The 144,179-nt window shown below is 43.9% G+C and overlaps 1 long non-coding RNA gene across 1 annotated transcript; it reads right to left on the minus strand.

Annotated features, from left to right (window-relative positions):
- Positions 1–8,376: 8,376 nt before the first annotated feature.
- Positions 8,377–45,287, minus strand: LOC128350377 (uncharacterized). The gene is made up of 4 exons (XR_008319298.1): positions 45,145–45,287; positions 40,774–40,976; positions 12,647–12,859; positions 8,377–8,472 (listed from the first exon to the last, which is right to left on the minus strand). It is a non-coding gene; the product is annotated as an uncharacterized LOC128350377 (long non-coding RNA).
- Positions 45,288–144,179: the final 98,892 nt, after the last annotated feature.

Below are 144,179 nucleotides of genomic sequence, written 5' to 3' on the forward strand. Positions count from 1 at the left end.
TACCATTGTACATTGTTGGTTTATTACAAACTGTTGAATTCCGTATTGTATTATGTTTTATAAGAATGAAAGATGTTATACAAAGATGTAATTTATGTAATTTATATCATAACATTTGAATAGCAGTTTCTGGTTTCTCATTTTTGCTCCACATCCTCAAGAGTCACAAACTGAATAATTTTGCAAGAGGGCTTGCCAGACACCTCCCTAACTGGCTTGGCTAAAATACTGGAGGTCAGATCAGCCCGAATGCAACAGATTTTATCTGCAAAGAACTCATGGAATATGTCACAGTGAGACATTGTTTCCAAAAACAGGTTTGAAACAGAAGGGGCTTGCGTTAAACCCCTAACAATCCGGAACAGCTCTGCTGGGTATTGCAACTTACAGATGCAATATGCACAGAATAAAATCTCTTTCTTGCTGCAAGAATTGCCACAGCATAAGCCCTCAAATGGGCTCTATGCTGTGTGTGAAGGGACAAGGCCTAAACCTCTGTTTGTACAGAGGATTTTATGTTGCAATTGCCTTGCTATTCACTGTATTAAGAAAGCTCTGCAGGGGCCAGAAGTTCATGGCTCCAGTCCAGAAGTTCACAGCTCCAGTTCTGCAGTTTCACTTTTAAGTGTGATGAAATATACTGGTTTTATTTTGGAGGGAAGTGGAGGCTTGATTTGATTGGTTATGTTTTGAAAAATTGAGGGAACTTAAGTTATATTGATTGGATGGTTTGGAAAAATGAGAGGGAAGTTAAGAGTATATAAGGAGGTTGATTTCAGCAGAGTTTCAGTGTGCAATTCAAGTTTGGTGCTGGAAAAGAATTGTGCAAGAGAGTGCAATTCAAGTTGGAAGAAGAGAGTGCAGAATTGAAGAGTCCAAGTGAAAGAACTGCTGGCACAGTCTGAGAGAGAATCAGAGCTGAGGCTGAAAAGAGCTGAGTAATGACTGGCAGAGAGTGGAAAGTCTCTGGAGAGCTAAACCACTCGCAGGCAAGAAGAAACAGTCTGGGGCTGAACCCCCAGAACTGTGAAGGCAAGCAGGACCTGAGGCTGAACAAGGGACAAGTTGAGGTTGCTGGAAAAACTGAGGTGACTGCAGAGGACTCTGAGTAAGGGTCCAATGTTAAACAGATCTGTGTGGTTGCATTTTGATCACGTTTTATTTCTTCCTTATGCTCATTTGGCTGCTGTTTTGGTGCCAGACCTTTCAAAGAAACTATTGGTTTAAACTAAGCTATTTTAAAAGTAAAATTTATTGTTTGTATCTGTAGCTTCTGTCTGTGTTCTCCACCCTATGCCTAAAGCCTTTACCACTCTACTAAAGTTTATATATATATATATATATATATATATATATATATATATATATATATATATATATATATATAACAGAGGTTTGGAAGGCTGCTGTAGTAGACTCAGCCAGAGAAACCCTAAATGTCTACTTAGTGGCAGCGGTTAAACTTAAAAGTCATAGGGCTGGTTGAGACCAGGCCATGACAAGTGATAGCAGCACAGGGTGATCCATCACGTTGAGGCACTTCACACGACACATGTGGCGACACATGAGAAAAGAAATGAGGTTAATGGAGTGCTTGATCCATTAACTTCATTTAAGGAGAGGGTGTTCTCAGTGGGCTAGTTGCCTTGGGAGCACCGGGCTTGCCCACGAGCCCAGTGGTTCCCATGATCGATGGAAAGTGGGCTAAGCTCCCTTAGCCCGCTTTCCGTCGATCGTGAGAATAGCCTCATTGTGTCTTATTGAATTCAAGATAAGTCCTCCTCCATTTGTGCTCCAGTTGTCTTACCTTTGGGGCTTGGGAATGAGAAGGCTGTGCCATATACTCCTAGTGCCCCAACAGAACATCCTTTTCCACTAGGGACTGGAACTAGCAGTCCCAGAATCCCTGGCAAATATTTTATGCTGCTCATAGATGTTAGAGTTGGAAAGGACCTTGGAAGTCTAGTTCAACCCACTACTCTGTTTATCCTACTTTTCAACAAAAATGTTTTCAAAGTGGTTTACATTGAAAAATGAATAGGATGGGTCCTTGTCCCATAAGGGCTCACTATCTAAAAACAAACATCAGCAACAGCCACTGGAAAGACACTTTGTTCAGGTTAAATAGGGACAATTCTCCCCCATTAAATAAAATATAAGAGAACCATCATTTTGCTCATTTAGCAGGGTGTCTGTGCTCCGATGCCTCTTTGCTCAGTTAGCAGTGATTACAATACAGGAGTCTGCTTGAGCAGGAATGGAGAGGCTTAAGGCTTCTAGGAGCTTTCCTTCCTTTTTCTTTTTGGCCAGCTACCAGCATGAAATAACAACTTGTGGAGGCAGTCACAAAATCGTGTCTTGGGGAGATGGCACCTGTTACAAAATGGCAGCTTGTATAAAAATCTGCATTGATAAAATAAGGGATTTTAACATGGAAACTTCTGAATCCAGGGAGAATTTTTGCTGCAGGACAAGAGAGGAGCAAGTGAAACTTCTTTGTGGGAAAAGACACTGGGGAAATTAATGGGAAGTAAAGCAAAAGTAGCCCTGATCAAAGAGAAAGAGGTTTAAAATGGGATGGCCATGCCCCACCTCAGCCAGCCAATTGGATCTGTAGTATTGGCTGGAACAGAAGTGAGCAAGAAGAGGCCCAAATGCCTGGAGAACTGCTTCAGATAAGCCCAGGAGGTACCAGTAGCTATCAAGCGAATGTCCACCTCTGTGCTACAGTATCCCGAATAGATGGCAGTCTAGCCTCTGCTTGAAAACCTCCAGCAAAGGAGTTTCCACCAGTCTCTTCTGCTATCCAGCTTTCACCATTCTACATTTCCACTGTCAAACATTTGTATCATTTCTACTGTTTTCTCCCTGGCAGAAATCAAATGACTAGCATGGTAGTCTGATAGTCCCAGATTCCAGCAGGAAAGGATACTCCCCTAGGACCTGCCTTCTCCTTCCCCAGCTCCAAAGATTGGTGCTTGATTTTGGGGCTGAAGAAGGAGAAGGCAGCACCAGCTCACAGGTTTGAGGTGCGCACTGGCCAGATCTCCCACTCAAAGCAGGCTGCAACCAGATCTTTGTTTCTCTTGATCCTCCTCACAAGTATTTGACCTTTTGTGAGTACCTCTGTCTGAATGCTCATATCTCTACCACTGTTATTGTCCATATGGACAGCAAGCTTGAGATCATGTCACTGCTTATCTTTTTTCTTTTTCTCCAGATGTTGCTGCTCCTGAGGACACTATGACCATGAAGTTGTCCCTTTCACCCTCTTCCATGTTGTGAATGAACCAGTTGCTGTTGGCATGGTAGCTATTGACTGTTGTATTAGATAGCATGTTTAGACTAGATGAAGTTTTGAAGTTCAATGGGATCAGATTGCAGAGTTTCTATAAAGAAAGTGCTTGTCAAAATGTTATGACCTTCAGTGGACCGTCCAACTCTCAGCTTGACATTGTGTCACAGGCTTGACATTGTGTCACAGTACAATAGCATAAATAAGATGTTGGCCATTGCATTGTTGATGACAGATATAAGTGCACATATAAAATGAGCACTCTCTAAACATAGACTCCATGTAGAAAGTGCTTCAAGTACGTACCTGCTATCTGGGTTTCTTATAAGTAGGTCATGGATGACCAATGGAATAAAGAGAGGAAGGCAAGGAAGAAGGCACTCAGGCCAGGGCATAACATCGGCCCCCATAGACACCAGGTCTGGCCGGTGAGGACCATTGGGGCAGCCCCTCCCGCTCCTTCCCAGGAGTATGGAAAGACCAGTGTGCCCTGAGAGGAAGGCAAGAAAGGAGGCATCCAGGCCAGGGAGCTCTTGTCCTTGGCTCCTGAAAAGACCAAGAGCCTGAGATGTTTTATTACTCTTCTGTAATTTGCTTATTTTAATATTGTAAACCGCTTTGGGTGCCTTTATCAAAGCAGAAAAGTGGTATTAACATGTAGCAAATAAATAAATAATAAATAATAAAATAGCAGCTGCTTTGCTACTTGCATTGAACCCCCAAAATGTCATAGGGACATAGGAAGCTGCCATATACTGAGTCAGACCATTGGTCCATCTCGCTCAGTATTGTCTACACAGACTGGCAGTGGCTTCTCCAAGGTTGCAGGCAGGCATTTCTCTCAGCCCTGTTTGGCGATGCTGCCAGGGAGGGAACTTGGAGCCTAGATGCTCTTCCCAGAGTGGCTCCATCCCCTGAGAGGAATATCTTACAGAGCTCACATTTCTAGTCTCCCTTTCATATGCAGCCAGGGCAGATGCTGCTTAGCTTAAGGAACAAGTCATGCTTGCTACCACAAGACCAGCTCTCTTCCTAAGTCAAGACAGCCTATGTGCCAGGGACCAGCTAGGGAAGAAGATGCAGCTATAAGTGTTGGAAGTCCTCAACTTACAAATGCGTTGTGTTCCAAAAGTCAGCTGCTTGGAATTCAGACTGCAAACAAGAGCAACAACTAGTTTGTATGTGTGGGTTGGCATTTGTAAGATGCGGGCTTTCTCAATGTAATATGTTATGGAGCTTTGTATGTACTAATGTTCATAAGTCAAATATTTGTAACTTGGGAGTGCCTGTATAGACAAGATGGAAGTAACCATTGAGTGTACTTCAGTAACTGTCCAAGCTTCTTCCCACTCCATTTCCCCACAATTGTGGGACACCTCAGGTTTCAATTTTTTTTTTAAGTATCTTTTCACTTTTGTGTCTTTTCCTCACATATAACTAGTCTTGTGCAACAAGTTATGGCCATGGATTGAAATGCACCCACAAGGTCAGATCAGACATCATGTGGAACCATGGTGAAAGCCTTGCCCTGTGGGACAATTTTGAGATTTCGGAGTATGTACTCCTCCTCCCAGGTCTGTACAAGTGTCCACTTAAAATAAATCAAGATCACTCATACTGTCCAAACTGACTGATCCTGATTTATTCTAGCCTACTTACTTCACATAAACCAAGATCTGTAACATACTTCAAACTTTGGGCACAGATCTCGGTGTATTTGAATTAAGTAGGACAGAATGAATGCAGATTGGTTGGTTTTGATGTCACTACTGATCTGGGATTATTTCAAACTAGGTCAGTAGTGGATGCTCATGCAGGAATGGGAGGAAGAATGTGTGCTCCAAAGGCTCAGCTATGTTATGTGGAGTCTGACTTTAACCAAGATTCCGTGCAATGTCTGAACCAGTCCGCATAAAAAGACACATGCGGAGAGATCAATGGAGCCCAAGTGAGTACTTCATTGTGAATGTACAGGACCAGATCCAGGTTTCAGTGGCCCCTTTGCCCTCCATGGGTCCCTTTTCTACCTGGATGGGCCCCAAGAGAGTCACTGTACCACCAGCATCACCACTGCCATCAGCACACAAAAACTATGGGCACAGCTATAACCCTAAGGATCATCACTAAGCCCTTCTAAGAATCCTGGGCCCTTGACAGGAGCCCAATAGGGCCTGAATGTAAGTACACATTCAGAGGGACTTCTGCATACTTTGTGTACTTATAAACTTGTGTAATAACTGAATTGTAAATTACAACATTAGGGCAGATTAAGTCAAAATGATTTAGGTCATAAATTTAGGTCATAAGTTATCTAAAAATACATATATTATATAAATTGTTCATGTGTGCAGTTTATTTGCTAGGATGCGATCTTCACTTTTTACCAGTTATATAATAAGCTCAGAGTCTTGACAGCATGATTTAAAATACTGCAGTCTCTTATCCCCAAGAATTACCCCAGTTTCTTTCATGAGCTCTATTACAACAACAAGAACAACAATTTATATACTGCTTTTCAACAAACATTTCCAAAGCGTTTATATAGAGATATAACAAACAAACAAACAAACAAACAAGATGGCTCCCTGTCCTCAAAGGGCTCATAATCTAAAAAGAAACAAGATAGTCACCAGCAACAGTCACTGGAGGTACTGTGCTGGGGATGGATAGGGCCAGTTACACTCTCCCTGCTAAACAGAGAATCACCACATTAAAAAGGTGCCTCTTTGCCCAGTTAGCAGGGGTGAAGAATATGTTCTCTCAGGCTGGTCCTTATTATCTTCCAAGGTGTCGTCATCAATATCATAGGAACATAGGAAGCTTCCATATACCAAGTCAGACCATTGGTCCATCTAGCTCAATATTGTCACCACAGACTGGCAGCAGCCTCTCCAAGGTTGCAGGCAGAAGTCTCTCTCAGCCGTATCTTGGAGATGTCAGGGAGGGAACTCAGAAACTTCTGCATGCAAGCATGCTGGTGCTCTTCCCAGAGCAGCCCCATATTTTACAGTGCTCACATGTAGTCTCCCATTCAAATGCAAACCAGGGCAGACCCTGCTCAGCAAAAGGGACAATTCATGCTTACTACCACAAGACCAGCTCTCCACCCTAAAAATGGTTACTTTCGAGTTTGTCAAGCCGAACCGCTATAATAACCTAGACATTGAGGCTATTCACACATGCGGAGGAAACCGTGCTAAGGGAGCCCAGCCTGGTTTCCCCTGCATGTGTGAACTGCCGGGAGCTACGCAGCTCCTGGCGGTTAGTCTGCTTAATTGCTCCCCCACAATGAGGTTAGAGGGGCGAGTGCTTCTCTAACCCCGTTTAGCTGATCGTGAGTCACCACGGCACAGCTCCATGCCACGGTGACTCGCAAGTAGACCCCTGACCAGGAGGCTGCAACAAGCATCCCAGCCTTGGGGGTCTCCCCAGAATGCCCCGCGCACTCGCATGGGGCATCCTGGGACTTCCAGGGGCCGAATTCCCGATCCCCACTGCCCCTACCATGATGGAGCCAGTAATTGACCATGACGGAGCCAGTAATTCTGTTGGAGGCTTATCCAGCTGCCCAGGGCGGGCTCCATGCTCATCTGCGGGAGAGCGGGTCAAGCCCATTCTCCCTGCAGAAGCCCTGCAGGCTCTCCACACTGCTTGTGTGGAGAGAGTCTCATTGTTTTACATTTTTATCCCACTCTCCTGCTGAGGAGCCCAGAGCAGTGTACATGGTATATACTTGAAGCACTTTCTGCAAGGAGTCTGTTTTGAGAGAGCGATCATTTTATATGTGCACGTATATCTGTCATCAACAACGCCATGGCCAACATCTTATTTATGCTGCTGTACTGTGACACGACGTCAAGCTGAGACTTGGATGGTCCACTGAAGGTCATAAAAGGTTTTTAACCTTTTAACTTCTTTGTTCAACTTGGTTAATTTTATTACTTTTATCGTGTCTTGTATCTGTTTCATTGTTGTAAGCTGCCCCAAGCAGTAATGCGCTGGAGAGGTGGGGTATAAATATTTTAAATAAATATAAATAAAGAAACATTTTGACAAGTTGTTGTGTTTATCCTCACAACCACTCTGTGATATAGCTGCAGTCGAGAGATAAGTGGCTCAGTGGATTTCATGGCCAAATGGCAATTTGAACTCAGGTCTCCCGAGTCTACACTCTGATTGTGTGTGTGTGTCACCATCGGATTGTTCTCAGGCGTGGCCCTTTCATGAAGCAGTTTCCTCAGGCAGCAGCGTATTGGGGTGCTAGCAAGACCGCACGAGCAACTCTTCAGGACTGATCTACCCTTGCAAGCTTTGCCATGAGTGATTCTCCTCACACTCCTGGCAAAGCTTGCAAAGAGCACAAGGAGAACATAAGAACAGCCCTGCTGGATCAGGCCCAAGGCCCATCTAGTCCAGCATACTGCTTCACACAGTGGCCCACCAGATGCCTCTGAGAAGCCTACAGGCAAGAGCTGAGGGCATGAGGTGAGAAAAGGAGACTGCTGGCAAAATTCTCTCTTTTCTGCAAGAAAAGCAAGGCCAGGTTTGAAAGGGGATTGACTCCCACAAGGAGCATGGGGAGCAAGACTCAGGTCAGGTGTCACAATACCTTGGGCCACTTCTACTTGCTCTCCCAGGACACACCAAGTTCCTACAAGCCCTTTAACTTCAGCCTCGAAGTGCGGGCATGCGGCTGCTCACACAGTACACGTATGCTATTAATGCCAGAAATTAGCCATCTGGATAGTGATGTTTGCACATTTGGTAGCCTTGAGGCATGTTGTTCTCTAAGATGCATCATGCAATGCACTTTTGCCTTCCTCATGTATCCCAGGACACAGTTCCTGCTTTGTTCTGCAACTTGCTACCATAGTGAAAAGGTCACTTTTGCCGTTATGAATATGAAATGCAACCTTCTCTTTTTGAGGGCTGCCTTGAAGGCATCTCCATGCCATTTCCAGAGAAATTCAGAGGCTGAAAATAAACAGCCAAAGCCCACGTGATGCATATTTCTCACAGACTGTGACATTTCATAAAAACAGAGAAACAAAACAGTTGTTTGGATGGTGCTAAAGTCTGACCTTATTACACCGATTCCTATAAAATGGCCATAACCCCTCCCATTTGCTTTCGATTTAGGATTAGCTTCCCAGCATTCTGTTTTCCAGTAGAAGATCCTATGGAAGTGAAGGAGAACACAAACAAAAAGACAGCTCAGTTATTGTTACTGGGAAAGGAAGCTGTTCCTTTAGGAAGGGCAGTTTATGTTAACACACAAAGGAACTGATTTCCAACCAGTGCTAGCTAGTAGAGTTAGGAGAAGACTCATTTGCCTAGTTCTCTTGTACTTAGAATAAAAGAAGTTTCATTTGAAAACTCTTTCTTTCATCAATCATCAGGTCCCAGATTTAGTCCCTGGCATCTCCAGGTCGGGCTGGGAAAACCTCCTCTCTGAACCTCAGAGAGCTACTGCCAGTCAGTGTAGACCAGGCCTGCACAACTTAACTCCCCAGCTGTTTTTGGACTACAACTCCCATAACACTCAGCCACAATGGCCAAGAGTTGGGATAATGGGAGTTGTAGGCCAATATCTGCAAGAGGGCCAAAGTTGTGCAGTCCTGGTGCAGACAATACTGTGCTAGATGGACCAGTGGTCTGCCTCTTCATAAGGCAACCTCCTATGTTGCTGGAACACGGATGCTGCCTGATATGTTGCTTTTATCTGTCCACAAAGGAAGGAGAAGATACTACTCAACTTGCAAGCAAACAGAAAAGATTGTGTTGGAATTAATGTGGAATGAAACTAGGGGGAAATGCACAGTTCGTCATTTATCTTTGGTTAGAAACAAGCAATACATTAAACTACTTTAAAAAAAAAAATCCTTTTTAAAGGTTTGCACCTATCTTCAAGTTGCACCACCTTCAAATTGGCTGTTTTCTACTGACAGACAGATAGATAAGACAGCAATGCTACCAGGGATCTGCAATCACTAGAACTGATATGATAACTTCTAGATCCCCTTATGCCAGTGTAACACTACACAGCCCAAGCAGGAAAAGATTACCCTTCACTACAAGCGTTAAAAGCTTGCCAGAATAATAATGTGTTTTGCATAGCAGTGAAAGGTTAACAGAGAAGGAGGCAAGATGAGCCTCCCTAGGGAGGGGTTTCAGAGGCCAGGCATGACCACAGAAGAGGCTCTCTCCCACGTCCCAACTAGTCAGGCCTCAGATCTTGGTGGGATGGAGTGCAGGGTCTCCCAGCTTGCTCAGCTTTTTGACAGATTCATAAGGAAGACGACAATCCTTCAAGTATCCTTCAAAAGCCCATGCCAATTAGGGCTTTTGACATTTCAGGTTGAAAACCCGGACTTTGAATTGTGCCAGAAATGGACTGAGAGCCAATACAGTTCTTGTAGCAAGGGAGTTACATGATCCCTGTCTCTTGCTCCTCTCATCAAGCCTGGTCAAGCATTCTGGATCAGCTGCAGTTTCCAAACACGTTTGGCTTGCCTGGTATAGCAAGACCATAGGATCGTCTTGCTCATGATATAAACATGGTGCTCAGGACACAGCCATGGAAGCATACTTTTTGTGAACAATATTTGGTTGGGATACTCAGCATGGGTAACATTTTCCAAAATTATTACTCCCCGATCTGGCAAGCCATCTGATTAGTCAATTACTCTTCTGAGATTTTTCTAATTAACTAAATCTATGTTTAATATCAAACCAATAGCCATCCAGTTCATCTAATCATATGATTTAATAAACATTAAATCCAAAAAAAGAGAACATTTAAATTAACTAAACCAACAAAAGTCTAAACTGCAATCAGCTGTCAATTGATGCAATGACAATTCACGAGCAGTGTGGAGAGCCGGATGGGGTTTGGTGCTGAGAGCGGGCTTGGCCCGTTCTCCACACAGATGATCACACAGCCCTTCCAGGGTGGCCAGATTGGCCACCCACATGATAACTGGCTCCATCATGGAGCCAGTTGGGGCTGTGGGGATTGGGGGGCACCCAGAAGTCCCAGAATGCCCTGCATGAGTGTGCAGGGCATTCTGGGGAGCCCCCCCCATGTCAGGAGGCTTGCTTCAGCCTCCTGGTCAGGGGTCTCCTTGCGAGCCATGCCACAGTGACTCACGATCACAAAAACAGGGTTAGCGGAGCGCTTGCTCCATTAACCTCATTTTAGAGGAGGGGTATTTAGGCAGGCTAGTCAGCGGGCTGACCTATGAGCCCAGTGATTCCCATGACCGCTGGAAAGCGGGCTGGACTCTCTTAGCCCACTTTCCAGAGGTCATGAGAATAGCCTCAGGATCAGTCCAATCCCAAACTTAAAACGCATGTGAAAGATAATCAAAGCCTATAACCAAAGCCATGTAATTTCCTTGCAGTTATAGCCTGAGCTCTACATAAAGGGCAGGGGTGATCCAAGATGCACAAGAGGCAGAGTAGCAAATGCTGCTTAGCCCCACATCCCTGGTGTGGGGGGCTAGCTTCCTTTTAAAACTGACCTTTGCAAGCTTTGAAAATGGTGCAGGGATGGGGAGGAGGAAAGGTGGCCAGCAGCCTTCTCCTCTCTTCTTGTGCTTCTTGCAAGCTTTGCAAAGAGTGTGAGGAGAGGTGCTCCTTGCAAAGCTTGGAAGGGTCTGAGCACTCCCAGAGAGGTGCTGTGATGGGGCACCTCATTGCTCTGCTGGCGCCCCATTAATCTGCCATCTAAGGTCACTGCCTCACCTTGCCTCATGAAAAGGCCACCTCTGCCACAGGGCAACTTGTGAATAGGGATGTGCACTAATTGCAGTTTGAACCATTGTTCGGGCACTTTTAGGGGAATGGGACCTGGAACATTAAGAAAAAAAAGAGGAGAACTGGTCTTGGCGTAGCAAGCATCAATTGTCCCCTTTGCTAAGCAGGATTCACTCTGGTATGCATTTGAATGGGAGACACATGTAAGATATTCCCCTTAGGAGATGGGGCCGCTCCGGAAAGAGCATATGGGGTTCCAAGTTCCCTAGCTGGCATCTCTAAGAAAGGGCTGAGAGTGAGTCCTGCCTGCAACCTTGGAGAAGCCACTACCAGTCTGTGTAGACAATACTGAGCTAGATGGCCATATGGTCTGACTCGGTATAATGCAGAAGAATGGCAGTTCAGTCCCTAAATAGCGAAGCAAAACCAGTCAACAGAGAAAGCAGCAAAACAGGAGGTCTTGAGACAGTTCTTTAGTATTGAAGAACTACAAGGATTTATTTAAATAAAAGGTTACAAACAAATGTGAATAAGCCAGCAGCTTAATTTCAGCTGTAGCTCATGGTTGGAGAGAGAGACCAAAACGAACAGCCATCTCTGGATGGACAAAATGGAGACTAAGACTGGAAGAACAAAGAGGGGAGGAGTCCAGCACTTTTATCCATGGCCCTAAAAATCCCCAGTGGTCACTATGAGACATTGCAGCTGAGAGCTACTGCTGCTGCTGCCAGGGTCCTAGCTCCAACAGCAGCTTCCTATGTTCCTGTTTTTTAATCTTGTAATTCGATCTATATATTTATATTCTAGCTAATATTTTAACTGTGTAATCTTTGTAGTCTTGTTTTAGGTTTTTTGTGGAGCGCCTTGGGGTGGTTTTAATGAAAGGCGATATAGAAATTTAACAATCAAAACAATCAATCAATCAATCAAACGTGCTTTCCACCACCCCATGCAGCTTCCTGCTGGGGGTTATCACAATAAACCACCACCTCATGTGGCACCAGCACACACATGGCATCTGCACATGCCTGGGTGCCATTTGCATGGTCAGCATAGAGTTGTCAACATTTGCATGATGGTGCCATGCCAGGGATTATTGGAATGCATGCTAGCCCAGCAGGAAACTGCATGGGATGGTGGAGAACAGGTAAAGACCTCCTCCTTTTTCTTATAGTTCTCGGATCCCATTTCCCTAAAATGCTTGAGCCACGGCTTGTGCACATCCTGACATGTAAAGCCAATTTTTGAATGTCCCTTCACTCTACACCTTTGATACACATCAGCAGTGCTGCCATCAGATGCTTTGGTGTTGAAATCCCTCTTGCTTTAATGTGAGGAGGCATGCCTAACACCGTTTCCTCCCAGTCTCTGCCTTATCACCAATAGAAAGACCTCAGCAAGTCAGCCAGTCAAACAAAGGGAAAGAAGTGCAATTAATAACAAGGGCTGTTGGTCAACCAGAAAACAGGAGAAAAGCAGTCCTGTCCAGAGCAAGGTCACCCCAAAGCAAAATCCACTTAGCTGAGCAAAGCAGTGCCCTTGTATGGGCCATGGAAATAATCAAAACAAAAGATGAGCTTGAACTGAGATTACCTGAAAGCATATGTAAGTTACAAGACATGATCGTAAGAGTGTACTTTGTTTTGACTTTATGGGACAGCTCCTTGGTTCAAAAAATGCTGATGTGATGAGCCAGATGTTTGCATTCACACAGAATTTTAATCTGCATGTGCTGTATCTCCACTAAAGGGTAAAATATCTGCAGAAACTGTAGGGCTGCTCATGATTGCTGGATGTTTCTCACACCTGCAATGCAAATAGGAATGGTATATGATGTTGGGATTTTTCCATAGACATTGTCTCAGTTATTTGTATGCTTCTTTAATTTGAATGTATCTCTAGCTTGGGTTTTTTTGTTTGCTTGCTTGCTTCCTCCTCACTTGCTGTCCTAAATTCACACCTGAGAGGTTCTCTCTCTTTCTGCATAAGAGACTGTTAGCCTCTCTCTCTCTCTCTCTCATTTATAGACAGCCCCACCCAAAGGCTCTGGGCAGTGTACAAGTTCAAAAATACATAAAAACAAACACCATTTAAAACATACTGCTTAAAACAATATAATTTTTTTAAACAATTCAAAATAATTTAAAAACAATTAAAATACTTAAAAACAATTTAAACAATTATTGTTTTTTTTAGCCTGTGTTTAGTAAGTAATAAATATCAAACTCTTGTTTGTCAGTTAAAGTTGCTTCCTGTACTAATTTCCCTGCAGCATATGAATGGCAAGAACTCAGGCATGCACACTGCGGTCTTTGCCTGCTTTCATAGTCCTAGTGAACGTCAGAACATAAAACAGAAGAGCCTTGCAGAATCAGGCCAACGGCATATAGTCCAGCACCCTGTTTCTCATAGTGGCCCACCAGATGCTTTGAGAAGCTACACAACCAGGAGATGAAGACATGCTCCATCTCCTGCTGCTGCTCCCCTGCAATTGCTATTCAGAGACACCCTGCCTCTGAGCCTGGAGGTTCCCGATACCTATCAAGACTAATAGCTTTTGATAGATCTATCCTCCATGAATGTGTCTACGCCCTTAAAACCATCCAAGCAGGTGGCCATTACCACACTTCTGCCACACCTTTGGCAGAGAATTCCATAGATTAATAATGCACTGTGTGAAAAAGGACTCCCTTTTGTCAGTCCTAAATTTCCTGGCAATTGGTTTTATGGGAAGACCATTGGTTCTAGTGTTGTGAGAGAGGTTCAGGGCTGCTCAGCTTCAGCCGTCCTGCAGATGCCCACCTATAACTCCCATAATCCCTGGCTATTGGCCACTGTGGCTAGGGATTATGGGAGTTGTAGTCCAAAACCAGCTGTGGGGCCAAAGTTGAGCAGGCTTGTTCTAAACCATGCAAAATTCTAGTGGAAATTGCAGCTCTTTTTTTTTTTTTTTAAACTCCAAGGAATTTCAAACATTGAGGTTACAGCTAAGCAGCAAAGTACATTCATGTTACAGAAAAACATCATGAGCACTCTCTAGGACTATGAAAGGAACAAAAAAAAGTTTATCAAGAGAAAAGATGAATTTTTAATAATTTGTTAAAGACAAACAGGAGGCCAGCAACATGTTTAAAGGGAGGCTTCCCACAAATAAGGGGGCATGAATGAAGAAGATGGAGATGAAAAATCGCACAAGGGAGTGGAGGTTTCACAAGAAAAATGTTCAATGAACCTCCAAGCAGGAAAATAGAGAGGAAGCAATGAAGACAGATAAGAATGAGAAAGAGATTCACAGGATAAGAGAAGACTCTTGATATGAAGCAATAGAAGCCAGTGTAATGAAACATTTAGGCTTCAGATCTCAGCTAATATATTTCCATGAATAGAAGATATTCCATTTGTGCAATGAGGAAGGCTGATTTTTGCCAGTTCTTCCCTCTTGCTGAAGCCCTCTGTGTCCCCTGAAATTATATCCTTATTGGGAGGCCCACAGAAGCAGATTTGGGAGTGGGGGCAGGGGGCTGCAGAGTGAAGGGGGGATTGGTGAAAATAGCCTTCTCCCATTCATGGAAGTACTAGCTGAGATCCAAGCTGCAGAGATATATCATGATTAAAGCATGAAGAAGTAGTCTGATAATTCTATTTGTAACGTTGCTTGTCTTATAGAAACTTGCCGTAAAATTTCTCAGGTGTTTTGCCTTGGGAGGAACCTTGAAATTCACTTCCAATGTCAATGTGCAAAATTTCAGTTTCACTGGCAATTTCAGACACCAACACAGGCAGTGATCATGTGCTAAGCGGCAGCAGCTGGGGCAGAGAATTTCCCCTCCAACCTCGTTAAAGACCTGGGTACAGCTGCTGTGCAGGAGGGCGCCCCCCAACCCAGATACTGCTTAGCACACAGTCACTGCCAGTGTCCCCAACCTTGATTTTAACTCACACACAATCAGAAAATGGAAGTGTGCACAGCACCTGAACTAAGGTAGTAGGCTTCTCCTGCCCTAATTATGATTGTGAGCACTGCTTTGCTGTTTACTTATCATGGCTGCCTTCATTGCCCAGTTGATGAACACAACCCTAAACAGTCTTCCTACTTGTTTTGCAATGAACAAGGAAAGCCATGTAAGGGAAACCATGTAAGGGATGCACATGGCCAGGGGGATAAATTCTCAGCCATTTCCAATCCCTCTGGCATGTTATCTCTTCTCAGAACTGCTGGTACTACCATTTCCACTTGGGTGGCTGGCAGCAGAGTTATGCAATCATCACCTGCTGTTAGTAAATCTATATAATATTCTCCTGACCTATAACACTAAAAGACCTGTCCAGATCACAATAATAAAATAGCATAGGGTATCCAATCCAGAAATCAATATTTTAGGGGATGTAAGCTAGAAGGAATGTGACAAGGTTTGCTTTCAGTTGAAATTTGATATGAAAGAAGGCAAGGTGTTATTTCTGTGGCTTCCTTCATGTCTCATTCTAGAATCACAATTTGTTTCCTTTCCCAAAGGTTGTGTATATTCTGGTGCTTAGCAATCGGGATAAACCACAGCGAGGTAGATTTAGCTGCACTATGTGGGTCATCCATAAGGTATGTTGCACACCAAAGGGGTAGGAGGGGGCAAGTTTGGATAATTTGCCACTAGGGATGGGGGTGTTATTGGTTGAAACGTAATGTTTCCCTAGTGCAGTCATTTTATGCATCATGACTTGGTGCCAATGGTTTTGTTTGTTTGTTCTTTGCTTTTCCTTGACTAACCCCTTTTCAGATGAATTTCCATTTGCTTTTATCTTCCTTTCTTCTACTCCATCTCATCTTTCTGAAATGCATCACACATTATATTTGTAGCTGCCATTTATGCCCGATCAAAAGGAGTTTGCATAGAGAAATTGGGGCTGCATACCTGGAGCCATTTCAAAATAACAAACATTCCACTGATCAAGTGTTTGTCAGGGAAGGCTGGTGCAGGAGGGCAGTGAATCCTGCGTCCTGTCCAGCCCTGACACACAATCATACCTTATGGGAAGGGATACGTTATCATTATCCCTTTATTATATCCCCATCACATGCTGGATGGGGAACTGCCTGTGCAGGGCCATTTGCACATACAATTTCCTGCTGGGGAGAGGCATGTGGAAGCTCGCTTCTGTTCATGTTGCATCACTAGCTGGATGGCTTATACATATGCAAATATGAAATGTGAATGTGAGAAACATGTTTGCAAATATATATATGATGTGACAGAACTATGATTAGCTAGAGCTGTTGAGTGCACACTTGGAAGTAAACTAACTCAGTTTTGCCTCTATATAATGGTCACATTCGGACATAATGCAGAACTGCAGTTGAATGGGCCAGTGGTTCCATTAATGTTACATCCAAATGCGGGCAAATGGGGTTTGGCATGGCAATGAGGGTTCATATTTGGAATTCCAATCTGAACCCTCAGATTGTAGTGACTTTCGTTGCTACAACCCAAGATTCCATGCAGCCTCTGGTATATCCAAATGTGGAACTGGAGTTGAGGGAAGAAGTTCCTCCTTCAACTCTGGCATGTTTGGCTGTGTGGGCTGTCCTTCAGTCAAGAAGGAAGCCCACACAGCCAGTTTTTCTGCCTCTCTGCAGTCTCGCTGACTGCAGAGAGACTGCTCTCCTGTACATCCAAATTCGGTCAGGAGAATGGGAGGAGGGGGGCATGGCTCCACATTACATATGAATGCAGCCATTGTGTGAAATGGCCACTTGCAGTCCCCAGATCCTAGTTATTTTCTATGAAATAGAAGCTTCTTTGCTTCCAACCCCCCCCCCCAGCCCTCTTCAGACATTATAAGCATGGCCCACTGTAGCCATGTACAACAGGGCGAAGGGGGAGGAAATTCTGCCCCCACTGCATCACTCATTTGCATGCCCTGGCACCCATGCTTTTGTCTGAAGAGGGGAAAGCCCTCCCTGTGATGAAGGTGAATCAATCCATCCTCGCAATCACAGATGTGCTTGCCATCAAGGGGAGGGCTTTTCCCTCTTCAGACAAGCCCCAGTGGCGGGGCACACAGGTGAGTGACATGGCAGGGGTGGGACTTCATCTCCCTTCGCTCTGCTGTACGCAGCTACAGGGGGCATTTTTATAAAGTCTGAAGCTGCCTTCTGTTACAAGGTGTCTCTCTCCAACCCACCTCTGCACTCAAGTATTTGGGTCTGACATCCCGCAGAACCTTGGTTAAAGCCTTGCTGAATCCAAGCAAGACAGAGGTGCTCATTGTGGGAGGCTCAGAATCTGAGGGATGAGTTAGATCTTCTTGTGCTCGATGGGGTTGCACTCCCCCAGAAAGAGCAGGTGCGCAGCTTGGGAGTACTCCTGGACCCAGGCCTTACCCTGGTATCTCAGGTGGAGGCCATGGCCAGGAGTGCTTTCTGTCAGCTTTGGCTGATTCAACAGTTGCGTCCATTCCTCGGAGACGATGACCTCAAAACAGTGTTGCATCAGCTGGTAACCTCCCGGCTTGACTACTGCAATGCGCTCTATGTGGGGCTGCCTTTGTATGTAGTCCGGAAACTTCAGTTAGTTCAGAATGCGGCAGCCAGACTGGTCTCTGGGGCAACCCGGAGAGACCATATTATGCCTGTTTTGAAATAGCTACACTGGCTGCCGATATGTTTCCGGGCAAAATACAAAGTGCTGGTTATTACCTTTAAAGCCCTGAATGGCTTAGGTCCGAAATTATCTAAGAGAGCGCCTTCTTTTTCATGATCCCCACCACACGTTAAGGTCATCCGAGGAGGTCCGTCTCCAGTTGCCACCAGTGCAACGCAGAGGCGGTTCTTCTCTGTAGCTGCTCCTGGGCTATGGAATGCACTCCCGGCAGAAATTCGTAATCTGAGATCATTGCTATCCTTCAAGAGAGCCCTTAAAATGTACTTATTTGGCCTGGCCATCCAGAGTTTTAAATGATTAATTGTTTTAAACTGTTTTAAATTGTTGCCCTGATTTTCAGGGCTTTTAGCTGTTTTATTGGTTTTATTGTGTTTTAATAGTTTGATTTTAATAGTTAATTTGTTTTTAATTGTTTTTATTATGTTGTGAACCGCCCTGAGCCGTATTGGAAGGGCGGTATATAAATCTAATAAATAAATAAATAATAAAGCCGGGCTCCAGACAACACCTCTGAGCAGCAAGTGCTGAATTAAATAGGGGACCCTTTGGAAGCTCTGGCGTGGCCCCTGAAGTAAAGCAGGTTGGCTTTGCACATGTGGTCTTACTCTGGTTAGCTGGGCCCCCTGCTGCTGACATGTTCCATAATCACACTCCCATCTTTCGTGCTTGTTTGCAGACACAAGCATTGAGCTCCATGATTTGCAATGCTAAACCGTGTTCCATGTAACTGGGATTGTAAACAAGTGAACAGGACTACTCTTTAAGATACATTTCCAGTTCTTGCTTTGCCAGGGAGCTCACAGGCTGCCCTTAGGCACCTTGCTGTCTCTCAGTATAGCCTGCCTAACAGGATAGTTGTGAGAATAATATGGAATAGCTGCATGTATTTCACCCTGAACATTTTGGATGTCTGGATTACAAATATGATTGGTTAGTAACATGATACTACACTGCAATTTGCATATGTAAGTTGGGCATCAGAATCTGAAATTGTGATCACTGCATATTTTGCATTGCTGTTTAATGTGTCAATTTAGAATATGTACAGGCTCTTTTTTTTTTCTAGGCTTGTAATGTTAATTCAAATTTGATCCTTGTCATTGCAGTAATCCATGATCCATTGCAGTAAATTAATTCTTCTTCCTAAAACTCCCAAGGAAACACCCTGAAAAACCACCCCAGAGTGAGTGTCTCACATCTGATTAAACATATAGGGTTCACAGTTAAGGAGTAATTAAATTATTTTTCCTTCTACAGACATGAAATTTCCAGCCATAATGAATTGACTGTTTTGCTTTAGCAGATCATTGCCAGCATGCTCAGGGCTGGATTCCTGTTGTGTCCCTAGTTTAAACTGAATATGAAGGCCTGTTCCTGGAAATGAAAGATTGAATATTTTAAGGAAGCAAAGAAAAGAAAATGGCATGACCTCTTTGAGACCTCTGCAGATGCTGGAGTCATTTGCTGTCTACCCTGGTTTAAATCTCATCTAGTGTTATGGCTCATCTAGTGAAATATAAGGACATAATAGCATACATGTGCACATGTGACTACATATCAGAGATATGGGCACATGCAAAATGTTACCCCCATGTTGGTATTTGAAATATTTATAATCAAGATGGGGTCTGGGATCAAAGGCTGACATACAGAACAAGGATACAACAGATGCACCTGTGTAGCAAGAAAGCAGCCTACCAGAACTTCCCAACTAACTGCACAGGTGCAGCAGGGAAGCACCAATTTTTTATTCCATCCCCTTCCCCTGGAAAATATGTCTGTGCCACCTGAAAATATGTCCCTGAGGGTTGTGCAGCTCTTGGGACATATTTTGAGTGGCAAAGAGGGCTTCCAGGGAAATGGGAGGGTGTCAAAAATTGTTGCTTCCTGCTGCACCTGTGCAGTTAGTTGGGAAGTTCTGTAAGGCTTCTCTTGCTATACAGGTGCATCCTTGCTCTGTATGTCAGCACAGTTCCCATTACATGTTGTCTAAAGCAAAATTCAAAATGAATTTGGAGAGGTATACCCAGGTGAAGCATCTGTAAGAATTTGAGTGTCACTAAAACTTGTGGCATTTTTCAGTACATTTTTGCATATCTCAGAGTGGCCACTGAATGTTGCTTGATGTTAAATTCAAGATCAACTTCAACAGCTCTTGCTGGGCAAAATATAAGAATATTAATGGAGATTAAATAATTTTCAGCAGGGTTAGCAAAATCTCCTAGGAAAGTTAAATACACCTCATTTTGTTTCTTTTATTTATATAACATGTACAGTATACCCTGCACAGTTGACCTTACTCCTCTGGCCAGTGACAGAAGCCAGAGTGTCCTTACCTCACTTTTGCAGTTCTAGAGGACAACTCATTGTTGGGCAAGGTTGTTTTTGGTGAGAAATAGGATTAAACAAGCTCCTAAAGTGTTTATTCTCTGACTGATGGCTGGGTCAGGCTGATATTCTCCTTTCCATGATGTTCTAAGGAGGGAGGGAGGGAGGGAGGGAATGCAGCCCCACATGTGCCTCACTTTCTTTGTGTTATCCTTTGTATGATTTGTGCTGAAACAAGTCCACAACTTCTAAATAAGGTTTTTAGTTTTTGTTTAAACACACAGTTGTGCCTGTTGAGGCGTAAAAGGTGAGGTGTAAAAATTGCATTTCACCAACATAAACCCTGAATATTCTGTCACAGAAAAAGTCTCAAACCATCTGCCCATTCTGCCTGAAATTTGGCATGGAGCACCAAGACGATAAGTGCTCCAAATTCTGTACAGATCTGTTGAAAAATGGCCAAGATGTAGCAGTTTGAAAACTGACCCATAAGAGCAGTTTCCCCTATTTGGCAATCTAAACTGAGCCAGAGATGCCCCTGATGAATTTTAGCCTGATGCACCTCTACAAGACATTTGTCTTCTCCAAAATGTTACCTACCATAGTAAATGTCCAGCCAGACATTCAGCAAGAGCAACAGATTCACCTATCAGTCCTTCAATGAATCTTTTCCCACCTAAAGTCAGGCTGATAACAAAGTGTTGTATTCTATCTAGTAACCTTTTGTGTTTTGCTGTTTGGATGTTTGTCCCAGTGGGGATCATGTAGAGAGCGAGCGGGGTGGAGTCAGAAAGAAAAAGCCGGGAAAGGAGAAGGAGAAAAAATGGAGTTGCTTTTGAAAGAGTTCTTTGAGAGTATCAACAGGTGTGTGAATTACGGTGATCCAGTTGACGTAGCATACCGGGACTTTCAAAAAGCTTTCGACAAAGTTCCTCATCAAAGACTCTTGAGAAAACCTAGCAGTCATGGGATAAGTTGACAGGTTCATGAGTGGATTGGTAACTGGTTGAAGGACAGGAAACAGAGGATAGGAATAAATAGAGTTTTGACAATGGAGGGAAGTAAGAAGTAGGGTCCCCCAGGGATCTCTTCTGGGCCCAGTGCTCTTTAACCTAGAAGTTAGGGTAAGCAGTGAAGAGCCAGATTTGCAGATGACACCAAACTATTTAGGGTAGTGAAATCCAAAAGAAATTGTGAGGAGCTCCAAAAGGATCTCTCCAAATTGGGGGAGTGGGCAACAAAATGGCAAATGTGGTTCCGTGATAACAAGTAAAAAGTGATGCATATTGGGGCAAGAAAACCCAACTTCACAAATACACTGATGGGGTCTGAGCTGCCAGTGACAGACCAGAAGAGGGATCTTGGGGTCATGGTGGATAGCTCATTGAACGTGTAAACTCAATGTGTGGCAACTGAGGAAAAGAACAATTCCATACTTGGAATCATTAAGAAGGAGTTTGAAAATACAACTGCTAAGATTATAATGCCCTTGTACAAAACTACATTGTAGCCACATTTGGAGTGCTGGTCACTGTATCTTAAGAAAAACGTTGTAGAACTGGAAAAGGTGAAGAAGAAGGCAACCAAGATAATCAAGGGCCTAGAGCATGATAATGAGCCTAGAGCACGAGGCAAGGCTACAACACCAGGGGCTTTTTAATTTCGAAGAAAAGACGACTGAGGGAAGACATGATAGAGGTCTATAAAATCATGCATGATGTGGGGAAATTTGATAGAGGAATTTTTTTCTCCCTCTCACATAACCCTAGAACAAGGGGTCATCCCATGAAACTGATTGCCAAGAAATTTAGGACCGACAAAAGAAAGTACTTTTTCCACACAATGCATAATCAACCTATGGAATTCTCTGCCACAAGATGTGGTGACAGCCAGCAGCCTGAATGGCTTTAAGAGGGGTTTTGATAAATTCGTGGAGGACAGGTCTATCAATGGCTACTAATCTGAGGGCTATAGGCCATGTCCAGCCTCAGAGGCAAGATGCCTCTAAATACCAGTTACAGGTGAGTAGCAGTAGGAGAGAGGGCATGCCCTCCGCTCTTGCCTGTGGGCTTCACAGAAGCATCTGGTGAGCCAATGTGTGAAACAAGAAGCTCAACTAGATCAGCCTTGGTCCTGATCCAGCAGAGCTTTTCTTTTGTTCTTATGAATAAAGTCTTAGTTAAATCAGCACAATATTTCTCCATTTTACAAGGAAGCAGTTATAAAAGACAATGGCAGTCTTGGCCCCCAGTTTGACTGGAAAATGGAGGAACTAGCAGGATGATGGGAGTTGGAGTTCAAAAGCAGCTGGATGGTCAAGGTTGCCTACCCGTGGTGTAGACAATGCCGAGCAAGGTGAATAAAAGGTCTGACTCAGTGGCTGTCATATAGAGAAAGGATGCAACCAAACAGAACTTCCTAGCTAACTGCATCAGGGAAGTGGCAATTTTTGTCACCCTCCTATGTCCAGGAAGCCCTCGATGCCACTCAAAAATATGTCCTCGAGGGTTGTACAACCCAAAGGAACATATTGTGGGGTGGCACAAAGGGCTTCCTGGGAAGGGGAGGGCATCAAAAATAGCCACTTTCCCACTGCACCAGTGCATCCTTGTCCTGTATGTCAACCATTATAAGGCAGCTTCATATGTTCCTGTTCCAGACAATAGTGATGGTAAGTGAAAACTATGGCTGTTAATGGGGGTGGTGATGCAGTAGATATTTTTCTTTTGAAATGGCTTGCATTGTTTCCTCATTTAGTATGAAATTCAACTTGCATATAACTCACTTTGTATGTTTGCCACTTGTCAGGATGGATCTAGCTAATGACAAATACAGTACACGTCATATTTAGCTGAGAGAGTAAAACAGATAAGAGAGCCCTGTGCTAGAAACATCAACACAGGCAGACAGCTGAAGTGGGTACATTTATATTGCACGTTCAAATGTCAGCGCCTCAGCCAATTGCAATCCCAAGCTTTAGAATACCCAGTGAGGCATTTCCATTCCTTCAGACAGCGAATATTTACTGATATTTTCAGAGCTTGGGTGTGCATTCCAACTTTGCAGTGTGGTCCATGCACGGTTGCCACTGAAATTTCAGCTAAGCTGACATTGAAAAATGTATTTGGGGGTCTCTCCTCAGGTGAAATAGCTGGAGGATTTTGAGAAAACAAGACTGATAACATTTCCTAATAGTGTTTTTTTACATCCCTATGCTAACACCAGATTTCACTTAAAGCAAAATCTAGAGGTCCCTGCTCAGGCAAAACATTTGAGAAATTTCAAAGGAAGCCAAAGACATTTTGATAAGACTAGAACATTTTTTAGATTCTCATGTCCTTAGGTGGATGAAGTCCAGGACTTTGATTCAAATATTTGTTTAGCTGTGAGTTCACTATCAGAGCAATTGTATGCATGATTATGGAAGTAAGTCCCAGTGACTGATATATAAAGCAAGGATGCACTGCAAGAGAGCAGCCTAACAGAACTTCCCAACTACAACAGTGCAGTGGGGAAGTGGCAATTTTTGACATCCTCCCTATATCCAGGAAGCCCTCTGTGCCACCAAAAAGATATGTCCCTGAGGGTTGCACAGCCCTTGGAGACATATTTTAGGTAGCACAGAGGGCTTCCTGGGGAAGGGAAGGCTATCAATACTTGCTGGCTGCATTTGCATGTTACCCGGAACCACAGTTGAATGCACTTGCAGTTCCACAAACATTACATCTGAATGCAGGCAAATGGTGATTGGTGCGGTGATAAAACCGAGGGTTCAGATTTGACACTCCAGTCTGAACCCTTGGGTTATAGTGAGTTTCGTCGCCGCAACCTGAGGTTCCATATAGCCTGCACTACATCCAAATTTGAAACCGTAGGCTGCGTCCCCAGAAACCGGATTTGAGGGAGGAAGCATGATTGGCTGTGCAGACTGTCCTTCAGTCAAGAAGGAAACCTGCACAGCTGGCTCTCCTGCCTCTCTGCAGTCTCACTCTCTCCAGTATGTCTGAATTCAGACAGGAGAACGAATTCATTACATGCAAATGCAGCTGCAACTTCCCTGCTGCACCTGCTGAAGTTCGTTGGGGTTCATTGGGGATCGTTGTTAGGCTGCTCTCTTGCTGCACCAGAAAATCCTAGCTCTGTACATCAGCCACTCTGTTCAATGGGACTTAGTTTCAGGTAAGTGTGCATAGGATTACAGCTTAAGTAGCCTTGGGCAAATTAATGACCTCTCAGCTTCATATCTCTAATCCTAAAATAGAGCATTAGTAACTTATAGAGATTAGCTTCTGTTCCACCAGGAGCCAGCCAGCCATCCTCCATCAGAGAAGTTGATAGAAGTCTCTGTGTATTTTAAAAAATTGTTAATGTTGTAACCCACTTTGGAATTTGAAAAACGATGTTGTTTCTCCTGTTGAAAATCAAGATATAAAACTAATATATAAATAAAAAATAAATAAGATCCACCGATGCCAAGTAAAAACTACTAATGACCCAAATTTTGTTTGTAGGCAAGCAATTGGCCATCAGATCTGCGAGGTATATTTATGTGGTAAATGAAAGCTTGCAATGTTGGAGTGAATTTTGTCATATTTAATTAAATAGCTCATATTCAGGTACTTCAGAGTGCAAGCATGCAGCCCTCCTTAATCCACCCATGAAAGGTACCAAGTGCCAGTTGTATTGCTGAGAATATTACAACTTTCCCACTACCTTTTAGCAATGTCTACAAGTGCGAACTGTACTTAACTTCCATGTTGGGAGCATTAAGCATAGTTAACATTTTATTGCCAGCAGATGTCTGATGCATGGTGTATTTTAATTAAAATAATTCCAGTTTTGTGTTTTCAGCTATTTCAAAATGAAGGGTATCTTAATGAGATAAAATACCTTCACTTCATTGCTTATAAGGTGTATAGGAACAGGAAATTAAAATTAATAGGAGTCACAAGAGCATTCAGACTGTAATGCTGTTTAAAGAGAATGTGTTCCCATATATTTTGAAGTGATCAATTTTTCTACTTGATTCATGAACAATTTGCAAAGATTCAGACTGAGTAGTTATTGAAATTAATGGTAGGTGTTTCAGAGAGAGTCTCTAAGGATTCCTTGCGACAGGTTTTTCACAGTTTATTTACTTTTGCCTTTTACAAAGTCAGCCCTGCAGTGATTTATTTTATTAATTCTTCACAGTTATAGTTCAGCCTCTCTCCAAAGAACGTAGGAGGTGCACATGGATAGGATTACCTCTGTTTTCTCCTCACCACAATTCTGTGAGGTAAGCTATCATGAGAGAAGGTGGGGCTGCCATGGCAGCCTTTCCATGAGGCCTGTTGAGGCAGTTGCCTCAAGCATCTGATTATTGGGCCACCAGCAAGGCAGCAAGATGCCCCAATTTAGAGAAAGAGGCAGAGGGTGTGTGCAAGGTGGGGGAGGGGTGGCATTTGGTACCCTGCCTCAGGTGCACAGAAGTCTTGAGTGCCATTGACTGCAGGTCTTCAAGTCCAAGCTGCTGATTGATGCAGGGCATCCCGAGCTAGGGCATCACCAAGAAGTAGCTGTCTATCCTCTGCTTGAAGACCTTTAGTAGAGATCAACCAGCCCACCCCTCCCCCAGAGGAGAGCTGGTCTTGTGGTAGCAAGCATGACTTGTCCCCTTAGCTAAGCAGGGTCTGCCCTGGTTGCATTTGAATGGGAGACTTGATGTGTAAGAACTGCAAGATCTTCTCCTCAGGGGATGGAGTTGCTCTGGGAAGAGCAGAAGGTTTCAGGTTCCCTCCCTGGCTTCTCCAAGATAGGGCTGAGAGAGATTCCTGCCTGCAACCTTGGAGAAGCCGCTACTAGTCTGTGAAGACAATACTGAGCTAGATAGACCAATGGTCTGACTCAGTATATGGCAGCTTCCTATGTTCTTATGTTCCACACCCAGGAAACTGGTCCCATGGTTGAACTGCCTATACTGTCACTATGCAACCAAAATTTATTCTTCTGTACCTTTGGGGCAGCAGAGAACGAGTCTTTGCCTTCTATGTGACTGCATGGTGACATAAATGGTATATGCACATATGCCACACAAATGAGGTCCAAACATGCACAGAGGTCAGAACCGAGCTGCTGCCAAGTTGGCAGCTTGGAAAAAGAGGCAAGAGCATGCATGTTTTTGTTATGGGCTGTGTTGGGTGGGGGAGGCGAGTGGCAGCATGGGCAGGAAGCTTGGCAATAAGAGTACTTTTTAAGTCTCTCTTGCCACCCCCACTGCCACCGTCCCTTCAAAGAGACAAGGTCCCCCACTCCTATACTTGCAAAGGGGAATCCTCACCAGATTCACCTTTACAAGTATTGCCACCTGACCTGCCGAATTGGTTTGATTAAACAGACCAGACCTGCTGGTCAGTTCGATTGAACTGGTTTGGCGCAATGCAGTTCAGTTCAAATTGGTTCAAATTAGAACTGAATTGCATTTTTTGGTTCGTGTACATCCAGAACCCAAAAGAAGGGAACATAAAGGGACATAAACTCTGACAAAAGAAATGCAAGGAGACAATAAGGGAGGCAAAAAGAGAATTTGAGGAACATTTAACTAAAAGCATCAAGGAGATTAACCAAAACTTCTCTAAATACATCAGAAGCAGGAAACCTGCCAGGGAAACGGTTGGTCCATTAGATGATGAGAGAGTGAAAGGGATTATTAAGGAAGATATGGAGGTTGCAGAGAAGCTAAATGGAAGCTAAACGGGTTCTTTGCTTCTGTCTTCATGGCGGAGGATACTGAGCATCTACCTGTCCCTGGACCAAGCTTCCCAGGGACAGAGACTAAAGAACCGAGTCAGATAGAGGTGACTGACCAGAAATTATGTTCTAAACTATCCTGAAAAGTTAAAAATTAACACATCACCAGGGCCAGATGGCATGCACCCAAGAGTTCTTAAAGAATTTGCTGACCTCCTTGCAAAAACTTAACATAACTTATCCCTACAATCAGGCTCTTTACCAGAGGACTGGAAAGTAGCCAATGTAACACTGATTTTCAGAAATGGATTTACAGACCGGTTAGTTACAGTCCGGTTAATTACAGTGTGCTTAACATCTGTGCTGGGCAAATTGATGGGAAAAATTCTCAAAGTTAAAACTGAGAAGCATATGGAAGAACAGGCCCTGCTGAAGGAGAACCAGCATGGTTTCTGCAAAGGTAAATCTTGCCTTACCAACTTTTTGGAGTTCTTTAAGAGTGTCAACAGGTGATCCCATTGACATTGATAATGATGATCCTATTGACACTGTATACTTGGACTTCCAGAAACTTTCATTCATTCATTCATTCAATTTCTATAGTGCCCTTCCAAAAATGGTTCAAGGCAGTTTACATTAAAACAAAACAATTAAAATCAATTAACATTTAAAACAGAGATTATAAAACACCATAAAACAATTAACAATTAAAACATTCAACACAGTTTAAAAACCCTGGAAAACCAGGTTACAGCAGATTTAAACCATTTACAACAATTTAAAAACCCTGGAAGGCCAGGCCAAACAGGTAGGTTTTGAGGGCTCTCCTGAAGGCCAATAATGAATTCAGATTATGGATTTCTGCAAGGAGTGCATTCCACAGCCCAGGAGCAGCTACAGAGAAAGCCTGCCTCTGAGTCAACACCAGACGTACCTATAGTAACTGGAGACGGACCTCCTCAGATGATCTTAATGGGCAGTGGGGATCATGCAGAAGAAGGTGCTCTCTAAGCAGTATTTCCTCTGAAAGGGATTCCCAGATGTTGTTGACTAGAACTATATGGTATATAAATCTAAATAAATAAATAAATAAATAAATAATAATCCCCAAGCAAAAGCCATTGCAGCTGGGGATTCTGGGAGCTGTAGTCAACATCTGGAAATCCCTGTTAGGGGGACCACTGTCTCTAAGGTAACCTGGACCTAAGCCATTCAGGGCTTTAAAGGTTACAACCAACACTTTATATTTTGCCCAGAAACATATCAGCAGTCAGTGCAACTGTTCCAAAACAGGCATAATACGGTCTCTCCGGGTTGTCCCAGAGACCAATCTGGCTGCTGCATTTTGAACTAAATGAAACTTCCAAACTACATACAAAGGCAGCCCCATGTAGAGTGCATTGTAGTAATCAAGCCTGGAGTTTACCAGCTGATGCACCACTGTTTTGAAGCCGTCCTCTTCAAGGAATGGATACAGCTGTTGAATCAGCTGAAGCTGATAGAAAGCACTCCTGGCCATAGCCTCCACCTGAGATAACAGGGTGAGGCCTGGGTCCAGGAGTACTCCCAAGCTCCAGCCAGCACAGGAAGATCTAACTCATCCCTCAGATTCTGAACCCCTACAATGAACACCTCCACCTTGCTTGGATTCAGTTTCAATTTGTTATCCCTCATCCAGCCCATTACTGCCTGTAAGCAGACATTTAGGGAATGAACACAATTTCCTGATGATGCAGATGAAAAGGAGAAGTAGATTTGTCCACATTCTCAGGAGTCACAGACTGAAACTGAGCCAACCTAATACTGCAAGAGGGATTGCTGAACACCTCCTTCATAGACCCTGCAGAAATAGCGGAGTCCAAGTCAGTCTGAATACAGGAGATTTTGTCCACAAAGAAGCCATTAAAAGCATCACAGCAGAACATTTCTGGGGACTTATTTATTTATTTATTTATTTATTTATTTATTATTTGATTTGAAGCAGAAGGAGCAGAAATTAAACTCCTCACAACCCGATATAGCTCTGCTGAATGTGAACCTGCAGATGCAATGTGCACTTACCAAAATCCCATTTTTGCTGCACGCACCGCTACTGCATAAGCCTTCAAATGGGTCCTATACTGTATCCTGTCAAATTCGAGCCGAGTTCTGCTTCACTTGCATTCCAGTCACCTACCCAGTCACTTCAGTCCTCGCAGCTCCTTGGTATACCAAGGGGCCATTTTGACAAAGTTCCACATCAAAGACTCTTGAGAAAACTTAGCAGTCATGGGATAATCTTCAGCTGAAATGTCAGCTACATCAATTTCTAGAGGTGAATGACCTTAAAACAGTGGTACATATGCTGGTAACCTCTAGACTTGACTACTGAAATGCGCTGTACGTAGGGCTGCCTTTGTACGTAGTCTGGAAACTACAATTGGTACAGAATGCGGCAGCCAGATTGGTCTCTGGGACAACATGAAGGGACCATATTACACCAGTTTTGAAAGAACTGCACTGGCTGCCAATATGTTTCCAGGTGAAATACAAAGTGCTGGTTATCCTCTATAATAAATCCCTTGAGTGTGATCCCGTGCTGCCCGTGTCTTTCTCGGCAGTTCTGGGCATGTGCAGAGCGCATGCCCAGAACCGCCAAGAAAGATACGGCCACCCAGACATGGGCGGCCATGTTGGCCAAATTGTCCGAATTGCCCCAAACGATTCCCACCGCGGCCGCCGCCGACCCAAACGATTCCCGCCGCGGCCACCACCACCGCCCGCCCGCCTGCCCTCCCAGCTGCCCAAGTCCTCCTCTCCCGGCCCCACGGACAGCCATGTTGGCCAAATTGTTGTCCCAAACGTCCCAAACAATTGCTGCCGCGGCCGCCACTGCCGCCTGCCCTCCCTCCCAGCTGCCTGAGTCCTCCTTACCCATTTAAGCCCACGTCAGTCGGGCGATGAAAGTCCATATTTTGAGAAGAAGAGAGGAGCTCGCAAACAGAGCTCCTCTCTGTTCAAAGCCTCTGCCCGAACTGGCGCTATGGACGCAAAGGACGCAATAGGCGTCCTTTGCGCCCATAGCGCCAGTTTGGGAAGAGGCTTTGCAGAGAGAGGAGCTCTGCTTGCGAGCTCCTCTCTCCTTCTTTGAATATGGTTTTAGATCGCCTGACTGACGCGGGCCGGGGCTGAGGAGGACTCAGCAGCTGGGAGGGTGGGAGGGCGGTCGGCAGCGGCGGCCGCAGCGGCAATTGCATGGGCCGATTTGGCCCTTAATCATGTGGGGTGGGTGGGAGAGGAGGAATCGGGCAGCTGGGAGGGCGGGCGGCCGGGCGGCGGCGGCAATTGTATGGGCCAATTTGGGCCTTAATCATGTGGGGGGGGCGGGAGGGGAGGACTTGGGCAGCTGGGAGGGCGGGCGGGCAGGCGGCGGCCGCAGCGGGAATTGTTTTGGACGATCTGGCATAAAGTGGGGAAAAACCAACCTAGGGCCCGTTATTATAATGGGCTGAAAAATACTAGTTATCTATAAAGCCCTTAACGGCTTGAGACCAGGTTATTTAAGAGAGCGCCTCTTTTGTCATGAACCCTCCCAGCTTTTATGATCTTCTGGAGAGGTCCAGTTACAGTTTCCACCAACTCTTCTGGTGGTGACTCAGGACCAGGCTTTCTCTGTGGCTGCCCCAGGGCTTTGGAATATGCTCCCTGCTGAAATAAGAGCATCTCCTTCTCTGTTTGTTTTCAGGAAGACCCTCAAGACATTCCTGTTCTCGCAAGCTTTTAGTTAGAATTTTAATAATTTTAATAATTTGTTTTATATTGTTATCATGTGATTTTAATGTTGGGATTTGTACATTGCCTAGAGATTTACATATCAGGCGGTATAAAAATATGATAGATAGATAGATAGATAGATAGATAGATAGATAGATAGATAGATAGATAGATGTTTGAAGAACAGGAAACAGAGGGTATGGATAAATGGACAGTTCTCTACATGGAAGTAAGTAAGAAATAACGTTCCCCCATGGATCTGTAAGAAGTGGGGCAGCTAGGGAATGTGCAGAAGAGGGTAACCAAGATTATCAGGGGCCTAGAATGCCCAACAGAGGCAAGGCTACAACACCTGGGGCTTTTTAGTTTAGAAAACAGACAACTGAGGGGCAACATGATAGAGGTCTATAAAATCATGCATGGTGTGGAGAGGGTGGATAGAGATAAATGTTTCTCCCAATTGCATAACAACCAGGAGCCATCCAATGAAGTTGATTGCCAAGAGATTTAGGACTGACAAAAGCAAGTACTTTTTCACAAAATGCATAATTAACCTATGGAATTCTCTGCCACAATATGTTTCCATGGCAGAGAATTCCATAGATTAATTATGCGCTGTGTGAAAAAGTACTTCCTTTTGTTGGTCCTAAATTTCCTGGCTTTCAGTTTCATGCAATGACTCCTGGCTGGTTCTAGTGTTGTGAGAGAGGGAGAAAAAACAATCTCTGTCCACTCTCTCTACTCCATGCATATTTTTTTTTACACCTCTATCATGTCTCCCCATAGTATCCTCTTTTCCTAACTAAAAAAGCCCCAGATGCTGTAACCTTGCCTCATACGGAAGAAATGGTTAACTATTCGTGTAACTATTCATGTAACTATTCATGTTTACAAATGGAAAAAACAAATGGCTTACATAATCAAACCAATCACAGTGCTTAACCGGTAGAAAAATGCATTAAAAATGTATTAAACCAAAATGTGGTTTAAACCAAAGAAAATGTGTTAAAATAAATAAAAATGTGTTAAATTTTCTAAAGATATAATTCTCCTATCCAAAAAAATACCAAGGAATAACAGCTGGGAACAAAACAAATCCCTTCCATATTACCAAAAGATAGGGACTGGAACAGTTAGCTATAAATTAACACACGACTCATTCAATCATAAGTAAATATTGACTTTTGACAGTGACTATTGTCTTCATTTGGGGGGGGGATTATAGAGTCCTATGTTCAGATGGTTTGGCTTTGCTGTATTTTGTGTAGTAAAATGTCATCACCCCACATTCGCAGATAGTTTCCAGGACAATCTGCTTGCTGCCAGTAAACCTCAGAATGCCCCTGTAAATGGGTCACTTGTTCTGGGTTGTCATTGTGAATCAGGACAAAAATTACTAGGCTTCCAGCCAGGGGATGAAAAGGTGCATTTTGTACAAATGATTGCATTAGCCAATTTTTGAACTGGGGCTCTAAGAAGCTTTAGAATATAGGACACTCATAATCAGCATACCGCAAGAAGCAGAGTAGCCCAGGGAAATCAAGTAATGCCATCAGCAGATTGTGTATCTTCTTGTATCTTAAATGACCATCCGGGGGGTTGGGGGCATCATAACAGTTATTATAACAGTTTCCAACAGTTTTCATAAAAAACATGCTGTTCAGTCACATGGGATTAGGCATGTGATAAGAGTCAGCCCAAGCTTCCTCAGATTCCTAAGAGCCTGAGGAAGGGCCATTTGGGTGTGTGAATAATGAAAAGGAGGAAAGGACTGATTTGAGCTTTGAGATGGTTTAGCTCCTTTCCTCCTACCCTCCTTGATAATAATAAGCTTCTTGCTCCAGATTAAAGTATCTCAGGGTATGTTATTGTGGGAGCTTCCTACACTTTCTGTTTATCTTCTCTGGCAGAGGTATACATTGTGAGGAATGCAATGGTTTTAATCATAGAAGGTTTTTGTATCAGCAAGATCTGTAAATCAAATGAGAAAATTGTACAGACTAGAATGTCCAATTGTCCATTTAATTTCAGACCATGTTCCCTTTTTGTTTATTATCTTAACAGGATTCCAAAGCTCCACTCTCCAGAGTAAAAGGCAATCCACTTGGGAAAACGTCTTCAGTTCCCTTTCCTCATCACTGCCACACTGCTTGCGTTGCTATTGTTTCTTGGTTACCAGCCTCACGAGCTTTTTAAAGGCAAACACAGTCTTTTAGGCTTATAACCAGTCTGACTCACACACTTAGTGTTAGGCTTATAACCAGCCAGACCCACACACCTAGTCCCTCTCCTTCAGCACTGACAGATTGTTCCAGTTGTATGGTAAGATAGTAGGGGTGTGCGAACAGGTTCAGGACTGAACCGGTTCAACTTCGAGCTGGTTCGGTTTGACTGTTTGGGGTTCAGCTCAACCCCAAACCAAACATCCCCCAGCTGTTCAGGGGTTTGCAGACTAAATAGTAAGGGACAATTTTTAGAGGTTTTTTTAACCCCTCCGGGGTTAGGGCTAGGGTTTGGGCAGTCTTCAGCCCATTCATGGCCTTTCCCCCAGTGCGGTGGCCATTTTGGAAGCTGCCACACATGTGTAAATGGCCCCTGATTGGCCTGGTCATGAACCAGCCCATATAGGGGCCATTAGCGCATGGCAACCATGCCAGGGAAAGGCCCAGAAAGGGCTGAAGACTGCCTGAACCAGGCAATGGCTTTAGGAACAGAGGCTGGTGGGGAGGAGGGCGAACCTCCATGGACTCCCTGCCACCTTGGAGAAGCCCTCTGGAGGGGTTAAGTTGAGAGGGTTTTTTTACCATTTGGTCCGTGAACCCGCCCCCCCTTGAACTGAACCAGGGGGAGGGTTTCAAGTTGGAGCCGGACCGAACTGGCCTGCTCTGGTTCGGGTCTGGTTCGAAGTTGAACCGAACCGAGCCAGCCAGTTCCATGCACACCCCTATAAAATGGCACTACTAAATATTATCAGATCAACTATATGCTTGATGCTGAGCAGGAGGGTTTTACAGCTCCTTAGGAATACCAGAGTCTAACTGCTGGGAGAGACAAGGCTATGAGGAAGATGCATCTTGACAGCAGAGGGATGGAACCATACTGTCACCTCTGATCATTTGAGGCATTCATGATAACTATGATGGGCTGCTTCATACACATCACATAATTTTTCATAACAATATGCAAAGGTCATTCTCACAACCTTACAGCGATAATCTCACCTATATTTCTAATTTTTAAAGGTATTTGAGTATTATACCTATTGAGGAGTAGATTGTACATTGGGGTTCTTTCTTTTTTATCAGCAATATTTGCATAACCATGCGATAAAATGCAAGGCTATTTCCATGTACCATCCTCAAGGGACTGGCTTAGTGGAAAGGAAATGTGCTACTGGGGATGTGCTATCGCCCTCTGGATCAAAATGCTGACATTGACTGGGAGTTGCAGAAGAAAATCAGGGAGGCATCAAAGAGAGGCGGGGCAGTAATAATGAGTGACTTCAACTACCCATACACAGACTAGGTAAATTCACAGTCAGGTAATGACAGAGGTAGAATTTCTAGATACGCTGAATGACTGTGCCTTTAAAAAGGTGGTCTTGGAACCAATCAGAGAGAAGGCAACCTTGGACTAAATCCTGAATGGCACCCAGGACCTGGTGCGGGATGTAAGTGTCATTGACCCTTTAGGGAACAGTGACCATAGTGCGATCAAATTCAGCATATATGCGGGGAGAGAATCACTAAGGAAGTCTAACCCAAACACTTTGAATTTCAGAAGAAGAAACGTCTCCAAAATGAGGAGTATGGTGAAAAGAAAGCTGAAAGGGAAAATCAGGAGAGTCACTTTGCACCAGAACGCATGGAGATTACTCAAAACCACAATACTAGAGGGGCATTAAGACTGCATACCCAGAAGGAGAAAAGGTACCACTTACTCCAGGAGGATGTCAGCATGGCTAACAGGTAAAGTCAAGGAAGCCATAAAAGGGAAGAAGACTTTCTTCTGAAATTGGAAGGTCTGTTCAAATGAAGAGAACAGAAAGGAACACAAACCCTGGCAAAAGAAATGCAAGGTGGCAAAAGGGGAGGCAAAAAGAGAGTTTGAGGAACATTTAAGTAAAAGTATCAAGGGGAATAACAAAAACTTCTTGAAATACATTAGAAGCAGAAAACCTGCCAGGGAGGCGGTTGGACCATTAGACGAGGGAGTGAAAGGGATTATTGAGGACATGGAGGTTGCAGAGAAGCTCAATGAGTTCTTTGCGCCCGTCTTCATGGAAGAGGATACTGAGCATATACCTGTTCCTGAACCAGGCTTTTTGGGGATGGAGAACTGAATCAGATAGAAGTGACAAGAGATGATGTTCTAAACTGTTTAGGAAAAAAAGAAAAGAAAACTAGCAAATCACCAGGGATGGGTGGCATCCATCCAAGAGTCCTCAAAGAACTCAAATGTGAAATTGCTGACCTCCTTGCTAAAATATATAACTTATCCCTGCAATCAGGCTCTATACCGGATGACTGGAAAGCAGCAAATGTAACACTGATTTTCAATCCAGAGGTGATCCGGGAAATTACCGGCCGGTTAGCTTAACATCCGTTCCAGGCAAATTGATGGAAAGCATCCTTAAGGATAAAACTGTAAAGCACATAGAAGAACAGGTCCTGCTGGGAGACAACCAGCATGGCTTTTGCGAAGGTAAATCTTGCCTCACAAACCTTCTGGAGTTCTTTGAGAGTGTCAACAAGTGTGTGGATCAAGGTGATCCAGTTGACTTCCAAAAAGCTTTTGACAAAGTTCGTCATCAAAGACTCTTGAGAAAACATAGCAGTCATGGGATAAGGGGACAAGTACCTGGATTGCTAACTGGTTGAAAGGCAGGAAAAAGCGGTATAAATGGGGAGTTTTCACAATGGAAGGAAGTAAGAAGTGGGGTCCCCAGGGATCTGTACTGGGTCTGGTGTTTTTTAATTTATTCATAAATGATCTAGTAGTAGGAGTAAGCAAATTACGAGGTGGCCAAATTTGCAAATGATACCAAACTATTTAGGGTAGCAAAAACCAAAACAGATTGTGAGGAGCTCCAAAAGGATCTATCCAAACTGGACGAGTGGGCAACAAAATTGCAAATGTGGTTTATTTATTTATTTGTTTGTTTGTTGTTAAATTTATATACCGCCTCTCATTAAAACAATCCCAAGGCAGTGCACAGAAAATTTAAAACATGACTATAAAAATACACAATTAAAATATTAAGCTAAAATATAAAAACATGAATCTGACTAAAGATTTAAAATACAAGCATAAAATAACCATAGAAAATACAATATACAAAGAAACAGCAGTGGAGACAATCATATAAATAGCCTGGGTAATGTCAAGATTTGACACATTTTAAATCTTGCTTTCTAAAACTTGTGATGGAGACTGCTTTCTAAAAACTGTGATGGAGACTGAGGAGCGAATATCCACCGGGACAGCATCCCAAAGTCTGGGGGCAGCAACAGAGAAGGCCCTGCCCTGAGTGCATGACAGCCGAGCCTCTCCCATTGTCGGCACCCGGAGCAGAGCCCCCTCAGATGACCTCGTCAAGAGAGCAGAAGCCCTTGGGAGCAGGCGGTCCCTTAGGTATCCAGCGCTCAAACCATTGAGGGCTTTAAAGGTCAAAACCAGCACCTTGAATTGCCATCTCACTCTGTAGATGCAGAGATTCGTGATCGGGTAAAGGGGAGGCAACAAAAATATAAATGCAGGTAGAGGCAATGGCCAGGGGTGCCTTTGCATGGCTTTGGCTAGTGTGCCAGCTGTGTCCCTTTCTCGAGAAGGTAGATCTAGCCACAGTTACCCATGCCCTAGTCACGCAATGGCTGGTTTACTGTAATGTGCTTGACGTGGTGCTGCCCTTGAAGAATATTCAGAAACTGCAGCTAGTGCAAAATACAGCAGCTAGGATTTTATCTGGAGCTGCCCAATGTGATCACATCGCACACATTTTGAAAGAGCTGCACTGGCTATCAGTTTGTTTCCAGGTCCAATTCAAGGTGCTGGTTTTGACTTTTAAAGCCCTTAACAGTTTGGGCGCTGGATACCTGAGGGACCGCCTGCTCCTATGGGTTGCTGCCCACTTGATGAGGTCATCTGAGGGGGCTCTGCTCCGGGTGCTCACAATGATTGTGAGCTTGGTTGTTCTGCACGCAGGACAGGGCCTTCTCTGTTGCTGCCCGCAGACTCTGGAATGCTCTCCCAGTGGTTATCCGCTCCTTGGTCTCCATCACAGCTTTTAGAAAGCATGTTAAATCTTGGCTTTTTACCTAGGCTTTTATATGATTGTCTCTGCTGCTTCTTCTTTGTATCTTTGTACTGTTTTTATGCTTGTGTTTTAAATTTTTAATCAAATTTGTTTTAGATTTTTAGCTTAATATTTTAATTGTGTCATTTTTAAAATAAATTGTATATTGAATGGAAAAAGGGTGGAAAACAGCGAAGGTTTCAGTGAGGGACTTTGTTCTAGTGTGGTTGCCTTATAAAGTGAGAAAGGGATGTTTTCAATATTTTGGACCAAAACAAATAATCAAAATCTGAAGAGATTCTGTCATATTGGATGATGGAACGAAATGGAACAATCTGAGACTTTGAAGCATGCATACTATGGGGAAAGAGGGAAGGAAGACTGGTCTCAAGAGAGGAGCTGGAGAAGTCTTTGATCTTGCCTCCAGTTTTGACCTCACAGACGAGGCTGATGAAAGTGATGTACACAATCCTCTGTTCCAGAAGAAATATCACAAACAGCTCTTGTGCCAGAGAACCCAAGAATTAGAAGTTTGTGTGACAGGAGACCATCTAAAATACTTCAAAACTTTCTCACCCAGTTTTCTATCAATTCAATTCTGGTTGTTATAAAAGGGAGGGATCTATCTAGTAATCTTTTCTGATTTTCTGTTTGGAAGTTTGTTTCAGTGGGAATCCTGTAGAGAGTGTGAGGGTGGAGTTAAAAAGAAAAGGGAAGGGAAGGAGAAAATTGGGTGGTTTCTGGAATAAAGTCTTAGTTAAATCCACATAAGATTATTTTGAGTTTATGAGGGAAGCAGTTATAAAATGTATTTACCTGAATCCAAGACTAGATCCCCCCCCCAAGTTTTTACATTAAAAATCAAGATGTCGTCTTAAATTCAGTATCCTGTTCCTTTTGAGTAAATGCAAGTATAATCTGTATTTAACCTCTACTTTTTAAGGTGAGGGTCATCTTAAATTCAGAGTCATCTTTGATTTGGGAAAATATGGTACTTACAAACAGGAATCTTTCAAGTTCTGGTTCAACAAGACGATGATAAAACAACCAACACTAAACAGGTAAAGGCCAAGAAATTTATGCATCCTGGCTGAGGAAAAGGGAGAGATGGAAACAGTCTCTCTCTACCATCAGAGCTAAGCTGTACATGGGTCAGTTTGACAGCTGCTGAGCCAATGAAGAGATGAAACTCCCAGAATATGGTGGAGCTTCTCAGTCTCACATACATGTTGAGTTCAAGGGGATTTGAAAATGACACTTTCCCCATGGGGTAAGATCTTGCAAGTCCCAGAAAGATTCTCATTTCCCCTGTGCTAGATTATGGGTTTGTGGAAGTGTGATATCCTGCATGATAGAGATTGGGGCTGGACATGACTTGCTTGCTTGGATTTCATGGTGGACTCCCATAATGCTCTCTTTCTTTTCACATTAAGCAGCTGTCAATAGCTGTTAGCAAAACAAAAAACAAAAACTGTGCTCATGTTGAAAACCTGATCATCACGTCAATGGACCGGGTCTCACAATCAGTGAGACCCAGTTTAGGGTGCTGAGCGGGCAGGGAGCCCTGGGTGGCTGGATCGACCGCCCACACGATGGCCGGCTCCAAGACGGAGCTGGCGGGGGTGGGGGGAGCGGGGGCTGCGCGGCCTCCGCAAGCCCCAGTATGCCCTGCACGAGCGCTCAGGGCATACTGGGGAGACCCCTGAGCCGGGAGGCTGCTTTTAAGCCTCCCGGTCGGGAGTCTACTCATGAGTAGGCGCGGCGCGAAGGCGCCCCACGGCTGCTCACGATCGCAAAAAGCAGGTTTGCAGGAGCGCTCGCTCCGCAAACTTGCTTTTTGCCAGGGGTTCTCGAACGGGTTGCCAGGGGTTCTCGGCTGCGAGCCCGGTGGTTCTGACAAGCAACAAAAATCGGGCTAGCCTCTGCTAGTCTGATTTTTGTTGGTCATGAGAATAGCCCCAGTGAGTTATCAGTGCTTCACTGAATGAAATATCTCCTGTGACAGAAACCAACCTTTGCTATCCCTCAGAAGGGATCACACACAGGTACACACACATGCTGCTAAACCTCACCCCCAAACTCTTTTGCTCTGTCTCATTACCCTTGTTTGGAAAAGGCTAAGACTTTGATCAGCATCAGTGGTATTGCCAGGGTGGATAGGTTTGTGACACTGCTTTCAGTTAATTGGTCTACTACACACAAAAGCTTAATCATGACATAAGTATCAGGCCCTGTCTCCCTGCTGGTGGTGAATGCTCTCGAGGATATTTATCTCTCTGTTCTGCCACCTCCTTGGCCAGGTTGTTGTTTTCTCCATGGGATACTTTTTCTGTGTGTGCTTCCCTTAACCCTCAACATCTCTGAAGGAAATCATGCATCCAGTATTATGATATGATATTTTTGTATGATATCATAAAGGAATGATAATACCTTTACACTTTGGAGTTGGTAAATCCTCCAAACTTCTGATGGTACTCCCATTGGGAATGATGGGAGTACCACTACAAGTGCAATGATGTACACCTCAGTAGTCACGGAGCCTCCCTGCCTTTGGAAACAGTGCTGGTGGGGTTTAAAGTGCTGCATAAGGGTGAATGCACCTCTCCCTTGGATTGGGAGCCCACTGTGTAGAATGTAAGCCACTGCCTGCAAAAAAAAATTGCCTCCCATTTCAGCATTTTTTGGTGGGGAGATGTGAACAGGGCAAAAGTATTTTTCGATTCAAAGTGGGGACAAGAACCATTACCCTCACTCTATACTGCCTTTATGACCTTTATTTTATTTTTATTTTTTTAATGCTTAGGAACTTAGGAAGCTCCCTTACTCTGAGTCAGGCCATTGGCCCATTTAGCTCAATACTGTCTACAGTGACTGAACATAAGAACAGCCCTGCTGGATCAAGCCCAAGGCCCATCTAGTCCAGCATCCTGTTTCACACAGTGGCCCACCAGATGCCGCTGGAAGCTTACAGACAGGAGTTGAGGGCATGATCTCCCTCCTGCTGTTACTCCCCTGCAACTGGTACTCAGAGGCATCCTGCCTTTGAGGCTGGAGGTGGCCCTCTGACTAGTAGCTGTTGATAGACCTCTCCTCTATCATTACCCATGTTATCATTACTCTGTCATTACCCACTGGCAGTGGCTTCTTCAAGGTTTCAGGCAGAAGTCTTTTCCAGCTCTACCTGAGAGGCCAGGGAGATGCTCTACCACTGCACTACCCCTTAGGTGGCATACATGGGTCGCCAATCCAGGCACTGACCACACCAACACCTGCTTAGCTTCAGCAAGGTAGCTGTATTGTGTGTCCTTAGCCCAGGGGTGGGCAAATTTGGCCCTCCAGATATTGTTGAACTACAATTTCCATCATCCCCCAGCCACAATTTATTGTGACTGGGGATGATGGGAGTTGCTGTTCAATATCTGGAGGGGCGCATTTGTCCACCCCTGCCTTAGACTATGCTCTGCGACCATGTTTCAAAACAAAATGGTGTTTGTTTTAATGGACCTTGCTTTAAAAGAAAATAGTACTAAAGCATCTTTGAGAAATCACACCAACAAGGGCAAGGCAGCACAAAGAGCCAGGCATTTGTGGAGTTTCAGGGAACATTTTAGTCTCTTCTACATTTCTCACTTTTGCACAAAAATATTTATGTAGTAAACATTTGGTGCAGCGCTGACCAGGACCTTACTATCTTGTGCTTTTTTCTCATGTTGTGATCTTACTATTCATGACCATTTCATGATCTTAACTTTTGCCTCTATCTGGTTTATATAGCACTTCCTGAAAAAACATTTACAATCATAGGGAAGTAGTTGAACCATAGGAGCAATCCATTTATGTCTTTCTAATTTGGGGCTGTTGGGTTTTGGAATTGTTTTAAATAACTGTAGTCTCTTCTGAATGATGTTCATAGTCCTTTCAAAAGTGCTGAACTAGAGTTCCATCACTCCTCAACTTACCTGATGTGTCCTCAGCATATCATTTTTTTCACAAACAACCTGCCATTGCTCATCCATCATCTTCATACCACCCTCATTCATTGGAACATCTGCCTGGGAATTTTCTATTCATTATTTCTGAGCTGGTTTAACTGATACTGCTGTGCCTGAGCGGCACAGAGGGCCAGAACAGACTTGCCAATTCACTTCAGAGCAGCTTCCCCCTGTGAGCAAGAGAACCACAGTTAGCAAGCAGATTTTTGGAATAAGAGAAGTGTTATGAAGGATGCTGATCAATTCCCTCTTGGGACCCTGAAGGCATGGTTATAAAGCAGGCAGTTTCCTAAGAAAATCACAACCACAGGCTTTAAAAATCCAAATAAAAATATATTTTATTGAATACAAAATAGAGGCTTGAATATGGCAGAACATACAAGTATTCTCAGGTTACACAGAACATGCAAGATGGTTCATGTGGCAAGGCTTCAATAATTAACCTCTGCTATCTTGGTTATCTAAATGCATGTGCCATAATGAAAGGTGGGAGAAGAGAAGAGAAGAGGGTGGAGGATTCTAAGGGAGAGAAGGAGAAAGAGAGAGATCCGAATTAATCAGGTACAGAGGGAACGCATAAGTAGTGTAGAGATCCGGGGGGAAAGTGGGAAAGAGGAAAGGACAGACCGGTAGAGGAGGTAGATCAAGCCAATCTGGAGATCCAGGAAAGGAGCAGAGGAAAGTGGGAGAGAGACCCAAAAAAGTTTGGGGAAGGAAAGCAGATTCAGTTGGTCTGGAGGACTGAAGAAGGGAGCAGAGGAAGGAGAACACGCCTAAACAAGTTTGGGGATGGAACAGCAGATTGAGTCCATTCAGAGATCTGTAGAAGGGAGGGGGCAGAGAGACTGAACAGGTTTTGGTAGAGGAGTTAGGCAAGAGCAGGGAGAACCAGCTTTCTTCTATGGAGGGAGGGCTGCAACTCAGCTTTTCAGCTACAGACCAAATCCCAGGCTGGGGCTATGTGAATGAAAGGCGCTTTCTCGGAACTAGGAAGTGAGACTTGACATGGTGGAGGTTCCTGTGTTGCCAAGGGACCAGCAGTGGGGGAATGATGCTATGGGGGACTAATCAACTGTTTAATTAGTTTAAACTGTTTTTAGGCCCTTCTTAAAAAAAAAACATTCAGAGAAGGGGAAACTCTAATTTCATTAGGAAGCGTGTTCCAGAGTCCCGGGGCAACTCTAGAAAAGGCCCGATTTCGAGTCGCCACCAATTGAGCTGTACATGAATGAAGCAGAACAAGTTAATGGCCCTTCAGTGGACAAAAAATGCATGTAGAGAAGCTGTTTAATCCTTCCTCTCCAGTAATTGCTTTGCTGAAAATCACCCTGCTCAAGCTGCTTTTTCACTTGAAGGAGAGAAGATCGGTCTCCACATCTTTAACTACCTGGCTGAAAGAGCAGCTTGGGGAGGCTGATTTTGAACTCCAAGATGACAAAATGGGTAAGGGTTAAGAATTTTATTCTGTTCCCACCCTTCTAATCTTCAGCTGCAACTTGCCAAAGCTGCTTTGAGTAAAGGCAAAAAGAGAGAGGAAATGGTAACAGAGGCTGACATGCAGCACAAGGATGTACCAGTGCAAGAGGAGCACAGCCTAACAGAACTTCCCACCCAACTGCTCCAGTGCAGTGGGGAAGTGTTAAGTTGTGACACCCTCCCCTCCCTAGGGGAGCCCTCTGTGCCACTTGAAAATATGTCCCCAAAGCTTAAACAGCCTGGTGCAGATAGTTGGGAAGTTGTGTTAGGCTGTTCTCTTGTTGCACCTGTGCATCCTTGCTCCATATATGCCAGTCAGAGACATCTTTTGAAGTGGGGTCCCTCTTATATTTAGCAAGAAGAACTAGGGATGTGCACAGAACTGGTTCCGTGCATTCCCGGGGGGGGGGGGTGTTTTAAGGTGCAGGGAGGGTGTCCTTACCTCCCCTGCTGCGTTTCCCCCACCAGCACTGCTGTCAAAATCGCTGGCGCGGGACAGCTGTATACGCTCTCACTGCCTCGGTCAGTGTAATACCTGAAGTGGCCAGTGCACTGCGTGATGCAAGCCAGCCACTTCCAGTATTACGCTGGGTGGCAAGAGGGTATACAGCCACCCCATGCCAGCGATTTTGACAGCAGTGCCAGTGGGGAAAATGTGGCAGTCTATAAATAGAAGTAGTCTGAATAATAATAACTCCACTCAGTCGGTAGTTTGAGTCTCGAGCGTGTGTGGAGGTCCAGCAAGTGACGGAAAGGTGATTTGCATGTTCAAAGATAATATCTCAATTAAAATTATATTCCAGGGCAGACCATTGGTACCGAAAAGGCATAGCCTTGGCAAAAACCAAGCCATGTCTACAGAGGATGTGGGAGCCTATATATTAGGGAGTCAAGTCTGAGAGGTATCCAGCTATTGCTGAACTGCAGTGAGAACACTAAATGCATCTGTAAAGGAAAGTTATGTGAATGGCTGACGGGCAAATAGGGGAGGAAGTAGATAAAGAACACAAAGCAATGAATCAAACCAACAGTTGTTATTGTGCAGGTCGATTCATTTCTAAGATGATTGTCTGTATTAGAGGTAGATGGAGGTGGCACAAGCATCAAGGCACTGAAGCATGGCATGAACTCTTTAAGTCTCTATGGAAACCTCTCAATCACTGCTGGGCTGCTCATATTTCTGCAACCTTCCTCCATTTAAAAAAAAATCCCCCATGGGCTTGAGAAGTATTGAAAAATCTCTTTATTGGAACTCCCATTTTCTCTGAAATATGTTGTTCTCCAACTCTAGCAAAAGAAGAATTCAGTATAGGGTAGCAAACAAGTTGATAGCAGGCATCACTGCTATCTAAATGTGGAAATACTAAGCTTGGAATCCAAATTTGGTGTGCTCGTAATGTATGCCCATATTCTAGGCTAGACACGTGTCCCTGAAAGTTCCTTTCAAGCTCAGGTTGTAACCTGAGCACCAGTGGAAATTGTTTTCCCAGGTAACTAGCAGCTGGATTGGGACCCCAATCATGGATCCATAGCTGGTGGAAACACAGACACACACAGACACAGACACAGACACACACACACACACACACACACACACACACACACACACACTGACCCCCTGCAGTGGTCCCAATTCATGGGAGGGGACAAGCCAGTCGCTATTCACTAAATAAAACTTAGCCTGTAGAGCTATTGATAGCAATAGCAATAGCACTTACATTTATATACCGCTCTATAGCTGGAAGCTCTCTAAGCGGTTTACAATGATTTAGCATATTGCCCCCCCCAACATTCTGGGTACTCATATCTAATGATGCATACAGAAGTTAAAACCTAAAAACACAGTAGAATTAAAAATATCAAAGAGCTAATCATAACAGATGCCTGTGCAATGTTGTCCTACACAGTCAGATTTCCTTCCTATGAGTTGGTTCAGAAATTCCTTGCAGGAATGGCTAGCTTTCTATGATTCCCTATTAGTGAACTCTCCGTGCCACAATACTAGCCAGTTGCAGAGGATAGCAAGGACTATATCTATTAGATTTCTTGTTCTTTTCTCTCTCCCTAAGGTGCTGAAGAAGTACCAATTTAGTCATCAAGCACTGAGTCATCTAGTAAATAATTCAACTCCCCAACTGACGCTGAAGTCAGTTGTATAAACAACCCAGCTTTTTACGTGAAATGTACAAATGTCGTCTCAGCAGAGAGAGAACAAGACAGCAGCTCCCAAGCATGAAAAGAAGGGGGACGGAGGCAAGAAAGATGGGCCCAGAGAAAAGATCTTTCTTCATAAAATTGTGGCTTTGCCGTGGAATTGAAGGGTTTGGAGACATTGCATGAGATAACCAACTGAACTTTAGCAGGCATTGCCGAGATATACAGCTGCAGTGAAGAACTATGGAACGCGTCATCATTTAAATGTTGGGCTGGTTCTCATGATCAGCTGTAAGGAGGAAGAGGCTCCATCTGCGATTCTGGGGCTGTGTGCACTTCCAATAAATGATCATGTGAGTGGTGAAAATGCTGGGTGGAGGTCCAGCAAGTAATCCTGTGCAAGGTGCAATCATACTGGGTCAGCATGGGCAGCTGACATCAATGATCTTAGATTTGATCTAGGGTGAAGGAGGTCAGCTGTCTGCGCTAGTCAAAAATGATTGTGCCTTGCACACAATCATTTCCAGGTTCTCTGCCTGACATTTTGCCTGACATCTGCTGACTGACATCTGCTGTCAGTCAGCCTGACATCTGCTGACTGTGCCTGAGCCCACAAGGGCTCTGAATGAGATTGCCCCTAAGCGGCCTCTCAAGATTCGTGGATCCCGGTTTCTTTGGTTTACTCAGGAGCTTAGGGAGATAAAGCACCTTAAGAGCTGCCTGGAGCACCACTGGAGGAAAACTAATGCCGAAGCTGACTGAGCATGGTTATTCTCTTATCTTCGGGAGTATTCCGGGGCGATAAGGGTAGCGAAGTCTGCTCACTTCTCTGCTCTTATTGCATCAGCTGACTCTCGTCCAGCGGCCTTATTCCGGATTACCCATTCCCTGCTTGGGAATGTGGATCTAATGGAGGTTCCATCTGGCCACTGTGACACGTTTGCTAGATTCTTCGCCGATAAAGTCGCTCATCCTCACTGGGAGTTGGACTCCAATTGCAGAGGATCCGATGAGATGACGGAGATGTCATCTTGTGATGTCATCTGGGATACTTTTGATCCTGCTGAGGCCGAGGACTTGGACAGGATTCTCTCTGGTATGGGTGCTGTAACCTGTAGCCTGGACCCTTGCCCCTCCTGGCTTATTAGAGTAGCCGATGGGAATGTAAGATCCTGGCTTCAGGAGTTGGTGAATTCTTCTCTTCATGAAGTGTCTGTGCCATCACCCTTAAAAGAGGCTGTGGTGCACCCTCTTTTGAAAAAGACTCCTCTTGATCCTGAGGTCCTTGATAATTATAGACCAATCTCCAATCTTCCTTTCCTTGCGAAGGTTTTGGAGAAGGTTGTATGTGCACAGCTTGAGAGAGCTCTGTATGAAGCTGATTTTCTAGATCCTTGTCAGTTGGGTTTCAGGCCATGGCATAGCATGGAAATGACATTGGTTGTTCTGGTTGATGACTTTGATGAGGGTAGCGCCCCTCTCTTGGTCCTTCTAGATCTCTCAGCAGCTTTGATACCATCGACCATGGTATCCTTCTGGAGCACCTGCATGGCTTAGGAGGCACTGGGGGGCACTGTTTCGCAGTGGTTCCATTCCTTCCTTAGTGGGTGCTTTCAGTCAGCGTGTATTGGTGATGAATGCTCTGCCCCGTGGCCACTCCTTTGTGGGATGCCTCAGGGTTCGGTTCTCGCAACCATTCTTTTAAACAGATATATGAAACCGCTGGAGCAGATCATCTGTCGGTTTGGGGTGAGATTCCATCAATATGCCGATGATACTCAGCTGTATATTGCCACCCCAGGCCACTCTGGAGATGCCATTTCAGTGCTTGCCCAGTGTCTGTAGGCAGTTAGGGTCTGGATGGGCCCAAACAAGCTCAGACTTAATCCCTCCAAGACTGAGTTGCTTTTGCTTACTCCTCGATCTGGCCAATTGATGAGTCTGAGTCTCTCCCTGGATGGAGTTATGCTGCCCCTGAAGGAGGTGGTCCACGAATTGGAGGTCCTCTTGGACTCGCGGCTCCTGCTCGAGCAGCAGGTGGAGGCTGTGGCCAGAGGTGCCTTTGCCCAGCTTTGGCTGGTCAGCCAGTTGTGGCCCTATCTCAACTGGCAGGCCCTGGCAACGGTAACTCATGCCCTCATCATCTATTGTCTGGATTACTGTAATGTGCTCTACCTGGGGTTGCCTTTGAAGATGACCAGGAAGCTTCAGTTGGTCCAGAATGCAGCGGCCCTCCTGTTTATGGGTGCTAGGAGATATGATAGTGTGACACCTCTCTTGCGGTTGCTACAATGGTTACCTATTTGCTTCTGGGTCCAATTCAAAGTGCTAGTTCTCATCTTTAAAACCCTTCAGGGCTTAACACCTGCTTACCTAAAGGACTGCCTCTCCCGGCTAGTCCTGTCCCATCCTGTAAAAACTTCTCAGGTTGCCCTTATTTCTATCTCTGGTCTCAGAGAGGTCCGTAGTACTAGGGCATGTGGAAGGGCTTTCTCTGTTGCTGCCCCTTCACTTTGGAATTCTCCCCCCACCCCGATTTGGTCTGCTTCTTTCCTTTCAGCCTTTAAGATCTTATTGAAGATGTTTCTTTTCCGCCAGGCGTTTGCCCTTTAAATCTCTCTCTCTTTCTCTCTCTCTCTCTCTCTCTCTCTCTCTCTCTCTCTCTCTCTCTCTCTCTCTCATTTTGAATATCGGATGCTGTTCTTGCCTTGTACTCTGCCCGGAGTCTATGGATTGGGCGATATATTAAATTGCCAGATAGATAGATAGATAGATAGATAGATAGATAGATAGATAGATAGATAGATAGATAGATAGATAGAAATTCACCACCTAAAAAGTTACATGATTAGGCACAGGTCCAGAATCTCAGCTTGAGCCTCCTCTTCTTCCTTACATAGGACCACAAAAACCAGCACTCTTAACGCTGGACTTCCAGGCCAACGTCCAGGGCATCCACACACCCCTGGAGGCCCCCAAATCCAAATCCAAAAGCAGTCAAGACACATTTGTTCACCCAGGCTTTTAATTAGATACTGCTTTGACAGTTTTTAATATTGTTTTAAATTTTAAATTATTGTGGTTTTAGTCTTTTTATTTTGTTGTAATTTGTATTTTAGTGTGAGCTACCCAGAGATGTAAGTTTTGGGCAGGATATAAATATGTCAAGTAAATAAAGAAATAAGTCTGTTCCGGGTGGTGTGGTCACTGCGTGGGGCAGCTGAGCATGACCGTGACCTGTGCTGGGTGGCCGTTCAGAGAAAGAGTGGGGAGTGGAGAGAGAAATATGTGGGGTGGGAGTATGTTAAGTTACCAAAGCAGGATCCCAGATTCCTCTTGGGACGCAAACCGACACCTTGGAGTGGGTTCACACAATCATGCTAATGCCGGTTATTGACTTTAAACCTAGATTTGAATGATTGTGTGAAACAGGCCAGAGTTTAAAAGACGAATGGGGAAAGAAGAGCAGGCTGCTGGCAATCTCCCCTCCTCCCCATCCCCTGTGCCATTTTCAAATGTTTCACATGTCAGTTTTGCAAGGGGGGTGACTCCTACCAGGGGTGTGGGGGCAAGGGAGGATTTGGCACCTTACCTCCAGTGCTGCAACACCTTGGGCTATCTCCGCATGGAGCAGCAGGAGGGGTCTTCTGCCTTTCCATTTCCCAACCAATGTCACATGCTTTCTTTTACTGTCGCCCGCCGAGGACTACTGCAGAGCGGCGCCGAGCCTGCCTGCTGGCCCGGCGCCGCTTCCCAACTGCGCAGGCGTGCCAGGCGTGCCTGCGCAGTTGGCCTGGTGTGCCTGCGCAGTTGGGAAGCGGTACCGGGCCAGCAGGCAGGCTCAGCGCTGCTCTGCAGTAGTCCTCGGCGGGCGATCCGCCGCGCCGCCGCTCAGCCCGCTACAGGCCATGCCAACGCCGTGGGCGACCCACCGCGCTGCCGCTCGGCCTACTACAGGCCATGCCAATGCTGCGGGCGACCCGCCGCGCCACCGCCTGGCCTGCCACCGCCAAATCGCCGCTCTATGCCCACCGCCACACTCGACGGGCGATCCAGGGGTATGTGTGGGGGAGCCACTTTTTGGCGCCCCCCACGTGGCCCGCCGGGGTGGCGCCCGGGGCATGTTCCCCCCTGCCCCCCCCTATAGTTACGCCCCTGGGATCTGATAATTTGATCCATGAACAGCCATAGTCAATATAATAAACAGGATTGTTCATTTACTTGCTCTTTGCCTAACCCAGCGTGGTGTAGTGGTTAGAGTGCTGGACTAGGACTGGGAGACCCGAGTTCAAATCCCCATTCAGCCATGAAACTAGCTGGGTGGCTCTGGGCCAGTCACTTCTCTCTCAGCCTAACCTACTTCACAGGGTTGTTGTGAAAGAGAAACTCAAGTATGTAGTACACCGCTCTGGGCTCCTTGGAGGAAGAGCGGGATATAAATGTAATCATCATCATCATCATCATCGACCTAGCAATATCAGGGGATAGCAGAATAGAAGAAAAAGAAATAGAAAAAGTCACCAAATACAAAGATCTACAAATTGAAATTGAAAGGCTGTGGCAGAAAAAGACCAAAATAATCCCAGTGGTAATTGGCGCCCTGGGTGCAGTTCCAAAAGACCTTGAAGAGCACCTCAACACCATAGGGGCCACAGAAATCACCATCAGCCAATTACAAAAAGCAACTTTACTGGGAACAGCCTATATTCTGCGACGATATCTATAACAATTGACAATAAAATCCAGCCATTCCAGGTCTTTGGGAAGGACTCGATGTCTGGATAAAACAAACCAGTCAATAACACCTGTCTGACTGTGTAAACAAGAAATAATAATAATTAATAATCTTTTATTTATAACATGGGTTTTACCTATGACAGTTCAAAGCCCCACTGATATACTTGAAGGGCTGGGTTTCAATGACTAATCATGCATATGCTTTTGTGTAGAGTTTGTGTAGAATTTGTGTAGAGTGCCTGAAAGTTTGGAAGCAGTTTCCATGCACCTTAGCATCTTCTTCAGGAAAACAGGTTCCTTTCTTTAGGGAATGGCTTTATTTGGAGAGCATACAGATTTCAAGCTGAACAAACAAAACACTCATCTCCAGTCACTGCACGGAATAGGACCAAGAAGTTGAGTTTAAAGACCATTTCTAAGGGCAGCTTGATACATTACTTTTTTGGGGCATGGATAATCTATGCACAATACAAGAAAGCAGGAACAGCTGAATGTGTGCTGTTGCAATTTATGAAACAGTTGTATTAATGATCCTCATGAAATATTCTGTTTTCCTTCATATGTGGAGTAAAATGATTTAGGGTATAATTTTGTTGCACATCATGGCAATTTTATCCATTTCTGTGCATCTAAAAGAGGCAGTATTGCAGAGTAGAGTGTTGTATTGGATTAGGAAGATGTCATTTCAACCATGAAGCTTGCTGGGTGACCTTGGATCAGTCTCTGGACAAATTCAGACGCAACACAAAACCGGAGTTAAATGGGGCAGAGGCTGTAACTCCATTATGTCCAAATTTCAAGCCAAAAGTGACTCACTTTGCCTTGCTGAACTCCAATTTGAACCTTCGGTTTGCACAAAGGTTCGCTGCTGAGATCTCTGGTGTGTCCGATCCCAGACACCATCATAACTGCAGTTTTGTGCCAATTTTCAAACCGCAATCATAGAGATGGCAGTGCAGACCTGCCTGAGAATGCGACCTCTCCATGGCTTCTCACTGGCCACCTCTCTGAGAGGCAGCCCTGCCCCTCCTGTCCCCTATCCAGCTATGGAGTTGCTTGGTAACAGGGACATCACCACATCCCATTCCAAGCTTGTCAGCCTGTCAAGCAATCCAGTCACACAGGAGCATTCCCAAAGAATGGTGCATAGAATGATACTTGAGGGAAGTGAGAGGTATTACAAACACGTGCACCCAGAACTACAGTTTTTTGAGGTAAAGTGGGAAATCTCCAGGCTGTTGCAACCTGTCAGCCCTAGGTAGTACTCATGACTGTACCTGGACATTTTACTCATTGCAATAAGACTTAAATACATTAACATCCAGAATTGCTTGTGAGAAGTCCCACTGAAATTAATAGGACAAGTTAGTAATGTCTAATTTGTTCCATTCATTTCAATGGGACTACTCAGACAATTTGGTCATGACTAACCTGTCTGAATAATTTTGATGCAACTACTCATGAGTAATTTAGTCTGGCTGTCAGCTATTAATTTTTCATTGGCTCAAACCCAAAAGTGCAATAAACTATTTTGGATCACACCCAAAAGTGCAATGAACTATTTTACTTCATATGTTAGGATTAGTATTACTCAGTGCACATCTAAAAGAGAGGAGCTGATCTTGTGGTAGCAAGCATGTCCCCTTAGCTAAGCAGGGTCCACCCTGGTTACATATGAATGGGAGACTTGATGTGTGAGCATTGTAAGTTATTCACCTCAGGGGATGGGGCTGCTCTGGGAAGAGCATCAAGGTTCCAAGTTCCTTCTCTGGCATCTCCAAGATAGAGCTGAGAGAGATTCCTGCCTGCAACCTTGGTGAAGCCGCTGCCAGTCTGTGTAGACAATACTGAGCTAGATGGACCAATGGTCTGACTCAGTATATGGCAGCTTCCTATGTTCCTAAATTTGTATGTGCATGCATGTTGGTGGGGCATTCCTCTCTTTGAATAAAACCAAGGAGATCCTTTATATTTGGAACCCTCCTGATTCAGCTATTACTTTTAATGTCTTTCCTGACTGGCTTATTTTGGGAAAGCATCATAAGGAAAATGGCTCTTGCCTCAATCTGCAGAATTTGCAGCAGATCATCCATTTGGCAAACTGATTATGTGAAAGCCTGGGTAATGAGTGGACCAAACAAGAGCAAATATTTACTAGTGTCAGTTTTTAATGGAAGTGTTTCATAAAAAATCAGAGGCATAATGTAATGTATCACTGCACAGGGAGGTGATGTCTGCAAAAGCTTTGACAAATATTACCACCTGCTGGGCACAGTCTAATAGTGCAACACACAATACAATCCAGAGGGTAGTAACAAAAACCACCAAGAAGTCTCCTGTGGTACCTGAAACTGTGAGTCAACCATTTTACTGCCACAAGCTTTTGTGAAATAGAGAAAGGGTCCACAACCTTTTAAAACACGTGTATCCCTTCTGTCACAAACCTTTAGCTTAGGTACCCCAGAGAGAGAGAGAGAGAGAGAGAGAGAGAACACGTGTGGCTGTCAGCCATTAATGAACACACACACACACACACACATGCACAATGTTACAGTTATAAGATAGGCTACTCCAGTCACTGGCTTACATTCAGGCTAAGTTATTCATGCATACTGCCACTGAAAACAGGACAAGTAAATATGTCCCATTAATTTCAGTAAGGTTGCTTATGAGTAACTTAATCTGGATATAAGTTAGGGACTGGAATAGTCCCTCTACAAACTGTAATATTTAAATTTGTGCCTGTGTCTGCACATATACAAATATACATAAATCACAGATGTGTTACAGTAAGAGAGACAGGCTAATACAGTCACTAGCTCACATCCACACTAAGTTAGTCAGAAGCAGTCTTCATGAACTTAAAGGGAGAAGTTTACTTGTCCTGAGGGAGTATTCAGTCTTACTGAAGTCTATCTGGCAGGTGGAGGGGAGGGGTATGCTGAGTTTCAGCATATAGCCAGCCAATCAGGAACAAAGGGGGTCTTGAGCCTCCCCTCCTCCCTCCCCTTCAGCAGCAGACACATTGCTGAAGACAAGTTAGCTTCAAGCTAGCCATCCGCAGATGGGGAACAAATAGTGCAACTGCAGCTGGGGATGTAGGAGGGATCGGAGTACCCCCTAGGAGCCCTTCAAGTACCCCTAGGGGCTAGTGATGTGCATGGACCCGGAAGTAACACAGGCGCATGCGCCCTCTGCCACTGCTGACGTGCGTGCCGTGCACGTCACAATGACGTGCATCTAACTCCATCTAACTTAATATTGTCCACTACACTGACTGGCAGCAGGTCTTCTAGGTTACAGGCAGGAGTCTCTTCCAGCCCTATCTGGAGATCCATGGAATGAACCTGGGACCTTCTGATGCTTTTCCACTGAGCTATGGCCCCTTCCCCTAAGGAGAATATCTTACAGTGCTCAGATGTAGTCTCCCATCCAAATGCAAACCAATGTGGTTCCTGCTTAGCAATTCAGGAAATCATGCTCACTAACCACAAAAGCCGCTCTCCTCCTTTCTCCCCCATACATGTGGCCCAAAGGCCATGAAATGGAGGGGGTAGTAGTAGACATTTCTATATAAGATAAAAATGACCTCTTCACATCAGTCACTGAACACTGGACCATTCATGTGATATTTTTCCAACTGGCCTGCCCCCCCATGATAAAAATCTGAGAGTGCTCTGAGGCACATGTCTTTGCCCTCATTGCACCATTCCTCAATTACACAGGGATGGTTCATTCAAACTGCTCTCTATTTGTAGTCCAAATACTACGTTAATAGTTGTTTCAGATTAACCCCCCCTTCTCGTGCAGTTGAGGAATGGTGCACTGGAGACAAGACATGCAATACATACTGGTATTGTGCAAACCAGCCTATGATTTCTAGCTATGCTGTGTTCATATAACATCTTAGAGATGTGCCAATTGATAGAAGCGATTTTTAGGGCAATTCTTTTCAAGCTCAAAACACTCAAAATGACCATTTCGAGCTCAAATCATTTTGAGCTTAAAAAGAATTGCCCTTAAAATAAAGGCCCTGTTTCAAGCTAAAACTGCAAACGACAAACTACAAAACTACCCCATCTCAAGCTCAAATCTTTTCAAGTGTTTCAAGAGCCATTTTTCCAGGGAGAGCTGGTCTACCAATTGGGGTCAGTGGGTAGACCAGTCCTCAGAGGTGGGCCAATGCGCTAAGTCTGTAGTGGACCCTGGTCTACCCACCTCATATGTGAGGCAGGTAGACCAGGCCTCCACCCCAGACAGCGTACTCTGCCTTGGAGGACAAGTCTACTCGCCAACCCCAATTGGTAGACCAACTCTCCCTGGAAAAATGGTGCTAAAAACACTTGATATGTTTTGAGTAGTATGTCAAAACAGCAGGCGTGGCCACTGTTTTCACAAAACGTTTTGAGCATTTTGTGTTTTATTTCGAGCTCAAAATGAAACATGAAATCAATTTTGTGCACACCTCTAATCTATAGTGGGAAAGAAAGCCACAATCTCAATTAAGTCTGAAATGAACAGAATTAAATTTCAACTTGGACTTAATTGGGCCTAGCTTTTTAAAATTTACATTTATATCCCGCCCTCTCTCCAAGGAGCTCAGGATAGTATACATGAGCTACCTCCCTATTATCCTCACAATTACCAGTAGGTTAGACCAAAGGAGATCCTAGCCTAAGATAAACCAGCAAGATTCACGCTGAAGTAGGAATTTGAACCAGGGCCTTCCTTCTCCAAGTCCAATATTCTAACCACTATACCACACTGATTCTCCAAGGCAAAATTCTCCAAACTTGATCCATGAGCCAGTTTCCAAATGAGACCTCCCTTACCTGCAACAGTACAGTAATTTGAGAGGAAGCAGATCTATAGGCCAACTTGCAAGGGAATGAAGAATTCAGAAAGGGCAATGCAGTCCTGATCCAAACAGGGAAATTTGTTCCTAGAGCTAGGCCTTCACATGTCTGAGACTCCTGGCTCTACACCTGCATCTAGTAACAATTATTCTGGAATGGAAAAGCTAGAGGATGTGTGGGAGCAGGGGCATAGTAAGGATGGAGTGGGTCCTGGAACAAGAAGTGAAGGTGGGACCCTGGCTGCCCCGCCTTCTACGATTACAAATATTTATATACAGGAGGCCTCATCCATGGTCTTGTGGGTTGCAGTTTCACATATCTGCAGTTAGGTCTTAGAGACCTGGTTTCTTTATCCATGGATCCAAAAATAGACAAGATTCACCATCCATGGTTCCTGAGGGTCGGAAATGACTTCCAGTGTCATTTCCAGCCACCATTTTGCAGCACAGAGCCATTTTGTGGTTCTTAAAAAAACAATCTTTCCCATGAATATTTGTAGAAATTCAGGGGGGGGGGCTTGTTGGCCCACTCCCCCCTCCACTTTTTTTTTGCTTAAGGAGCCTAACTCATTGATTACCTTAGGGATAAAGTTTCTTATTTATAGTTTCTGTACTCACAGTTATTTTATTTTTTATTTTTACATTTTATATCCTGCTCTGCCTCCAAGGAGCCCAGAGCAGTGTACTACATACTTAGGTTTCTCCTCACAACAACCCTGTGAAGTAGGTTAGGCTGAGAGAGAAGTGACTGGCCCAGAGTCACCCAGCAAGTCTCATGGCTGAATGGGGATTTGATCACGCTGGCTCAAACACACAGAGTTCAAACGCACAGAGTTTCAGGCGAGAATGGAACCCCAGTGAATAGTAAATAAGGTACCACTTCTCCTTTCCTGTGTCTTTGCTGCAGAAGAACTGTACGGTCATGGCAAAAAGAAATAAGAGAACATTTTTGGCATGCTCTTTCTTACATATAATATCACACACTCCCTGCCACACATGCAGGTACTTTCACATGCACGATTGTATCCCCTTGTCTCAGAATCATTTATTTTAACCATATATATCTTCTACAGTCTCCTCATATATCCACACCACATCAACAATGAAGAACAAAGAGTGAGCTGTCACCTAGCTGGTGGGCCCACTCCTTCAGGAGCCAGGGATATACAGTGAGGGAAATAAGTATTTGATCCCCTGCTGATTTTGTCCGTTTGCCCTCTGACACAGAAATGACCAGGCTATAATTGGAATGGTAGGTTTGTTGTAGCTGTGAGAGACAGAATAACAACAAACAAACCCTCAAAAGCCCAGTGCCCAAAAGTTAGTGATGGATTTGCATTGTAGTGAGGGAAATAAGTATTAATTCGATCCCTTCACAAAAGATGTCTTAGTACTTGGTGGCAAAACCCTTGTTGGCAATCACAGACGTCAGACGTTCCTTGTAGTTGGCCACCAGGTTTGCACACAACCCAGGAGGGATGTTGTCCCACTCCTCTTTGCAGATCCTCTCCAAGTCAGAAAGGTTTCAAGGCTGATGTTTGGCAACCCGAACCTTCAGCTCCCTCCACAGATTTTCTATGGGATTAAGGTCTGGAGACTGGCTGGGCCACTCCAGGACCTTCATGTGCTTCTTCTTGAGCCACTCCTTTGTTGCCTTGGCTGTGTGTTTTGGGTCATTGTCATGCTGGAATACCCATCCACGACCCATTCTCAATGCCCTGGCTGAGGGAAGGAGGTGCTCACCCAAGATCTGATGGTACATGGTCCCGTCCATCGTCCCTTCGATGCGGTGAAGGTGTCCTGTCCCCTTAGCAGAAAAACACCCCCAAAGCATAATGTGTCCACCTCCATGTTTGATGGTGGGGATGGTGTTCTTGGGCTCATAGGCAGCATTCCTCCTCCTCCACACATGGCGAGTTGAGTTGATGCCAAAGAGCTCGATTTTGGTCTCATCTGACCACAACACTTTCGCCCAGTTCTCCTCTGGATCATTCAGATGTGCATTGGCAAACTGCAGACGGGCCTGTACATGTGCTGCCTTGAGCAGGGGGACCTTGCGGGCACTGCAAGATTTCAGTCCTTCACGGCGTAGTGTGTTACCAATTGTTTTCTTGGTGACTATGGTTCCAGCTGCCCTGAGATCATTGACAAGTTCCCCCCGTGTAGTTCTGGGCTGCTTTGTCACCATTCTCATGATCATTGCAACTCCACGAGGTGAGATCTTGCATGGAGCCCCAGACCGAGGGAGATTGTTTTGTGTTTCTTCCATTTGCGAGTTATCGTGCCAACTGTAGTCACCTTCTCACCAAGCTGCTTGGCGATAGTCTTGTAGCCCAGTCCAGCCTTGTGTAGGTCTACAACCTTGTCCCTGACATTCTTCGACAGCTCTTTGGTCTTGGGCATGGTGGTGAGTTTGGAAGCTGAGTGATTGCTTGCTTCTATGGACAGGTGTCTTTTATACAGGTACTGTAACAAGCTGGGATTAGGAGCACTCCCTTACAGAGGGTGTTCCTCATCTCAGCTCGTTACCTGCATATAGTGAAAAGACATCTGGGAGCCTGAAATCTTGCTGGTTGATAGGGGATCGAATACTTATTTCCCTCACTACAATGCAAATCCATCGCTGACTTTTGGGCACTGGGCTTTTGAGGGTTTGTTTGTTGTTATTCTGTCTCTCACAGCTACAATAAACCTACCATTCCAATTATAGCCTGGTCATTTCTGTGTCAGAGGGCAAACGGACAAAATCAGCAGGGGATCAAATACTTATTTCCCTCAGTGTATGTGCCTCTTCTTGTTCCAATATAGCCATGTCCCTGTGTGGGAGACATACAACGTCTGCTCATTCCCTCACAGCCACATGCAAGCACGCCCATGGTTACATACTAGAGGAAGGGGAAACCAGGGCTCTATTAGTCTACAGGAATCTCTCCAGGCATGACTGCTGTGCCCACTCAAGGAGGAATTACGCCCTTTGTTTCCAGCGCTGTACTGGGAACTATGCAAGGATAGCCAATCCATAGTTAGCACACGAGCAGATATATTTGTGTTCTTTCATGGTGACTTTTTTTTTCTTCCAACCTCACTCTTTCAGTCTTCAATGCCTTTCCCCCAATTTCCATCAAGTCCATTGCTTTCTCTATGCACGGTTGCCTTATCCACACCTTCCTGCCTCTGTTTGCTAGGCTCTGTAGATTTTTAAAACGCACCATATGCTTCTGGAGGCCAGGAGGTGGAGCCAAAATGCAGCTTTTAAAGTGGCTATTATTTGAGGGCAATTGGGAAATTCACACAAATCCTGTAATAGGGCCAGGGACAAAGGGCCTGAGTGCCAGTGCTGAGGTTGTCTGTGCAGCTGAATCCATGTAAAGATGCTGGTTTAGAAAAGCAAATCAGAAGAACATTAATGCTGTTATTAATTGTGATATGTGAACCTTCTCCCCGGACTTCGAGCCGGCATTATTTTTTCTTTTTCTTTGAGGCTGATGTATTAATTTTGGGGCTCAATCTGAAACTGCATTTTTCTTGGACATCTCTACTTCTCCACAAGCAGAGAATGGGATTCTATAGTTCCATTCAAAACCCTTCCCAGGAATGAGCTGGAACTTGACCAAAATTCATAACAAAATTGCTCAGTTATTTGTCTTGCTCCAGAGAACACATTCTGCATACGGAAATGAGAGTCCACATGCAGATTAGATGTATCAATCTGCACAAAACTGGGGCAAAAACAGGACAACATATTCATGCACTAAATAGGAGGACATTATACATGCAGTAACACATGTATAAGAACATGTAGAGCTTTACATGGAGGCTAGTACACAAGTATGTACAGCTGCATTTACAGCACTGTGCATGTATCCTTGTGGTATTTTTGGTGACTCTCAGGACTGGGACAATTGCCTTTTTCTTAGTTGTCCATTATATATGAATATTTTTTAAAGGAAGTGACCATTCCAGTTGTGATATCTGTGTAAAAGACAGACTGAGCACTCCTCCACCTCTGTTGATCTGTTTACCCTAACAGGTGTTCAGGACTAACTCTGGGTTAAAGACTAAGCATTAATTGTAAAAGACAAACTGGATGGGGCACCCTGTATGTTTTGCTTCCCCACAAGGTAAAAAACAGCTGGGGTGGGGTTCATATCAGAAAGACACCATGGGGGGAATGGTCACTCCCCTATAGGGATCTGCATGGACCAGTCCGGAGGCCATTATACAGGCCTCCAAACCGGTTTGAACTTGGGCTGGGCTGGCGCCGGGGGGGAGTGTCTCCCTTTAAGAGTGGGGGGTTTGCACTAACCCCTCCCACTGCTTTTCCCCTGCTGGTGCTCCGTTTTTGCAAAACGTTTTTGGGGTGGCAGCGTTCCTCCCTGCTGCCTCTGCCTCTGTTACTGTCCGAAAATACCAGAAGTAATGATTGCATGTGTGTTCGCCGCCCCGCACATGCCCCCGCCACACATGTTGCACGCATGCGTGCACACGCAACATGCGACGTGCGCAGCGGTGGTGCATGCGGGGCGGTGGGCACACGCACAATTATTACTTCCAGTATTTCCGGACAATAAAGGGGGCAGGGGCGGCAGGGAGGAATGGTGCCGCCCCAAAACCTTTCACAAAAATGGAGTACCGGCAGGGGAAAAGCAGCAGGAGGGGTAAGTGCAAACCCACCCACCGTTAAAGGGAGACCCCTGCCAGCACCAGACCGCACCTCCGTGGTCCCGTGCACATCTCTACTCCCCTATCAAACTGACTGCATTGTCCTTTGGCAGGGGATTGGGAGTTCCAATCATGCACCTCCTACCAACTTGTATGGCTGTGCCCTTGATCCTTATATTATTATTATTATTATTATTATTATTATTATTATTATTATTATTATTATTACATTTATATCTCACTCTTCCTCCAAGGAGCCCAGAGTGGTGTACTACATACTTAAGTTTCTCTTTCACAACAACCCTGTGAAGTAGGCTAGGCTGAGAGAGAAGTGACTGGCCCAGAGTCACCCAGCTAGTATTATGGCTGAATGGGGATTTGAACTCGGGTCTCCCCAGTCCTAGTCCAGCACTCTAACCACTACACCACGCTGTGCTGCTAAAGAGGACATTCTAGTGAGGGCATGTCTAACCACAAAAGCTGGTGTGGGGAGGACCCCGACAAGCTAAAGTGGCCATTTTTCAAGACCTAGTCAATAAAGTAGTTGACAAATGGAGGACTGTTGAAAAAGTCCATGAAATTGTGAGAGAAAAGGACCTGGATTGCTTTATAAGATTTCCTGCCATTTTAATATTTGAATTTTACACACACATACACACAATGTATTTATGCTTGCTTAAGACACTAGCACAGTTTCTGAGAATTCTAAGCAGCTGCAAGCTTCCTTAGGAATTTCCAGCCTAAGAATAACTCTAGAAGCTATGGCCGTATTTCAACACTTTTGGCCAGAACGGTTAATTTGCTGTAACAATGGCTGACATTCTCTGCAGCCTTAGGAATGTGGGCTCTTGCTCTGCAGGTAAACTAGTTGGCCTGCAGGCTTGTCCTGCAGAGCAGCACATGGGGAGAGGGAAGGGGACATGGTTTTCACTTTTCTCCCATCCCCACAAAAACCCTGTTGACTTGTAGACACATGTCTCTGAGGGCTGTCTCTCCTACAGCTGCGGAGGATGTCAGCCAACAGAACTGTGAGCAAGCCACTTTAGAGAAAGAACACTGTTGCCTGGCTCTCTGTTCAATTAAACACAAGAGTATGGCTAAAAACGGTCTCCTTGGTGGAGTGAAGCATGTTCAGAACATCAGCTATAACTTTCTTCCTCAGCTGTAAAACTTCTTAAATTGTTTTTTTTTTAAATAGTTTGATCTCTTTGAAATGCCCACACAAAGGCATTATATGGGTTAATATCTACAGTTCCTGCCAGACACTGGACACTAATTTAGCATGCTTTTCTCAATATCTGTTAACTGAATGCACGGAAGAGGGGAGACATTTAAAAAGGGCTATGGTTAAACCATTTAGCTGCTACAGGCCTATTATAGGGTTGTTGTTTTTAAGGGCTGCAGAAGGCAGGAGGGGCAGAAAAGCCCTGTTTGCATGGAGAAACTGGGTGCAATATATTAGAGCCAAAGATATGCAAACTTTTCTGCTTCTCCCACCTTCTGCAGCCCTTTATGCCCCTTTAAAAAAAACCCAAACCATATGGAATAGGAAGACAGTTACAACAGGAAGAGGAATCAGTGGACAATCTGGAGGATGGACTTGTCCAAGCAGAAGTGCCTTTTGCTTGCATAGTTGACATTCAGAATCCCAGCCTTTAATCCCAACCTATGCTTTAGGTAAAAAGCAAGGAAGTTAATCACCTAAAGGACTATCACTAAGTGCCATGTTTACTTATTACAGAGCTAAAGACTGTTAAATCTTTGTTTGTGTGTCCAACTTCTCGATAATTTTTAAAGCCATATTTGGAATATAATTGCACCATTTCACTCCATTGGAAAACACATTGCATTATGAATAGTTTTAGGATGTGGAAACCTAGCACAATAAGTACTAATCAAAAGGAGAGTGTGTCACTTTGAAGAATAAGACTTCAGAAGTTCAGGGATATTTGTAATGAACCATAATGTACCTATTTTTCATCCAGTCATAAAATATCCTGCTGAAGAATATGGGAGTTGTATAATTTATTTCAGTTATTTTGTACTGCTCTTGAATTTTGTCACAATAGTAAGCCTTGCCAGCTCATTTTTATATATCTCAGAAATGTGTCACTATTGTCTACAAATCGAGGCACTTTACCAAATTAGGAAACTAGAATGGTCTGGCGCAATCTGTGTTCAATAAATCCATCTTGGCTGCAAGTAACTACTCTATTCCCCTAAGTACTGAAACATTGCCTAATAGTATTCTTGTTTCTTATGAAGACCAATAAGGGGCAAGAAAAAAGGTAATACTTCTGAGTGCATTAGCAAGGGCTTCTTAGCTTCTGTTGTTAAGAATGTATGTGTGCTTATCTTCTCCTTGATTTCCATAAGGGAGGGATTAGACTACAGATACCATCATCCTCAGCTGCAATGGCCAAATGCCCAAATTTGAGAACCCATCCCTCATGGAATTTTCTAACACAAGCACTGGTTTAAGAGCAAGTGAAGCAAAGGGTATTGGGTGTCGAGTTGAACTGTATTTTGTGTTTGTATTGGTGATATTAGAAAAGATTTTAGCAGCTTGCCTGGTTTGTGGTAGGATTCTCGAAGGCTATTTGCAGTCCTCCTAAACTTCAGATTGTGTGTGCCAAGCAATTATTTAGCAACAACCTGAGTAGGGATGTGCACAAAACCAGTTTGGCCGGTTCAGTTCGAATTCGAACCAGGTTAGAACCAGGAGGGGGTGGTTCGGTTTTGGTTTTGCTCAAATCTCCCCCAGTTTGGTTCGAATTTGAACCATTTTGAACCATTTCGAACCGGGGTACCTGCCACCCAAACCCCAAAGCAATCGGACACTTGTACAATTGTTTATAAATTTTTCAAAAATATTTTTATTTTTTTCTCATAGGGTATAATGGGACTCGAACCAGCCCATTATTGCCTATTGTGGAGCACCCATGGGTGCCAACAACCATGCAAACCCCAAAGCAATTGGACACCCCTATGATTTTTTATGAATATTTGAAATATTTTTAATTATTTTTCTCATAGGGTATAATTGGACCCAAACCAGCCCATATCCCCTATTGTGGAGCACCTAGGGGTATAAAGGTGGGGTGGGTGGTAGATAACCAGGTGTGCATACTATCCACAAAGTTCCAAGGCAATCGGACACTCCTCTGATTATTGGTGAATTTTAAAATTATTTTGGAATTCCTCATAGAGAATAATGAGGATTGCAGCAAATGTATAGCTTTATGTCGGGGAGAAAGGGGTGTCTTAGAGTGGAGTGTGGTGGGTGGTAGTTCCCAAGGTGGGCAAGGAAGCTATCAGAATTATTTGAAAGAAACTGGGCAAAAGGCTGGTTTTTAAGTGATTTTTGAAGTTTACGCGACTTTAAGGTTTTTCTCCATAAAGAAGCATGGAGGTGTCAGCAAATGTATAGCTTCATGTCGGGGGCAAAGGGGTGTCCAAGAGCAGAGTGTGGTGGGTGGTAGTTCCCAAGGGGGGCCAGGAAGCTATCAGAATTATTTGAAAGGAATTGGGCAAAGGGCTGGTTTTTAAGTGATTTTTGAAGTTTATGTGTCTTTAAGGTTAGCAGATGAGCGTGGATTCATGGTTTGTCATTGGAAATCTTATATGCTACCAAAGAATCTACACTCAGAACACTTCAGAAACAACAAAACCCAGTACCCCATGGATTAGCAACCCATGGAGATGGTTGGCACCCTCGCTCTGGGCCATCACAGCACCCCCCAAGTGCAGTTATGGGGCTGCTTAAACCTCCATTCTTCCCTATGGAGAAAAACCTTAAAGCCACTTGTGGGGTGCTGGGGTGGCCCAGAGTGAGTGGTGGTCTAGTGCAAAGACTATACTGCCAGCCTAGGAAATGATGCAAGGCCAGAAACTACTGAGTCAGCACTCTGGGCCCTCCTGGAAGCTGCAGCTTTTAGGTGCTCTTGCTGCTGGCTGTTTGTTAGCCGCACCTCGACTCCAGGACTGGGAAACAAGTAACTAAAACTCCATTCAGAAGGTAGCCTGGATCAAGGAACTGGTTAAGCACAAACACCACAGCTGGTACTCACCACAAGCTCTACCCACAGTATTCCAGGGCAAAGTGACCCAGGTAGATGATAATCTCCCTTCCTCTCTCTTCTTCTCTCTGCTAGAGCTGGTGTCACAGAGCTCAGAGCAGGATGTTTTTTTTATACTGCCAGCCCAGGAAAGCCTGGCACCATCACTTTGTTCTTTTAGATGCCAGATGAGGATCTTTATGTATTGTGTGTGTGTGTGTTGTGATTTGATGTGTTTTATATATTTGTATTGGATGTTTTGATGTTGTGTTGTGAGCCACTCCGAAAACAATTTGTTATGGGGAAGCTAAGAAATAAAGGTTGTTGTTGTGGTGGTGGTGGTTGTTATTTAGCCCAGGGCTCCACAACTTCAGCTGTCCACTAGCTGCAGTTGGACTCCAAAAACAAGTTATTATGGGGAAGCTAAGAAATAAAGGTTGTTGTTGTGGTGGTGGTGGTTGTTGTTATTTAGCCCAGGGCTCCACAACTTCAGCTGTCCACTAGCTGCAGTTGGACTACAGCTCCCATCATCCCTGACTACTGGCTACCATGGCTGGGGATGATGGGAGTTGTAGTCCAACAGTTGGAGGGCTGAAGTTGTACAGTCCTACTTTAGGCAGGCCCATAAGTACTGGAGCCAAGAACTGGTGACTGCAAAACCTGAAGTGGATTCGCATTCTGTCTTGTGTATTTGGAGACAGACACCAACCACAAAATATATGAGCCTCTTGTCAACTGTGAAGGGTATGTGTGTGTGAAGAATGTGATGCATGTCCCGTTTAATTAAATACCATCCTAACAGTTTTAACATTGTTTTAAAATATTGTTTTAAAATTTTAATTTGTTGTAATGTTTTAACTTTTTGTTATTTGAACCAATGTTTTAATTTCTCTGTTGTCATTTATTTGTTTTAACTAATGTTTTAACTTTTCTGTTGTCATTTTTTGTTGTAAACTGCTCAGAGACATAAGTTTTGGGCGGTATAAAAATATGTTAAATAAATAAATAAATAACAACTAAGAAGCAGCTATGGGGAAAGGATTGGGCCTACACTTTGAAGTATTGTTTTAAAGGGACGTGTGCTAGTTTTGCAAACATGTGTCTTCCGTAGAGAAGTTTGCATATTTTGTAGTCTGGTTTTTACAGCCAAGTACAAAAGCTAAAATGAGAAGCAGATCCAGGTATTCAATAGTTAGTTATTATTTGTTTGTTTATTTATTTAATATATTTTAATACCACCCACAACCTGCATCTCTGGACAGTTTACAGTTAAAAATGTTTAAACATTAAATCAGTTAAAAAATTAAAAGCATTTAAACATTAAAATCATTAACCTTAAAATCATTTTTAAAAACCCAACATTAAAATATTAAAACTATGAATCTAATTAAAAGCCTGAGTGAATAACTGTGTCTTTAGTACTTTTTTTAAATGCCAGAGATGGGGAGGCTCTTATTTCAACAGGGAGCTCATTTCAAAGTCCAGGAGCAGCAACAGAGAAGGCCCATTCCCAAGTAGACACCAAATGGGTTGGTGGCAACTGCAGACGAACCTCTCCAGATGATCTTAACAGGCAATGGGGCTCGTGGTGAAGAAGACGTTCTCTTAAATACCCAGGGCCTAAGCTGTTTAGGTGCATCAATTTACTCAATTTGATACACCTTAAAAATTGTACATTAGCATGCCTTGTCTTCAGAGGAAGAGAAAAAGGCTTCCTTCCACCAGTTTTTCTCCTTTCTGCATTTGATCAAGCACTAGTGTGTTGAAGTGGGCTATCATGTTCAGCACTATAGTTGGGGGACCAAAGTGTATATCAAAGCAATCCCTGTTGGTAACATTATCTAGGCCTCTCTCTGAAATCCCCAAAGCAACTGTTAATAGCTCGGTCCCAGGAAAAGCGATACTGCTCAAGTAGCCCTTGTGTGGGGCTTGTTGCTTAGTGTCATAGTGTATTTTCTGAAACAGTTGGCAGAGTGATCAGCCTTGCTCAGCTCCATGAATTAAGTAATCGCACAATACTGCAAAGAAGATGAGGAAGGAATTTCCATATTACAGCTCTCGATACTCCCACCTCACAGCCCAGCTACGGCAAATTGAGAGCTCTGGCTGAGCAAGCGGTAACCTGATCTCGAACTGGGCCCTTATTAAGCAGATGCAGTGAAACGATGCAGGGTTTTAGGTTGCATTTGTCAACTAAATGCTTTTTATTACCGCTCATTAGGACAAGGGATACCTCAGTGCTGAAGCTTCATTAGCCGAACACTGACCCTTGGAGGTGCAGTAATTAAATGGCTCTTATTAGGCTAAGTATGGGAGCTAGGCCACACGCAGCAGGCTCTGTACGTCAGCTGCTTCTTGGCTGAGGGTAACATTTCTGCCCAAGAGGCTAATGAAGAAATAGAGACATTTGTGACTGAGATGCAGAATACTGTTGTGTTTATCTCCCCTTTGGGGTGGGGGGGTTGTGAAGGGGAAAGAGTGGAGTGGACATGGAAATCTCTTCTTTCAAAGCATCTTTATGAGCATGTAAATGACTATAGCTACAGTTGTTAGCCATTACCAAGAGGCACAAGAGTTTTGCTGTGGGCATAGATCTTTTACTGAAGGAAATTCCTTGAAAACAGAAGGAGTTGGTGTGCCCTTAGAGAGGAGAAGCCTGTCACACAACAGTGGAGAGGCATGGCAAAAGGAGTAGGATCAAGAGATCATCGAAAAGCCAGCCAGCATATTTTTTCACAAACCATGTGGAAAAAGTTCAAAATGATGTCCCCTATTCTCCACAATTCTCATTACACAAGCAAACAAAAAACCACCCCAAACACAGAGGATTTAAGGCAAGGAAATGATGTTCCATCTGGAATCTACCACTCTAAACAGTTTGCTGCTTCAAGGTAAGGAAGGCCTAGTCAGAGACATGCAAGAGCAAATAAGCTTTTGGAAAAAAGAATAATAATAAATGTTGGAGCATTAATGTCCCAAGTTATTATTAAATTGATCTATCTATTATTATTAGAGGCTACTTTATTTATTATTTCTTTGTGTAAACTGCCCTGAGCCATTTATGGAAGGGTGGTATAGAAATCAAATAATAATAATAATAATAATAATAATAATAATAATAATAAAAACAAACCAACTAGTGTACAGTGCAGCAACAATAACAACACAAGAGCTTGGATATAAGATCAGTGGACCTGTAAAAAAAGAAAGCAGTACATCACCTAAATGGAAGATTAGATTAGGAAATAAAATCTCCAGGCTCAGATCAGCTAGTAAATTGAAAGATATGAAAGACAAGAAGCTGAAGAATGAAAACACCAAACAGTATCTGATCCAAAAATACCACCTAGATTCAAGGAAAATTAGAGAAGTCCTGGAAATCATAAAGCAGCAAATAACAGCAGCTTCAAAGAAGATTAGCAGATATGAAGCCAGAATCACACAACACAGGCAGAATCTCCAATTCCAGTTGAATCGGAGACGTTTCTACCAAAGCATAGAAGGAGAAACTGCAAGAAATGTAGAAACACCAAATAAAGAAGAAACAGTGCAATTCTGGGGGAAATTATGGGACAATCCAATAGATTATAATAAAAAAGCAGGCTGGATGAAAGAGGTTGAAAAATGTAACCAACAAATGCAAGATCTAATAATACCAGAATTAATAAGTGAAAGAGCAAAGAAAATTAAAAGTTGGACTGCTCCAGGCGACGCTGAACTGCATGGCTTTTGGCTTAAACACCTAACAAGCCTTCATAAACAACTATCAAAACAGTTCAATCACATTTTGCAAGGAGGTGATATTGAACAATGGCTAACAACTGGGAAAACTCGTCTCATCATGAAAGACTGAGCAAAAGGTGGAGTTCCAAGTAATTATAGACCGATAACCTGCCTGCCAACCATGTTCAAATTATTAACTGGAATGCAACACTTATTAACTAACAAACAGCTTCCAGTTGAACAGAAAGGAAATTGCCCGAACACCAGAGACACAAAAGACCAGCTGCTGATTGACAAAATGATTTTAGAAAATTGCAAGAGAAGAAAAACCAATCTAAGTGTTGCATGGATTGACTACAAGAAAGCTTTTGATTCATTGCCTCACACATGGATACTAAAATGTTTAGAAACAACTGGTGTCAGCAAAAACATTCAGATATTTATTTTAAAAAGCAATGAGCATGTGGAGTACACAGTTAACAATCAATGGTGAGACACCTGGACAGGTTAGCATTAGAAGAGGCATATTCCAAGGGGACTCACTATCCCCTCTGTTGTTTGTAATCGCCATGACCCCACTTTCACAAATACTAAACAAAACAGGCCTTGGATACCAAACATCTAAAACATCAAGTCAAATCGACCATCTGCTGTACATGGACAATCTGAAGTTGTATGGAAAGTCCCAGTCAGAAATCGAATCACTGCTAAACACTGTCCATATATTCAGTAGTGATATAGCAATGGAGTTTGGACTAGACAAGTGTGCTGCATTAATAATGAACAGAGGGAAAATAAGAAAAACAGAAGGAACAGAACTGCCCAATGGAAGCAAGATCAAGAACCTGGAAGAGAAAGAACATTACAAATACTTGGGCATTCTCCAGGCTGATAACATCGCACACACTGAAGTTAAAAGAAAAATTGGAAGTGAATACATCAGGAGAGTTAGAAAAATCCTCAAGTCCAAACTCAATGGCGGGAACACCATACAAGCCATAAACACCTGGGCTATACCTGTTATCAGATACACTGCAGGGATAATAGACTGGACCCAGGCAGAGCTAGAGACGCTAGATCGTAAGACCAGGAAAATCATGACCATCAATCATGCTCTGCACCCCCGCAGTGATGTTGATAGGCTATACCTCCCTCGCAGCTCAGGTGGAAGAGGAATGCTGCAAGTCTATCAAACAGTAGAGGAGGAGAAAAGAGGCCTTGAAGAATATATAAGGGACAGTGAAGAAGATGCACTTAAAATGGTCAAGAACGAGAAACTATTCAACACCAATGAAAGAAAGCAGGCCTACAAGAAAGAACAAGTCAAGAACCGAGCAGAAAAATGGAGAAATAAGCCCCTGCATGGTCAATATTTGCACAATATAAGTGGAAAATCAGACATCACCAAGACCTGGCAATGGCTTAAGAATGGCAACTTGAAGAAAGAAACAGAGGGTTTAATACTGGCTGCACAAGAACAGGCACTAAGAACTAGTGCAATAAGAGCAAAAGTAGAAAAATCCACAACAAACAGCAAGTGCCGCCTTTGTAAAGAAGCAGATGAAACAGTGGACCACCTAATCAGCTGTTGTAAAAAGATCACACAGACTGACTACAAACAAAGGCGTAGCAGGGATGATACACTGGAACATCTGCAAAAAATACAAGCTACCTGTAGCCAAGAATTGGTGGGACCATAAAATTGAAAAAGTCGAAGAAAATGAAGATGTAAAAATATTATGGGACTTCCGACTACAAACAGACAAACATCTGCCACACATTACAATTCACCAGATATCACTGTAGTTGAGAAGAAAGAAAAACAAGTCAAAATAATCGACATAGCAATACCAGGGGATAGCAGAATAGAAGAAAAAGAAATAGAAAAAATCACCAAATACAAAGATCTACAAATTGAAATTGAAAGGCTGTGGCAGAAAAAGACCAAAATAATCCCAGTGGTAATTGGCGCCCTGGGTGCAGTTCCAAAAGACCTTGAAGAGCACCTCAACACCATAGGGGTCACAGAAATCACCATCAGCCAATTACAAAAATCAGCTTTACTGGGAACAGCCTATATTCTGCGACGATATCTATAACAATTGACAATAAAATTCTGGCATCCCAGGTCCTTGGGAAGGACTCGATGTCTGGATAAAACAAACCAGTCAATAACTCCTGTCTGACTGTGTAAGTGTGTAAACAAGAAATAATGTGATAATGTCACCAGGAGCATTTTCAGGCACCAGGCTTTAGTGCAGATTTACTGTGAGGCTTTACTGCAAATTCAAATTTGCCCCCTCAAAAGATGCAAAAAGTGGATTTTTTTTAACCTCAGATATAAACCGGGTGATGTTCCAATGCCCAATGAAAAAGCCGAATTGTGTGTGCAACGCTCCTCAATAGCTCGCAGGGACTTTTGGATAAATGTGGCTGATATGTGAACGCACACCCTCCATTCCAGAGCAGAAGCAAGCTAAAAGCCCCATCTGGAAATGCTCCAGGGGATTGTTTTACCTTACCAAGATAATTTGGCACATGTTTCATATTCATAAGTTGGCAGTGGAGTAAATCTCAGGGGGACTTTACACTCAAAATTATATCAGTTCGATACCAGTTTAGCTGTCATTGGCTTTGATGATGTGCAGCATTGCTGATGTCTGTATTTGTAGAATTTTGATTTGGTGGGGTTTTTTTTCTTTTTATATTTTTTCAACAATATAAAATGATACAATGTCAAAGAAATACAGGAGATATAACCGATGGTTATGTTGTCTGACAGCCTGACTACTGCTGTATGCCCTCTGAAATTAGGAACGCACATGCAGCAGAAATCAGGATGTTAGCCATTCATTCGTTCATTCATTCATTCCAGCATTTCTATCCTGCCTTTAAAAAAATATTCAAGGCAGAAAACAAACGAAATTAAAAATATCCAAACATTTCAAATTAAAATTGCACTAAGACCACATAAAAATCTAAATTTGTTCAAACAGCAGCAGTCAGAATTCCATTTGAAGGGCAACACCTAAGTCTTTCTGCTGGAAGAGACAAGTCTTGGTTCTTCCAAAAGGCAAGCAGAAATGGGACCAGATGCACTTCTTTTTGCAGGGCATTCAAACATCTTGGAGCCACAGCACAAAGGGCCCTATCACATGTGCTTCTGACACTGGGGGACGTGGAACGGGTGGGGCAAGTCTGCTCCCACTCTGCTCCCAGAGTGTTTAGAGCCCTAAAGGTCAAAAACCTTATATTTATTAAAAACCTTGTTTATTTATTATTTCTCTATGTAAACCACCCTGAGCCATTTTTGGATGGGCAGTATAGAAACTGAATAGATAGATAGATAGATAGATAGATAGATAGATAGATAGATAGATAGATAGATAGATAGATAGATCATTTTAAACTGGCCAACATCCTGACTAAATCAGCACATGTGCAGCCAAAAAGAGAGAGCAGTAGCATCACCACTTCTGAAGCATGGGGAAGTGATTTTCATGGATCTTCTTTCCCCTGGAAACACTCTATGCAGTGTGGAAGTATGTTCAGGAGGGCTGCACAACCCTCAGGGACATATTTTCACACTGCACAGAGTTCTTCTAGGGCAAGATGAAGCTATAGTCAGGATGTCAGCCACCAATAACCAGTGTAATATTACTTTGCAACACAATGTAAGCTATTTCAATATTGATGCCCATGTTTCCCCAGGATCCAATTATTGTACAAACACATACAGTACAATTTTGTTTTTAAGGAAAGGAAAAGGACATCTTTTTTTTTTTTTTAAAAGAATCATTCTATAAACTCAGCACCTTTTGCTTCTGGAGTATCCAAAAGCCATCTTTTCAATACAGCTGAAGAGCAGTCTCAGTTTCTGGACTTGTCTGGGAGTGGTTCCAAATATCATAAAAGATACTAAACTCTTCCTTGGGAAATGTGTCATTTTTTCCATTTCAGTACGTGTGTAGCCCCTCGACATATGAGAAAGAGAGTGCTTCTCAGAAAAGAATATCTTCCAGTGAATTAAAGTAATTTAGACTATGAGCTGGTTCAGACATTGCATGGAACCTCAATTAAAGCCTGGTCCTGCATGATATCCCTGAGCCTTGGAAGTGTACTCCCGGCTCCCATGCAAGCATCTACTGATTTCGGTTAAAATAAGTAGAGATGGTTGTGACAATCAAAATGAATGATTTTTATTCATTCTAGCCTTCTTACAGATCACAGTTTATTTCAAGTAACTCACTTCAAATCTTTGTTTCAGATTGCAGTTTATTTCAAGTAAGTAGGTTAAAATAAACTGAGATTGGTTGCTTCAGACATCAGGAATGATCTGGTTTATCATAACCAAAACTGGAAGTATCCTTCCTATCATCTATCTATCTGTCTGATATCTCTGGGTGGCTTACAATTAAACCCTTAAATCTTGTAAACCAAATGAACACAACCATCAATAAAACTTTAAAATATAAACTAAAAGCCTGATAAAATAGGTGCATTTTCAAAAGTTGCTTAAAAACAGCCAGAGATAGACATCTAGGAGGTAGATGCTTGCATGGGCTTGGAGTGGGGAGTGTGTGCTCTGAAGTCTTTGAGACATGACACAGAGCCAGGCTTTAACTGAGGTTCTACATGATGTCTGAACTGGCCCTATTTGTCATCTATCTATCTATCTATCTATCTATCTATCTATCTATCTATCTATCTATCTATCTATCATATTTATATACCACCCAATATATACATCTCTAGATGGTGTACACAATCCAAATTGCAAAATAAAAATAAAAACAAAACACTATCACAGAAAAAAATGTTGTTCTAGTAAGAACTAAAATGCCTGCTTCCCTTTCATTGTCTCAACAACTGGACTACATTTGATTCAAATTGAGGTCCACAAATTAGATCTCTTGCACCTCAAATGTTCATGCATCTGGCATCTTGTATCAGGGTGGATGACATCATTACAACTGATGTCATCCACCCTGAGTCACCACTGAAGTCACCATTGAGGTGACCCTGAGTATCACTCAATACCAAATTTGGTTCAGATCGATTAGACAGTTCTCAAGCTAGTGCACTTGCTCCTCAAAAGTGCACGCATCTGCCATCTTGGACCGGGCTGGATGACATCATCAAAAACTACACCGTTGGGGCATTCCTCTGCATCCATACAGCTGTAGCAAAGTTGGTTCAAATTGATTAAGTGGTTCACAAGCTAGCCAACTTGTGCCTCAAAAGTTTATGCATCCACCATCTTGAATTGGAGTGGATGACATCATCACAAATTACACTATTGGGGAATCGCTATATTTCCCTACAGCTGTAGCAAATTTGGTTCAAATTGGTCAAGCGGTTCACAAGTTAGCCCACTTGCACCACAAAAGTTTACATGTATACCATCTTGAATTGGGGTGGATGACATCATCACAAACACCACCACTGAGGATTCCCTGTGTGTCACTCACTGTAACTGTACCTCATTTTGTTCAAATCGGTTAGACAGTCGACAAGTTCGTGAACTTGCACCTCAAATGTTTACGCATCTGCCATCTTGGATCAGGGTGGATGACATTATCACAAACTACACCATTGGGGAATCCCTATGTGTCCCTACAGCTGTAGCAAATTTGGTTCCAATTGGTTAGGCGGTTCACAAGTTAAACCACTTGCACCTCAAAGTGGTGCTGTTTACATGTCCACCATCTTGGATCAGAGTGGATGACATCATCACAAACAACCCCATTGAGATGTCCCTATATATCCCTACAACCGTACCCAATTTGGTTCATATTGGTCCAGGCATTGCGAAGTTGAGCGTGGCGGAGGGGACACACAGAGACATGGAATGCCGGGTGATCTCATAAGCCTGATGGAAAGTAGGCTAAAAACAATTAAAAACCATTCACAGAGGGAAATGATTAAAATAATTTTGCAAGATAATTTTTCTTTTAAAGTGCTTCCTTCCAGAATGAATGATTGAAAGGCAAACGAAATGGTCTCAGTTTCAGAGTCTGGCGATGTCTGAACTGAACAGCATAGTTAACTAGGCCAGGGGGGTCAGGTTCTAGCATGGGAAGATGAGGAGCCAAAGGGTCAGAGGCAAAGGATGTGGTCAAAGGCCCAGCTGGTGGTCAGGTTCCTTGTGAGTTACCTTGGTGGCATGCAGAGAAAGGTGCCTAACTCCATCTGGCAATAGCTTCTGAAATGAGCGTAGAGCTGCCATTCAGATGAACAGCCCTCTTGTGCAGATGAACATTGAGATGAACAGTCCCCCCGTGCTGGGAGGAGGTCAAGATGATGCAAAGTCATCACAATAGGCATGCATTTGGTGCATCTTTCTTTTAATCATATGGACTGACATATTATCTGAAGTGGGTTTAAACAGGAATTGGTTTCCTCTTTCTTTCTTTGCAGTTCAAATTGGGATAAACACAATGTTGGACCATCCTAAAACAACACTAAAACCTCAGCAAAAAAAATATCTATAATTAAAAGCAATACCATATTCTTTTAAAGTTCAAAACAAAGCTTTCAGATTAGCAGACCTAAACCCCCAAAGCCCATTGGGACAACCATGCTTCCACCACCAGGAACCAGAACTGGGAGTCCTGTAAGCAGCTGTCCCAATGGCTGCTGGTCATTGGGCCCTCCTAGGCAGAAAGAGCAATCAATGGCTTCCTGTCTGGGTTTTACCTGAGCAGCAATAGTCTTCCTGGCTCTGGTGTGTTCTGTCCTGTCCCTTGGCACTAATTCTTGACTTCTCTCTGACAGCTGCCTATGGTTCAACCCTCACATCCACCAATCTGCAGGCGGAAATTGAGCCAAGCAGACCTCCTTTGGATTAGGCAAATTCATGGGAGATAGCAATCATCATAGCTAACAGCCATTGACCGATCTAAACACAACTCTGAGTTCCATTTGCTGGAGGAGAAGAGAGCTGGTCTTGTGGCAGTGAGCATGAATTGTTCCCTTTGCTAAGCAAGATCTGCCCTGGTTTGCATTTGGATGAGTAACTCTGTGTGCACTGCTGTAAGCTATTCCCCTTAGGGTAAGGAGCCATATCTCAGTGGTAGAGCATCTGCTTTGCATGCACAAGGTTCACTCCCTGGCATCTCCAGTTAGGCTTAGGAGAGACTCCTCCTGCCCTAAACCTTGGAAAGCCAATTCCGGGCAGTGTAGACAATACTGAGCTAGATGGGCCAAGGATCTGACTCAGTATAAGGCAGCTTCCTATGTTCCTATGAGGTCAACAGTCAGGAAGAGCTATTGCCTCCATGCTGTTCCTGAGGACTTCCCAGAAGTATGTGGCTGGCCACTGTGGGAAGTGAGATGTTGGGCTATATGGAGCTTTGGTCTGATCCAGCAGGGCTTTTCTTCTGTTATTAATTACCTCCTCAATATGGCACATCTGGTGGGAACATCTTAAGATCTGTTTTTGCTTGCTGTGGCGATTCACTCCTGTTGAAATCGACCGCTGGCCAGCAAGCTCTACAGACTGCTAACAACTCCAAAGTAAATTCATTTTTTACATTTGATCAAATACTCGTGGAAAGATGTTTGTGGTATTTGCTCAGCTCAAGTTCATCAATAATCTGCTTTTTGAAACTTCTCTGATTTTCCTTGGTATAATGTCCTAGGGAAGTAGCACTCCAGGTTTATCCCTACAGTAACATAAAATATGGAAGTGTCAAAACTGGACAGCCCCAGACATTCTACTTTCAAGTTTTTGTGGGTACAAAACACCCCAGGCTGCACTGTTTGGATAGGTGGTGGGTAGCATTGCCAGATCTGCTATTGTGGAACTGATTTGGAGGTGTGGCTATTTCCCTTTGCTATCTGGCATCATGCATCCAACATTTTAATATGCTATATTATTTATGGGCTCATAATTATTTAACATCTGCATGTCAACATTACAATGCCCCTGTTGGCTCTTAAGGAGCACAATCTTTCTTTAACATGACACGGCCCGTGTCAACTTTCCTTGGTCATAGCCCTTTCAAATTGAGTTGAGAGTTTGAATTCCAAGCCAAATACCTGTGTTTTAAGCAAAGACTAAAAAACAGAGCACTCATTCACTCAAACTGGTCTTGGAAGCCAATAATTTTATGTGTTTTAGGGAGGTTTATGCTATGCTGAGGAGTTTACAATGGAATTCATTGAATGGGAGACCACAGTGGCTGTGTGTGTGTGTGTGTGGTGTATGTGTGTGTACAATTTAATAAGAAGGAAGAAGCAAATAACTCAAGCTGTCCATGCTCCTAATTGAAGGTAAAAGCTTAAGATGTATCAATGATGCTTCAAGGCATGCACAATCTCATAAGACATTTTGGTAATAAAGATGTGTCATTCTTTTAAACAACAGATTTCTCCATTGAGGAAGAAGAAATTACACATCACTAAATATTCTAGAAACAAACTTAGCTGCCATATAGTTTAATTACTCGACCACCCTGTGAGTTCTATAAGGCAAATCCAGTCCTAAACTAAGAGGCTGTAATTCCCACTGGGAAATGGCACCCGCTTTGCCAAGGCTAAATATGGCCTCATTTTCCTCCTCACTCTTTTCCTCAAGTGCCAAGACTTTTGTTATATCATAATTGACACCTACCCCATGTTCACCATATGGAGCAGATTTTTCCATACACAAAGAGCAACCTTATATTTTATGGTTTGATTACTTTTGCTTTTGGTGAAAGGAAAAGTCACAAGGTGAAACTGTAGAAATCAAGTCGATGAAAATGAGAGAGCAACAGAGAGTAATATGGACTCCTCATCTGCAAATCTGGATTTCTTAGAATTTGGTGGGGCCTGCCTGGGGAAGTAGGAAGTGTTTGTGGGCTGAGGGCCCTTCCCAGCAACTTTCAAGCCTGAACCTCCTCTTCTTGCTGTCTGTTCCTCAGGTAGTGCCTTGGTGTGTGCCTCAGCGTCGTGCCTCTGTGTACACTTAGCACTGTACTAGGTGGCAACTTGGTGGAAACGGCAACCCATCTAGGACACTAACTCTTACAAGCAAGAAACTGCATGAGTATACCTCACAGCTATCGGCACCGATCAGAACAACTTATAATGGCTAAGAAAAAAAGAAAAGCTCGCTTCACAAAGGCAATGGGTCTCTACCTCAGCAAAAAAACTATACTGGACTATTTTTCACCTGTATTTACTGTTGACTCTCCCCAAGAGGATGGAGAGCAGGAGGGTGTATGGGTAGGAGATCTAAATAGTCAGGAGTTAGATCACAAAACTTTTGAGTGGCATGACAACAACTCTGAGAGCAAGTGGTTTGTTCACTGGAGCTTCTCCCACTTCAGGCTAAGATAAATAGAAATTACTCTTCCTTATTTGAATAGAAATTACTCTTCCTTCTTTGGATTTGTGCCTCCTGATTTAGCTATTTGTCTAACTGTCTACTCAGTGGAGATAATCAGTCTGTTAAGAATACCCCTTCATGATAACTTCAGTGTTATATTGGGTGATCACTGCCTTATGACTAAGAAAATATTGGCTCTCTTCCAAGTTTAGGATCCAATGATTCAATTGTAACTATAGACGAATATAGGAGAAACTCTACTGGAGACTCCCCTTTGCCCTCAACAGTTAAATTAAATGTTTAAATTAATATAAACATTCCATCATGGATAATTATTTTCTCTTAAATTGTCTCATAAACAAATATATACAGTCTAGGCTAGGGAAAGCAAGTTGTTCACAGCTTTTGTTGATCTGAAAGCAGCCTTTGACACCATTATTTGAGAGCTACTGTGGTCTTAGCTATCTAACGCTAATATTGACGAACGTCTCTTGCTTCTATTTAGAGCTTCTAGTTTATTCTATTACTTCTATGAAAGTGAGGCTGTCTTCTTCAGGCTCACTTACCACTCCAATTCCAACTAGCAGAGGTGTGAAGCAAGGCTGTGTTCTGGCTCTCTTTCTCTTCTTCATCTTTTTTAAATCAATGACACTGTCCGACTTATGGAGGATAAAAAATTATTTTCTCCAACAGTCAGTGGTAGAAGTGTACCTCTCCTATTATTCGCTGATGATATAGTCCTTATTTCTTATTCCCAAATAGGACTTAGCAAACTACTGGCCAATTTGGAGATATATGGCAAAGCAATAAACTAGCAATTAATTATGGAAAGACCAAAGTGGTGGTATTTGGAGATGGTGTCATAAAATAGATGGCATATTGGACAAAGCGAAATTGGACAGACCTTATCATATTGTTACTTGGGCATTTTTACTATTGTTACTACAGTATTTGCCTTCATTTCCTCATGGTTATCTTATATAAAAGCTGTTAAACTAAAGGCAGATCAGATAGTGAAAGGGGTCCTCACATTTTGGAATACTTCTGGGGGAAGACAGGTACCTCCAATATTGAATCTATTAAATACAAAGAGTCGACCCCTGTTATTCTTTGGTTCTGAGATTTGGTGTTTCCAGACTTCCAACGAGCTGGACTGTGTTCAGAATAGAATTTTAAGAACCATACTAGGGATTCCTAGATGTACTCCAGTCCGATATTTACGCCTGGAAACAGGATCTTATGTTTGGTCTTGTAAGATCTACCAGCAGGCATTCAGTTATTATCAGAAATTTAAAGAAATGCGGGAGTCACTCATAGCAAAGCAATGTTACCTAGAACAACAAACTAACAGTTGATAGAAAAATAAATCTTGGTATCATAATATGATAAGCTTACTTCAGAAATTTGTTTTCTCAGAATTATATTCATATCAGAGCAACTGTGCCCAGGCAAAGAAGGAATTTAAATTGCATATCAATGACATGTTACTTCAGAGACTGATCTATCATTTCTCAGTTCAGTAAAGATATCCCTTTGGCATAATCTTTTAAAATATGATCCTGGCCCAGAGGATTATCCTTTTAAAACTGATAACTTTTGCTTGAGAAAGTTGCTTACTCTTGCACGGTGCCACTTATAAAACATTTGGTGATGAGATTTTGAACCAGCTGAGTGTGTGAACCTGCAAAGTTTGTTAATGTTCCTGCAACTTTATTTCATTAAATTACTGGGCCTACATTCCTAAACTGCTTTCTACTGTTCCTGCTGCTGATTGTTTCTCTGGCTTCCTGACCTGTGCAACCTCTGAAGGTACTTTTTCCTTATCATTCCTGGACTCTTTCACTGGATATCCACTACATCATGGCTCAGATCCCACATGTTTTATGTGGGATCACCAAATGTTTTATAGCTGCTTCCCTTACTAACACAAAGTAATCTTATATAGATTTAATTAAGAGTTTTCCCAGAAACAACTCCATTTTCTCTTCCTTTCCCCCGCTTTCCTTTCTATACCCCCCCCCCAATACACTCTCTCTCTCTCTCTCTCTCTCTCTCTCTCTCCAGGATCCCCACTGGGACAAACTTCTAAACAACAAAACATAAAGGATACTGGATACAATAGCCCTCTTCTGTTCTTGAAGGTAGATTAACTAAGATACCTTATCAAGTATGTTTCTGCCATTGTGGCTTGAAAGAAGTAGAAGATCCTCCTCACTACTTGTTCTAGTAGATCTGTCAGAATAAAGATCACTTTCTTTTTAACAAAGATCTATAAATACTAAGAAGAGTTGCAATTTTTTTTTAAAGGAATTATCAAAGGCCTGATAAAATAAGGCCTTTCTTTTAAGGAAAAAGAAGCAGAGCCTACTGATGCTGACATTATTGACTGTGTTGTTTGATTCTATTTGAATGACTGCAGAATAATTGCATTTTCCAATTACTGCAAATGCAATTATGCCAAGATATAAATGCTTGAGTTGTGTTGAACTGATCCACGATTGATCCACAAACCAAGCTGGTTTGACTGGTTCAATTGTGGACCAGACCAACCCTTGCGAAAGGGGTCTGGTCTGCGATCTAATTGGACCGAACCCAGTTTGCCAGTTCGGGCAGCTGTATGTGCATGCATGGAAGCCAGATATTGCTGCCGCTGCTGCTTCAAAGATTGAGGGGAGCGCTACAGACCTGCCAGTAAGCACCTTCTATTTGACTTTTAAAGGCACCTCTCACTTGTTGTTCTGACCAAACTAGTTCACAGACCACAGTCCAGTCTGAGTTTGATTTGGATTCAGGCCAAACCACAAAAATTGGTTCCACACACACCCCTAGTTAGAGTTTAGCAGTATGTTAATTGTAGAAATGGATTTGGATATTCCGGAATCAGCCTTTTCAACTGAAAATCTTACTATTTAAAAAAATAATAATATGATGATGATCTTCTCCACTCATTTTATATTATGACTCCTTATTTCAATCTTCATTTTATATTTTGAACCTTTGTTTTAATTTTGTAAATGTATTCATCATTTTATATTATGATTACTTCAGTTTTAAGCAATAAAGTTGAACTTGAACAATTCAGACATAAATGCATTGGCCACAAACTGGCCAATGGGGGCAATTGGCCACAAACTGGCCACAAACTGGCCCAGAGTTAGGCACGTTTATGCACATTGAAATCAATGAGCTTAAAGATGCTTAGCCCTGTGATGGACTGTGGTCATTATTTGAAAATAACTCCTTTTATAAGAAGACGTTTTATTTATTTAAATGGAGCATGCTTCATATGACTGTAACTCAGACCTCATATGCTCCTCAGGTTCTCACACAGGAAAATAGGAAGCTGTCTTATACCAATTCAGTCCACCAGTCCATCTATCTCAGTATTGTCTACACCAGGGATTCTCAACATTGGGTCCCCAGATGTTACTGGACATCCAATTACTCCCATAATCCCCAACCCCAGTGGCCTTTGGTTGGGGATTATGGGAGTTGAAGTCCAACAACATCTGGGGACCCAAGGTTGAGAGCCCCTTGTCTACACTGACTGGTAGCAGCTCTACAAAGTTTCAGGCAGCCCTACCTGAAAATGCCAGCGCCTCCGGGGGGGGGCAGCAGGCGGCTTCTTTAACTGTAAATGGAGCCGGTGCACCGTGCCACCCAGCAGCCTCCACGGCGGGGAATCACCTCTGCCACTCACCTGGCTCCCACAGAGGTGAGCCCCTGTCAGCGGCCAGGTGAGCCGCCCACCGCCCCCCCCGGAAGTGAGTTCACGAGCCACCCCTGAGTGGCCCTACCCACCCCCAGCACACTACTTCCAGTGACTGTTGCTGGTGCCTGTCTTATGTTTCTTTTTCTATTGTGAGCCCTTTGGGAACAGGGAGCCATCTTATTTATTTATTATTTCTCTAAATAAACCACTTTGGGAAGAGCACATGAGTTCAAGATTCAACCACTTCATTTCCACAAGGACAAAGACAGTTATTGTGAGGAATACCCTTAAAACAACTATCTAAAACAGCAGAGGGAATGGAAATGAATTAAATCTGGCCTAGAAAAAAATCTATAAACTTCCTCTATACATTTTTCATCCACAGCATCCACAGCCCAAAAGCCAAATGGCTGCTCAGTTTTAAATGCAGCTTGCATTATCAGTTCTTGGAGAGGATGTGGGGGCAACAGCAAAGGAGTTCCAGCTGCACATGCAGCTCCCTTGCACAACTTTACACTTTTTTGGATGCTTGTGTGCTATACTTTTTCACCCCAACCCTACATAGAGCACAACATTAACCTCTTTTACAGTGGAGCACATTTTTGGAGAAGGATGTGTTTACTACTATAATGCACAGTTTTTCACTTGATTTCAACTACTGCCATTTATTAGAGGAAAATTAGGCAGCAATCTGGCTATTGGTTTCTGGAGTTGTTAACATTTTTGAAATATAAAGAGAATGACAGAACTTCATATTTCCATCCACCCATAAACTGAAGAATCTAATCCTCTTCTGCTAATTTTCTCTTCTCCAACATCTGTGTTATCCCAGTTGCCTTGATGAGATAAGACACAGCTGTCGCACTTGGATGCCTTATGAGAGTTATAAACTACTGTGATTAAGATAATGTGTCCAGGGTTATACAGCAAATCTGGGGCAGAGATGGGAAACAAAATGTCCCTCTGTCTTATGTAATTCGGCTTATCCCACTCCATCTATTTAAAAAAATTATGTCATAAGCATAACAAAATAAAACAAGGACTTTATTTATTTTATTTTAACATATTTTTATACCACTCAAAACTTATGTCTCTGTCACCATAGTGACATATCTGATGCACAGGAAAGCATGATGTTTAATGGTAGCTAGATTGAGGGTTTTGCTTGAGTGAAAGGTTGGGGTATAAATTAACAGTTCCATAAATAAAAATTATTCTTAATTGCAGTAGTGCATACTAGGCAACTGTGTGTGGAGGCGGGGGAGCCACCATTGCATAAACAGGTTCAAAGAACCCGGGCCGCGACCTTCAGAGGACGTGCCTCGTGCGCCAGCCATGCCCCCTGCGTCTGATGTAATTTGCGGGGGCGTAGTTTGGCTCACAAATGGGGCCACAGGGCCTGTTTGTGAGAAAAATTGGCCAGTGCCGTGTTTTCAGTGTTCTCCCTTTAAAAGGCAGGGAGTCCCACTCCAGCCACGCTGCGAACGTGGCACTGACTGATTTAGCTCGCAAATGGGGCCGCATAGCCCCATTTGCAAGCTAAACTACTACCCCTGAATCTGACATCAGATGCAAGGGGCGTGGCTAACCTTCGCTCCTTGCTTCTGATGTCAGATGCTGACATCTGATGAAGAGGGTGGGGCTAGAGGGCTGCAGCGATGGGCTTAACCCAGGCTGCCACTGGCCTCCCTCCATGCCGGCGGGGAGGAGAGAGGTTGGGGAAGATCCTAACAGAGACCAACATGATAAAGTGAGCTGGAAGTGCTGAAAATTTCCATCTGATGTACACGTGTAGTTACTATGATTCTCTTTAGCCCCCAAAAGTTCAGAGACCAAGAGATACACAAGTTCCAAACTGCATTTATTTTGCACATATCCCAGGTGGGAGAATGTTCTTTTTTGGCTATGAAGGAGATATGAGCCCTATTCAGACACTACGTTGTATGAGTGTATGCTTGTACACTTGTACGTGTATTTATTTGTGTGAACAACTTTACCTGTATTCATTTCAAAAGTGAACCTGGGTATATACAAATATGAATACGGCAAATATTTATATGCCACTTTTCAACAAAAGTTCCCAAACAGGCTTACATAGATATAAATAAATAAATAAAATGGCTCCTTGTCCCCAAAGGGCTCACAATCTAAAAAGAAACATAAGACAGACACCAGCAGCAGCCACTGGAGGGATGCTGTGAATGGATAAGGCCAGTTGCTCCTCCTCTGCTAATTAAAGAGAATCACCACTTTAGAAAGGTGCCTCTTTGCTCAGTTAGCAGGGGTGAATACAACCTGAGTATATCCCCCTCAAATGCCTGGTACAGATAGGAAGTGTACTGTTGTACCTGTGTTCAACATAACATGTGAATTAACTGTACTTGTGTAAAGATCTGGGGGTCGAGTCGTGCAGAAGCGTGACCTGACCGTAGACTCAGCCTCGGTGACGCTGAGGTTGTGCTTCTCTAAGACTGATCAGCAGGGCAGGGGGCACCTGGTTACACTACACAGGGCCGAGGACCCCCTCATGTGCCCGGTGCAGGCTATTGCAGCCTATATGGCAGCCAGAGGCGAGGCGGAAGGGTGTCTGTTTGTGCACGCTAATGGCGGCCATCTGACCCAGTACCAATTCTGGGCGGTTATGAGGAAGGCCTTTAATGCTGCTGGGAATTCCACACGACACATGTTGGCGCACTCCTTCCGAATAGGAGCGGCCTCGGCGGCCGCCAGCCTGGGCTACTCGGGCGCTGCAATCCAAGGCTTGGGCTGGTGGCGGTCTGCGGTTTACCACAGATACGTGTGCTGAGTGCGAGGCTCTCCTAGCCTGCCCCCACCCCGCCCCCCCTTTCCATGCCGGCTCCCCCCCCTCATGTCTCACGTGCATGCTCTCTCCTGCACAGGGGTGAAGCCTCCGGTGAAGTGGACCAGGGTCCTGGTCCTGGGCCATTCCTTTATTTTCTGGGCCCTCAAGTGGGCGCAAGGCACGGAGCCGGGAACGCAGCTGGGCCTGAGGCGTTGGGCCGACACAGAATGGCTTGGGTGGAGGGGAATGCTGCTGCCGATGCTGTGGGAGTACCTGGAGGAGAATCCGGCGCCGGATGTCTTGCTCTTGCATTTCAGGGGGAACGACCTGACCAGCCAGTCGGGTATTTCACTTGCACGGCAGATCGAACAGGATCTCAGCGTGGTGCTGTCATGGTGTCCCGGGTTGGTCATTCTGTGGTCCGACATCACTCAGCGCAGGGTCTGGCAGGGGGCACTCAAACAGAACAAGGTGGACAGGGCTAGGCGGGGGGTTAATGCAGCGGTTGCACGTTTCCTGGCCTCCAAGGGAGGTGGGTACGTCCCGCATGACGACATTGTGTTCTCGCTGCCTGGGCTCTTTCAAGGTGATGGGGTCCACCTATCTGACATGGGCATGCGGTTCTTTATAGACAACCTGAGGCTGGGACTGGCGACGGTGATATTGGGTCTGTGGGGTGCGGGACGTTAAGCGGGGCTAACGTCCGTTATGGCAGGTACAGTGTGGTGGAAATGCTAATTAGAATGGGTGTGGCACCTGAGGTAAAGTAAATCTAGGAGGGCGAGCTGATCCCTTGAGGCTTGACAGATCAGGGATGCGGCCCATGCCTCCCTGCAGGCGGCATGCTCACCGTATGGCTGTGCAGTGTCGGTGGGATGACGTGCTGTTAAATGCCTGACCTTAGGTCGGTGAAGAAGGTCACCTCTGCTACTGGCGGAGCACTTGCCTGGAGCCAAGGTGCTATAGCCACGGTCTTTAGGAGGTGGCGGCCACAATGTGGCTGGCCTACTAGGCACTGCACTGCGTGGGGGGCCCTAGCCAATCCCAGCCCATACGGTTGTAACAAAATCAAAATAAACATTGACCGTTCCACCATCACAATGTCTCCGCATCTCCTTGGGGTCTTGGGACAATGTACAGTTGTACCTGTGTTCAACATAACATGTGGATAACTGTACTTGTGTAAAGATCTGTACCTGTGTACACAGAACACTGGTTGTACAAGTATTGAACATAACATGTGAAAAGGGCTATGACGGAAGAGGAACCTTGAAGCACTGGTCTGCTTCCTGCTCCTTCCACATCAGTAGCTGTGTGCAGATGTTCTGGAATGCACTTAGGACAGAATCAAGGTGAGCTGGCTCCACCCTCTGGTGTGCACATTCTGTCACATCTCCACAGTGTGCCTACCTACATCGACATGTTGCATACATGCTGAGGGATGCTCAACCTTCTGCCACAACACCACTCGCACCTTCTACATGTTCATTCAACATGCTGAGTGAGTGTTGTGAAGTGAGTGAGTGAAGAGAGCTCATGCCATATCTAAAGCTGCTCAGTATCACAGCCAATGAGGATGGGGTTTTTCCAACACTGCCTTAATATTGTATCTAAGCCAGTTTCCCCAAGCAGTCTCCATCCGGTCTCCAGACTCCATTGCTATTAACAAGTTTTTTAAAATGGATTGGTGGGAGAGATGCAAATCTCTCTCTAAGTAAATAGCATGAAACCAGAAATCCACAATATTCCTCCAAATATAAAAGAAATTACCCATGTGTTGCTTTATTTATACAGCTGTAGAATTTGTTTCTGTGTGGCTTAAAGAGGTGCTTGCTACTTATTTTTAGCAACTTCTTTGAGAGCTTTATTGGGCTACAGGGAAGAGCAAAAAAAAAAAAAAAAGTTCTTATGACAGCCTAAAAGAGTCTGAAACATATTTGCAAATATACACGGAGTTTCCAATTGACCAGAAAAGATGGTAAAAGAAAATAGTTTCACTCTAGTCTGCACCAGTCAGACCTCACTTAACATACTGTGTCCAGTTCTGGGCTCCATGTTTAAAGAGGACATTGATGAACTCGAATGGATTCAGTGGAGAACAACAAAGATGGTGAGGGATCTTGAAACCAAGTCCTGTGAGAAATGATTGAAGGAGCTGGAGCCCTGCCAGACAGTGCTTTTACTTTGGAAGGACAGGTGAGCATTCACATATCATCCAGCTTTGTTGAAGACTATGCAAGCTATAGGAGGGCACTCCATACACGATTTGAGTTTTTCATTGCGCATTGGAGCTTATGTCCAGGGTAAAAAATTCCATGTTTTGCGTTGGGTTTTGGGGCAAATCCAAAATATCCGCTATGCCCCATAACACGTAGTATTTCACCCCTCTTAATCCCGTGGTAAGGCCTGCTGTCTGGGAAAGGCCTTGGCTATGTTAAGCTTGGAATAGAAAAGACAAAAGGGAGATACAATAAACCATCTTCATATATCTGAAGCATTGCCACAAAGAAGGAAGAGTGAACTCTTTTACTCCTGAGGGCGAGACTATGTTCCTACACCTACTGGACAGAAGAAGGATTGATACCGAAATCTCCTTCCATCAGTAGAAAATAAATAAACACTGGTGTAGTGACTGTATATTGGCATAGGTATATGCCAATAATACTGCACTGGCCAAGCCCTTACACCCAAGGCCATCCTTAGGGTGGGACGACTGGGGCAATCGCCCGCAGCCTTGCACTGACACAGGCCCTGCTCTGGGCACACTGCAGCCTGCCCTGCCCTCTCTCCCAGTCCCAGTCCGGTCCCAGCAATTTATATTTCCTGCACAGCCCAGCCGAGAGCTGACCTTTGTGTGTGTGTGAGAGTGTGTGTGTGTGCAGCGCAGGCTTGCCTGCGAGTGAAAGCCTCCCTCCAGGCAAGCTGCTACAGGGCCTTCCCTCTCCACCTCTCAGCTGCTTGGTGGGTGGGTGGGACTTCCAGAGAGGCCTCTTGTGGGGGCCTTGCTGAAGCCTCTGGCTCTCCAGTGCAGGCAGCAAGGGAAGCTTGCTGTCCTTGTCAGCCACAGCTCTGTGCAGACCCTCTGGCCTGCCTTGCCCAGCCCAACCCAGCCCAGCCCAGCCTTTGCCTGCCGACAGTCGGATTCTTCAGGCTTAGTAATGGAGGTATAATGTGATTGCCTTTTTGTAGATTTTCCCACCCCCTTGAATATTTAGAGGTCGCCTTACCATAGGGCTTTGATATAGGGCACAGATGTAGGGCAGATTGGGAAGACTATGAATATTTAATTTGAAACAGATAGGGGAATTTGTTGGGTTTTATTTTTGTAAACCCCTCCAAAAAGTCCTATAAGTGGCTTGTTTCATGGCAGAAAATTATAAAAATGTCTGGAACTGAAGCCCCCCCGCCCTTAGACCATCATTCCACTTGCATTTGGAAGAATCTGCCCTTTACCTTCATAAAAAAGGGTAAACACCCCCCCTTTCTGCCCCAGCCTTTAGATCACCTAGAATGTCACGGCATAGGGCTCTGGTATTGAGCAGAGATGTAGGGCAGGTTTGGAGGAATATGTATATGTATATGTGTGTGTATGGATTGTACAAATTGTTGGTTTTCAATTTTTTTTGGATTTTAAAAAACCATCAAAAAAGTCCTATAGGTGGCTTGTTTTGTGGCAGATAATTACAAAAACTCCAAAAACATCACTCACACCATTTACACTGTATGTCATCAATCAGTATGATTCTGTAATGATATGAAATGTTAAGGAGGCCCAGCATATGCTGATTTGCCCCCAGCCCCGCACTCCCCTAGGGATGGCCCTGCTTACACTGGCAGTACAAAGCAAGAATGGGGAGGGGGTGGAAGGAGTTTGAGGGCATAGCAGAGAGGCTTAGAGGTGCATCCAACTTCCTTAGAATCCTGTGCTCACCCTGCACCAGCCAACCATGCAGGTATCCAGAACTAACTGAGATAAGGATATGCCATCCAATATGGTACATAGTACCGTATATGTGCTGAATATGATATATAAATAACTATGTGTAGATCTGTACATGTATTTATAGAATCCAAGAGAAAGAGTTGTGGTTTGCAAGGACAAGGCAGTAGAGCGGAATCAGGAATATTTATAGTTGAATGGAATAGATATTATGGGCAATGATGAACCCCTCCTGTATTCTACCAAAGACAACCACAGGGCTCTGGTCACCAGGAGTTGACACCGACTCGATGGCACACATTACCTTACAGAGAGGCAAGTGCAGCCTGCTTTTCAGGGCTCTTGTTGCTGGCTGATTGTTAGCCCTGCCTCTACCCCAGGACTGGAATACAAGTAACTTAAGCCCCATTCAAAAGCTGGCCTAGATCAAGGAATGGGTCAACCAAAAACACCACAGTGTTGATTATACATAAGTTGCATTGAACATAACATATGAATGGGGCTCTTATCTCCCTAACAAATTTCTTGCCAACTTTCCTGATTTCATGCCCCCTTGCCCCTTAGTGTCCCTGTGTCTCAGTGGAAGCCACTGAAGCCCTATTCTCTGGGCACAGAGGTGCTCTTACCCCTGGGATTCTGGGCTGAAGTCCAGGGCCTCCACAGCCCCTGGGGCCCCCCAAGACCTCTTTAGTCTGTCCCGGATGGTGTAGTCATCCAGCCAAACATGATGATGCTTAATTTGGGGGGGGGGGGGGCGTCCAAAGGCCTTCAGGTCCAGGCTCCAAAATTACCTAGGTGCACCTCTGTCTGGGCCCCCAACAACCCTGGAGCTAAGCCTGTTCAGTGGGGCTAAACTGACTGAACGCCAACTACTTCCACTGAACTCGTTGGTGGTGGACAGGGCTGCTGCTAGTCATTCGCTCATTATAATTTCTGGCATGTAGGATGGCATTTGCTTTGAGAGAGGCTGTGTTTTAAATATAACCACTCTGTTCCCCTGGGTGGATTCTGTTTCGCGTGCTGTTTCTAAAATGGTGGCGTGACACCCTGTAATTCACTTCATCCTCCTAGATTTCTTGTCTGTTCTGCTTAAAAATAGTATTTGAGGGCAGGCAGCTACTAATGACTGTTGGTTATGCTTTAACAATGAAGTTTTCAACTCACTGGGGGAACTGGGGGATGTGTAAACCTTATATATAACAACAGAAGTTCCAGAAGGCCTCCAATCTGGAGAGAATACACTGTTTCCCAATTCCCACATCTGTCTAATTCTATATGTTTTAAAAAGCACTAATAAGAAACTTTGGCTGCCCAGTGTATCGTATTTAAAATGCACCCCCCCTTCCTCTCCCATTGCCCTCTGTGGGAGAGTAAATAAAGTTCTACTCAGGGACCTTATAGTTTTATCCATCCCATGTTAAAGTCCATTAATATGTTAATATCTTACATTTTAAAAGAAAAGGAAAAACGTCTAGGGGCTTTCCAAAACTTCCTTGGTTAGGATGTAGCCTTGGGGATTTTATAGAGAAAAATGATTTGCTGTGAGGCAGCTATTATGATTTCATCATCATCATCATTTATTATTATTATTATTATTATCATTATCATTATCATTATCATTATCATTATTATTTCTTGTTTACACAGTCAGACAGGTGTTATTGACTGGTTTGTTTTATCCAGACATCGAGACCTGGGATGGCTGAAATTTATTGTCAATTGTTATAGATATCGTCGCAGAATATAGGCTGTTCCCAGTAAAGCTGCTTTTTGTAATTGGCTGATGGTGATTTCTGTGACCCCTATGGTGTTGAGGTGCTCTTCAAGGTCTTTTGCAACTGCAACCAGGGCGCCAATTACCACTGGGATTATTTTGGTCTTTTTCTGCCACAGCCTTTCAATTTCAATTTGTAGATCTTTGTATTTGGTGATTTTTTCTATTTCTTTTTCTTCTATTCTGCTATCCCCTGGTATTGCTATGTCAATTATTTTGACTTGTTTTTCTTTCTTCTCAACTACAGTTATATCTGGTGTATTGTGTGGCAGATGTTTGTCTGTTTGTAGTCGGAAGTCCCATAATATTTTTACATCTTCATTTTCTTCAACTTTTTCAATGTTATGGTCCCACCAATTCTTGGCTACAGGTAGCTTGTATGTTTTGCAGATGTTCCAGTGTATCATCCCTGCTACCTTGTCATGCCTTTGTTTGTAGTCAGTCTGTGCGATCTTTTTACAACAGCTGATTAGGTGGTCCACTGTTTCATCTGCTTCTTTACAAAGGCGGCACTTGCTGTTTGTGGTGGATTTTTCTACTTTTGCTCTTATTGCATTTGTTCTTAGTGCCTGTTCTTGTGCAGCCATTATTAAACCCTCTGTTTCTTTCTTCAAGTTGCCATTCTTAAGCCATTGCCAGATCTTGGTGATGTCTGATTTTTGACTTATATTGTGCAAATATTGACCATGCAGGGGCTTATTTCTCCATTTTTCTGCTCGGTTCTTGACTTGTTCATTCTTGTAGGCCTGCTTTGTTTCATTGGTGTTGAATAGTTTCGTGTTATTGTCCATCTGAAGTGCATCTTCTTCACTGCCCTTGATATACTCTTCAAGGCCTCTTTTCTCCTCCTCTTTGATGGACTTGCAGCATTCCTCTTCCACCTGAGCTGCGAGGGAGGTATAGCCTATCGACATCACTGTGGGGGTGCAGAGCATGATTGATGGTCATGATTTTCCTGGTCTTACGGTCCAGCGTCTCTAGCTCTGCTTGGGTCCAGTCTATTATTCCTGCAGTGTATCTGATAACAGGTATAGCCCAGGTGTTTATGGCTTGTATGGTGTTCCCGCCATTGAGTTTGGACTTGAGGATTTTTCTAATTCTCCTGATGTATTCACTTCCAATTTTTCTTTTAACATCAGTGTGTGCAATGTTATCAGCCTGGAGAATGCCCAGGTATTTATAATGTTCTTTCTCTTCCAGGTTCTTGATCTTGCTTCCATTGGGCAGTTCTATTCCTTCTGTTTTTCTTATTTTTCCTCTGTTCATTATTAATGCAGCACACTTGTCTAGTCCAAACTCCATTGCTATATCGCTACTGAATATACGGACAGTGTTTAGCAGTGATTCGATTTCTGACTGGGACTTTCCATACAACTTCAGATCGCCCATGTACAGCAGATGGTTGATTTGACTTGATGTTTTAGATGTTTGGTATCTGAGGCCTGTTTTGTTTAGTATTTGTGAAAGTGGGGTCATGGCAATTACAAACAACAGAGGGGATAGTGAGTCCCCTTGGAAAATGCCTCTTCTAATGCTAACCTGTCCAAGTGCCTCGCCATTGATTGTTAACTGTGTACTCCACATGCTCATTGCTTTTTAAAAATAAATATCTGAATGTTTTTGCTGACACCAGTTGTTTCTAAACATTTTAGTATCCATGTGTGAGGCAATGAATCAAAGGCTTTCTTGTAGTCAATCCATGCAACACTTAGATTGGTTTTTCTTCTCTTGCAGTTTTCTAAAATCATTTTGTCAATCAGCAGCTGGTCTTTTGTGCCTCTGGTGTTCGGGCAATTTCCTTTCTGTTCAACTGGAAGCTGTTTGTTAGTTAATAAGTGTTGCATCACTTCATCTGCTATTATTCCTGTTAATAATTTGAACATGGTTGGCAGGCAGGTTATTGGTCTATAATTACTTGGAACTGCACCTTTTGCTGGATCTTTCATGATGAGATGAGTTTTCCCAGTTGTTAGCCATTGTTCAATATCACCACCCTGCATAATGTGATTGAACTGTTTTGATAGTTGTTTATGAAGGCTTGTTAGGTGTTTAAGGCAAAAGCCATGCAGTTCATCGTCGCCTGGAGCAGTCCAATTTTTAATTTTCTTTGCTCTTTCACTTATTAATTCTGGTGTTATTATTAGATCTTGCATTTGTTGGTTACATTTTTTGACCTCTTTCATCCAGCCTGCTTTTTTATTATAATCTATTGGATTGTCCCATAATTTCCCCCAGAATTGCACTGTTTCTTCTTTATTTGGTGTTTCTACGTTTCTTGCAGTTTCTCCTTCTATGCTTTGGTAGAAACGTCTCTGATTCAACTGGAATTGGAGATTCTGCCTGTGTTGTGTAATTCTAGCTTCATATCTGCTAATCTTCTTTGAAGCTGCTGTTATTTGCTGCTTTATTATTTCCAGGACTTCTCTAACTTTCCTTGAATCTAGGTGGTATTTTTGGATCAGATACTGTTTGATGTTTTCATTCTTCAGCTTCTTTTCTTTCATATCTTTCAATTTACTAGCATCTGATCTAAGCCTGGAGACTTTATTTTCTAATCGAATCTTCCATTTAGGTGATGTACTGCTTTCTTTTTTTACAGGTCCACTGGTCTTATATCCAAGCTGTTGTGTTGTTATTGTTGCTGCACTATACATTAGTTGGTTTGTTTCTTGCAAATTAAGTGCAGCAAGTGCAGCACTGACATCTTTTAAAGCCTGAGCAAGTTCTTTTTTGGCAACTGTTTTTAGAGCTGGAAGTAAAACCCTGGTGGTTGTTTGTAGGGATGTGTGAAACGTTTGTTTGTAGGGATGTGTGAAACGTTTCGGGTACAGAACGATCTGTACCCAAAACAACGAATTTCAGGTGATTCAGAGCCAAACCGAATCACCCTCTAAGAAATCCGAATAATTTCGGATCCGAAACGAATCACCCCTGTTTCGGATCTGAAATATTCAGATGTTTCAGAGCTCAATTTAGTGAGCAATGACGTCTATTTGAATTTCCCGCCTTTTTGCATCCCATTGACTTCAATGCAAAAAGGTCTGATGTGACGTCTGCTCAAATTTCGGGTCCCAGGGGCAAAATAGTGGGGCGGGGTGGTAGTGCCTAATGGGTGGAGGCTACCACCCCAATTGCAGAGGGATTGGGCAGAGGGCTGATTTTTGGTGAATTTCTGAAGTTTATGCGTTTTTAAAGTTTTCCCCCTTTAAGTATAATGGAGGGTGTATCGCTTCACGTCAGGGGGAAAGGGGTGGCCTAGAGTGGTGTGGGGTTGGTGGTAGTGCTGTTTGGTTCATGTGCTCAGTTGTTTTTTGCTTTAGTTCTTGTTGCTTTTCTGTTAAATGGCATTTGGGTTTTTGAGGTGAAGGCAAAGGGGCGGTTGCCTGGTTTTGATTTTGAAACAGTTCAGCAACAGTGGCATCCTCGATTTCCAACACCTCCTCCACCTGCGCCTAAGCAACTTCTTCAATTGGTGGTAATTCTTCTTCCATATCTTGAGCCTGTGTTGCTCTTTGCAGTTCTTCCAGCTCAACTCCTGTGAATACTTTATTTCTTATTATGAATCTTCTCTGGTCTGCTAGCCTTTGTTCTGTTATTTCTGTATCTGGATGCTTTTCTTTCCAAATTTGGTACACTCTTTTAAAATAACCTCTTCTAGTTGGACGAGACTTGTAATAGCAGATCATTATTTCCTTGTTGGCATTTTTCTTTTTTTTTTTTTGCGTTAAGCGACGTTTCTTCCAGTCACCTTGCAGTCTCCAGCCCTGGTTGCTCAACTGAAGATCCTGAGTCCTGTTGCCCACTTGCCACCAGATATCCAGGGACTATAGTACCTGGCGCGGTCCTTGTTGACCCGGGCGACGACCGATCCGGTATAGATTTATTAAAGTTACGTCTCACCATATTGTTGATGGGAGAGGCACTCTTTGTCTGGCTCCTCTGGTGAGACCTGTCCAGTATGGTTGGACCTCTGGCATAGCTGTCACCCTCCTTAGAGCACACAAGCCCCACAACCACGCCAAGGTAGTGCCTCACTGGTGGGTTAATAATAATAATAATAATTTGATTTCTATACTGCCCTTCCAAGCTCAGGGTGGTTTACACAAAGAAATAATAAATAAATAAGATGGATCCCTGTCCCCAAAGGGCTCACAGTCTAAAAAGAAACATAAGATAGACACCAGCAATAGTCACTGGAAGTACTGTGCTGGGGGTGGATAGGGCCAGTTAAGGATTGAACGACAAGGTGAGCATTAAAAGTAGTTTGCCTACCATTGAGGTGATGCTCACAATTGCAAGGGATGGGCTGGGAGGGTGCAGGAAAGGTTGCTCTTAACCTTCATTCCCACCAGATAACCAAACCATCCGTTGTCAACATGCCTTCCACACACCCACATGGGCAGCCGAGCTCTGTGATGCATGGAGCAGGGCGGAGAGATCCGGGGCTGGAACTTGTTGCCCCCGGATATCCCACAATGCATTTCACAGCACATGCATTGTATTGGGGATTCCCCTGTCATGAAAACAGCCTCATTGTTTCCTTTAGACTGGCGGAAAACAACGAGATAATGGAAGGCATGGGTTCTTTGAGGACATGGACATGGACGGGAATGGTAAATTTGCAGACTTTAAAGGGATGCTAGGTAATCAAAACATTTGCAAAAATAAAAGCTTACCTCCCAGATCTCCCAGTACTAGGGCAAGCCACAATCTCCTCCATGGCAAATTCACAGGGCTGCACCAGATCTTAGATCGCTCCAAAGTCAATGGGTCCGAACTAGAGATGTGCACAGAACCAGCTCCGTTCAAGGTTATGGTGGGGCAGGGGTGGCTTTAAGGATGGGGGAGGGTGCACTTTCCCCCTCCCTGGCTGCGCTCCCCCCTCCTGTGCTCTGAGTACAAATAGTTCAGCAAGGCAGCAACATACGTCCTTGCCACCCCGTTCTTTTCCTGAATGGAAGTGACCAGAATTGCTGTGTGCAAGTGCGTGCGTTGAGGGCATGTGCACACAGATCGCACACACCCACGTGTGCATCAGCGCCAGCACTTCTGGTCACTTCCAGTAAGGAAAACAACGGGGCAGCAAGGAGGTACACTGCTGCCCCACCAAACTATTTATACGCAGAGTGCCAGAGGGGGAAACGTGGCTGGCGGGGGAGGGTAAGTGCACCCTCCCCCATCCTTAAAGCCACCCCGCCCCCGCGTTCGAACTGGTTCGAATGTGGGGGTTCCGAACCTGTTCGGCATTCTAAGAATAGAACGCCAAACAGGTTTGTGCACATCCCTAGTCAGAACCTCAAGCAGAGCCACTCAGGGAACAAAGAAGGTGGGTGCTGCAACAGAGAAGAAATGTTGCTCTAGCAGTTTCCCGCACAGCAGACTGTTGGGTTTTAGGGTTTATTGCTTAGGCAGGGTGACTCAAGCCTGTGCCTACCATTTAAAAAGCTCAGGTTCTTAAAGTGGCATTGCTTGGTTTTGCAAGCACTTGCTATTTATTTATTTAACACACTTCTATACCACCAAAAACTCAAGTCTCTGAGCAGTTTACAACAAACAAAAAGCTAAAACATCAGTTAAAATAAATGACAAAAAAACCACCTTAAAACAGTAGTTAAAACAAAATAAGTGACATAGTAAATGTTAAAACATTACAACAATTTAGATTTGCTGTGGCAATCCTGGGGGCACTAGGGGGCTCCATTGTGACTGGTAGGTCCTTGGAGGGCTCCTCCAAATCAGAGTCTGGTGACAGGCTTGGGTCCAGTGTCCACTTTTAACAGGAATTCCCAGTTGATGTTGACTACAACTCTCATTATTCGCAGCCAAAGATCATTGTGAGTTGCAATAATTGCAGATAGTGGGAGCTTATGGGAGTTGTAGTCAACATTGTTATAGGGAATACTGGTTGTGTCCTCAGGTCTTAGGGGGTTTGGCTTCCCCTGGATCACCTGATGTGTGGGTTCCTAATGCCACAGGGCCACCATGTGCCTGAGTCAACAAAGCCTCCTACCCTATCTCTTCCCCTGGACTTCCCATTTCATCACCTATCTAGGGGGTTCCAGGCTCTGGGACCATGACAAGCTAATAATAGTCCATACAGAAGTTGGGGGATGTAGTCTATTGTCTTTCTCTGGGGTGTTAATGTGGTATTTTGTTGCATGGCCTAGCAATAACAATAGTTAAAATGTTTAAGAGAAAAATGGCCCTAGCAACATCCATATGTGCCTTGAGAAGTTCACCTCACATTTTGAGAACTGATAATTCTGCCCTGGACAGATGATCATAACTATGTTCTGAATTGTAACCACTAGGTGTCCCTCTTATCACAAGTACCTTTATTCCTTGATCACATGGTACAGGAGAATCCATAAGAGAGCCAACCACTTTTATAGCCCCTTCCTGAAACCATAGTGAATGCCCATATAACATTAGTGGGCTTTACTTTGCACTTATTGGAAGGGTAGAGGGTTTAAAAAAAATAAAAAAATCAATAGTCAAATCTATGTTTAGATTATGCCTATACAAAAAGTTAATAGTTTTGCTGTCAAACTCAGCCAGTGGCTAACATCTTTACTAACAAAGTACTTGTGGAAGGACATCATGCCAGCATTAAGCTGTTGTGCTAGCTATTTTCACTGAGTCTGGAGCTTGCATTCCAGACTAGTGTTGCGCTTCCGCAAGCATGCTTTTAGTGTGCAATGGCACATCACCACAGTACATCTCATTCATTTTAAAGGTGACTTTTGTGCAAATTGTGTAGTTGGGCAAATGCCCAAATCAATGTTTTTAGTGCAACTATCTAATTTGCTTGTGCTAGTGCACTTTACGTTGCCTTCATTGATCTCAAAGCTGTTTTCGATTCTATCTCCCGAGTCAAGCTGTGGGAGAAGTTGGAAGCCTCCTTGATCAACTATGCCTGCTCTACCTGATCCGTATCCTTCATGCAAACACAACCCTAAAGGTAAGGTGCAACTCACAAGGTCACCTCACAAACCCTGTTTTAACACAGAAGGGAGTCAAACAAGGATGCATCCTAGCCCCACTCCTTTTCAACTTTTTCATCATTGACATGGTGAGACACATTAGTAGCCCAGACTTTCACACACACAGACACACACACACCCAAGCTGGCAGATAGAAGCATTTCCTCACCGCTCTGTGCCGACGATACTGCAATTCTGTCTAGGACACCGATAGGCCTCAGAAGAGCATTCAAGGCCCTAGCTCAGTGCTGCATAAAAGATCAACTAGAAATCAATTATCAAAAAACCAAAGTCATGGCCTTCGCCAGAAGATCTAAGACCCGCCACTGGAGTATAAACAGCCACAAGATTGAACAGGTCACCTGTTTCAAATATCTGAGAGTGGTCCTGCATGACTCCGGCTCAAGAAAGGCCCACTGAGACCATGTCGCTCTCACTGCCCAGAGGTCCACCACCACCATACTAAAATTCCTATGGCCCAGAGGGGGACAATACATACCTGCTGCACTCAAATTATTTGAGGCCAAGATGCTGGCACAACTGCTCTATGGGGCCCAATCTGCCCCCCTCCAATCTTTCCCCTCTGGAGCAGGTGCAGTCCAAATTTCTAAGAGCATCCCTCCAAATCCCTCATTGTGTTCAAATGCTGCCCTACACTTGGAAATGGGCATGATTAAGCCCAGAATGTGGCTGTCCATTCTTAACCTCTGGCTTAAGCTATTCCTCAACCCTCGGGGCCTGGTCCCTCTGAAATTACAGGACAGTTTTCAATCTTCTTGGGAAAGGGCTGTGTGGTCTAAACTGCCGCTCCTGGGCTTTTCTCCCCCTCTCCTATTTGCTGTGAGCCATGATCAGGTGAAAACAGCCATCAAACATAGGATAATGGACATTGCGCACCAGGCTGACCTAGGAAGGGTTCCAGCATTCCTACCCCTGGAAAGCCTCAGATACTCTGTCTCCCTTGCAGTGCATCTGTCACAGTTAGAAACCCCAAGCCACAGAAGGACATTTACCCTTGCCTGCTGTCATGCCTTCCCCTCTGCTGTACTGGAAGACAAATACAAAAATATCCCAATGGCAGAAAGTCCTTGCCCCGATGACACTGGGGAGATAGAAACCACAGAATATGTACTTCTCCTCTGCCCCTTTTACAGAGACTTTCGGGCTAAGCTTATTTCTCCGCTATATCACAAGTAACCTGGCCACCCAAACCATGTCTATACCCAGTTGCTGCTTTCAGATGAAGTCCTGGCCTTCACGTTTAACACTGCCAAGTTTTGCATGGCAGCATGTAAGATCCATCGGAACAGAACAACCAGGCCTTCTCTCACATCAGCTCTACATAGTTTTGAACTGCCACTATTTACTAGCACTCCTCCCCTATATACTCCCTATATATACCCTATATAGTCACCGCTTTTTCATTATATACTTTCAAATTTTAATACTCATAGCCTTTTTTTTTAAGGGGAGCAGTTTTTAAGTATCATATAATATAATAACTTTTGATATTAGAGTAATAATTTTAAAGTAACATAGTTTTATGGTTCCATATGTATTATATTGATTTTATAATATTGAATCGGACACTGGCGGAGCCACCATAGTGCAAGCAGGTCCAAATAACACCGGCCACCACACTTCAAGGGCCACGCCTCACACCCTAGTCATGCCCCCAACGTTAGACGTCGGGCATGGTTTGCTCACAAACAAGGCCATGAGCCCCGTTTGCGAGCAAACCACGCCCCCTGCATCTGACATCAGGCTCTGACATGATGTATGGGGTGTGGCTAAGGGGTGGGTGGGCTGCAGCGACAAGCTGCTGGCCTTCCTCAACAACTGAAATCAGAGCTTTAGTAGAAGTTTATAGTTTTATAGTCTTATTTACAACTTTAGAGTAGCATTTTTATTTATTAATTTATCATATTTTTACACTGCCCAAAACTTACATCTCTGGGCAGTTTACAACAAGATTATAAAGCAAAACATTAATTAAAAACAAAAACAAAACAAAACAAAATTTAAAAGCAATAAACTTAAAACACAATTTAAAATTTTAAAACAATATTCTAAAAACAACATTTAAAACAATCAAAACAATATCAGTTAAAAGCCTGGGTGAAGAAATGCGTCTTTAAGGACTTTTTAAAGGATGTCAGAGATGGGGAGGCTCTTATTTCACTAGGGACCAACACCTTGTATTTTGCCCGTAAACATATTGGCAGCCAGTGTAACTCCTTCAATACAAGAGTAATATGGTCTCCCCTAGATGACCCAGAGAACAGCCTGGCTGCCACATTCTGGACCAACTGTAGTTTCTGGACTACGTACAAGGGCAGCCCCGCATAGAGTGCATTGCAGTAATCCAGTCTGGAGGTTACCAGCTTTATGGAATTTCTATAGTACTTATCTTGTAGTAACCATAGTTTATAGTAATTTTAATGTAACATGACTTCATAATTTCTTTTATGAGCATAGTGCTTCGTAACTGCTTTTAATCATGCTCTACTCTATTATCTTATGCTGGTCTTGGACCTTAATAAAGATGACTGATGTGCTAGTTGCTTATCACTGTGCTTCATTTGTCAGATGGAAAACACCCACGTACCATCAACATTTCATTGAAGATGTTTTCTAGTGTATTTTCATTAGAAATTTGTATGTCTCTGAAGTCTTATATTACCCATCATGACTAATAGCCATTGATAAATCTCTCCTTGATAAAAGATTTGGGGCTGGTGAGGAAATTCTCAATACGGTGTGCAAAGCTGATAAGAATTGGAGGTAGCCTTAACACCGAATTTTGTATAAAACATGATTTCAAGGTAAACTGAATGTTTAGCAGTATTTTCCAGATGTTTCTACCTGAAAGAAACATCTGAGAAATACTGAGAGAAGCAAAAAAAAACACAACACAAAAAAAAAACACCCACCCAAACGTTTCTCTGAGCTGGTTCAAATGAGTGTCCAGTGGCTAATGCGTTGAGGGCAGTGGTCTCATGAGAATGCGCCCATCCTGACACCACTAAAGCTGTCGAGATGCCCTTTAATCATGTGAGAGGGACATTCATCCTGCTCACACAATTCAATGATGTTCTTACGCTTCATCAGGATGCCCTTCTGTGGCATCAGGCCGTTGGCCATTGCAGATAGGGATTATGGGAGTTGTAGTCAACAACATCTGGAAACCCCTGTAACATGGAACACTGATCAGGTTGGGCATGTTCCAGGCACAACCCTATCCTGCTCATGCATTAGGGCTCAAATTCATCTGGAGCAGCCCTATGACTAGTGGGTACCTCCCCAATTAGTATCCCAAAGATACAACCACCACCAGACCATCAAAAATCAAAACAGTCATGCAAAGAACGAATTTATTGGATGGTATCCTATAGAGTCAAAGCTGCCTCAGTGCCTCTGCTTGTTATAATTCTTTGTTTCAGAGATGTAGAGAGGCTCATTTGTTCTGAGGTGTGAAATGGGCTTGACATGATCCATTTCTTTAAAGCTATACAGGCAATGATGTGAGATATTGTATGTCCATGAATACCATTTCAAATGCCCTATATGCGGGTATTTTTCTATTAAAATCCTTTAAGATTAAATAAATGCAAATCTGACTGGCAAAGGATTTGAGGAGAAACAAAATGAAAAAGGACAAGGCATTAAACTTGGAAAGCAGCTACCAGGCACGTGCAAAAGCTCCTTTTTTCTCAAATAAATTTCATAAAGAGTTTTATTACTTGCCTAAATCAAGAGCCATGCAAGTGACTTTAGCCAAAGCTATAAAAATGAGTACTTCTTCTGTTACCTTTATGGGAAATCTAGGATATTATTAACACAATAAATCTCAGGCATTACCATGACAGAACCAGATATAAGGACCTTGTTTTTGTAGGTTTCTATAGGAATCTACTTAAGCAGATGCCACATGCCAAGAAATAACTTTAACAGGCAGGTCATTTTCATAGAGCAGACTACACGCTTCAAAAATAGAGGTAAATTCTGCACATGTACCACTCTTTGAGCACCTTTTTGTACAATAAGATGTCATATATTTCCAAATGCTAGGGTTGCATCATGTTATTCACCCAGTTAGTGCTGAAAATATTGCTTCCAAGGGGGATGAAATATTATTATTATTATTACATTTATATCCCGCTCTTCATCCAAGGAGCCCAGAGCGGTGTACTACATACTTGAGTTTCTCTTTCACAACAACCCTGTGAAGTAGGTTAGGCTGAGAGAGAAGTGACTGGTCCAGAGTCACCCAGCTAGTTTCGTGGCTGAATGGAGATTTGAACTCAGGTCTCCCCGGTCCTAGTCTAGCACTCTAACCACTACACCATGCTGGCTCTCAAATCTCCCCAAATTACCCATGATGGTCATGTTTTTGTGCTTGTTCACACTGCTGTTTCATCCCCCGCCCTCCATTCTTTGGAACCATTATTTTCAGTTAGGGCTTCTTTCTTTCATCTTATACCAACCAATCAGGGATCCTTCACTTCCTTTGGATCTGAGAAGCAGTTCAGTGCTAAAGTTGCCAAACCAACAAATTACGTTTTAGTGCATGTTTACTATTGCACTAAAAAAATTCTGTTGTCTGGTTGGGGCCTAGAATGGAGGCTCATGGTATCAAGAGTTGAAGCCAGAAGAGCTTGAGTGGATGCTGGTGGACTTGTGGGACAGATATCTAGATAGAGCCTGGTAGAAAATATATAGCTATATCATGTGCTTCCAATTTCCCTCCTATCAAGGCAAATCATTCACACTTAATATGAGGTGCAACCTAGCACAGTCCACACTAAACGTGTGTCACATGCACAAAGCAAATCCATAACTCAAGCCAGTGAGTCCAGCAGCTGACTGTATTCAATATTACATGTATATACATACATGCAGGATATTATTAAGGAATTGTGCATTTAGAAGATATTCTAGAAAGCAGAATCCCATTTTATGGATGGGAAATTAGGCTGAGAAGCAATTACCCATCTTTTCTTTTTGTTCTGAACATTAAAAAAAGAACATAATAAGAGTCATGGCCTACTTTTTTATTCATTTACTTACTTATTTACTTGCTTGCTTCTGTGCTTGCTTGCTTCCTCATTCATTCATTCATTCATTCATTCATTTTATTTAAAATATTTATATCCTGCCCCTTCTGTACAATACTGCTCATATTCTGAATATTCTGAACCTACCTAGTCCAATACTGCTCATATTCTGAATATTCTGAACCTACCTAGTCCAGAATTGTGTTTCCCATACTGGCCAGCCAGATACCTCTGGGAAACATCTCCTTACTGACCTTTTTGCTGGAGACTGACTAGCCATTCCCATCCTCTTCCTCCTTCCTCACTGCCACGGCATTGCTGCTGTGGAGTGAATGAGGTGGCCAGCCATATTGCCATTATCAGACAAGGGAAGAGCCTTTGTCCTTTCCCTAGTCTGGTGATTGAAAGAGGGAACACCAGATGCCCCAGTACTGGTTGAATTGATTGAATTCTTGTCAGTTGGCAACTCACTCTACACAAAACCAATAACCAGGATTGGGCTGCCCACGGAGCTTTAGGTTTGCTTATCTCGTTACTTTCCAAAGCTTCTGCAACCATTCTAAGAACTATCAAGCCTAACATGCCTTCTAAGGAATTACAAAGATGGCCGACCTAATTACCTCATTACAAAGATGCCTGACCTCAGCCTCTGTGGCTATATTACCTTTCACTTAATAACTTGTAAACTTGTGCCTAATTTGTGACTTTAATGGTGATCACTACTTCCCTACAGGATCTTCATGACTAACTGGTGGTCATGGGTTTCTGAAATTCCTATACTGTATTGGGTTATAAGTTACATCCTGAGGAACAGGCAAAGAAAAGAAAAGGTAACATTTCCCTGTATTCCTACATTCTCTGCCACATTTGTCATTCATCATTTGTCATATTTAGTATGATAAGTTTGAGTGCATGCAAAAACAAAAACTCAACTGCATTTTTGAGAAAGCAGTAACCTCTGTGGAAAGAGTTCCCTTTGAACTGATTTAGCATCCTCTCTTTTGATTGTGTGTCAGCTTATTGTGAGCAAGATATAGAGATATGAGCCTGTTGTTTTCCTCTTGGTAATGAATGAACAAATAAGCCAGTGATGATTCACATGTAGTCATTCCACAGCTCAGACAATGGGAGAACAATAATGGTTTTTGAAATCCAGCCGGTTTATCCACAAAGTGTATAGGTCATTATCAAAGATCAGAAATGCTTAACAATGTCTTTGAAAAACCAAATCATCTTCTCCTATCACCATTCAACAGTTTCTTCCTGGAAACTACTTTTTGTTCTTTATTAATATAGTTTTCATTAAAATATAGGAAACAGAAACTACAGTATATGTGCAATCATAGGCAATGAGTTCCTCCATCCATTCCTTTATTTCAGGTTGCCACTGCAATATATTTAAAAAGTAAAAGTTGAAATGAGGGTCAGAAATGTCAGAATCAATCATTTTCTTTACCAAAAAGGACACAATGGCAAATTCTCGGACAACTTGACACTTTAACATGTCTGACTGTCAGGAAGCAGGTCTCGTATACCCAACTCTGCAGACATCTATGGGGATCCAGGAGAGCTCCTAGAGTAAAAGGGAGTAGGAAAGAAGCAGAGACCTTGCACAGTTTTAACAAGAGGTCCATGCTGTGCCAGCCAACACATCAGAAACATCAGAAGTCAGAAATTGCTGACTTCTTAGTAGCAAGCTCTTGTGAGAGCTCAAGAGGTTTTCCCACAATGCTAGAGCACAGGTGCAGCATTGCCAGCAATGTCAGCATGTATTTAACAGGCAGATCAGGCAGGCTAAGGAGGAAAATGGTGGCATGACAGAGGACTGTGCCTAGAGTCAACGAGCCAGCCCTGAGAGGAAGCCACTCAGAAAGAAGAGGAGGAAAGGGGTGGGTGCTGAGGAACTTACTCCCTCACACCCCTGGTATGGGAGTCACCTCCAGGGGCCTCCGGAGGGCTCCAGGGTGGGTGGTTGAGAAACAGGATTCAGACCTTGGAGAGGGCGAAACATTTAAGAGAAAATGTTTTTCATGACAGTGACATTTGTAATCTATTGTTTTTCATGACAGTGACATTTGTAATCTATTGGACATTAAAGGCATGCCTGAAGTTTCACTAATCCTCCTCCTCCTCCTCCTCCTCCTCCTCTTCTTCTTCCTCTTCCTCTTCCTCCTGTTGTTGTTGCTGCTGCTGCTGCTGCAGTATTTTTCAGAATACAAACTGCTTTATTATTCTAAACATATTTGCCCTTTGAGACGTCTGAAGAACTTACTGACTGTCTAAATAACTTTACTGAGACATCTGAATTTATATCTCCTTCCATTTTGGACACTCTTTCACGAAGGAGGAAAAATGTAAAGTTGTACAGAGAGTTGAAATCACGTATAAGAAAACCATGCAACCTGCTTGTAGAGGACAGTGTGGCATTTGATAACTCACTTAAGTGCTTTTCTGAGTTCCTTGGACAAATTACTTGACCACAGTAAGCAGCACAAAATTATAAAGTAACTGCCGGATGTTTGAACATATGGAAGGAGAATATAACAGGAACTTGCAAAGAGAACAACCAGGTGCAGAGGCAACCGAATTAGAAATATTGCTGACAGATGTTCTTCCTGATCTTTTGGAGCAGTACATACCAGACAGCATCTTCATCATATCACCTGACATCTCCTGCTACAGGGACGCATGAGATGTCTTGATGACTTTTACAACTGTATAACATGGCCAAAGCATGCAAAGGTTTTGCATCACCTCTGCCTGTAAACACCTTCTACATAGCATGGCCTATCAGCGAGGGGACCATAAAGACTGGAAAGGATCTTTAGAGGAAACCTGCACCAGAAGATTAGACTGTTGATTTGTGATGCTTGGCAGCTGCCCTGCTTATAAACACCTTCTTTGCTGGGCAGCCTATTGACCAGTGGATTGTAAAGAGCATTAAGAAATCAAAGGTGATGTCATCAAAATATCAGAGAAGGCCTCTTATATGTCAAAGGCCTACAAACATGGCTTCCATTCCCACTGGTTATTTCAGCCAGCTGCCTTGGTAACCTTACACAGATGTAACATGCTACATAAATATCCACACCTTTCTTAGGAAAAATCCATTTATGTGTTTAATGAGTACAGTTTCAACATATGTTTAGTATCTATGTTTTCAGCGATGCTTAGATGTAACAGATAGCAGATGCACATCCACATCATGATGCTCATCCATGCCCCATTGAACATGATGGACGCATGCAAATGGGCTGCTAATCTGGTCAGCACATGGGACTGGGGCTGAATAAGGGCCAACATGCAGTATAGAAAAGAAGTCCAGTTATTTGCTGCTGCACCTGCTTTGTTAAATATGAAATGTCCGCAGGAATGACTTCCTCACAGTACATGTGAGAGTTTGAAGACCAGTGCTTAATATGACCATAATAGTTTTCATTCACCCAAATGGGGACATGCTCAGGGGGAAAAAAATCTTGAAAATCCTGTAGGTACTTATTTTAAAATTGTACAGGAGAAGTATATAGCCTCCAGCATATTACAGATAAAAATAGGGATGTGCTTTTAATGCTCCTGTTTAGTGGCAGCTCTGAAGCAAATAAGAGGCTTAGCCAGTTGGTGTGCAGCCTGCCTCACTGCTCCATATTCACCTTCAAGTGTTTCACTCCCTGAAAACACTGGAACTAGACAGAACTTAACTTTGGCTGGGCTCCGCCTATAAGTTTCTCACAGAAGATGACAAACAAGAAATTCCAAACATGTGAAATGTTTATGGCGAACATCCCAATTCCGTCTCTCTTAAGGCAAAATGTGGGGACAATTAGTCAACAGAGCAGCTATATATGATAATCCAGTTGGATCTGACCAGATGTGATCTGGGTGGCCGGGGCTACATTTCAAATGGCCAACCATAACAAAATCAATGTCCAGTTCCATTTGGAATTTAAATGAGATTGACGTTCCTTTTTAGCTTGTGGCACCTCTGGGGCACTGAACTTGAATTGGATCCATCTAGTTAAGCAGCTCTTAGAGTTACAATAGGAGGCAAGAACTCTTGGCAGGAGAAAGAGGCAAATGGGATACTGAGGGGAAAATGAGAATGCTTAATTTGTTCCCTGAATAGACCTGTGTAATCTTGACAGGGTAAGAACAACAAGCCAGTTCGAGGGGGACAATATTTATTCCCAAACTGGGAAGGTGAATAAGCAAGACTGTTTGCTAATGGCTGGAAGCCCACAACTGATTTGGTTGTTAAAGGCTCAGGGGCTTTCCCAGACAGCAGGATTTCTGCAAGGCTTTACTGTGAGTTAGAAGTTGCCCCCCCACCCATGAAACAAAGAGTGGATTTTTTAACCTCAGATATACATTAGACTACACTCTAACGCACAGTGAAAAACCTGAATTGTGTGTGTGAAGTGTTGCCCAATAGCTTGCAGGGAATTTGAGGTAAATTTGGCCGATGTGTGAATGCACACCTCCATTCCAGAGGAGATGCAAACTCAAAGCCAGGTGTGAAAAATGTCCTGGTATCTCTGTGTTCAGCTTCTTACACACTGAGTGAGGCTTAATAGGAAACCACATACTTGTAATCTGAAGCTCTGCACTACTGCTACTATACTAGGACGACTACTACAACTATGGATATTATATACTGCTTTTCAGCAAAGTGATTTACATAGAAAATAATAATAAATATTTTATTATGCAGGGGAAAGGCCAGCTAGTAGAAACTCTCTGTAGTTTGAGGGTAAGGACCAGGAGCTTGGGCTGAACCTGGGAGAAGACAGGAAGCCTATCTAGCGATTTAAGATGGGGGGCGGGGTGACTTTCTGTAAACATTAACTGGTCCAAAATGCTACTTCCAGGCTGTTGTCCAGTATCTTTGTTATGATTTTATCTCCATTGGTTGTCTGTTTGTTTGGTGGGAGGCGGGGTCTGTTCAAGTTTCTGGTTCTTAGCTTTAAAGTCCTAAATGGTCTGGGACCTGGGTAGATAAGCCCCGAATGGGCCCACCCCACCCTGGCAGCAAGGAAGGCACTTGGGTTCAGGCCTCAGAAAAAATGAAGGTGAAAGGGTTGCTCGCCACCCTGGTCCTCCTCCTTGGGGCTTGTCGGTCTTTGGGCCAGCCCCTCACTGGAGGTTTATGGCCTTTCCTCTTCCACCCCATCATCACTGGCCGTCTCTCTTTTAAAGGCCTCCTCATAGGCCTTCCACCTCCCCCCCCCTTGATTGGGGTCCCACCTTCCTTTATTGGCCCCATCTCCCCTTTACAAAAGCAACCTGTGTCTGCCCCCTTGCTTTTCCCCCTTTCTCACATGATCAAGTCGGTCAGTACTGATCATCATGCAGTTTCATTCCACAATTCAACAGAAAGCAAGCAAAGCAAAGGTGATGACACCGTGAATGAAAAAAGTAGAAAAAGGAGACTGAATCAGATGACTGCCGTTCTGAAATTAAGACAGTATTTGAAGGCAACCACCTCTTAGAAAAGGAAAAAAATTAAACATGTAATAGACTATTTTGAATGGCCATTCCACCTTTTAGCTTCTGCTCCCTCCTGTCTTCACACCACATGTTTTGTACATCAAATTCATATCATGTTTTATTTTGCTAATTATGCCTTATTCGATTAAAAAAAAAATCTGCCTGTGCATGACTTGCTTACAGTTCTCATCTTTTGCTGTTATTATGAGTTTATGAGAAAGGAAGCTGAAGGAAGATCAATACATCCTCTGCGTACATTACAAACGACTTGTGACGTATGTCCACAGGAGCTGTTTTTAGTGGGAGATATTCTATTTATTAAGTATTTCAAATGAACTTGGCCCAGTGCCCTTCGGGGAATGCAATGTAGGCATAATTTGGTCTTCCTGTAATTGTCTATTTAACTTGGCATTCTAGGGTAATTTTTTCCTGTGAAATGAGCTCAAGACGTCACAGAGCAATGCTCAGATTAATTAATGAGACATAATAATGCTCCTAATAAAAGCTCATGATATGATCCCTCTTCCCTTGCCTTGCCTTCAATTCCCCTTCCACCTTCTCTCTTAAGAAAACTACTTTACAGGAATCTGTGAGTCACTTTCCATCAAGGGCAAGGCATTTTGTCTTTAATTGACGCAAACAATACTGAGGAGAAAAATAAGCAGCATAGAACCATCTGTTTAATTGAGTCCTTGACATTTTATTGCATTTCCCCCTATTGCATATTAGCGGAAGCAAATAGAAAAACACTGGCTAATTATATGCTGTTTACGGATCCTAGATTTACTTTGATTGTCCTCCTCTAAATGACCATTCACCTTGCACACACATCGCTTCTCATTCCTTCTGCTTTGGCATTGCATACTTGCATAACAAATCCTTATCATATATTTAGCATATCTCAAAGCTTCTTATGAAACGAAGAAACAACCCGAGAAGACTGTAGTGGATTGGGAAGCAGATTCACAAAAGTTCCACGATAAATTATTATTATTATTATTATTATTATTATTATTATTATTAATTCAATTTCTATACCGCCCTTCCAAAAATGTCTCAGGGTGGTTTACACAGAGAAACAACAAACAAACAAGATGGAACCCTGTCCCCAAAGGGCTCACATATAAAAAGAAATATAAGATAAACACCAGCAACAGTCACTGGAAGTACTGTGCTGGGGGTGGATAGGGCCAGTTACTCTCCCCCTGCTAAATAAAGAGAATCACTACGTTAAAAGGTGCCTCTTTGCCCAGTTAGTAGGGGTTACTCTTTGTAATATTGTAAAATGCACAATATTCCATGTTGAATATTCAATTTAGATTAGATTAGATTAATTCATATAAAGGTATTGGCTGACATGAGAACTATTATTATTATTATTATTATTATTATTATTATTATTATTATTATTATTACATTTATATCCCACTTTTCCTCCAAGGAGCCCAGAGCGGTGTACTACATACTTGAGTTTCTCCTCACAACAACCCTGTGAAGTAGGTTAGGCTGAGAGAGATGTGACTGGCCCATAGTCACCCAGCTAGTATCATGGCTGAATGGGGATTTGAACTCGGGTCTCCCCAGTCCTAGTCCAGCACTCTAACCACTACACAACGCTGGCTCGTCTCATTGAAATTAACAAGTAGTGCCTAACTTGTCCTTTTACTTTCAGTGGGACTACTTTGAGTAATTTTACGCATGTCAGCAATTATTTGGGGCAGCCTCACATGTAACAGCACAACAAGTATGTAGGAGAGAACTGCCCATTCCCAACCCAGTTCCCAGTAAGCATGCATTCCTTGTACTTCTGGCTCTTCCACATTGTCTGAACCTGCCAATGTCAGATTGAAAATGTTGGTTTCCCTCCAACAACTGACATTTGCCTGACATTTGTACCCTACTTTTAAAGTTGGGTGGAGAATGCAGGGTGGTGGAGGAAACCTGACTTCTGTGATATGACATTGGTGGGTTCGGACAACACAGAGCAGGCGGAAGTAGTGGAAGCATGTGCTTACTGGAAACTGATAGTTCCATCCTAGCTGGATATGCTCATTGTTTGTGATTGTAATCTGCAAGATGGCATAGAACTTCCAGTCCTGGGCAAGGTTACACTCTCCCAGAAACAACAGGTTCATAGCCTGGGAGTGCTCTTGGACCCTAGTCTCTCCCTGGTCCCTCAGGTTCAGGCTCAGGCCAGGTTTTCATCTGGTGGCCACCGCTTTTTACCAGCTGCGATTAATTCAACAACTCCACCCATTCGTTGAGGAGAATGATCTGAAAACAGTGGTGCACCAGCTAGTAACCTCCAGGTTGGACTGCTGCAATGAGCTCTGTGTAGGACTTCCTTTGTGCATAGTACGGAAACTTCAGTTACCCCCAAATGCAGTAGCTAGATTGATCTCTGGGGTATGCCAGAGAGACCACATTAGGCCTGTTCTGTTGGCTGCCAATATGTTTCTGGGCAAAGTACAAAGTGCTGGCTGTTACCTTTAAAGTCCTGAATAGGTTAGGTCCAGGTTACTTGAGAGAGTGCCTTTCTCTACAAGATCCCCACCGCTCATTAAGATAATTAGGAGGGGTCCATCTTGGGGTGCTACTAGTTCATCTGGTGGTGACCTGAGATTGGGCCTTTGCAGCTGTCACCCCTAGGTTGTGGAATGTGCTCTCTATAGATATAAGAGGATTATCTTCCTTGAAGGCCATCAGGAGAGCCTTAAGGACCCATCTTTTTAGCCTGGCTTTCTAGTTTTAATTTTAATTAGTTTAAATCTATTTTTTATTTATTTTTAATTGTAATTGTTTTATTTTAATGTAAACTGTAATTTTTAATGTAAATTGTAATTTTTTTATTTTAATGTAAACTGCCCAGAGCTTTGCCACTTTAGGAAGGGTAGTATATAGATTGAATAAATACATAAATAAAAAAGATTATGAGATAGAATACAAAATTCAGTGACAAAGTCTTGAAGTTTTCTAGGTGGGCTCCTGTTTTGCACACTTTTCCTAATTCTTGGGTTCTCGCTCCCTAGTACATAGGATTGTGCATCACTTTCATCAGCCTCCTCTGTGAGGACAAAATTGGATTCAAGATCAAATAACTCTCCAGTTCCTCTCTTGAGATCAGACTCTCTTCCCTCTTGCCTCATGCATGCTGGAAAGTCTCAGACTGTTCCATTTCTTTCCATCATCCAATATGACAGAATCTACTCAGATTTCGATAAATGTTTTGGTCCAGAATATCAGGATTATCCCTTTCTCACTTTATAAGGCAGCCGTACTTTTTAAGAAAGCCCCCCCACCTGAAATGTTTACTGGTTTGCATCTCGTTTCTGATCTACATACAATTTGTATTTTTGTTGCTTCTCCCTTACTGGATCACAGATCTCTGCATCCTCAGAGTGAGATGGAACGGAAAGCTCTGTCAGGTGTTGCCACTGGGTAAGTTTGGTGGTAGCTTTGCATCCTCTCATCAGTTCAAAAGGTGATATGCCTGTAGTAGAATGAGGAGTATTTCAGTGAGCAAATAGAATTTCATGGACTGCCTCTTTCCAGGGTTGTTGTTGCATAGTAGCCAGTTGTAAACTTTCTTTTACTCATCTGTTCATTCTTTCCACTAATCCATTCCCTTGAGGATGATACAAGGAAATAGTCCTGTATTTTATCCCATGGTTATGCAAATATTGCTCCATTTCAAGTAAGGTAAGCTGTGTCCCATTGCCATTCACTAGTTCTTTAGGAAGACCTTCCCTTGCAAAAACTGCAGCCATGAACTGGATCACCTTGTTTGTAGCAATGTTGCCAACAAATGAAACTTCTAGCCTCCTGGAGTAGTAATCCAGCATCACTATTACAAATCTTAGTTTTGTGGGTTTGTTATCAAAAGGTCCCATTATATCCAGAGCAAGTTTTCCGGAGGGACCATTGGGATACTCCACTGGAGTCAAAGGGGGTGGTAAAAGCCTTCTGTTATTTGTCACATATAGCACAAGCCATAAGAACATAAGAACTGGATCAAGCTTAAGACCCATCTAATCCAGCATCCTGTTTCACACAGTGGCCCACTAGATGCCTTCAAGAAGCTCACAGACAGGGGGTGAGTGCCTGCCCCCTCTCCTGCCATTGCTCCCCTGCAACTGGTATTTAGCGGCATCTTGCCTCTGAGGCTGGAGATGACCTATAGCCAACAGACTAGTAGCTAATTATGGACCTGTCCTCCAGTAATTTGTCTAAGCCCCTTTTAAAGCTGTCCAAGCTGATAGCCATCACCACATCCTGTAGCAGAGAGTTCCATAAGTTAATTATGCACTTTGTGAAGAAATACTTCCTTTTGTCAATCCAAAATTTCCCAACTTTCAGTTTCATGAGATGACACCTGGTTCTAGTGTTGTGAGAGAGGGAGAAAAATTTCTCTTTGTCTGCTCTCTCTACTCCATGCAAACTGTATACACCTCTATCATGTCTCCCCAAAGCCATGTCTTTAACAAACTAAAAAACGAAATGTTATAGCCTTGCCTCATAAGGAAGCCCCTGATAATCTTGGTTGTCCTCTTCTATACCTTTTCCAGTTCTACAATGTCCTTCTTAAGATATGGTGACCAGAACTGAACACAGTACTCCAGATGTGGCCACACCATAGATTTGTATGAGGGCATCATATTAATATTCATTCATTCATTCATTCATTCATTCATTCATTCAATTTCTATACCACCCTTCCAAAAATGGCTCAGGACAGTTTACACAGATAAATAATAAATAAATAAGATGGATCCCTGTTCCCAAAGGGCTCACGAGCCAAAAAGAAACATAAAATAGACACCAGCAACAGTCACTGGACAGTCACTGGCCATATTAGCAGTTTTATTTTCAATCACCTTCCTAATGATCCCTAGCATGGAATTTGCCTTTTTCACAGCTGCCGCATACTGAGTCGACGCTTTCAATGGGCTGTCCACCACGACCCCAGGATCTCTCTCCTGGTCAGTCACTAGCTCAGATCCCATCAGCATATATTGGAAGGTGGGGGGGGGGTTTGCCTCAGTATGCATCACTTTACGTTTGCTTACATTGAACAGGTTTTTTGCCCAATATTCATCACTTTACATTTGCTTACATTGAACAGCATTTGCCATTTTGTCACTCTCTTCCCCAGTTTGGAGAGATCTTTTTGGAGCACCTCACAATCTATTTTGGGTTTCACTACCCTGAAGAGTTTAGTGTCATCTGCAAAGTTGGCCAGTTCACTGCTACCCCAACTTCTAGATCATTTCTGAGCAAGTTAAAGAGCACTGGTCCCAGTACGGATCCCTGGGGGACGCCACTTCTTACTTCCCTCCATTGTGAAAACTGTCCATTTATTCCTCCCTTGTTTCCTGTCCTTCAACCAGTTACCAGTCTACACATGAACCTGTCCCCTTACCCCATGATTGCTAAGTTTAAGCAAGAGCTTTTGGTGGGGAAAAGTCAAAAGCTTTTCAGAAGTCTAAGTATACAATGTCAACCGGATCACCTTTGTCCATGTGCTTGTTGACACTCTCTAAAAGACCCTTGCAGAAACCATGCTGGTTGTCCTTCAACAAGGCCTTTTCTTCTCTATGTTTAACATTTTTGTCCTTAATTATACTTTCCATCAATTTAACTGGCACCAAAGTTAAGCTGACCAGCCTGTAGTTTCCCAGATTCCCCTGGATTCCTTTTTGAAAATCGGAGCTTCATTGGCTACTTTCCAGTTGTCTGGTACAGAGCCTGATTGTAGGGACAAGTTACATATTATTGTTAGGAGCTCAGCAATTTCACATTTGAGTTCCTTTAGAATTCTCGGGGGGTGGATGCCATCTGGCCCTGGTGATTTGTTCAATTTTAGTTTTTCAAGACGGTTTAGAACATCTTCCCTCATCACCACAAATTGGCCCAGCTCTTCAGCCTTCTGTACAGCTCAGTTCTTGTGAGGGTATATGGTCAGTATTCTCCATTGTGAAGACAGATGCAAAGCACTAATTCAGCTTTTCTGCAATTTCCTTATCCTTAATTATCCTTTTCACATCCTCATCATCTAAGGGTCAAATTGCCTTCCTAGCAGGTTTTCTGCAGCTGATATATTTAAAGAAGCTTTTGTTATTCCCCTTGACACATATGCTCCTCTGTTTGCATCCCTTATTGTCTCCTTGCAATTCTTTTGCCAGTTTTATGTTTTATGTTATGTTTTATGTTCGTATATATGCTAAATTGGATCAAACTATGGTCATAAGCACATAAGAACAGCCCTGCTGGATCAGGCTCAAGGCCCATCTAGGCCAGCATCCTGTTTCACACAGTGGCCCACCAGATGCTGCTGGAAGCCTACAGGCAGGAGTTGAGGGCATGCCCTCTCTCCTGCTGTTACTCCCCTGCAACTGGTACTCAGATGCATCCTGACTCTGAGGCTGGAGGTGGCCTATAGCCCTCCGACTAGTAGCCATTAATAGACCTCTCCTCCATGAAGTTATCCAAACCCCTCTTAATGGCATCCAGGCTGCTGGCTGTCACCGCATCTTGTGGCAGAGAATTCCACAAGTTGATTATGCGTTGTGTGAAAAAATACTTCTGTTTGTTGGCCCTAAATTTCATGGCAATCAATTTCATGGGATGACCCCTAGTTCTAGTGTTATGGGAGAGGGAAAAGAATTTCTCTCTATCCACTTTCTCCACACCATACATGATTTTATAGACCTCTATCATATCTCCCCGTAATCTTCTTTTTTCCAAACTAAATAGCCCCAGGTGTTGTAGCCTTGCCTCATAAGAAAGGTGCTCTAGGCTCTTGATCATCTTGGTTGCCCTCTTCTGCACCTTCTCCAGTTCTACAATGTCCTTCTTTAGATGTGATGAACAGAATTGTAGGCAGTGCTCCGGGTGTGGCTGCACCATATCTTGTATAAGGGCATTATAATATTAGCAGTTTTATTTTCAGTCCTCTTCCTAATGATCCCTTGAAGGGAACTGGCCTTTTTCACAGCTGCTCCATATTGAGTCAACATTTTCAACGAGCTGTCCACCATGACCCCAAGAGCTTTCTCCTGGTCAGTCACTGACAGCTCAGATCCCATCAGTGCATACTTGAATTTGGGGGTTTTCGTCCCAATGTGCATCACTTTACACTTGCCAACAATGAAACACAATTGCCATTTTGTCACCCACTCACCCATTTTGGAGAGATCCTTTTGGAACTCCTCACAACCCATTTTGGATTTCACTACCCAGAAGAGTTTGGTATCATCTGCAAATTTGGCCACCTTGCTGCTTACCCCTACTTCTAGATCATAAATTGAAAAGCACCAGTCCCAGTACAGATCCCTGGGGGACCCCACTTCTTACTTCCCTCCATTGTGAAAACTCTCCATTTATCCCTACCCTCTGTTTCCTGTCCTTCAACCAGTTAGCAATCCAAACATGTTCTTGTCCCCTTATCCCATGACTGCTAAATTTCCTCAAGAGTCTTTGATGAGGAACTTTGTCGAAAATGTTTTGGAAGTCCAGGTATACTATGTCAACTGGATCACCTTGATCCACACACTTGTTGACACTCTCAAAGAACTCCAGAAGGTTTGTGAGGCAAGATTTACCTTTGCAGAAGCCATGTTAGTTCTCTCCCAGCAGGGCCTGTCTTTCTGTGTGCTTTACAATTTTATCCTTGAAGATGCTTTCCATCAATTTGCCTGGAACAGACGTTAAGCTAACTGGTCTGTAATTTCCCGGATCACCCCAGATTGCTTTTTGAAAATCAGTGTTACATTTTCTACTTTCCAGTCCTCCAGCACAGAGCCTGATTGCAGGGATAAGTTATATATTTTAGCAAGGAGGTCGGCAATTTCACATTTGAGTTCTTTAAGGACTCTTGGATGGATGCCATCTGGTCCTGGAGATTTGCTAGTTTTCAGTTTTTCAAGACAGTTTAGAACATCATCACTTGTCACTTCTATCTGACTCAGTTCTTTAGCTTCCATCCCCGAAAAGCCTGTTTCAGGAATAGGTCTATGCTCAGTATCCTCTGCAATGAAGACGGACACAAAGAACTCACTGCCAGTGGTTCTACATCTCACACCAGGTCCTGGGAACCACTCAAGATCAACTCCAAGATCATTTTCTCTCAGGTTGTTTCCGCAACCAACTCTTCTAAAGTACAGTCAATTAGTATCTGGCCTCTCTGTCATTACCTGAATGTGAATTTACCCACTCTATGTTTGGGTAATTGAAGTCACCCATTATTACAGCTCTGTCTCTTTTTGGCGCCTCTCTTATTTGCTTCTCCAAATCCAGGACACTCTCAGCATTTGGATTGGGAGGGCGATAGCACATCCCTAGTAACACATTTCCTTTCAGTCCTCGTATTGTCACCCATAATGATTCAGCGGAGGACTCTGGTCCTCCTAGGTTTTCTTGCTTGTTGGAACCTATCCCTTAGTTAATATAAAGTGCTACTCCAGCCCCAATCCTCCCTTCCCTGTCTTTTCTGTGGAATTTCTATCCAGGAACAACAATGTCCCACTGGTTCTCGCCATTCCATCAGTTTTCCATTATGCCCACAATATTTATGCTTTCATTATCAACCAAGCACTCCAGCTCACCCATCTTGGCTTGGAGGCTTCTGGCATTGGTATATAAACACCTATACGCCAAGTCTCTTACCTGGCATTGGCATGTGCTTTCTCCCTTACTATTATTTGACCTTTTTGACCAGCTGTAATGTTTTTCTGTCTGCTCTACTCCTGGCTCTGCTCTGTCCCCTTCATGTTTATCCAAAACATTTGCACCCTCACACCTTAGTGGATTTTGCTTGCCAAACCAGATACCACCCAATTCCTGTTGGCAATCCCCCAGGTATCATGTTAAAAGCTGCTCTGCAATATTTTATATTTTAAGCTCCAGCAGTCTGATTCCATTGTGGTTTACGTGAAGCCCATCTCTTTTGTACAGGCTTCACATGCCCCAAAATGTATCCTACTGCCTAAGAAATCTAAACCCCTCCTCCCCGCACCATTGTCTCAACCACACATTGAGACCCTCAGCTCCGCCTGTCTCACTGGCTCTGTGCATGGAACAGGTAGCACTTCAGATAACAATATCCTGGACCAATATGCTACAAGAAGCCTAAATTTGGCTTCCAGGACCTCCAAAATGCGTCTCCCAACATCATTGGTGCCGACATGCACCACAATAGCTGACTCCTCCCCAGCACTGCCTAACAGCCTACCTAGACACTGTGTGATGTCTGCAACCTTCACACCAGGCAGACAAGTCACTGTGGGGTCTCATGCGTGCCACAAACCCATCTCTCTATGCCCCCAATAATTGAATCACCCACTACTAGGAGGCCCCAACCCCCTGGAGGAGTATTCTCTGTGTGAGAGGATGTGGGGTGCATCACCCAAGCAAGGGGTCCTGTCTAAGGAAGCCTGCCCCTGTTCCTCAGACTGACATCCTCCTTCCCTGAGACCTTCATTCTCCATGACAGCAGAGGAGCTGTCCACCTGGGAGTGGGATGCTTCCATCACATCCCTGAGGGTCTTACCCACACAGCTCTCTGCTTCCCTGAGCTTCCCTAGGTTGGCCACCTTGGCTTCAAGGGAACAGACTTGTTCCCTGAGAGCCAGGAGCTCTTTACCCCAAGCACACCCCCATGACTTCTGCTGCTCAGGCAGACAGTCATACATGCAACACTCTGTGCAATACACTGAGAAGCACCCCCTCCCCTACTAGCATCCTACCTTCATAACAGGTTTGATTGGCTAATTAGAATGTATAGCACTTGTTTACTTGAAAGCTAGGTCTTAGGTGCAGTTGTCAGCCAATTAAGGGTTTTAAGCTCTGTCCCCAAAGAAAATTACAAAAGTGGGGTAGTACTCACCTTCTCCTTGTCCTGGGTGTCTCCTTTGCTATAAAGGGGAAACCTTTATTTTCATGATAAAGGGGAACCACTTGTGTACTTCGCTGCACACTTCCCACCAAACTCCTGCTAAACTCCTGCAAAGCAACTTTGATATCTGTTGGCAAACCTCTGTTAGCAAAGTTCCTCGGAGCAAAGCTCTTCTGGTGTGGCTCTTGACTTCACCAGAGATCCTTCCATACAATGCTTGATTGCATTTTCAATGTGTTGGTCCATACTTGGCCACCAAAAACTTTCTCTGATTTGCCTTTTAGTCAAGCTCATGCCCAGGTGACCTTCGTGGGCAGTTTTGATCACTTTTGCTTGCAAGGAGGTTGGCAAAATGAAATGATTAGTCTTCAGCACTAGCTCATTGAGAAGAGATACCTCATTCACTATGTGCATGTGTGGTTGAAGATGTTCAGGTACCTTTTTTTCATGTGGCCATCCATTAGTTATGTAAGGTTTAATAAGCACTTGATCAGCACTGAGGGCTGCTTTCCATTCAGAAGACATGATCACTCCACGTGTGAATGAAGCTATCTGCGCAATCACTACTCCTTCATCCACATCTTCTGGGCTCTCCATTTTTCCCGGAGGTGGAAGTCAAGATAAACAATCTGCAATTCTATTCTGAAGAGCTGGAAGTTATTCCACCTAGAAATCAAAATCCATAAGTCTAGTGATCTATATGACTATTCTTGGGGTCACTCCACTTGATCCCCAAGTAGTAAATAAAGCAGATAGGGATTTATGGTCTGACTGTAAAGTGAATTTTCTGCCCCACAAGTAAGTCCTGAAGTGTTTCACCACCCAGAAACATGCTAGAGCTTCTTTTGCAATGACAGAATACATCTTCTCTGTATTAGTACTCTGGTAAGCAGTAAGCACTCTGCAAGCAAAGGCAAATAGCCTCTGCACATCCATGGACATGTATGACAGTGCCAGAAGTATCAGCAAAAACATCCAGAGAAATCAACAATCATATCATAGAACCACACTATCACCTCACGGACAGCTTCCTCAAGCCATTGGACATGCTTGGGCCACGCTGGGAGGGGAGTGGTGGATCCCGCAGCCATGCTGGCTGGGAAAGACCCTTACTACTTCTCTTGCCACCCCCTTCCATTTGATGCGAAACTGGGCTTGGTTCAGTTCAATCACAGACTGCACCATCCCTGATTCAGTTTGCGATCGAACTGACCTGGTTTGAGGCAAACCTGTTCATCATCGAACAGTTTGTTTATACCCTATGTGGCTCTGGTGCTTTCCGAATAGCTTTCAAGTCTTTTTTGGGATGAACACCACTCTGAGATATTGTGTGTCCCAAGTACATCACCGAGTGTGTGCAAAACTAACATTTCTCTGCAGAGATAATAAGTCCGTGTTGTTGGAGTTTTCTTAAGACTTCTGTCAGTTTAGCATCATACTCTTCAATGATTTTGCCATACACTAAAATGTCATCCTGGAAGTAGGTGATGCCGTCCATAGTCTCAAAAATTGCATGCATCATTTGTTGAAATACCAAAGCTGCAGAGGCTAATCCAAAACAGCAGCAGCAGCAGCACTTACATTTATATACTGCTTTATAGCCAGAGCTCTCTAAGCGGTTTACAATGATTTAGCATATTGCCCCCAACATTCTGGGTACTCATTTTACCGACCTCGGAAGGTTGGAAGGCTGAGTCAACCTTGAGCCCCTGGTCAGGATCGAACTTGTAACCTTCTGGTTACAGGGCAGCAGTTTTACCACTGTGCCACCAGGGGCTCCAAAAGGCAGTCATTTGTATTGAAAAAGACCCTCTGGGGTAATGAATGCTGTGTATTTGTGAGAACCTTTAAGCAGAGTAATTTGATGATAGGCTGAAGACAAATCCAAAGTTGTGAACACAGAGGCCTCTTTTCAGAGTATGCTGCATTTCATTGATATTGGGTAATGGATAACAATACACTACCATGTTGAAGTTCACATCTCTTAAATCTATGAGCATTTGAAGTGTACCAATTGATTTCTGTACAAGAACTATTTATTTATTTATTTATTATGTATTTATTTAACTTGTATACTGCCCAAACTTTTGTCTCTGGGTGGTTAACAATAACATAAAAACAATTAAAACAAATATAAAAGGTTAAAACAGTTTAACAATTTAAAAACAGTATAAAATTAAAACAGTATAAAATTAAAACTACAAATTTAAAAAGCTGAAAAAGCTTGGGTGAAGTGGTTCTTCAGATGTTTTTAAAAAATAGAGGGATGAAAGAGACAATGGAAGAGACCCATTCTGATGAATCAACAGGCTCCATGATGTCAGCATGCTATAGTCTTAAGCATAATGTGATGGGTGTGTTCCTCAATTTGTGTTGTATAGGTATTTCATTTGCCTTCATCTGAATTATACCTTTGAAATGTATAACAGTGCCAGAAGTATCAGCAAAAACATCCAGAGAAATCAGCAATCATATCAGCTTATGGATGTTCCATCATCTGTAATATGAGTTCCATGATATTTGGGTCTAACACTATCTGTAGATCTTTCTGATGTTTCCAGCCCAGTATTGAGACTCCTCCTTTTTGCACTTTCCCTTCTGCAGTACATCCTTTCTATTCCAGGACAGCAATGACATATCCATTTATGGCAATAGAGGAACCTCCATATCCCCATGGGTGGATGTCTGAAGGCTGCAAGTGCAGATCTGATGTATTAAGTAGGGATGCGCGAATCAATTCAGGTACAAAATGATTTATATCCGAATCTGACTGATTCTGGCAATTTGCAGACAGAATAAATTGCCCCTGTTTTCAATTGCCGAGATTCGGGTACAAAACACATCATCCAGATTTGGAACAGAAAAATTTGAAAATTCAGACCTTCATTTTGTGGCCAAAGTGGGTTGGGTGGTAGTGCCCAATGGGTGGAAGCTACCACCCAAATTTCAAAGAAATTGGGCAAAGGGGTGATTTTTAAAAAAGGTTTGTGTGTCTAAACTTTTTCCCATAGAGACTAATGGGGATTTTATCAGGCTTATAACTCCATGGGGGGGGGGCACCAGCATGGCCCAGAGTGGGTTGTGGTGGGTGGTAGTGCCCAATGAGTGCAAGGAAGCTACCACCCAGATATCAAAGAAGTTGGGCAAAGGGGTGATTTTTAACAATGTTTTAAAGCTGGCATGTCTTTGTGGCAGATTCGGGGCAGAAAAGGGGTTCCGGGGGCAGAAGAGTAGGTCAGGTGGTAGAACCTCAATGGCTGCCTGTTACCACTCAGATTTCTAATAAATTGGTGAAAGGGGTGATTGAAGTTGGTGCATCTTTAAGCTTTCCCCCCATAGGGAATAATGGGGATTTCAGCAGCCCCATAACTCCACTTGGGGGGCACCAGGCTGGCCCAGAGCAGGTTGTGGTGAAGTGCACTTAGGGCAACAACCACCCCCAAAACCACAAGCCCATGGGGCACTTTGTTGTTTTCAATGTCTGAGGTGTACTGAGAGTAGATTCTCTGGTAGGAAATGAGAGTGGATTCTTTCTAAGTTCATTGGTGGATTCCCCTATCACTGCACATCTTTGTTCATTCATAATCTTCTTTGCTGCAAAATGATGAATGATAAAATTTGCTGGTTAATCAATTTGAAATAAGTTGGTCTCCTTGAAAATGTTTTGATTTTCATTATTGGAGAAATTTCCCATTCACCTCTACTGTAATTGTCAAGTAAAAACCCAACATAGATATTCATTAGTTGTCTAAGAGCTTCTGGTCAGTAACAGTAAATTTAGCAAGTAGAGCTGAGAGATGAGATGCAACATTTGGGATGGGAAGAGTCAGGTCGGAAGATCTGGAGAGTAATGACAGCTCTGTGCCACTTGATTAGTAGCACAGCTTTGCCATCAGAAGAGGTCATATTCCAGGCCTTCTGCCCAGTGGATGAAATCCACAGTCTATCCAACCAGAAGAGAAAAGCAGGAAGGGAATGGATGCTGTGAGGGCTTCTTGGGACACCATGTGGATCATCTGGAAACAGACTCAGCAGGATTCCCAAGATTACTTGGCAGAAAAGAAATGCTTTATTTTCCATAGTCTGACATGGATACATTGGTCTTCTTCAACAGTCTGACAGTACCCTATATATGAGCTAGCATACGGAAATACCCTCTTTCTTTGATCCTTCCCGTGCAGCTTTTCCTGATACTATACATGCAACTTCATGCTTTCCTTCATAGATATCAAATTCGGTCATCACATGGGGTCTCCCAGAGAAACTACTTTGTGTATTTTTTTTTTTAAAGGCCAATTAACCATTTGTTTTGATAGAGTTTATGTGGAGATGTTGACTTTACAATCAAACCCATTAAAGCTGCAAACTTTCCAAAGGCATTGCGTGCTTCAGCTAATGCCACCAGCATGTGCTCTGCATGATTAATAGTGTTTATAAAGCAAGTAAAAGAATTTTGGAAGAATATAATATAAGAACATTCGTATAAGGGTGGTGTTTTTTTTTAAACTGAACATGATAAATACACAGTTGGCCTTTCCTTTCTTGACAAAGGCTATTTATGACGGGAGAAAAGTCAGAAATAAATTAGGCAAGCCATGTGATTTTTCTCATAAGGAAAAAAAATACTATGCGCTCGAGATTGCTCTTAGTCTGAACACAAAGTTCTGTGCTAAACATTTTCTAAGTTTGATTGATGTTGTTCATGCAGAGTTTTTACAGTAAAATATGTTGCTCTTTGGAAGTTCTGTGATTACCTGCATGTGGATGGTTGTGGCCCTATGGCGAAATTCATGTAGAACAGGTCTGTCAATGGCTATTAGTATTGATGGCTGTAGGTGAGGCTACCTCTAGGTACAGAGGTTTGATGCCTCTGAATACCAGTTGCAGGCAAACAACAACAGGAGAGGATCCATTCTCCTGCCTGCGAGCTTATTAGAGGCATCAGTGAGCCACTGTGGGAAGCACAATGCTGGACTAGATAGGCCTTGGGACTGATCCAGCCAAGTTCTTCTTATGTTATATATAACTCTTTAAAACACCAGAATGGACAATGAAGCATCAATAGGACGGGCCTTCTCCGTTGCTGCCCCGAGGCTTTGGAATGTGCTCCCTAGTGCAATAAGAGCTTCCCCATATCTGACATCCTTTAAAAAGTCCTTAAAGACGCATTTCTTCACCCAGGCTTTTAAATGATATTGTTTTGAATGTTATTTTTAGAATATTGTTTTTAAAATTTAAAATTGTGTTTTACATTTCTTGCTTTTAAATTTTTGTTTTGTTTTGTTTTCGTTTTTAATTATGTTTTACTTTTTAATCTTGTTGTAAACCGTCCAGAGATGTAAGTTTTGGGCAGTGTAAAAATATGATAAAATAAAATAAAATAAAATCCATTGAGCTCAACATTCTGCTTACACATAGTATCAGATGAGGATACGATTATTCCACCAGAATCCACCAGCATGGCATGCTGATGATCTGAGCAAGCTTTGGCCCACTTTGGTCTGAAGTGAAGTGCTTTCTGGGGTTGAAGGTGAGCCAAAGTGCTCCAAAGTTGACTGCTCCAAAGGTCAATGGTCCCCAAAACAAAGCAGGGCTGCTTCTCAAGCGCTATTCAGATAACTGTTCTCTGTGAATGAATGGAGGAGGGGCAACAGTCAGATTATGGCAGTGAGTGCTGCCCCGGACTTCCATGTGTAAACCATGCTTTGTGCACAAATCATGCTGGTGTGGAAGGTGTATGTGTGTATATGTGGTCTGAGACCTTGCATTTTGCTGACTTCTAAATTGTACAAACAGAGCCTATGTATACACATTGAATGCTCAAAGGCCTTCTGCATAAGCTACAATCTATGTGCAGAGGTTGTGGGTTGGACATGCTACTATGATCCCAACCCCTCAGAGAGAGAGAGAGAGAGAGAGAGAGAGAGGAGTATCTAGAGGGAAAGGGAAATTGTGCTTTGGCTATTAACCAACAGAATGAAACTTCAGGTAGGTACTATCTATCTATCTATCTATCTATCTATCTATCTATCTATCTATCTATCTATCTATCTATTTAGAAGATTCATGCCCCACTTTCCTTACAGACTCAAGGAAGTTGACAACAAAGCATGAAAATACAGCATTTTTAATGCCAATGGAAACAATGCCACTTCATAGCATTTTATTTTGGTGCTCCACTTACTTACTTACTTATTCAATTTATATACCGCCTAGTATAAAAATTTCAAGTCGGTGTACAGAATTAAAGCATAATTAAACAGAATTAAAACACAAAATATAATATAAAACATTTAAAATTCATTTTAAAAATCATAATAGATAAAAACACATTAAAATTTAAAAGTTTAGTCTCAGTTGAAGACCTGGGAAAATAGGTATGTCTTCAGGGTCCTCCTAAAAACAGACAGAGAAGGAGATGCTTTTATTTCAGCAGGGAGCGCGTTCCAAATCCCTGGGGCTGGGGCATCCACAGAGAAGACCCGGTCCCGAGTTGCCACCAAACGAGTTGGCAGCAACCGTAATCAGACCTCTCCTGATGATCTTAATAGGCAACAGGGTTCACGGCAGTGAAGGCGCTCTCTTAAGTACCCTGGACCAAAACTGTTAAGGGCTTTATAGGTAATTACCAGCACTTTGTATTTCATTCAGAAACATAGCAGCAGCCAGTGAACTTAGTGGCTCCTTCATTACAGAGACAGCTCCATCTGCTTTTGTTTGAATTTCCAGTCTAGGAGATTCTTACCAGTGTCATCCACATGTCACAAGGCACTAGTCTTCTTCGATGGAGTTACAATGGCTGGTTGGGAGTCGGGTAGCATGAGGTGGGTTGCTGGGCCCCTGACAGGCAGATGGAACCAGACTGATCATCTTCCTTCAGACACTGGTGCCCAGGATGAGGCCCCAGGTCCAATTTAAGGAGAGGCAAAGTAGGCACTGGCCTTTGGTGGCAAAATTTGAGGAGCGGCAAATTTTGCCAACTCTGGGGGTGAGGGGAAAGTCCCCCCTTTCTTCTTCTAAAAATTGCTACTGTGCAGCGGGATGGGGGCAGCAAAGGCTACATAGCGGAGGCTGTGGGGAGGGGAGGGGAGGAGAAATTCCCCCTTTTACCTTTAAAGCAACATAGGAAACTGCCATATACTGAGTCAGACCATTGGTCTATCTAGCTCAGTATTGTCTTCACAGACTGGCAGCGGCTTCTCCAAGGTTGCAGGCAGGAGTCTCAGCTCTATTTTGGAGAAGCCAGGGAGGGAACCTGAAACCTTCTGCTCTTCTCAGAGCAGCTTCATCCCCTGAGGGGAATATCTTGCAGTGCTCACACATCAAGTCTTCCATTCAGATGCAACCAAGGCAGACCCTGCTTAGCTATGGGGACAAGTCATGCTTGCTACCACAAGACCAGCTCTCCTCTCCTGCCCAACCGCTGCCCAACAGGGTGGCGAGAGAGAGCAAATTCCAGCTCCCCTCCTCCCTCCCTCCCTCCCAAATGACTGCATGCCCCCATCTGTAGTCCATTATCGGCCTTTCTACACATGTGAGGAGAAAGGTCCCAAACGGGCTGCAGATGGGGGCTTGCAGTCATTTGGAAGGGAGGAGGGGAGCTGGTAGGAGCTCTTCCTTGCCACCCAGCTGCACAGAGACGTTGCTTTAAAGGTAAAAGGGGGAACTTTCCCCTCACCCCACCACCATCCTCCTCGCTGCAGCCGCTGCCATCCCATCCCGCCACACAGTGGAGTTTAAAAATAATAGGGGAAACTTTCTCCTCACCCCTGCCCCTGCCACCATTGTGCAGCCTTCACTGTCCCCATCCCGCCACACAGTGGTGATTTTAAGAAGAAAAAGGGGAGGACTTTCCCCTCACCACCCCTACCCTCACTGCAGCGGTGGGGATGGCAAATCCTTGGCCACCTATGGGTGGCAAAAGGCTTAATCTGCCCGTTAGATAGGGATGTGCACGAACCAGTCCGGAGGCCATGTTGGAGGCCTCCGGACCGGTTCGGAGCCGGACCGGTCCGGCGGTCCAGCACTGGGGGGGGGGTCTACCTTTAAGGGCGGGGGGGTAGAACTTACCCCTCCCGCCGCTCTTCCCCCTCCGGCGCTGTAGTTTATAGTGAAGTTTTTGGGGCGGCAGCATTCCTCGCTGCCGCCCCTGCCCCCGTCGTCGCCTGGAAGCCTTTGTAATAGCATCACGCATGCGCGCGTGGCGGCGCATGCACGCCTGTTGCCGCCATGCGCGCGCGCCGCCTACGTCACATGCACGCTGCGTGTGACGTAGGCGGCACGCGCCACCACGTGCACATGTGTGCTGCTATTACAAAGGCTTCCAGGCGACGACGGAAGCAGGGGCGGCAGCGAGGAATGCTGCCGCCCCAAAAACTTCGTTATAAACTACAGCGCCGGAGGGGGAAGAGTGGCGGGAGGGGTAAATTCTACCCCCCCTCCCTTAAAAGTAGACCCCCCCTCGGTGCTGGTCCGGACCGGTCCGGACCATGCACATCCCTACTGTTAGACCCCTAGCTCAGCTCTCCTCAGCCGGCCAGGGGCACAGCTACAATTGAACGGGGGTGGGGGCAAATGTCCCTGGGCCCCTCAGGGACAGGGCTCTCCTTCTCTGCTCTCCCCTTTGTGCCCCTCTGAATAAAAAGGTGGGTTAAGACTACTTTATTGTGTAACAGGAAGAGATCAACAAAGGTACAGGCAGGAAGAAGGAAGGGACTCTGCCTCCAATTAAGAGCACTATTAGCGAATGCTAGTGCCACCTACTGGCTGGACATATCACAACAACATTTCCACACAGTGGGGGTGCAGGGCCCATCGTCACATTTTGTCCCAGGGCTCACTCCAACCTTGCTACGCCCCTGAAGGGTGACCACGATTTCTCAAATCCTCCCAATCAAATCCTTTTGTTGAAGCCGCTGGCCCACATGATGAGGAAAATTACTCAGAGAAGTCAATTGAAATCAAAAGAAGTTTAATTTCTGTTGCTGGTGTCTACCTTTTGTTTCTTTTCAGATTGTGAGCCTTTTGGGGACAGGGAACCATATTTTTTATTTCGTTTTCTGTGTAAATGGCTCCATGACCTTTTTGTTGTTGTTGGGAAGCAGTATATAAATATTTACAATTATATATCTAAAAATGAAAATGAACCCTAAGTCTCTTTTTCATTCCTATTCTCCTGAACCAAACTACCTTTGTCACTCTCCACTGAATGATTTATCATGAATCTAGTCTAAAAAAGACATGTGCATTTATGATTACAAGTTTATTCTCCAGATTTCCACTGAGCCAGTATTTGCGAATGATAGTCAAATCCTTTGGTTGTTAGGCCTGAGTTACCTGCCCTACTGATTTTAAAAGCCTCAAGGGAAGAACAAAAGCATCTATAAAGGCATTCTAATCTTTAACATAAGCTGGGGCTTTGACTGTAAAATGTATCTCATTTGGTCATCTTGGTTTTAAATGCAGGACCATTCCCTAAATCTATCACTTGCTGCAGCTGCTCTGTCCTTAGCACCTGTAGGTTTACCCCTGAGACACTCCAGACTTAACAAAAATATTTTATAGGCATCAGAACTTTCAAGATTTGTTTTTCAAGTAAATGTGCTTTTTTTGCACTTTCCTCCCCACATTAGACTTTCAGTCAGCCAGAGAGATACAACCCTTCAAAGTTCTGTAGAACAATTATCAAAAAGCCCTTTAACTGTAAAATCTGAAGTAAAAGAGCCTGAACTCCTTTCACCAAGAAATAACGAATAAAAATAGCAGAACCATTTAATGATCGTCTGATTCCTGCTTTAAAATCTGGGGCTCTTTTAAACAAAAACCTTAATTGCTCTTAATGAAGAAACAGATTTTTTTTTTTTTAAAGAATGAGCAGTAACTGAATCCTGTCCCCCAAGGAATTATTATTGTTTGGGCTTTGTATAATATTGGAGTGTTTCAGTTTCCTATGCCTTTTAAAAAAGATATAGTGGCCATCATCCATACTAGTACTTACTTCATGATTAAGCACCACTGAACTCTATTAGACAAGTTGGCCATGACTAACTTCAGTCATCAACATGATGTGTAGTGTTATGGCTGGCAATGTTCAGATATGGGAGAACAGAGTAGAGATGGCCATGTATCTTATATTTCTTACTACTCCTATATACAGCAGAGTCTTTTCACTGGCAAGGTTTGATGCTCTTCCATCAGCGGTTCTCAAGGGGCAGTTTAACAAGATCCTCCAAAACAACAGGTCTGTCTGTGCAGTACAGGAATCGTTGAGATCCTGGGATATATGTTATTGTACTACTCTATCTACTGCAATCTTAGAAGGAGTTTGATTCTCCCTTTGTAATATCATTTTATAGAACACTGATGAATTCAGGGGTGGAGCCACCATTGGGCAAACGGGTTCAAAGAACCTGGGCCACCGCCCCCAGGGGTCACACATCGTAGCCCCAGAAATACACCCCGCGTCTGACATCAGCCACAGAGGGCATTATTTCACTCCCAAACAGGGCCGTGCAGCCCCGTTTGGGACTGAAAGCCACTCCTGGCCTCACTGCCAATGCGATCTGCCTCCCAAACAGGGCTGCACAGCCCCATTTGGGAAGGAGACCACACCCCCGTGCCTGACATCAGATGAGGGGGTGTGGCTAGCCAGCCCTTTACATCTGACATAAGATGCAGGGTTGGGGCCAGGGGGCTGTGGCGGCAGCCGAACTTGGGTTGCCGTCAGCCTCCCTCCGCCACTGGATGAATTTTATTTACTATTTTTGTTGTCAAACATAAAGGAGTGACTTTAAATGTTGCTAAAATTTGTGTAGCTGCATGCAAGATATGCTAAGGATTGATTCAAGTCGTCTCCAATCTAGGATTGTTTAAATGGAGGTTATTGAGGTGCACGTGACCTTCTTTCCCGGGGGCGGGAAGGGCTGGGTGGAAAGCAGAATCAGTGCTACCTTCCTGCACACGCTCGTCACTGCTGCTTTGCTTGCTGTGTCACACTGCCACACGATTGCTGCTGTGGCGGACAGCACAGCAACTGAGAGGCCAGGGAAAGGACGCCTGGCCTCCAGAAAGCCCACAATGACCATGCTGCTCATACGGTGCATTGCAATCATTCTTGAGGCCAGGACACTCCTTCCCCTGGCCTCTATGGTAACACAGGCTGTCGGCAGCCTGACACGGAGCTACCAAAAGTCTGTGCTGCCACACCACTGGGTGGTGGGGTAGGAGGGCATAAATAAATGCAAATAAGTTACATTTATTTATGTATTAAATAAATAGATAAGTACATTCAAGGATGTACTTAGCTCTCTAACTGAAATAAAGTTGTTCAGCTTTAGCTGGATCGTGCCTTCTTTAATTGTATGGCAATGCCCAGTTTCATCAGATGACCAATAGCAATAGATGCAAAATGGGTAAACAAATCCATGCATTGAGGACTATTTAGGATAAACAAGAGTTACCAGCTGAGCTTATTCTGCCCACTCCCAGAAGCCTGCCTGGTTGCAACTGCATCTCCAGGCTTGGAAATTGCATTTTGGCTATGCTCAGGAGCTGCACCACAATGTGAATTCCCAGTCTATGTTATGCAGGTTGCATAGTTGGCAGTGGACTGGTCACCCCTAGGTTTGTCTGCAAGTCCCATAAACTGGAAAGGGGATTAGAGCCACGCTTCCTCTTTCTGTGAGGGGGCCTGGCTAAGCAGACTCCAGAACTGGCTACTGCAATTGTCTGGCATTCAAGATCATTTTGAACTTGGAATGAAATCTAAACTCCCCTCTTCCTCTTGCAAGAGAGATAACACCTGTTGTTAATGAAGCACTCAGGCTAGGAAGTGAAGGCAAGATTAGACAGCAGACTCCATTACAATAGGGATGAGTCAGTGATGTAACTTTGAAGAGGTGCCCATCAAAATTCTTGATAGAATTATTGGGAAGCCCTTCCCAGCACAGCATATTCTTTTAACGCACCTGCACACTCCAATTGTCCTCACAATCAGCCTTGAATGCCATAGGCAATTCACACACATTACTACCCTGGAAGGACTAAGACGCATTCCCCAAAAAAGGTTGTCTGGGCTCCCCTATTTAGCAGAGCAAGACAAAAGAAATGTGCCCTCAAGGCACATTTTGGGATATAAGTATCCCTAATTCCATATCTCATTGCCTCTCTCTCGGGACCCCATCAGATGGCAACAAGAGAAACTCCAGCAGACTACCTTGGTGTTCCCCTCTTCAGGGCAGGTGATATAGCCTCTTGCCCGGCTTCTTCAGGGCGGAACCTATCCCTTTCTCTTATTTCTGAAATTTTGCCCCTCTGTCTTAAAGTACCTCTCTAGCCTGCCTGGGAATTTACACATAATTTGGAACTTTAAGCTAAATGTGCCTTACAATAGTCTGTTTCTCAGCATATTTGTAGTGCCTTTAAACTAGGGCCACATAGTAATTTAGTCTGATTTTATTTTTAATAAACTCCTTATTTATTTAATTAAAACCTCTCTCTCAAGCCGATTTTCTTGAGTTCATATGCTTGCACAAATTAAAGCTGATTGGAACTGCCTCCCCTTTTGAGCTAAATTCCCTACATTCACCCGAACTGGGGGTTCTGACCAAACACCTCAAGGCAGTTCATCAACACAAGTTACCAAAGTAAGAATGAAAGATACAACTTTGCCATGCTAACCCTGTCTGTAAAACTTCCTGATGGATATGAAAAGGCTGGGGGAAAGGAGTGAACACTAGCTTGGAGACAAGGGAGAGTGAAGAGCGGGCAGAGGAAGACCTGAAGGAGGAAGCTCATGGGGAGCCCCAGCAGTGCAGCGAAGGAAATTGAGAGTGTTTTCTTCAAGAGAGTAACAGGGAAGAGGACCATGCCTGGACCAAGACATGAGAGTGATTCTACCTTGCAGGAGAAGCAGTTCAAAGACCCAGCATACCTCACGAGCATCCCTGCCTAGGGAAGCTTCCCAAGACGCCTCCACCTTCTACCTCAGCCTCTGTGTAGTGAAGATCTGAGAAGCCATGATGTAAATTGTCCTCTCCCGGAAGAAAACGGCTGCTTTCAACTTCTACAGCTGGGTTTGCATTTCCCAAACAAAGAGACAATCAGTAGAATACTCACACCGTATGGATACTCAGACACTTACTTGCCCCCAGAAGACAGTAAGTGAAAACCAGGGAACATTGCTGGGGAAACATGATCCCATCAGAAGGATGTGAAGCAATTGAACATGAGGTGAGGAAATTCCTTTCCCTACCTCTCCTTATAGCCCACACTCAGAATAATTAACAAAACTACCCTGTTAGGGAAACCAGACCCTTTTGGAGCATGGGAGTATCCATTTCCATGTTACATTCCTATTGCTGCCTACAATGGGCAGCAATAGGCAAGCTCATGAAGCTCTTTGACTTCCATACCTGACAGTGGGAAATCTCCACTTGTCTTTGAGGGGCTGCCCATGTCTAGTTATACAAGAGAGAGGGTGTCTGCTTTCCATAGTGCAAAACCCAATCATCATTCTTGCCCCAGCCAAGAGAAACACACGCTAATTTGTTCATGTCTGCAGCATAGTTTTTTCCACCAGCACTATTTCACACAGCTTTTATTTTCAGATCTTGGAGATACTCATGACGGCAGCTCGAACCACTCAGGCTGACACTGAAACAATCATGTTACCATATCAATGAGGGGGCAATCATTTTCTCAACCATCCAGCCCAGCACCAAATTGTGCCCCTTCCCTTTCCTCCCCTTTATCTTTCCCCTATTAAAAGCACCTTCCCCATCCATATTTTAGGCAGCCAGTGTTGTGTGGTAGTTAGAGCATTGGACTAGGACTAGGAAGGCATAAGTTCAAATCTTTGTTCAGCCATTAAACCCACTGGGTGATTCTGGGCCAGTCAATCATCTCTCAGCCTAACCTACCTCACAGAGTTATTGTGAGGATAAACATAACCATGTACACCACCTCTGGGCTCCTTGGAGGAAGAGTGGGAAACACAAGTATGTATGTATGTATGTATGTATGTATGTATGTATGTATGTATGTATGTATGAATAAATAAACAAACAAATAAATAAATAAATTTCCCTCCCTCCTCTCCAATATCTCCTTTTTTTCCCCTGTCAGGAAGGGAAGAGGAAAAGCAGCATGGTGCCATTTCACCTTCCTTTGCCTGCAGACCATCCATGAGAAGGTCCTGGATGTATTCCTCAGCCACCCCTAAGAAGTGGCCCACAATCTGCTGCCTGAAGTAGCCTGCTTCACCCTGCTTCATGGTAGGACCAGCTCTGATTTTAGCTGGACCCTGTCATATAACAATGGTACTATAGGAGCATATCATACAATTTTCACAGAAAGCAAAAATGTGTCATGGAATGCTATGTCTTCTCCAACCAAAGCATGGAAGTCCGTGTATGTCCATAAGATTGTGCTGAACATATGGACCTGCCTTATACTGAATAGAACTGCTGGTCCATCTAGCTCAGTATGGTTTACTCTGACTGGCAACAGTTCTATAGGGTTAAAGACAGAAATTTCTCTCAGCTCTAACCGGAGATGCCAGGGATTGAACCTGGGACCTTCTGCATGCAAAGCAGATGTTCTACAACTGAGCTACGGACACAGCCCCTAACTGGACATGAGTGTTACATGTGTACAATCCTTCTTCTTGTGCTTGGAATTAGACCTCCTTTGAGGAAGAGATTGCATCTCTGCAGTTACATTATTTATAGCTTTTATTGCAGTGCAAGGGGAAACTTCACATGTGCATCTCAATATTGTGGCCTTATAATATCACAGTTATAAAACATCCTGGAATTTACTAGTTTGCCTCTCTACCCCCTTCCTTGAACTTGGGTCCCAGCTGCACTGCTTTTTAAAATCTCTATAGGATCCAGAGATCATTGGACGGCTTCATTATGTAACTTAAAATCTCCAATGGATTGGCCCCAGCTCATGAATGGGGACATCCAGTTCAAGCAGGCACACCAACAGCACACAGATGTCTTTGTAAATGTCAATCAAGCCATCTAGTAAATCGATTTCTATTGCTTGGGAATTGCTTGTTCAGGAGTCTAGGTAGCAGGTTGCCCACTCATACCTGCTAGCACTGTGGCGGCCTTCTTGAAACTGGGCCAGTTTGGATTATACTTCATCCACTGGCCTGCAGTAAGAATGCCATGAGTGCACAAATCCTTCCTCCACTCCTGGCATGCCAGGCATATTTCCCTAATCGCATGGGGATAGTTAGTCCAAACTGTTCCTCTACACCAGTGGCGGCGGGTGCGGGTGCCACTGGGGGCGGGGTGGCGAGAGGCACCTGTAAGGATAAATTAATAGGTGCTTACCTCCGCTCTTGCCGCATCTGAATGCTGAGCAGCATTCAGAGCAGCAGCACATTGCCCGGCACCTCCTGCAGTGGGGGATCACCTCTGCCACTCACCTGGCCACCAGTGGGGGATTCGCTCCGCCAAGGCCAGGTGAGTGGTGGAAGGTGATCCCCCACTGCAGAGGGTGCTGGGTGGCATGCTGCTGCTCCAAGCAGCAGGGGCGTACCTATAATAGGGCAAGGGGAGACAGTTGTATGGGGGCCCACTGCCTTGCCCCCCCCAGGCAAGTCACATGACTGACTCCCCCAGCCGCACACCCGCCCTGGCTTCCTTCAGTTGTATTCATCTTCCGAAACTGATGTGAGTGTTAAGCCCTGGAGCTACCAGAACAGCATGTCTTTCTCTAGTACCATTAAATGACTTGCATCGTCCACAACTTACAAAACCTTTAAAAAAATAATTTAGGATGATGTTCTATTGTGGCACATAGGTGTTTTTATATATATAACCTGTGTGTGTGTGTGTGTGTGTGTGTGTGTGTGTGTGTGTGTGTGTGTGTGTAAAGCTTTTTGTTACCACTATTCAGCCTCATTTAAGTTTACTTCATGAGCTGAGCTTCAGTGAAGGGGGCCCCATTTTGAAATCTTGTCTCTGGGCCCACTCCAACCTTGCTACACCCCTGCCAAGCAGCATTCAACTGCAGCAAGAGTGGAGGTAAGGACCTATTAATTTTCCCTTAAAGGTGCTTCTCACCCCTGCCCCCTGGTGGCACGCACACCCGCCACTACTGCTCTACAAATGTCCCAGATAATAATCTGAACCTCCCTCCATGTGATTAGGGAAAGGTGCCCTGATGCACCGGGAGCAGGGAGGAGGACATGCATGCTTATGGCACGCACCCATCCTTAACATGCATGGTTGGCTGGCAGGTGAAGTGTTGTTTGAATTGACCCCACAGTCATATAATCCTGTCTTCCATTTCACGCTCTGTCATCCCAAATTTTCTCTGAAGCGAACACACCGGCAGACTATTGCCTTTATTCACGACGTTCCTATTGTTTCCAGTCTCTGTACCCCCACGTGGAACCTTATAAGCCTTTGTACCATTAGCACCCATTCTGGCTCAATGAATTGGCCTCTTCTATCTACTGGTAGATCTGGGACAAAAACACACACCTCCAAGCAGAAGCTCTTGTTGGAAACCCTTTGGTGGAAACACCAAACAAAATCTGATAAAAACATCATCCATCCTCTCCCCACTATTCTTCAGCACGTAGAGCTGCTTTTTGGTACAATAATTCTAAAAATAAATAGATGTGAATTTTAATAAGCAGGTTCTTGGAAATCAAAACCTGTTATTTGGCTCTCTTTCCATCCAGACTGCAGGGGTGCTCGTAGATTTGAATCTATATGACTTTTATCTTTCTGGGGGACCCTATGGGATTGAAACAGAGCAATTCATATCAGTTAACTTCAACTGTTGCAATGGGTTTTGATATCTATAGACATTATTTAAGATCAGATATCCCTGTTACTTAGCATGACATGGCTTTGGAATAAATCCAGAAATATCCATTCCAACAATGTCAGTTGCATTAAATTTATCTGAAAGTGTCTCTATTTCAAATCTCTATCTAGTTATTTACTTATGCTTTTGACAATTGCATGCTAAGTAAGAAATACCCAAGAGCCTGATGAAAGGCAGTAATTCAGTGTCAAGATCTCCTGGAACATGGCATGGGTTACTTTAGGAAACCTAACACTCTGTGGCTTAACAACCAAGATACATTTGTTTTGTGGGAAGAACTGAAGAATTGTTAAAAAAAAACCCACTCCCCCAAACCCCAGTGTTTGGGTGTTAGTCTGCACCTGAACGGGTGATAGGAACAGGGATAAGCCACTTGAGAGCTACAATGTGGCCATACAGTTTTGAAAATGTCTCTGGAGACTTTTAAAATAATTATTGGAAAATAACTTTCTTCTTCCAAGCCTATTTTGAGATGCAGATGCTGTTAGGCTCCTGATAACACCATAAAGACATTTTATTATTATTATTATTATTATTATTATTATTATTATTATTATTATTATTTCAATTTCTATACCACCCTTCCAAAAATGGCTCAGAGCGGTTTACACAGAGAAATAATTAATAAATAAGATAAGATGGATCTCTATCCCCCAAGGGCTCACAATCTAAAAAGAAACATAAGCTAGACACCAGCAATAGTCACTGGAGGTACTGTGCTGGGGGTGGATAGGGCCAGTTACTCTCCCCCTGCTAAATAAAGAGAATCAACATGTTAAAAGGTACCTCTTTGCCAAGTTAGCAGGAGTGTGGATGAGGCTTGGGTGCTTCCCTCCACTTCCCTGCAAGCATCTGAGCTCCATTCTACCGTCTCTTTCCTTTCTAGTGATTGTGCAGCAGTGACAATAAGAAGTCCTCCACTCCTACATGGCATCTTGAATGCTGACATGACAACACCCCATGCACCAGGGACAGAGGCGTAGCCACCATTGTGCAAAAGGGTTCAAAGAACCCAGGCCACCAATGGTAGGAGCCGCCAAAGAAGCCCCCAGGGATGTGGCTCGGGCTCCAGAAGAGCCCCAAACGAATGCCCCCACCCCAGCCTGGGCTACAGGGAGCCAGCAAGCGCTTGCTGAACTTTTTCAGGCAGCGTTTGCAGCGCTGCCTGAAATGAAAGGAAAAGGCTTGCTCAGGCTCTTTGGAGCTCAAGGCCATGCCCCCATTGCGTGTGACATCTGCCCAAAGGGGGCATGGCCACGAGCTCCAAAGTGCCTGAGCGAGCCCTTCCCTTTCAATTCAGGCAGTGCTTGCTGCTTGAAAGCATCTATTCTCCCTTTCTCTCCCTCTCTGAGTGAAAGAAAAGGGAATAGACCGTTTCAGGCAGCAAACGCTGCCTGAAAAAGGTCGGCAAGTGCTCGCTGGCTCACGGTAGCCTGGGCAGGGGTGGGAGGGTTCATTTGGGGTGCAGAGGACATCAGCAGAGGGGCCGCCGGGTGGGGCTGGACCCAGGCTGCTGCTCAGCTGGCTCCGCACCTGACCAGGGACTTTGCAAAATGTAGCTGAATGGCTGTCAGGTGTAAGGGTGTGCACAAAACCAGTTTGCCTGGTTCAGTTTGAGTCCAGACTGGACTTGAACCAGACCAGGCATGTTCAGTTTTGTGCAACCCCCCTCCCCCCATTTCATCTCGAATTCATGCCAGTCCATGGTTCGGAATGTTAAAAATTAACATTTTTAAATGTCTCTGAAGCTTCCCCTGCCAGCCTCCCCTCAGTCTTTTCTGGAGTGGTTTGGCCCATTTTTGTGCTTTTCTGGCCCTCTCCCGGCTCGCGGATGCCATTTTGAAGGTCTCTGAAAATGCACATGAGCTATTTGCATGCTTAGACCTTGGGGAAGGCTGGTGGGGGTAAGGGGAAGCTTCAGAGACACCCCCTGATGCCACAGCAGCACCTCCCATAGGTGCAGCAGAATGACCCCAGGCCCGGCAGTGAGTTCTTTTTAAAAGAAAACACATTTCAAATGCCAGATTGGCTCCAAGCTGGTCTGCGGGGTTCAGCTAGAGGTTGAGCCAAATTGGGCCCGGTCCAGCACAAGGGCGAACCCTTGAGCCGGCCTGGTTCAATGGCGAACTGGCTCGACCTCAAGCCAGTTTGCACATCCCTAAGGTGTGGTGCTCCTGACAGTATCTCAGATACAAGGAGCAATAGGACATGTTGGTGCCAGACACACTGGAGAACTATTTCTTGGTTTACCTGGGAAAGTATGAGGTCACTCTGAAGAACTTCATTTTCTGGGCTACCTGATGCCTAGAATGCTGCTATACTATACAAGATGATAGGGGGGAATAGGGATCTTAAAAAGGCATCCCTTAAATTGCTCCCCAGGTAAGATTTGGAGAAGGCAATGGGGCAGCTGTGGTGTCAGAAAGTTGTGGCATCAGTGAACCTTTTTAAAGGATCTGTACTTCATGATTTTGCTTCATCTTGTAATGAGTTCAGGAGGATAAATTCTTTGTAATTACAAACCCACCTATTCAGTGCCATCACTAGTGCACAGATTTGTCGAGAGGAACTAAAACAACAGAGCAATGAAAAGCTATGATAGATGTTGGGTGGATGGAAAGTGATATAAATATATGATGGTGCATTTCCATTTTCCAGATATGGAGGCAGAAGAAGAAAGTGGTACATATGCATCTAAACTTCCAAAAAGTTCATAGTGAAAAGGCTTCATAATCTCTGAACTAGAAATGAAGCATATGAGAAGCTTTCGTCATATCAGCTCTGCCCCTTACTGGGGGCCACCAGAGCTGACTTGGAACTTTTCAATATGATCTAGCACCACCACCACCCCCGCCAAGTGATCTACCCCTCTGGTAATGTTACAATGGTCATCTTCACAACCCCTTTATGACATGGAACTGAGAGACAGTGGCTCACTTCTAGGCCATCCAGGGAATTCATGACTGGGGTGGTATTTGAATCAGGACATGATCTAAGTCCAGCATTCTGTCCATTAAACCAAACTGGCTGTGATAAAGAGTGTTCCATGCTGAGTAGTGAACAACATACAATAGAAATACAAATATGATGAATATTTATCAACATTTCAACAAAAATTCCCAGAGTTCACACACACACACACACACACACACACACACACACACACACACACACGGCTCCCTGTCCCCAAAGGGCTCACAATTTTTAAAAGAAATATAAGATAGACACCAACAACAGCCACTGGAGTGATGCTGTGCTGTGGGTGGATAGGTCCAGTTGCTCTCCCCCTGTTAAATAAAGAGAATCATCGCTTTTAGAAGGGGGTACAGTCAGGAGATGCCCAAGAGGTCCCCCAGGAGATGCAGTCATCAGTTTGGATGTAGATGTGAATCTTTGCTTTACTAAGTGTCCATTAAGTCTTTTTGAGACACTCCTAGTTCACACAATCTTCACCTGGATTGGAGGAGCACCCAGCCAGGGTAGGAGAGCCTGGCATATTCCCAGTCCATGATCGTGTGAACTCAAAACACAAGGTAGGAGAAGGAAAGAGTGATTGTGTGCAAAGTGAGCACTGGGTCAGACAGCTTTTCTCCCACCTGTAGTAAAATGCTGGGGAAAGAATCTGGATAGGGCATGCCTATCCAATGCAGCTCCCACCTCCCACATGATCACTATCTCCTCCTACTCCCTTGATTTTTGAGTTCACACAATCACGGATCAGGAGTGCACCCGGCTCTCCTACCCTGGCTGGACACTCTTCCCCCACCCCCAGGTAGGGATCATGTGAACTAGTCTAGCATTTCCATGTGTGGAGAAAGAAGTAGGATCACATGTGCTGTTCCTGCTTCTAACTTCCCAAGAAGCACTCACAATTATTTGCATGTAGGGCTTTAGCCATGAGAGCAGAGAGAGCCCTATGCATGTACAGTTGTAAAGCTGCAGACTTCATTCAAGCCTTCAGATGTACGTGTGGAGGTTGGGAGAAGAAACAGGGCAGTGATTTTGTTTCCACCCCATTCCCAAGTTGAAAGACCACCTGAACAAGGCTCTTCTCTCTCATTCTAATCCATCTAAACATTTTAATTATGGTGATACATGAGGGAAGAATCGCAAAGTGATCACCGGAAAGCAGTACAGAAATTATTCCTAAAGCATCCATTATTATCACTTTAGTAGAAGCACACATATCCCTGTATCAGGAATATATTATCCCACAGTGCTTGGCATTGGCCCAGCAGAGAGAACGCTGTGTAAAACTTCGACCTCTGCAATTTGAGAAATTGCTGAGCATTCCAAGGAGAGATAAGAGAGAGCAGCTCTGTGAGGAAAGGTTGAAGAACTGGCCATGTTTAGTTTAGGGGACAGAAGACTTCAGCATGAGGGTGATAGAACCGTTCTCTCAGATATTCAAAAAGTGAGCTGCAAGCAGTTCTCTGAGTAAAATTAGATTGGATAACATATAAATGATTGTTGAAAGACTGAATATTAAATATCAGGAGGAATATTCTACCCGTAAGAACATATAAACATGGGAACATAAGAAGACCCCTACTGGATCAAACCAAAAAGTCTATCTATACTTTTGTAGTCTACAGTAGACCTGTTTCCCATACTGACCTACCAGGTGCCTCTGGGAATCTCAGAAGTAGGACATGTGACTGCTTCCCAGCAACCGGTATTCAGAGAGATTTTGCCCATGACCTAGAGGTAACATTTAGCCATCCTGACCAGTAGCCATTGATAAGCCTCTCCTCCATGAATATATCAAATCCCTTAAAATCATCTAGACTAGAGGCCATCACATCTTGTGGCTATGAATTAAACAAATCAGGGAGACTATAGCAACAAAATTTTGCCAAAAAATGTGTCACATACCTATGGGTTAAGAACGTTATAGGGATAACTGACCCAGCTGAAAGATGAGCATAGCTTAGATGGCCTGTCAATCTTTCATTTTTGTATTTATTTACATTATTATTATTTACATTTAAATTGTGAGCCTTTGGGGACAGATAATCATCTTTTTGTTTATTTTTTTCTGTGTAAACCACTTTGAGAACCTTGGTTGAAAAGCGGTATATAAATATCTGTTGTAGATGTAGTCATAATCACAGTAAACATGTCTGCTCCACCAAACCAACTGTGTTTTGATGTTGCTGTATTCAAACAATACGACGAATATACAAATATGGCGAATATTTATCTACCACTTTTCAACAAATTTCCCAAAGCGGTTTACATAGATATGAATGAATGAATGAATGCATGCATGAATTAATGAATGAATGAATGCCTCCCTGTCCCTAAAGGGCTCACAATCTAAAAGAGAAACATAAAATAGACACCAGCAACATCCACTGGAGGGATGCTGTGCTCGGGATGGATAGGGCCAGTTGCTCTCCCCCTGCTCAATAAAGAGAATCACCACTTTTAAAAGGTGCCGCTTTGCTCAGTTAGCAGGGAGTTAACAATGATAAAATACAGTCAGATAAAAAGGCATAGCCTTCTCCAACATTTCCCTCCAGGCATAGCATAAAATCTGGTGGAGAAGAGCAGACCACACCTTCTGGCCTGCCCCTGACATCATTGTGCTCCCCGCTTGACATCCACATGTTCAGCATAATGTCATCAGGAGTTCGGCCAGTGGGGCACCACAATGTAGATGACAGAACTAACAGGCATAGTCCCACCCCTCCAACTCCCCCACACATTTTCTTTCTGCATGGAAGGAGCTAATGAAGAGGGTTACCGACATAGGAAGTTGCCTTATCCTGAGTTCAGCAAATTGGTCCCTATTGTCTACAGCAGGGGTGTCAAACTCAATCAGGTAGTGGTTGTTTTGTTTTGTTTTTACATTTATATCCTGCTCTTCCTCCAAGGAGCCCAGAGCGGTGAACTACATACTTCAGTTTATTCTCACAACAACCCTGTGAGGTAAGTTAGGCTGAGAGAGAAGTGACTGGCCCAGAGTCACCCAGCAAGTATCATGGCTGAATGGGGATTTGAACTCGGGTCTCCCCGGTCCTAGTCCAGCACTCTAACCACTACACCACACTGGCTCTCTGAGGGGCTCTCTGATTCCTGTGGGGCTGCACTTTGCCTTGCCTGCCTTCCATCACCTCATGCGTGGCTCGCGCCACCTTCTGTCTTCATCCTCCCCACCTACCCACCCCCGTTTTCTCACACTCTCTTCCTTTCTTCCGCCCTCACTTGTGCTTCCACTTAAATTAGCTGAATGTACTTAGCTGAATGAGGGAGAGGAGAGCCGGTCTTGTGGTAGCAAGCATGACTTGTCCCCATAGCTAAGCAGGGTCTGCCCTGGTTGCATCTGAATGGGAGACTTGATGTGTGAGCACTGCAAGATATTCCCCTCAGGGGATGAAGCTGCTCTGGGAAAAGCAGAAGGTTTCAAGTTCGCTCCCTGGCTTCTCCAAGATAGGGCTGAGAGAGATTCCTGCCTGCAACCCTGGAAAAGCTGCTGCCAGTCTGTGAAGACAATACTGAGCTAGATAGACCAATGGTCTGACTCAGTATATGGCAGTTTCCTAAGTTCCTACTACTTTCCACACTGGAACATGCTTGGGGGGAATTTAAATAATTTTTGGTAGGGTTTTTTAAAGAAATTCTGAATATCATTCCCTGTTGACCTCCAGATACCAAAATTTTGCATACACCATCCTACCATTGATTAGGATTAGCTGAATGCACTACTCTTTACACCAGGATATACTTGGGGGAAATTTGTTTATTTAATTTTTGTATTTTTAACAGAAATTCTGAACAGAACCATCATATTTTAACTGTTCCCAACAGATTTTTAACACTCAATAATCATGTCAATAATTCCAAAGCAACATCATGCCCCAAGACACTCCTCTTCCCCCTCCCTTACCCCCCTTCTTCCTCCTCCTCCTCGCTCCTCTTTTTTCTCACTCTCTTCCTTTTTCCTCTCCTCCTCCTCCTCCTCCTCCTCCTCCTCCTCCTCCTCCTCCTCTTCCTCTTCCTCCCTTGCCCAGGGAAAAAGTGGCCCATGCTGACTTTGTTTTCTTCTTGCTCCTTCTCCTGCCTCTTTATCTTCCCTTCTCTCCTCAGCTAGCACTTCGTGTGGTGAAAAGCCCATCATGAGGGACAAGGAGGAGAGGAGAGTGGCAACAGTGGAGGAAGGAAGCAACTCATGGTTTCCTCTGCCCTGGATGGGGTGGGGAGGTAGGAGAGAGAGAAAGAGAGAAATGCCACTGATGGCAGCAGGGGAAAGAAGGAAGCCAGCCGATTGGCTGGCAAATAAGAAGGCATGTCACCTCTTCAGTGCACGGTGAGGGAGGGGTGGGGAAAGCAGTGGCAGCTTGTCCTGGCTTCATGTGAGAGGAGAGCTGGTCTTGTGGTAGCAAGCATGACATGTCCCCTAGCTAAGCAGGGTTTGGCCTGGTTGCATTTGAATGGGATACTACATGTGTGAGCACTGTAAGAGATTCCCCTCAGGGGATTGAGACACTCTGGGAAGAGCAGAAGGTTCCAAGTTCCCTCCCTGGCATCTCCAAGATAGGGCTGAGAGAGATTCCTGCTTGCAACCTTGGAGAAGCTGCTGCCAGTCTGTGGAGACAATACTGAGCTAGATAGAACAATGGTCTGACTCAGTATATGGCAGCTTCCTGTGTTCCTATGTGGGCTGGTCAGTTGAACTTTGCAGGCCTCATATGGCCTGGTGGCTGGCAGTTTGACACCCCAGGTCTACAGTGTCCAGTAGCTGCTCTGCAGTGTTTCAGGCAGTTTCTCCCCACTTTTTTCCTAGATTGAACCTGGGACCTTCTGTATTCAAAGCATGGCTTCTCCCACCGAGATATGGTCCTCTTCAGTTATCAGTCCCTAGACAATCCAAATGCCCTTCTAAAGAGAACTGTTTTCACTAGTGCCTAAAACAGTCTGATGAACCGGGCCAGCAACCTAACCTGAGTAGGGAGTTCTAAAAATACATTAGGCTCTTTCAGACATTAATCTGAAGGCTTGCTACACCCATGAGCAGCAGGGCAAAAGAGGAGGAAGTACTCATCCCCGCACCCCATCACTCATGGGTCCGACGGGGTGTCCACCCAACCTCATGGAGAGGTCTTTTCATCTTCAGACAACCACCATCAGACCCTTGAACCTGGGGGCATGGGGATGAGTGATGCAGCAAGGCGGTACTCACACACCCCTCACCCCACCACTCACAGGTACTGTGGTCTATTGCCACAGTGGAAAGGGAGCTGTTTCTTGTTGCTTTGTGGCATGTCTTAGCTAGTAAAGGAACTTAGAGCAGGGCTTCATGTGATGATCTTTGCACCTAGGAACATATGGATGAAAGGCCAGGCTTCCTGCAGGCCACCTGGATTCAGAATTTATAGGGCTTTAGAAGTTCAATCCAGCACCACCAACTGAGGCCAGAAACACACTGGGCTGTTTTGGATAATACAGTTCCTGCCCATGATAGTGAAGGGGACATTCCAAGAGCATGTGGAGGAAGTCATGACACCCTCCTGGCATGCCCCTTTATCTCATGGCTTTTTATCACATTCATCCTTATGGCCCCTCTACAATGGCTGCAAGTACTTGCTTAAAGAAGTATTTTGATCATGTGTAGAGGGGGCATTTGGCTGAACAGACCCTCTGTGTGATAAAGGAACATGCTGGAAGGGTGTTGGCCACTGGTTCAGTGGATGGAACAGAGTAACAGCCTTTCCAGACTGCAGCAAGTTTGGTCTATTTCCCCTTCCCTCTGACGTCTTCTGTGACATCTGGAAATATGTCCCCAAGAGCTACACTACCCTCAAGGACATATTTTTGGTTGGCACAGATAACTTTTTGGGAAACAAGCGGTCTTCAAAAATTGTCACTTCCCCGGTGCATCAGTGCAGTTAGTCTAGAAATGCTGTTCGTCTGCTCCTCTTGCTGCACTGGTACGTCATTGCTCAGCCAGCCAGCCAGCCAGTCTATGAGGCTAGTAGGACCAATCACACAGATTTGGTGTCAGCACTGTGGCATATGTGTGGAATTCAAAATAAAATAAATCAAGTAAAGAATGTTTCACTTCGGCCTGCAAAACAGTTTTCTCTCTCTGTGAATCCAGCATGATTTATTTTCTGACAAAGAAAATAAAGGCCAGACATCAGGACCTATGGCTTCTCTCACATCATGGTCTGCAGTGTGTGTTAGTACTTCAGATTCCAGAATGCCATCTTGAGTATGAGGCTGGTTTATGCTGCTCTTGCTTTTGTCTTGATGATAAGAGGCTTTGGAAGACTATTTCCCCCTTTCACCCCAGTCTAGCTTTTCTCGGGCATATTGAAAAAGAGAAATTCTGGTTTTGCACTGCCATCACAGAGATCTGATTCTGCATACAAATTCGGAATTAAAGCTGAAATATCCCTTGCAAACCACTGTCAAGCAAATATCTAGGGATTAAAGTTTTTATAAACAAGAAATGAAGATTTGTTTTCACTAATCTTCTTATTGGTTATAGAAAAAGTATTTTTTTTCCTTTAAAATAATGAAAATGACACTTTCATTGCATAGCTGAAGTGAAGACTGATATTCTTCCAAACCTATCATTCTTATTTTTGAATCTTCTGATTAATATTGCTGATAAGCTTTTGTGTGATAGCAGGTTGATGATATGTTTTAATGGAAATAAAACCTAGGGTACCTAAGATCCCACAACAGAAGGCAAATGCTAATAGAATGCAAATATTCTCAAAACTGAAATCAATAATGACAGATCTCTTACAGTTAGTAGGCATCTCACATTGCCTTTTGAAAGAGTTTATTTAAAGGGGAAAGACTCAAATAATACCAAGAACATTGTGGGGAATTAAGAGGAATACAGTCAAAGATGTTGAAATTAACCTAGCCTAGCCACCTAATGGCACCGCGGGGAAATGACTTGACTAGCAAGCCAGAGGTTTCCAGTTCGAATCCCTGCTGGTATGTTTCCCAGACTATGGGAAACACCTATATCGAGCAGCAGCGATACAGGAAGGTGCTGAAAGGCATCATCTCATACTGCATGGGAGATGGCAATAGTAAACCGCTCCTGTATTCTATCAAAGACAACCACGGGGCTCTGTGGCCGCCAGGAGTCGACACCGACTCAATGGCACACTTTACCTTTAGGTGCTGTCTAGAATCAAGAACTTGATCACAGTGGGCCAGTTCAGATGAAACCAGCCCTGCGCACACTATTAGGAAGAGGATGCACAGAGAATGCATCCATTGTGGCATCTTCCATGGTCATTCCAATACCTTCCCAACATGTTCCCGGCACTCCGACTGGGAGAGCAGCTGGGCCTGGGAAGCAGCAGTGTGTGGCAAAAGCAAGACAGGCTGTGCTAGGGATGGCCAGCACCACCACTGCGGGTTGCCACAAGCTGGCGGGGGGGGGGGGGCAGAGAGAGGTAAGTGAGGGGGCTCCTGTCAGGGCAAGGCAGCTCTGGGAGTCAGGGTGGCATGGGTTTCCCAGAACTGTTCACCCTATTGAAGCTCCAGCTCTGGACCATGTCAGCTTCTCTGCTGGACGAGTGGCTGGAGTGAGTTTGGGGTGATGGTGAGTCCAGTTCAAGGGCAGTATAAGACATTTTGCTACCTGAGGCAGAGGACAACAGGATGCATGACATACACACACCCCATCTGTGGGTGGGTGCTCAGCATTCTCAGGCTGTGCTGCCAAGGCATTGGCGGTAGCATGGGTGACTATGCCACCAAGCCAGGCAGGGATGTCATGAGTGTTCCTAGCTCACATCGGGGGGCAAGGGGAGAGAAGTGTGCGGGGGTAGAGAAGTGCAGTACAGTGGGGCAAGGAGGGGGAAATGAACAGCAGGACGCAGAAGGGTGAGGATGGACAGCAGCAGTAGGTGGCAGGGAGGCTTGTTGCGTGGTGTCCATGGTGGTGGATTGGCAGACTTGCTGCCCACCTCCACCTGAAGCAACTGCCTCACCTTGCCTCATGGAAGGGCTGCCCCTGGTCAAGTTGGCAAAAGGGCTGGAAGCCTCCATCTTCCATCCTCCTCCTCCTCCTCCTCCTCCTCCTCCTCCTCCTCCTCCTCCTCCTCCTCCTCCTTCTGTTCACATCCCTCCAACCTGATATGCCTTTCACTAATCATTCTATCATTTGGACTCTGCCCATAGCATGCACACATTGGTGAGCAGCAAAAATGGATACATACAGGCCACTGTGGGTTTTTATCTTGTTTTTACAATTGGTCCATTTGGTGCTGTCCTGACATAACTTGTCCCCCACCCCCTAGACAAGATACTTTAGGCAGCATTAACTCAAAGGCAAGAGGGGAGTGCAGGAGGGAGGGCAAGTGCTCTTTGTGGGCTGGAAGATGTTGAAGAAATCCTCTACGGAAAAACAACAAAGGAAGGTACCAGGAAACAAAGTATTAATTTCATGTTCTGCCATTAGCTTGCCACCTGTTCACCGTGATCATTACCCAGAGCTGAAAGGGGAAAGGCTAATCTCTTGCACATTTATATCAACAAACTCAAACAAAACCTGCCTAATTATCCCATTGAACCTGTGTCAGTTTTAAATCCAGCTCCCTTTCCCAGCTTGGCGGCATGCCAAGCCCAGCAAGCTGGTGTCCATAAGTTGCATGCTAATGACAATGTCCTTTCATTCCAGGAATGGTATAATTGCCAAAAGCAGTTTACAGACTCATTATTTTTATGGTCATATTTCAGAGGAAGAGTCAAAGGTCAGCGCAGGGTTTGCTTGGCGGTGGATTGGAAGCGGCCGATGCAGAACATTTGGCAACAACACCATGCTAGCTCCAAAACAGCAGCGTCTTCTTCCAGGGCTAGCCGGACTCAGCAGAGTAATAGCCACTGGGATAGAGACCTAGGAATGATTCACATGTCA

This window comes from Hemicordylus capensis, chromosome 1 (genome assembly GCF_027244095.1).
Source record: "Hemicordylus capensis ecotype Gifberg chromosome 1, rHemCap1.1.pri, whole genome shotgun sequence".
NCBI classification, from domain to species: domain Eukaryota; kingdom Metazoa; phylum Chordata; class Lepidosauria; order Squamata; family Cordylidae; genus Hemicordylus; species Hemicordylus capensis.